At 42.3% G+C, this 121,896-nt stretch overlaps 1 protein-coding gene across 1 annotated transcript; it reads right to left on the reverse strand.

Moving 5' to 3' along the window:
* Positions 1 to 14,778: 14,778 nt before the first annotated feature.
* Positions 14,779 to 121,689, reverse strand: TLL2 (tolloid like 2). The gene is made up of 21 exons (XM_075258172.1): positions 121,386 to 121,689; positions 75,806 to 75,916; positions 53,911 to 53,985; positions 40,558 to 40,704; positions 40,258 to 40,375; positions 37,713 to 37,891; positions 37,355 to 37,460; positions 31,251 to 31,372; positions 30,548 to 30,663; positions 29,046 to 29,148; positions 27,492 to 27,608; positions 26,690 to 26,835; positions 25,959 to 26,154; positions 23,243 to 23,368; positions 22,908 to 23,068; positions 22,128 to 22,308; positions 19,338 to 19,463; positions 18,160 to 18,287; positions 16,350 to 16,563; positions 15,737 to 15,987; positions 14,779 to 15,150 (listed from the first exon to the last, which is right to left on the reverse strand). Exons 1-21 carry the CDS (start codon positions 121,552 to 121,554, stop codon positions 15,016 to 15,018), a joined length of 3,027 nt encoding a protein of 1,008 aa, XP_075114273.1. The 5' UTR covers positions 121,555 to 121,689; the 3' UTR covers positions 14,779 to 15,015.
* Positions 121,690 to 121,896: the final 207 nt, after the last annotated feature.

Genomic DNA, 121,896 nt, shown 5'->3' on the forward strand with positions numbered 1-121,896 from the left:
GTCGTCTTTATTAAACCACTAATAGAATATGCTTACTGCTCCAGGCACAGTGACAGAGGGGTATTAGCTCTGTACACAATGAACTATCTGTCCAGGCTGTGTTATTTGGGAAGAGTTCCCAAGTCATAGTGGAAAGTTACCTGGTCTCATCAGTTCTAGTAAATTAAATCCAATCTTTTGTTCTTACTCTTAACACAGGAATGAGCGCCCATTGCCGATAGCACAAGTTGATCAGTGCTATTGTTCATCCTCATACAGTTCACACCATTGTTGGAAGCAAGTCCTCGGTTTACCCAGGAAGATGTACTGATGATTTTTCAGCTAGCATAAAAGGTATGAACAATTGTCTGATCGCAGGGCCTCTTACATGAGTCTACGAACACTTGCTTATAGAACTATTGGCCCATGTGTCTGCTGACTCTTAGTGATCATCAAGAACCAAACTGGATACATGTAGTACACATATATTTAGAAATACTAAAACAACCTAAGCCATAAGGAACATATGGTCATATATTGAAAGAACCTATATAAAAAGTACAGTGCATTGTATTATATCATCTGTACTGATCCTGGGTTGAAGCCTGTAGTCTAGAGTTAACCTTTTTCTAAGGATAGGTCATATAATGTGGGGGAGCGGGGGACAAAAAAGTGGGTGTCATGTACTGTGGGGGAAAACAATAAAGGGTCATCTACTGTTGGGGGGGGGGCAAAAGGAAGTGCCATATACTGGGGAGGGACAAAAAGAAAGGTGGTTATGTACCTTGGGGGGCTAAAAAGAAAATGGGGCATGTACCTCGTGTGGGCCAAATATGTGGATTTTTTGCTCTGCATGAGGGGGCGTGTCCTACATTTTTAATTAGGCGGTTCCATCATGCAACCAAAGATAGCTGAGTTCAGTATCTTTTAATAGTATATAAATTTTTTCCGGGGGGGGGGGGGCAGTCTTTCTATAATTTGCCTCAGGCAGCAGAGAGGCTAGTTTCACCACAGCCCTTACACCATACATGATGACAAATGGGGGACAGATCTCAATACAAGAGGTAAGGGAAAGAAAAGAAAAAATGCAGGATTTTACAGAAAGGAGCCAAAAATTGTAAATGTAGTATACTTTAAATAAAAAACACTTATATTTCTGAAAGCATTCTTAGGCCGGGTTCACACGGAGTATTCTGACTCGTCATTTATAGACTCGTCATACGTAGACGCCGCGGGAGGATTTGCGGGCCGTATACACTCCCATTGTTTTCAATGGGAGCCGGTACCGTACACGCGGCGCTATTTTGCGGCCGCCGCAAAATCACGGCTGCAAAATAGCGCCACATGTACAGTACCGGCTCCCATTGAAAACAATGGGAGCGTATACGGCCCGCAAATCCTCCCGCGGCGTCTACGTACCAAATGACGAGCCAGAATACTCCATGTGAACCCGGCCTTGCTGTGAAGCGTTTCTTCCACACCTGCCTATAACCTTTGTATATTCATGTATGTCGCAATCAAGAGAGAGGTACTGAGCTGTAATACCAGGTACAACCACTACTAAAGGTACAGCGCTGTTCCTGATATTACAGCTGAGGTGCTGCAGCTCCTACAAAAAGCTGAACGTCAGGGGCTGGTGGATTGTTCTAGAGATATACGGGGTACTCACAGCCGAGCTATTTGAGAGGGCTGTATCTTTGTGGTTCATGTAGCAGAAGTAACTGACAAACAATGTGATTGACAAAACAACACGGTTTAATATTGTCACTAAAAGCATCACTTGACAAAGAAAAAGAAAATTATATTGGAAGGGTTAATTATAGAACAGCTATGCTATCTAAACTTATCTGAACAGGAACAATGTGAATAGGTGATTGTCTAGGCTTTGTAATAGCTGATAACACTGCACAATGACAAATATGCCGTACAGTGGCGTAACTACCGCCATAACAGCAGAGACAGCTGCCACAGGGTCGGGACATTAGGGAGCCGGGACATTAGGGAGCCTGGCGACCGCCGCTACCGCTGCAGTTTTTTATTTTTTCTTAATAGGCCGTTACCAGCTGGAGTTACTCCAGCCGGTAACGGGCCCTATTTACTTACCGATCCTGGCAGGGCCGGGATCAGTAAGTGACACCGCGGGCCCCACAAACACTATCATTATACTCGGGGTCTTTTCAGACCCCCGAGTATAATGATCGGTAAGAAACATAAAAAAAACTGTTACTTACCTCTCCACGATCCGGGCAGGCTTCAGGCCTAGTCGTCTGACGTCTCATGACCCTGGCCTGCGTCCCGGGTCATGTAACATCTGACGTCATTGAAGATGGACTACAGCGGAGGCCGACAGCGTAGGAGCCGGGAGATGGGTGAGCAACAGAGTTTTTTTTATGTTTTTCTCCCCGTGAGTCTCCGATTATTATACTCTAGGGTCTGAAAAGACCCTAGAGCAGGGGTCCTCAAACTGCGGCCCGCCAAGCACTTCTGTCTGGCCCTGCCGACAGCCGTGCATTTATAATGAAGCTCCTGGGGAGCTCGGGCCAGGCCATGGAGCACACTTCACTTTACCTATTGGAGGGCGCCGCTCCTGATGTCTGTGCAACCTGCTCTGCCTCCGACCCACTGTTTGAAAAGTTTGAGGACCCCTGCCCTAGAGTATAATAATTGTTTATGGGTGTCCACTATGGGCTATAATACTGTGTGCAGGGAACACTATGGGACATCATACTGTGCGTGGGGGCCACTAGGGGATATAATATTGTGTGGAGGGGCCACTAGGGGATATAATACTGTGTGGAGGGGCCACTAAGTGACATAATACTGTGTGGAGGGGCCACTATGGGGGATAATACTGTGTGCAGGGACCACTGAGGGACATATTAGTGTGTGCAGGGGCGACTAAGGGCCATAATACTGTGTGTAGGGGCCACTAAGGGACATAATACTGTGTGCAGGGGCTACTATGGGGCATAATAGAGCGTGCAGGAATGCGTAGGAGGGGGTCAGTCGAGGGGGGGAGGCCATGACAAATGTTCACCACGGGGCCCCGCCATTCCTAGTTACGCCACTGATGCCGTACTAAGATCCAAGATGAGGAAGTACCAATGTGAATTACACTGAAAATAACATAAGACATATCTATATAGGTCAAAGGAATCTAGTCACCTTGCTTAGCAAATTGGATTGACCCCAAATGTCTTTTTAGTTGTTTGTTTGTATTAAAGTTTTCATTTTGTTTTAATAAATTAAGGCTATTTGTTACATATGATGAAAATCTATGCAACATTCTAAAAAGCAACAGTACTGTATGCAGAGGCAGAACTAAAATCTTATGGGCCTGGGTGCAAACTATTGCCCAGGGCCCCCTCCCTACAGCGAATTGTTGATAGTGGTGGTTACAGGCACTGAAGCGATATCTCAGATACTTGAAAGGGATATAGCTTTAGTACCCACAACTGCAGTTATCAAGAATACGGTGAGTGACCAGCACAGCGCTGGAACGTAAGCAATACTGGGACAGTATTATACGCACCACAGCGGCCCCCACACAGCATTATGCGCGCCACAGCAGCCCCCATATAGCTTTATGCACTTCACAGCGGCCCCCACAGATTATTATGAGTTCCCACAAACCCCCCCTCAGAGCTGGTGCTATTATTATAATTTGACGTCTCCTCAGACTCCAGTGTACAATAATTAGAGGCTCAGGGGAAGTGATTAAAAATAACAAACACGTATACTCACCTTACCTTACCTTTCCTGTGTATCCTCGCACCTCTTCTGTCTTGTGACTGAGGCCCTGCACTCGATGTCACTGCTGGGGCCTATGATTGGGCCTCAGCGGTCACATGGGGCGTGATGACGTCATTACGCCGGTCAGCCCCATTTGACCACTCGAGACAATCATACGTGCCCCAGCAGTAAGGTGTAGGGCATGTGACCTCATAAACCATCCAGAAGAGCCCCAGAGCGGATGGTGAGCCCAGGACAGGTGAGTATAACGATTTTTTTTTATTTGTAATCACCTACCCCGGGCTAGCATTAACTGGAAAATTAGTGTCGGGAAAAGTCTGGTTCCCAAACCACTATCATGGTGGCCCTGGACCCCGGCCACTCCCAGCTGGCCGAAGGCCCCATACCCTTCCAGGCCCAGTCGCATCCCCTGAAACCACAATCATTATGCCACTGACTAGATGTGCATGAGATGCTAGTGGTTTTCTAGAGCTTGCTGTCTCAGAATGGCAATGCTTTTGTTCTAGTGGGTGAAAATCTATCCTTGTATGATGGTCACACAAGTGCAGGAGTTCTTACAGATAGGACTTGATATAATGGTGTAGCTACTAGAGCAGCAGGTGTAAGGTCGACCCAGCAGCTAAGTTAGGCCATATTTACTGTAAAGAGAACCGGTGATCCTTTTTATGACCATTAAACCGACGTCATAGCGCTTTCGAGCTTTTATACACTATTGCAGCCATGTCCTTGTTAAAATCTACAAGCAGCCAGCTTTGAAGCATAAGTTTATTACCACCATACACTACTGAATATACAAATACAATACCTGGAGTCCCCAGACTACTGAGACATGGGTCAGCACTGTAAGAAGGCCTAATATTCCTGGGGTGACAATCCCCCTTGCTTACTGACATCAGTGCTAGTAGGCAAGGCAGGTGAACTATCCAACAGTCTGCTATGATTGCTATTTTAGTCCATGTACTAGAGTAGCAATGTTCTATATAGTAGTGATAAGGCTGGCAGATATCCTTATAGAATATACTAGAGGTATCCTATAGGATTATTAATATATTACACATATTATCTGGATTTTATTACTGGCTTGATTTTTCTTTTTTTTTATGGAGAAAAGGACTAATAAGACAAATAAGAACTTTGCCCAGTCATAATTTATGCATTGTAGAGAGCTATTAATATGGAAATCATTAATCCCATCCAGTGGATTGTGAAATCTTGTATTGCTGGCTGAGTCTTTAGTCATGTCTTCCTACTAATGGCTGGGTGTAGAAGCAATATTACACTAACAGGGCCACAATCTTTCTTAAGGCCCCTGTAATTTGGTTGTGGGCAAGCTGTTTAAGAGGCCAGAGGGGAGCCCCCTCCCTTTGATAGACCTCTCAAAAGCAATGGTTGCAATTGACCCTATGGTGCCAGTTGAGCTCCGGGACCAGTTCCGTATTAAAACACTGAATATCTACCATACCTATACAGTATATGTTGGTAAGAGGGTTAAGTAAGACCGAATCCTGTAGATCTATTAATTATCTATAATCTTAACAATTCTGCTTTCCCCTGAAATCTGCCAAGGAAGAGGAGCCATACACATTAGATAGTTGGCCAATTCCCCGAATATTGAGGTTCAATTGACACTTCTGGAATTTGTTTTGGCATCATAAAAACTGGATTGTTTTAAATCATAAGCCACACACACAAAAAAATAAATTCACAAAATGTTCACCCTTCTCCTCCCTAACATTGTCCTTCTGTATTTTATCACTACTTCTGCAAATGCAAACAAGAATTCTCATGATTAACAGTCCTCTACATAAATCAGTATATGTTCTGATGTAGATAACATTCACGTCAGCTAGTTTATTATACCTGAGCAATATTGACAAATACTGACAAAATGGCACAACCATTTAATATGTACTAGCTTATATTTTAATAGTATTTCATGTTCTGCATACATTTTTAACAATGATTCCCTAGCCATAGATGTAGTGTATGGCCAATTTGGTGGTGGTCTTGGAGCATGTTTTGGCACCTAATACAACTTGGTCTGAGACGGGGATTAACGGTTTATAGGTGGGCAGATATCTCATTGGCAAATCTGTCCAGTTCTGGAGACCTCACCTACAGACAGGCCTATAAAATTGAATGGGTGCAAACATGGTATACAGATCTGGTGAAGCATAAAACATCAGGAGAGGCTAAAATGGGTTGTTTGGGCTTAATTTTTTTTATAGCCTAATATAGGCCATATATACCTGATCAGTAGGGTCTCTGGACCTTTCAGCTGTATGAAGCCACTTCCGGCACCCAACCAATTCATATTACGGGACCAGAAGCATGTTGTCAATCTCCTATAAATCTATGACTGAGGGACCTGGATATGTCAGACGGGACATCCGTGACTGACACAGCATTATGAGGATATCTATGGATGACTTATGGAGGTAAATACTAAAAAGAAAAAAAAAAATCATTGACCGTAATTGAGTCAATAACTTTTTTTTTTTTATACCCAATTATTTTGTATGTTCATGACTTTTAATCTGCATAACACATAAGCTTGTCCCAGCTTTACATAAAATCTAAAAAAAACTAAACTAAATAATACACAAAAGAGCAAATAAGAAAAAAAAATGTCTTCACTTAAATGAGATATTATTATTTCACTGCCTATAGATTTTAGTTATGGACAAGAGCTTCTTGGAGTTTGTCATGGAAAAGTTTAGAAATCACTGATGGTATAAGATTTTCGGTAATATCCAACATTTGACTGTTACATGTACACTTTATTCTAACGTGAACTTGTCATCTATTGTGTATTCTATATACTCTATGTAGGTCTAACAAGTGCTGCCATATGGAAAGTTAGGAATCTGAAAGATAAGGTTTTACCTTGAAAATAAAAGGGAAATCGTGTAAATGTGCCTTAGAGTATATCCTAATATTCTCTAAAATGTATCTAATAAATCCGCAATGGAAAATAATCTAAAAGTAACAAAGGTGAAATCTAAATAAAATACAAACATGAAATCTCTGATGGTTTTCAATTAAAAAAACAAACAACCTCTCTAATATAAGATCCAGGGGAGACGGCAGCTTACTAGCTTCACATATATACTCCATATAGAACAGCTGGTAATAGCTGCAGATAATAACATATAACAATCACGTACCATGTCTGATGTCTTCCCAGTGAGAATTCTATATTATATGGAACTTTACATCCTGGAAGGTCCAAGTCACTTCTTAATCGGTGAAATAAAGCAGTTCTGATTAGATAGGTTTGCTTCGGTGAAATACTATAAAGTCACTTCCTTGTGAGTCGCTCTGTAAACCTTCATTTGCATTTTCATAGCTGAACGAAAAGTCAGGCTTCATAGAGTTCAGCTCCTCGCCGGTCGCATATGCATAGATCTGTTCCAAAGTCCACAGATTGCTCTTCAGTTTATACCGAATTGCTCCACCCAGGACATCAGAGATTTCTAGTATACTAATTACTGTATGGAATTCCTGTAAACTTAGGGCATTTCCATTAGTATCATATATTGCATTCAGACCCTTTAACATTTTGTTACTGTAAAATTATTTTTTTCTAACAATCTGCATACAAAAGTCTAGTTTACCCAAGGAAACCAGAGTTGTAGAAATTAATAAATCTAATAAAAATATCCCATGTACTTGGGTATGACACTCCAAGTTTACCTCATGGTACCCATGATGTAACCGTCTACCATGTATGCCTTTGTATGCCGTCTTTGTTTTTTTTTTTATTATTATTTAGACTGATATAAATGGTGTATGCTAGTTAACCCCTTCCCACAGATCTACGTACATGCATACTTCGCAACTTTCAAAGGACAGAAATAGAGATAGAATATGTGGCACACATAGTGCGTCATGGCATGACTCCCCCGTTACTTTGCCCCTTTTATTTGAACTATGAACATGGCACCCAGGTAAATCACAGTAAGACTTAGATTCTAAATGCTCTCCATGAAATAGATGACGTTTGCCCATGTGCTTAGACTAGAAGGATGACTAGGCTAATGGAGCCCCAGATGCAATGTTTCATGGGGAGAGACCAGGAGCATTGCTAAGGTTGGAAGAGATCTTGGGCCAAAGCTCCAATGAATATGAACGGAGTTCTAAAGACCAAAGACAATCGTACAAATAAGATGCAGTCATAGGTGACAGGGAAAAAAATCAGTACCTAATGTGCTTGATGACTTGGAGGTGACATTTTGTCGAATTTTTGTTGTTCTCTTTCCTTTTGGCTCATCACAAGCACCAGGTTGTTTCTGCAGGATTTGTCAGACAGACATCCTTAGGTTTTTCACATTTCCATCATCCCCTCCATCTTGGCACCTTAATAGTGTCAACAAGATGATGCCCCTAACACTGTGACCCCAAATACTGTGATAGTGCTAGACAAATAGTCACCTGAAAAATACTAGTACCACAGACAGTGCTCCCCACTGTCATTAGTACCACACATAGTGCCCTCGGTAATGATGTTCCCCAGTACCCCCCATAGTAATAAGGCTCCCAAGTATGACACTAGTTACCTTTTTCACCCAAAAATTTCAGCTGTCATTTGGGAACACGGCTTAAGACAGTGATAAGTGCAGTGGCAATTTTGTCTTAACTCAACCATGTATCACTGATAATACCCCATTGATTACCCCGTAACTTTGTGCCTCCTACACAGTATAACACCCTGCAGTGGCCCCACACACAATATATAAAGAATATAAAAACAGACCCACAAATATTCACCTCACTCCTATTCCCTTCCACAGTCTATGATTAGGTGCAGGCCCCTTCCAGCTTTTGGCATGTCTATTGTGGCCTGGAGCAGTGCAATGACAACCTCGTGCCCCCTGCACCAGTGGCCTGAATTCTATGAGGAAGAGCAGTGAACACTGAGCCATAGTAAACTCCTTTGCACATTAAAGTAATCAACTCTGTAGATGCAGATACAGTTACTTATGAGGTCGGGGACATTTGGGGTTCTAAACAAAAGATTTGAGGCATATGCTGCAGATCTTTTGCCCTAGGAACACCCTTGGGAGATAGACATGTGCATACAAGAAAACGCATAGGTGTGGGATAGGTGTGGGAGGAATTACAGGAAAATGACTGTGGTATAATTTTCTAATGAAATCCAATGTAGAAAGGCCATGTGCGTTTTGAATTGCGTAAGGGTCCATTCACACGGAGTAAACGCACTCATTTTGGCAAAATACACGTGTAAAGAATTCACGTGTAAAAATAAGACTCCCATTGACTTAAATGTAAAGAATACACGTGTAAAAATAAGACTCCCATTGATTTAAATGACATTTTACATGTGTATTTTGACGTGTTTTTTTACACATGTAAAAAATGTCATTGAAGTCAATGGCAGTCTTATTTTTACGTGTATTTTGCCAAAATGAGTGCGCGTTTACTCCGTGTGAATGGACCCTAGTGTCTCTTTGCAAACTCTATGCTCCATCCAAGCTTAGTTCTGCAGAGTTGAATTGGGGTGATATCTACGAGGAAGCAATGTCCACCACTGGCTATCGCCATTACAGCCCCACATTTAGAGGGTAGGGTACCTAGTTTGAGTGGATCCTGAAAATAGCAATACCATCTGTTGGAACTTTCAAATACTGAACCCCTGTAAGGTCAAGTTTGGACCTGGTCCTTATTTAGAGCATTGTGTCAAATTTTCAGTAACAGGAAATTATCATAGCCGAATGTGCTTTCTGTACCTCTCATGACAGTCAGCCTGTGACTAAAGAGTAGCATGTTTGCTCCGCTGCCTCGCCATTAAAACGCCTCCTAAGTAAGTTTGTGCCATTGATATACTTTGGTGGAAAAAATGTTTTTAGGTGATTGGGGTTAATTGTAATAGCGGGGCACAGCCACTGCACTGTGTATGGAGCCACCTCAAATCAAACCTCATAAACCAGTAATAGTTGGGATCAATAAGCTAGAGAGAGACAGGGGCTAGTAGTGGGTGGAATCGCTAGGCTAGAGGGGGAGGGTGGGAGGGGCTAGTAATAGGTGGGATCGCTAGGCTAGAGAGAGACAGAGGAAGGTGGGAGGTGCTATTAATGGGTGGGATTGCTCGGCTAGAGAGGGACAGAGGAAAGTGGGAGGGGCTAGTAATAGGTGGGATCGCTAGACGAGAGACAGGAGAGGGTGGGAGGGGCTAGTAATAGGTGGGATTGCTAGACGAGAGACAGGAGAGGGTGGGAGGGGCTAGTAATAGGTGGGATCGCTAGACTAGAGAGAGACGGGAGGATGGGAGGGGCTAGTAATGGACGGGATCGCTAGGTTTAGAGAGACAGGGAGAGTGGGAGGGGCTAGTAATAGGTGGGATCGCTAGGCTTAGAGAGACAGGGAAGAGGAGGGTAGGAGTGAGAGAGGAGGGGGGGCTGAGTAAAAGGGATCTAGTGTAGCAGCTACACAGGAAGCTGCACAGGAGGAAGCTAACACCTAGTAAACAAAGGCAGAGAATGCCAGCAGTAACCAGAGACACCCAGCAATCACTCCAAACACTGCTAAAGGTATATTTGTGGACTTATTACCATTGCACTTATTACCACCAGGTGCACTAATACACCTTTATAAAAACTAAAAAAAATCTGCCCAGAATACCCATTTAAGATCCATACATTAAAGAGGTCAAATTCCAGGCACAGAAGTAAAACCTATAGAACCGAATTATTACAGTTGTATGGAATCAGCTGACCATTGTACAGATATCAGATCATTTAGAGCACCAGGTGACAGACCCCATCTATCTGATACTAATCTATACTAAGGATCAATATCCAGTTTTAGCGAACCCCTATGTGGATTTTTTTATATGCATTTCTCCAGATGTATTACTGTAATGATCATTAAATCACTTTGGCACTGAGATCATTTTATTATCATTCTGTTAATGACATGAAATGACAGTTACATAGTAATAAAATGGCATTACAATTCCCTTCGGGACAAATAAAATGGAAACCCGGTCTAGCAACATAGAAAAGATTTAATACCATAAAAATAAAAGATCTTATTTCCCAGTGATAATTTGCAGTCTAAAATATATTTTGTTAAGTAAAAGATTCAATGCTTCCCCATCTTACATTAAGTAGTAAAACCAAATACACAAGGTGGCTATAAAACAAATGTAAGCAAGGGGACGAGAAGCTTATTAGTCTTAGGTATTGCACGGGCTATTATCAGATCATTTACAATATCATATTTACATTTGCAGGAAACAATAACTACATAATTTAAGTACAAAACAATACTATAAAAGCATGTAAATTACAAAAAATGAAAACATAGAAAGTCAGCTATACAGTACTTTTCACTGTGAGAAAATTCAAAAACATTACTGATGTCTCACCAGTAGAGGGCAACACACACACACATATATATATTTACACACAGATGCCAGTTATGTACTTGTGGTGCTACAAAAAGAGCCATTGTAATTCACAGGCTGCAATCTTTTAAAGCATAACTCCAGTTATAAACAACTAAGCATAAATGAATAAAACTTTGTAATTCAGCTTACTAGAGAAATAGATTTTCTTCTCTTTTCTACACATAATTCTATGTAGAGGGGAGGGGGTAGAAAGCGTTTAACACTGTTAGGTTGTAGATAGGAGGCTACTAGTACACAGAATGAGGCAATAAATCAATTAAACCAGCTGGAAGGAAATTCTCCTCCACCCCTCCCTTCTCCATAGAGTTCTAAGTGTAAGGTTGATTATGGATATATATGTAAACAAGTAGGCAGATCGAAGATAAGGTAAAGGGGCCCAGCTTAAAAAAGTGGTGAAGGAAACAGATCTCCTCAGTAAGATATAATACAAAGCGGCTTATATTCACATTCACATTATGAAAAGTTGTTTAACACTAGAGGTATGCTTTAAATAAGAACACAATATCACATTTCAACATAAGTGGTAATTTATGGTCAAGTAGGTGCACGCAAAACTAGATTTTGATGCAGTTAAAAGGATAACCACAATATAGTAGGCCTGAAAAACAGGAAAAGACAGAGCTTGGTCTCAGGTTTATCCAGTGATAATGTGATATGTAGAAACATATTTACATATACAGTGGGGACCAACGACCTGGTTTTCCCTCATTTCAATGTTTTGTTAATCCCTGATATTAAATAAATTTGGTCTATATTGAGAAAGGCCATAACCCAAATCAGTGATTGCGCAACATTAAAGGGGTATTCCGGTTAAATGTTACACCATTTCCAAAGGATAGGGAGTAACTTGATCATTAAAGGGTGTCCAACTGATGGGACCCCCACCAATGACGAGATCTAGGTTGTCTTGTCCCCAGTTGCAATGGAGCAGTAGGTCAGAAATGTGTGTCGCTACTTCTTTCATGCCAATGATGGAGTATAGCGCTATCAGTTATTTCCAGCGCTCCCCACCGTGCACATTTCTCACCTGCCACTCTATTCAGACTGGACTGCAAAGACCCAAGTTCTGCGATCAATGTGGTGGACACATCTGATCAGCAATGGGTTGTTACAGGAATATCCCTTTAAAATGTCACTTGTGTCCCTCACAACTTGGGTAATTTACAAGGGTATACCAGATTTAGTAAGCGAAGTCTATTATTACTAGTAAACTACCGTTTCAAAGGGGTTGCCTGAGGGGTACAACTTTCTTATTTAAACATAAGTCAGGAAATACTTAGTTCGTTCACAGATTCCTTGCTGCGCCCATACAAAACTTACTGAGTCCCCTTTCTACGTCCAACAAATTCTCAACCAATCATGGGCGGTGACTGACCAAGCAAACAGAGATCAGTGGGTACCCTGTAAGCATCAGATTGGGATCAATGAAGAGACTATTGCTTCTATAGGTTTAACCCATTGTAAGATTATTTTTAAAACTGTACCCCTGCCATTCCCTTCAAAAACAATTCCAAGGCCTCTTGCAGTAAAAAAGAAAATGGCTATATAATGACCACTTTAGGAAAAATACAAGTCTATTGGTGTATTCATTATATTTTTAAAGGATCATAAATAACTTGGGGTGGAGCGATTGGGATTGGAAAAGATCGGATTCCGATCGGCGATCAAGTAAATATCGCGATCGGAATTCCGATCCTAATCTATTAAGGCGGAATCGAGGTCAGAGGTTATTTCCCACAATGCTTTGCTACTGGCCAAGCATTGTGGGAAAAACTAACAATGTTACCTACTAGAGATAAGCGAGTAATATTCGAAACTGCTGTTTCGAATAGCACACTCCCATAGGAATGAATGGATGCAGCCGGCACACAGCATGTGCCGGCGTCCGGCCGCTTAACCCCCTATGCGCCGGCTGGGTCCATTCATTCCTACGGCATAGCAGAGAGAAAACAGAAGAGTAGATAGTATTCTATTCTGTTTCCTCTCTGCTGTGCCGTATACTAGACTCTGCTACATCTGCATTACTGTACATTGACTTGTCTATCTACTTCTCTGCTTCGTCCCTGCTTTACCGTATACTTAGCTCTGCTATATCTGAGATCTACATCCCATATTCCAAAGACATACTGATAGGGAAAAATGTACATTGTGAGTTCTATGTGGGGGTTCACAATCTACATTAAAAAAAAAAATAAAAAATGCAATGCAAGTCAATGGGTCAGTGTTTAATGTCAGTCCAATTAGATTTTCATCTGAGCGATGTCCATTTAAATAGATTGACAAAACAGGTGCCAAAGTGATGATACAGCCAGGAAATGGATGAAAAATGTGACATGGCTGACTTAAAAACTAACAATTTCATCCATTTTTCAGGCATGTAGCCTAACTGAAGATAATTTTTATGACAGAGGTCTTATTCTACAGTTCGTTCATAGACATTGCAGTATAGATTGTAGTTATACACAATGATCACTTACCCACAGGATAGGTCACTAACACTAGATCATGGTGGTTTGGCCGCTGTACTTGACTACCTTTGTCAGTGCCATAGACTTAGAAGAAGTTGAGCATGTTCTCTGCCACTCTATTCAGACAGTGGTCTTGCAGCTGGGGGGGATTGGGAAACTGAGGAACCCAGCGATCAGACCCCCATCGATCTTGCAGCTATCACCTATCCAGCATCAACAGAAGCTTTGTTGAAGGGTATGTTCACTTGGAGAATTTTTAGGCGGTCTTCCAATGGGAGGAAGTGACAGATACTTGTCCAATCCCATCATGGGTTCTGAGGCAAAATCACCACAGCACGTGGCCCTACTTAGCCCCATGGTATACAGTTAATCCATGTGCACACCTACTTCAGAAACCTGAGGCTCAGACATGGCTCTCTGACTTTGGGTTGTCTTTGAAACACAGATAGGAGGTGAAAGATCTTTTCAAAATCTGCCCCAAAATCCTCCGTGTGAACATATCCTTATTTCCCTTATGAATGTATTCTTAGGAGTTGCGGTTATATGACAGGATGTTAAAGCGTTAACCTTCGGCTATTCCTGTGGCAACCACAAAGCAAGCAGTAATGCAAACAATAAAAACATTGTGGGAACTTTTTGTAACAAACCGTACATTAAAAATTGCAGTAGCTGCCAATTTACAGAATGTTGACGTGTTTTAAAGAATATAATTTACAGAAACCAGCCAGGGGCAGGCATGTCATTGGTGCAGCCTGTACAGCTGCAGAGGGGCCCTGTAGGCCAAGGGGCCCCATATCTTTGACTGTCTATTAGATTGTTTGTAACCTTATGAACTTCAAGGCTAAGGATTACTGGTGGTTGTTAGACATGAGAGGTGCTGAAAGTTGAAATATTGGGACACAGGGGCCTGTAACTGTTCCTGCACAGGGGCCCTCAGCTGTCTGTGGCCATTCCTGGAACTAACAAAGCCTTTTCAATAGTAGGCTACTGGATATACCCTAGTATCTTGTTAGCCAATCTGACATAGTGACCAAAAACCTGAAGTCACAGCCAATATATGCTCCACATGATCCTCCCTGTCAGCCAGTTGGGCTTTAGTTGATAGAGTCGGCATGGGGGCAAAAAATCATCCTGGGAAAGCCCTTTTTTTAGCACATGACTAAAAAGGAATGTAAACCAAGCTGGCCTGTTATATGCAGATATTTGGTCCTTGGTACATTGGCACAGTACAATAGCATGCTATTACATTTGGATCCTTATTCTGTAATATCTTACAGACGGCATTCAGCTATGAAGTACAGAGACATGCACAGCATTTAGCTCAATCTCCCAGAGGTCCATTATGCTGATGCTTTACATGCTAGGCTCCTATGTGGTCTACAGTCATTTCCTCATGTGAAGTGCATCTTGAAATTTGGTACTGGTATATCGCGCATGGAATCCTTTCTTGTTGATGGTATCGTCCGTGTGGAAGCGAATCATAATTGAATCTCCGGCTGAATATATTTCTTCAGGAGGCTATAAAGTACAAGCAAAGCCTTCATGATTAAATTTGACCCCAGATACATTATACGATATAATATATACAAGGGATTTATTATAAAGGATATAACTAATACTAATAATACTTAGCGTTTGTGAGATCATAGAGTATTTTCCGCCATGTGGCTTTTTTGTGTGGCTAGCCATGACGGTATGCCGGTGCAATGCATCAGCATCCCGTCGCGGTATCTGCTCCTGATTAGGCCCGAATTAATGGGCCTAAGCAGGAGGGTGTCTCTAGCCGTGGCTGTCTCAGCCGCGGAATCCGCTGAAGATAGGGCATGTCGAAAAAGACTGTGAGCGACTTGCTTTTTAATGAATGGGAGGCGTGTGAACATACCCTTAGAAGATACACGGAAACAAGAGCGGGCAAATGTCCTGGCCCATGCAGAATTCTCATGCCTCCCACCAGACGCCCAATTATACTATACATGACATGGGCATTTTATGTGCCGGTCATGTCATAAAATAAAGGGGAGTGACTGTAAATGCTTTGTGATATCACAATTCATTAAAAAAAATAAACAATTTATATAATTATTATTATTATTATTAAGCTTACCCCAGAACCACAGTATCTAGCTAGTCGAGGAGCAGTGCTGTCATAGCCATCATATATCTCCATGTAGTCATAACCACAATCTGATTCTTCTTCCATTTCAAATGTTTCAAAAATCAATTCTACTCCATAGCCGTCCTCCGCTACAATGACCCAGTCACAATTGGCTTGTACTGGGTAATTATTATCGCCATACTGCGCATGTGAATAGACATCTTTTGTCTGAATCTCAGCTTTTAATCGTCCTCCACATTCTACAGATAAAGAAAAAAAAACAAAAAACAACTATATATAATTTAATCTTGGAAAACACATAAATAATGCATTCCCCCATTTAGCCAATATCGTGGCACCTAGTCTCTGTGGCTTTGCACTATGTAGCGGTATAAGGCACTGTGTTATAAAGATATTCTTCCACAGAATCAAGGTGTATAGAGAAGAATACCTCCATAACACAGCATTTGCTGGAGCCTGCCACAATCATACTTTGGCTACCATACTACAGGCCCATACCAATTGGGACCTTGTAAGGAGTCAGAAATACAACCTTTGAGGTTATGCAGACCTTTGCAATTCTTCAATCTATACAACAAATGAATTCTATATAACTACATACCTGTGCTGTATTTGGCTTGAAACCCTTTTCTCTGCACCGAAGCGTCAGAGTAAAAGCGCATGAACATATTATTTGTGGATGCAATAATAGGTTCAGGTTTACTGCTGCCACAAAATCGGCCTAGAATTGGGGACTTGCTGCTTGGTCCATCGTACATCTCAAGGTGGTCATAGGCGCACTCCTGGTGCAACTCAATTTCAAAGTCATTAAAGACCTAGAGGTGTAAAAAGGATTAGGAAGTAAATGTGGTGGATGGATAGAGGTAAAGGTCAGTATACAGATACATGAACTTAGATGACCTAATCTGAAAGGTCCTGGTTTTTATACCCGGATACAGAGCAAATGTAGTCATACCACTTCTCTCTGATGACTATCTGTATGCCAATATCTCCATATCCGCAGTTTAAAACATAGCCACAATGTCTACTGTACACTATCAAATTTACATACAAATAGAGGACGGGGCCAAAGGGGAGATTCAAGAGCAGCAAAAGTTGCTCATAGTGCCTCCATGCTCTCAATGACTGTACTTACAGCAGTAGACCATGTTGGCCTAAACCAATAAGGAGGCAGGGTAGGCAATAGCTATGGGGTCCGTGGGGAGAGTGGGCCAGCACTTTGTTCTCTTTTGATGTCTGGCTGTCTAAGAATCATAAATTCTTCAACTCAGTTTATTGCAATTTTAATAACTCTGTTTATTTTATGATCTGCAGTCTGTCAGATAAGTCTCTTACCCTGTCAGGAGATTATTAATCTTTGAATGAAAAATAGCAGTAAATCAGTAAAAGGGGGAATAGCTGAAAAGGTTACAGTATTCTAATGTGGAAACTTTGGGCAAGGGGTGCACAAGGAAATCATGGGTCTCATAGCTAAAGCATTGATGACCGCAGGAAAGAATATCCTGCTGCTAAATCCTATCCCATTCATACCACTCACTTTTCTAAAAGATGAAAGTAAAATATTATGTATATAAATTATAGCTATACTTCTAGATCTTTCACATTGCTAAGATAGGACCTTTCACCACCTCTGCCAAGTCAAACTCTTTGCATCATTTAATAGCTGCTGCTCTGATTCTGGCACAGATAGAATTATTTCTCTAGCCCCCACTGTTCCTAAGCAATCAATGCCGATATCTTCGGTGTCTGATATACTATTTAGTCTTTGTACTGTCAGGAGGGCAGTGTCAGGCAGGAGCAGGTAAGGGGTGTGATTCTGAGCTCTGACACTGGCTGCCTCTGATTGGAGCTCTGAATCACGTCCCCTGCCTGACACCGCCCTCCTGACAGTACAGAGCCTAAGCAGCATAGCAGGTACCATGATTGTTCAGGAACACTGGAGGCTAGAGAAAAAATTCCAACAGTTCCTGAGTCTAGAGGTGGTGGGGGTGGTGAATGGTTCTCTTTAACTGCTTAAAATAGTAAAATAAATCAACAACACAAATAACTCATTCAATCCTGAATAATTTTATAGGATGCTCTGCTATAAGACATGAAAACGTTAGAACACAGAATTGTAAACTTTAGAAAATTTTAATACATTGATAGTTAGAAATATTTAATAAAGTTCAATAGGATTCTCTAGAATAATCTCAAACAATCAAAGGTGACATACTTCACATACACTAATCTGTGGGAAACACTAGAGGACAGTGCGGACTATATCTCATAAGTCCTTGGACAGGTTATGCATATAGATTACGCTCTGTAACCATATTCTTCAAGATTTGCCTCAGGAACCAAATAACTGCAGATCTTTGGAAACTATACTTTTTGTGAATCTAAAAATATAATAGGGTTAGTAAACTTACAAGTTTGACTCTGTGACCAGCTGTGGTGGAGATCTCCCAGGTGCACTCTTTTCGGCTGGGGTACTTATCAGGATAGTTGGGGCTTGAAACTGTTCCTTCTGCACTCAGAAACCTGTGCTCACAGCCCGCTAGATGTAAGATAATAAGATAAAATAAGATAATTTTTTAATAGTCACACCATGGGGAATTCAGTGAGTTACAGCAGCATGGATAATACAGTAATATATTACAAGAAAGAACACATACAAGCTCAGAATATCAAATAGAAAACATACTGAGAGAAAAAAAAAACATCAGGATCATTTAGTTCTCTGTGCGGAGTGATCTTCGCTTAGCCTGATGTTGATTATACAGCCTGACCGCGGTTGGGAGGAAGGATCTCCGATAGCGCTCCTTCTCACACTTGGGGTAATGAAGTCGGTCACTGACAGTACTGCCCAGTGCTATCACGGTCTCATATATGGGATGGGAGTTGTTCTCCAGCACGGAGCTCACCACGGACAGTATTCTTCTGTCACCCACCATCTGTACTAAGTCCAGGGGCTCCCCAGGACTGAACTGGCCCTTCTAGTTAGCCTATCAAGTCTATTTCTGTCCCTGGCTAGTATATTACTCCCCAGCAGGCCGCTCCAAAGAAGATGGCTGATACTACCACAAAGTTGAAAAAGGCCCTAAGTGTCCCCTGGACTCCAAATGGATCAGATGTCACAAAGTGCAATAATACTAATGAAATAATGCTGTAAGAAACCTACATTATCATAACTATAAGAGTCATTGTCAATCTGTTTGATATCTTGTACATTTCTTTTCCACACATGATGGTTACTGTGAACCCGCACCAAAGAAATGCTAAATTTGGCCAACAAATAAAAGCAACAGTAAAATATCACCTTCTTCGTTGTTAAATTGTATTAAAAATCACACCAAATTATAAGAGGAGCAGAATAGAGCCTCTCTCCCACCTCCTCTATGTAACACATTGTAAATCACTGGTTTGGTGCTGTAAACAAAAGTTAGAAATACAGCCTTAGTAAAAACTAGCATCTTAGTTCCCAAATTCAAAGACACATCAATAGGAATAGGTTACAGTAAGAAACAGCTCATCTAAACATAAGGAGTATCCAAGTGTTGTGAAGAAAGCTCATGCTTATACTAGTATTGATATACTATATACATACCCTCTTTACAGTCATGTCCATTCTCATGAAGTGTGTAGCCATTCTTACACTGGCACACATAGCTGCCTAAAGTATTGACGCACTCATGTTGACAGCCCCCGTTCTCCTTCGAGCACTCATCCTTATCTGTAGAGGAAAGCAATGGGAGCTTAAAATTAGTAACTTCTCAATATTCTCAGTGGGAATCTCTAAATCACAGGCCAAGCTGAAATCTATATATATATATATATATATATATATATATATATATATAAAACTCAAAGTCTGTAGTAGTCCGCTCTATACAAATCCACAGTTCTAAAATTTGGCATGTCCCCTCTCCACTCACAGGAGCAGAATACTGTGCACATTACATCTCGGTAGCGCGCCCCCCCCCCTCCCCCCACAATGAGATTGTGGCCCCTGAAGTTAGGCCCTATACATATAATGGGGAAATGTGAAAGTGCTGAGGGGAAAACAACAGTTGTGACTGACAGGGACGGATTATAGCAACGGCGCCAAAGAGTCGTTGCTAAAGGGGCCGCTCCATCACACATAACACACAAACACACCATATAAACATCACACATACACCAACCCACTAGCACAACACCACACGAATGACACACCACCCCACAAATACCACATGCACACCACACACACGCAGGCAAACACACTCGGATGGATGCACACTATACACACGGACGAACAGAGCACGTATAACTGCTGCACGCATAGACACTTGGACTGCACATGCCCAAACATATGGAACACACGCATACATACATGAATAAATATACATGGACCACACACGTGCATCACCCATGGATCACATGCATGCACAGACACACAGACAGACCACACGCACGCACTGACAAAACACGTCTGGTATCCTTAGTGGCTGCCGGGCCTCCAGGCCATGGATTTTGCAGTTCCATAGACTTCTTTGTGCACAAAGCTGTGAATTTTGCAGCTCTATAGAAATCTATGGAGCTGTAGAATCCACGGCCCAGAGACCCATGAAAAATCCTGTAGTGTGCAAGCAGCCTTACTGAGCAGCCATATTGGTCAGGCGAAAACTGCCGGATAGTAAGATTGTCATTATTGCTGATTATACAGGAGCTTTCATCACTGAAGCTGCTGAGGTAAAGTGAAAGCTGAGCTCTGATTGGTTGCTATGGGCAACCCCACAAGTCTGCCTGTGAGGCGGTTTTCATTACTGAGATGTCAGTTCCTTCAGGTCATAGTATGGGTCCATTCACACGGAGGAAAATGGTGAGGAATTTGGTGGGGAATTTCAGCGCTGAAAAAAAAGCCTCCCGTTGACTTCAATGGGGTTTTTTTTTCTGCTAGAACGGAGTTTTTTGGTGAGGAAAAAATCCGCTTCAGGAATTAAGAAATTGTTTTTTTTAAGCGGTTTTTGGAGCATTTTTTTTTCTTTTTTTTCTTTTTTTTCTTTAGCACAATGCATGGACCCTGAAAAAAAACCGCTAGCGTTTTTTTCCATGCGGTTTTTGCCAATTTTGCGCCCAAATCCCCAACATGGGTTTTATGCCACCCATTGACCGCGTTGGTGTTTGCAGGCGGAATCCGCCTGAAGGAAGCTTTTTTTTTTTTTTTTTCCGCAAGTGGAAAAATAAAGCGGGTGGAACCCATAGAACTCTATGGGGTGGTTTTTTTTCCATGTGGATTCTGACTCGGATTCAGCGTCAAAATTAGTGCCAAAAAAGGAAAATGGCGCTGAATTTTCAGCTAGCGGGAAATTACGAGAGTGGAAAAAAAAGATAGCCAAACCTATTGAAATCAGTGGAAGGCTTTTTTTCAGCTCTGAAAATTCAGCGCCAAATACAACGTCATTTTCCTCCGTATGAATGGACCCTAAGGGCCCCTTCACACGGAGTTTACGCCCGTGGGGCCCCGGCCTAAGGGTAAGTTCACACAGGGTTTATTGGTCAGGATTTTGAGGCCGTATCCGCCTCAAAATCCTGACCAAAAAGATGGCTCCCGTTTTGTTCCGCCTCCTGGAAAAAGAAGCGAGATGTTCATTCTTCAGGCAGTTTCACCTCGCGGCATCCTCCTGAAGACACACCCTCCCAACTAGGCTCATTCATTTGGGCCTAATCCGGAGTGGAGTGCGCGACCAGCATCCAGTTGCAGCTACCCGTATTTTGGACCACCTCAGGTTCCAGTCCAAAAAAAACCCATGTGAACTTATCCTAAACAAAGCACAAGGTCAATCACTTAAAGTAACCGGCAATAATTTGGAGTGCCCGTGTTTTTCACATGGACAGTTGTACATTGCTTGCTCTAGAGTGGGTAACCCCCAAAATCTTTTCATATACAGGTATGCACCTGAAGGTAAAACAAGAAACACTGTTTACCAAAAAGCACGACAATAGATAGTTGTGTAACTGGAAACCAATTTTACTCTTTGGTCCGTGAACTACTTATAGATTACACTGGAGGGAGGGGGGAAGGGTTGCACTATGTTGTTAATTGGGTGAAAATGTTTTATATGTTTGTGGGGCAGAAATTTTAATTTTTGATAAACAAAATAGTTAAAAAAATTGTTGTAATAGTTTACATATGTAACATCAATAATAATATTGACATTAAGGTTGTTGTTCACATCAATGTTACGACAAATTAGGAAAATTAAAGTGGAAAAAAAAAGATTTACTGCATCACTCTTTCACTGTGAAACAGAAAATTTTACTTTAGCTAGCATAACCAACCATTTAACATATTTTACGTGAGCGAAGCCGCGGGTATTCTGCTAGTATACAATAAGGAAGAAAACAGTCTTATTACCAGAGAAGAAGTTAGCTTTAAATCCTTTTTTTGACACGGTGTTGTCAGACTTAAATTCCAGTCGGATGGTATTGCCCTGTGAAGTGATCACTTCTGGTTTTTCCGATCCACAAAATTTTCCGTGTAATTTTGTGTCTGTCTTGAGTATGCTGCGAACTTCCACATAATCATATTTACATACCTGTAGAAGCCAATGTAGATATTAATATTAGATGAAATCATACAGAAATATGGGTCAGATGAATGACTGCTGCACAGGTAGGAGATGATACATGGCTTTAAAATTGCACAGAAGTATAAAGTACCCCAAGCTCTTCCTCTTTGCCTTTTACCGTATTTCATCTCCTATTACACACAAATATAAAATTGAGAGATCTCCTGTATGTATGTATGTGCCACATGAGCTCAGCCATGTCTTAGCATCTCTTCCTCTTCAATTTGTTATATAAGTATATGTTATGTAAGACAACTGGCTGCATCAGGAGCTTCTCTACGGTGTTCTGTCTCCAAAAAGTGAAGCTCTACCCCTTGTCTAAGTTCCACCCGTGTCAGTCCCCAACCAAAGATGGAGCAGATCAGCAGAAGGTTTACTCCTTTGTTGTCTACTGGATTACTACAAGACTGTGTCATGGTCATCCATAAAATGCTGCAGACATATGGTGAGGACTACTATAGTTTAGTGACCCTTTGATGCTATAATAGGATAGATGTCAGTGTTATATACCATGTAACACATAGATATTATAGATCACATTTATAGATTGTGTCTGCTGAACTTACATCATTGCCTTCAAGTTCAAAGAACTCAAATTGTAGAGATATTCTGTACTGTGCTGGAGCCACCACCTGCCATACGCAGTTTTTATTTGTAGGGTATTCATTAGGCCACCCAGGGCTAGTTATCGTACCATCCAGCTTTGTGATAACACCTCCACATGCAACTGAAAGACAGAGAAAATCGCTTCTAAAATTTCTGTATGTTAATATTGATTATATACTGTAATGTATACATTATATACATACACACATTATAATTTATATTGTACTTTTATTACAAATTCTCTTTACTAACAAATTTTGCAAACTTTCTCATGGACCGCTGTGGTTGTACCTACCTTCACAGCTTTTCTTATCTGGAGTCAGTTCATATCCAGGGTCACAGACACATTTATAGCTTCCCAATGTATTGACACAGCGCTGGGCACATCCTCCATTATCTGGTCGGGCACATTCATCAATCTCTTTTCAAAAACAGTAATGTTTTAATGTTGGTTGATACCATTAAACAAAGTAAAACATGGCAACGATACAAGACATAGTAACATCAATAGTCACTCTAGAAAATCTATTTATTTTATAGCAGGGGTCTCAAACTCACCGGCCCTGAAGCTGCCATCAGCAGTGGCGGATCCAGGGTTTGCGGGGCCCTGGGCAATTGACTTTGGCGGGGCCCTACTTACTGGGGGTCTCGCACTTCTAACCTGTACCTCCCAACTGTTGAAGACTAGAAAGAGTGAGTAAAATGTGCGGCGCAAATTAGGCCCCACCCACTTTTATGTTGACTCCACCCATTCTCATTCAATTTTCATGTGATTCCACACAGTATAATCCTCCTACAGTCACCCGTAAATTATATCTCCCCCCCCATTTTCATATACACCCTTCATCTACCCCTAGTTTCATGTCCCCCCCCCCTCTATCTCTGTCCCCAGTTTCATGCCATTCTCCCCCTTTATCTGCCCACAGTTTCATTTCCCCCCCATCTCTGCCCCAGTGTCATGCCGTTCTCCCCCCCTTCATCTGCCCCAGTGTCATGCCGTTCTCCCCCTTCATCTGCCCCAGTGTCATGCCGTTCTCCCCCTCCATCTGACCCAGTGTCATGCTGTTCTCTCCCCCTCTTCATTTGCCCCAGTGTCATGCTGTTCTCTCCCCCTCCATCTGCCCCAGTGTCATGCCATTCTCCCCCCTTCATCTGCCCCACTGTCATGCCATTCTCCCCCCTCCATCTGCCCCAGTGTCATGCTGTTCTCTCCCCCCCTCCATCTGCCCCAGTGTCATGCTGTTCTCTCCCCCTCTTCATCTGCCCCAGTGTCATGCCGTTCTCCCCCTTCATCTGCCCCAGTGTCATGCCGTTCTCCCCCTCCATCTGACCCAGTGTCATGCTGTTCTCTCCCCCTCTTCATTTGCCCCAGTGTCATGCTGTTCTCTCCCCCTCCATCTGCCCCAGTGCCATGCCGTTCTCCCCCCTCCATCTGCCCCAGTGCCATGCCGTTCTCCCCCCTCCATCTGCCCCAGTGCCATGCCGTTCTCCCCCCTCCATCTGCCCCAGTGCCATGCCGTTCTCCCCCCTCCATCTGCCCCAGTGTCATGCCGTTCTCTCACACACATACACACACACACACTCACCATTCCTCGTTCCCTCGCAGCTCTCTCCCTCATACACATATTGTAGCCGCGATGTGATGACGTCATCACATCGCGGCTACAAATGCCGGAGGCGTCCTACCGCCGATGAGCCGAATACATAGACGTTTAAAGCAGGAGCTGTGAGCTCAGCTCCTGCTTTAACGCTGAGCTCAGTTGGAGTCGGGACATGCCGACCGGGACCATTTTGTTAGGTCCCGGCCGCGCTGCGGGGCCCCGCTAAGCGCGGGGCCCCGGGCGGTTGCCCGGCTCGCCCGGCCCTGGATCCGCCCCTGGCCATCAGGTGCCCATAGCCTTCTCCCCAGTTATGCCAATTCACCTGGATCAGCAGAACTGGGGAGAAGAAACCCCCCAACCTGGTTGTAAAGCTACCTTATTTTGAAGGCCAGACAAACTTAGGGTAGATTGAGTGTATATACTTACCTCCCTGCTCCCTTTCCATTGAGCACACTGTTGGGACAGAGAGCGCGCCGTGAGGCAAGTCCTGGCTGGGGGCCACTGGTGGGGGACATTAAACTTTGTGGGGTCACAGCTGGGGTTATTTAACAATGAATTTGTATTGTATGTTATCTGAAAGAAATGCAGACCATCAACTTTTTGTATGTGCAGCCCATTTGAGACCCCTGTTTTAGTTCTAGTTAGTAGACATTGCCCAAAATGGAGAACCCCTTTAAGTTCTCAACAGCTTCCCCCCTTCCCCAGCATGATCACTTGAGTAAGCATAGTGTAATTTCTGCCCATCACATTCTTAAATGGGTGATTGCTCTAAAATTATATATCCCCTATTCATAGGATAGGGAATACATTGCTGAATGTGGGGTCTAACTGCTGAGACCCCCTTAATCCTGAGAATGGAGATGTTTTACTCCCATTCCTAATGCATGCCTTAACTCCATTAATTTCAATGAGAGCGATAGAGATAGCTGAGAAATGGTGTGGCTATAGGGGGTGCAGCAATAGCAGTTGTTACAGGGGCTTCATGGTACAAAGTAGGTAGAGGCCCCATTACAGATTTTGCATTGGGGCCAAGGAGTGCTCTCTCAGAGTGCTGTACTTTGGCAATATCCAGCGTTCCCATTGAAATTAATCTGTGTCTTAAACTACATTCTGAACAGGACTAAAGACAGAAGTTCTCTGTAGTGGTGGGGGGTCCCAGAGGTCAGATCCCACCAATAACTAATTTATCCCTTATCCTATGGATAGGGGGTACAACATTTTTGTGGCATAACCCCTTTAATAATAGGTCTAAAATAAAATAAATAAAAGTGAGACATATCTTATATCTTTATGGTTGCCAAATTAAAAATTAACATTGCCACATCCACTTCATAGGCCCGGTAGCAGCAACAGGCACTGATCCTATGGAGCACAGATCCTTATAAAGCGGGCAAGGAAATAAATCATTACCTTTAAAGAAGTTAGCAGAAAATCCAGCTTTATTGACTGAAGAATCAGAAAAAAATTTAATCCAAAGAGTATTTGAGGTAGATTTAATGTCATCAGGCTTCTCATAACCACAGAACTGCCCAATAAGTGGACTGTCTTCTGATGGACCATCACGTATTTGCAGGTGGTCATATAAGCAATTGTCATGTGCTTCAAACTATGAGAAATAATAGTAACCCATCAACAGAATTGTCATATATTCATCCACCATCTAAGTGTAGAATAGATGTAAGTCATCCGAAAACAAGACCTAGTAATTCATCTTCATGTTATCACTACACCTTCAGAAACCATAGAAATGAAATTTTGAAGAATTCCTTGAGGTCTCAAGACTTAAGGAATATAAACATGGAAGTATAAAAAAAAAACCCATTCACATTCCCTAACAGCAAAATTACAGCAACCGAATGACTAACAAAACAGAACAGCAGCACAGGCAAGATGGCTGCCCCCCTAATCATTTAGAAAAAATAAATAAAAAAGTCTTGTAAATAATAATCTTCTAATCTGATTTTATTTTGTAAATGTTTCACCATCTGGTTTTAGTTCATAAACAAAAATATAGGTGATACATCCCCTTTATAGATCTAATGTCATTATTCAGTACATATGGAAGTGGAATATATATATATATTTATTTATTTATTTATTTTTTAAACACTTTAAAGACAACCCTGTAAGAAATGTCTTACCTCAAAAGTTTGGAAAGAAAGGCCGACCACAAATCCTTCTGAGACTGTAATTGTCCATTCACATTGTCTGTCTGGTCGGTAGTCATCCGGGTAATTCGGAGACTGAATCTGACCAATGTCCTTTTTTATATGACCTCCACATTTAGCTGGAAGATATAAATGAAGCAGGTTATGATCAGAAGAGGAGCAAGAGCAAAACAGTGCGTGTCTACCTTCCAATATATAAGAATGAAAGGTGTATCACCCTGTGGCGTAACTACTGGGGTAGCAGCAAGAGCCGCTGCCACAGGGCCTGGGATATTGGGGGGGTCTGGCTGGTCCCTGATGTTTTTTGTTTTGTTAATAGGCCATTACTTTCTGGAGTAACCCCGGGTCCTATTTAGTTATTTATCCCCATTCCTGCTCACGGCCACCTGTGCTTGCCCTTCTGCAGAGGCGGCTGTGATCAGGAGTGAGGATCGGTAAGTGTGTGTGGGGGGCCCACAAATGTTTGGCTTGGGGCCCAGTCATTTCTAGTTGATTTAAGTCAACCTAACCTATCTGCTGGGCTGGGTTGTGGTGACAGATTCGCTTTAAGTCCAGTTCAACCACAGCTACTATCCATTGGCCGTTCCTTGCTATTACTCACAGACCACACTTCCTTCTATGACTTAAACATATGGTTGAGGTTTGTAAGCAGTTGTGGCAGGTAAGGTAGACCTGCCACAATAGGTGGACTATCAGTCCAGGAGTAAATAACAAGGATAAATGGAATTACAAGGGGTTTTGTATTAGACCGAGCACTTGTGAAACAGTTACAAACCTTCATAGACCGCATGGAATCCTTTACCCAGGATATTACTGCTACTTCTAAATTCAATCCATAGCCTGCTGTCAGAGGACTCTATTGGTTCTGGTATACGATCCCCACATAATCTACCTAATGGGACAAAAAAAAAAAAAAAAAAAGACAGTGTGCACAATAAAATTTTATACAATTTCCAGATATACTTTCTGCATTAATTATGAGTTGTTTTCAACATATTTTTTCTGTGCCCTTTAAACAGGAACTTTCACCACCTCCAATTCTTAGCAACTGTTAATAGGTGTCGCTCCTCTTTTCCAGCACAACTAGATTAATTTCTCTAGTCCCTACTATTCTTAGTAACCAGTGCAGTTAGTTTGGGTGACTAATATGCTATTTAGGTTCTGTACTGTCAGATAAGGGGGAGTTACTTGCACTATCCATTCTCTCAATAATGCCCTTTTGCCTGATCCTGCTGAAACTGGCAGCCTAAGTATCATATCAAGCACCAAAACTACCTGCATTGATGGGAGCTAGAGAAAAAAATTGAGCTGCCCCAGAATCAGTGGAGCTGAATGCAAAGAGCTGGAATTGGTTCAAAGTCCTTTTCACACAAAAACCTTTATCATTCACTTCTAGTGAATACATATCTGTCCCAGTATATAATATATTGCTGCTCAACTATACAACACATTTATTGTATGTGAAAGTGGTGGATAACCTATAGAAGGTTAGGCATGGCACAGTTAACATACAATGTAAACAGTTTTATTACAGCCCCATAGTTTATTTATAGTTTATTTTATATTCAGAAATTTGTTGATCCACAATATGTCCCACAGAACCAAGTGGTCAGATATCAAACGTACTACATCACAGCCAGTGACAATGCAATACAGCGTAGTAACTGCTTACATCCTATAGAGGGCAGCAGGAGTATGCTTTTGGATTATACGATGCACCTGTGCAAAAGCTCTCTCTCACTTTAGTAGGTTGATCTAGGAATAAGATATGAGAACCCAACTATACCAAGGACCCTCACAATATCCCACTACCAAGTCAAACTGTATTTCACAGTATGAGCACAGTATATCTAAAACTAACTTTTACATCTAACTCTAAAAGATAAAGAAACTTCATATAAAACCAGTTCCTATAGTACACAAATGTATCAAATTTGTTGCACATACGGTATTTAATAAACACTATATTTATTTAATTTTCTGACTGTGTCTGTTATGGCAGAGAAAGAGACTGAGCGTCAGACAAGACCTGTGACTGACAGACAAGACATCACAGTCAGAAAAAAAGTTAGATGATCAGCTCGGGAGCCCATCAATGAGATATTAATGATATTTCATATCCCAAGTTACAGCATTCATGAAAACCCCTTAAATGCACGGTCAATACTTGCAACAAGTTTGATCATTTTTTAAAAATATTTTATATGATTTTTTTTTTTTCATTTTTAAAGTCAAATGTAAAAAAATTAAGCAGAAAATATTGTCAGGTCTTGTGAATTAGTTAAGTATTGGGCATACCATCTATGTGTTTGTTAAACAAGGCACTTACCTAATAAAGGGGCTTTTCTCCAATATCCATCACGTATTTCAATATAGTCATACCAGCATAGCCGGCTTTTAAAGAGATCCATTTCTGTGAAATTTAGGACTATCTGAAATAAGATATTCACAATGACAAACATTAACAAATAAAACATTGTGAATGTTATCTTTAACTATAAATACACTATATATGTAGGTAGATAATATATATATATATATATATATATATATATATATATATATATATTATCTCATGTATAACCCTCATCATGGCCACTGCCTGTAGTTGTACATATTTGTAGGAAAGGAAGCAATTTCTACTTGACTTCCTATTGATTTTCAGTTCCATTAGAGGAGCATAAGTGACAAGCCATGTCATCATGTGTGCCAAAAGAGAGAAATAAAAGAAATGTACAAGCTAGCCGCTAGTTTAAAACACATACACTATGTAATATTACATCAGCAATAATGCTCAATTGGCTATAAAGAGCTAAAACTGTACACAATCTGATTGGAACATATAGCTCCTAAAAAATCCCAGGTACAGTGCGCTCCTCTTAGGAGATAAATGACCAGGATGTATCGGCATACAATAATCACCCAAAACTTTATTTAGATTGATAACGTGTTTCGGGTTTAGAGCTAAAACTGTGATACACAAATGTAAAACTGAAAGAAGAAGGGGTGCGTACTTTATGTCCGCATGTGAAACCCTGAAACGCGTTCTGTTTGTGCTGCCTATATAAATAAAGCTTGGTTTCATCATATCCAAAGGTGTTGATTGTTTCAATCTGTGAGGAGCGCAGTCGAGAGCCATTGGCTCACAGAAGTATTTATTGTCCACACTGTCAGTCGGCCAGACTACCGGGTCCCAGACGGATGCAGCCCTGTCCTACAAGATAAGTATTTAAAGGGATTATACCATTAAACTACCTTTTTTTTTTTATAATGAACACGTCGGAATAGCCTTAAGAAAGGCTATTCGTCTCCTACCTTTAGACGTGGTCTCCGCCGCGCCGTTCTGTAGAGATGCCGGTTTTAACCGGTATGCAAATTAGGGCGGGCCCCAGCGCTGAAAGGCCGATGAGCGCATCCCCATTGCTGCCCGAGAGCAATGGGGAGGCGCTCATCGGTGTTTCAGCGCTGGGGCCCGCCCTCATTGCTCCGGAGAGCTCATTTGCATACCAGTTAAAACCAGTATTTCTACAGAACGGCGCGGCGGAGACCACATCTAAAGGTAGGAGACGAATAGCCTTTCTTAAGGCTATTCCGACGTGTTCATTAGAAAAAAAAGGTAGTTTAATGGTAGAATCCCTTTAAGTCCCAGTTCCACACCCTATGTTGGGCCAAGCAAGCCACCCCAATATTTGAGGAGAATTGTGGGGGAGTTTGCTTTATTCTATACTAGCAGAAGGAGCGCAGTCTGTCCTGTTTGCCTTCCTCTAATACCCCTAAAACTGAAATAAAGTACACCAACATACAGTACTTCACAATCATACTTTTAGGTACCTTTTCTCCAGGTGTTACAGATATTCGCCATATGCAATGTGTATAAGATGGGTAACCACTTGGATAACCAGGAGCAGAGAAATTACCACTTGACTCCATTAATGTTTCCCCACAGGCTTAAAAAAAAAACACAAAAACATATTGCAAGAAAAAAGAGATTTAGAATATAATTCTAGATGATCAAATGAATTCTAAAGTGAAAAGAAAGGGGACTGGAAACTTCCAATCCCAGTGTATTTTTATGGCCATACTGTAATGAATTTAATAGGATTATATTGTAATACTGACAAAATCAAATAATAAGAAATGATCCTTATTACACACTACAATTCGGCATCACTGTCCACTATTATTTAGTAGTATAGTATTGATATCTCAACTACAAATTGGATGTTAAAGCTCATTAGAGATGAGCGAGTAGTATTCGTTCGAATATCAAATCCTATTATAGTCTATGGGAAAAAACGGGAATGTTGTTCCGTTTTCCATGGAAACCAAAGTTCGACACCTTGGATCCTCCAAGTTCCGGCAGTAGCAGGATGAGGAGCACGAGGAGGTTTTTGCATTGAATTCAATGGAATTTTCCCACATGGTATTCGACCGATACGAGTATTCGATCAAATAGTAGTATTCAATCGAATACTACTCGCTCATCTCTAAAGCTCATCATAAAACCCAAAAGCCCTGGATATTTTGAAATTACCTGGGCACTTATACAGCTTCTTTGCCTGCGCTATATCTCCACGGCTGAGTCGCATGCGTTGCCCAATAGTTTGAATATGGCTGAGAGGTTGTCGGGGACGTATCGTGTCATAATATAAACCCCTATTGGCAGAAAAAAAAAAGAGAAAGTACGTTGCAGAATATGTACTTAGCCAAATGCAATTTTCATAAGTATTCTGTCTCTTCTTATTCCTTATTAGGACACCTGAAACACCATGGAAAGCTCTGAGGTCCTCCGAAAAATAGAGGTACAATCGGACTGGCTGCCACTTGTTCTATGCACCAGTTTTGAAACCTATTTCCTGTAGAATGTGGAAACTGTTTGTCTATGAAATTGGCCTCAAAAGGGAAAAACTGGAGTTTTTTTATTTATACGATCATTTTACAACACAGTCAGAATAACATAAAGCAGTGCTGCAAATACTGTAGAAATGTAATGCATCTCAATAGTAGCAGACTACACAACAATCATGTATGTAGTCTGGAGATAAGAGTATGTACCATGGAGACAAATACATTTATCAGGACTAACAAATATATATATATATATATATAATATTGAATCATTATATTCAGCTTAGCTTGTATATAGTTATCTGCAAGATAAACTAAATACTAATTTTCACATTAGTGATCATTTCCCATATTTACCTCCAAAATTGCCTCCATTTTTCCCTCATTCCTTCAGCTTTCTAATTCCTTCACATAGTGTCTAACCCCTTACAATGGCTCATTCATGGTCAGCTCTGACATACTTGTCATTCCTGGAGATGATTCTTTTATCTCCGGTGACTCTTTTCAAGTTATAGGAAGATTAATATCTTTAATTCTCAGAAGCTCTTCAGTTGACGGGTGATGAATTGCTAATTCCTAAAGATGTAGACAAAACTGGACTTGCAACGCTAGGTAAACTCTTTGTAATCTACGAGGAGATGAGGTTTCCAGAAGCTGTATTTCCTGGTAAATGGCCTTATTTCAACAAAGATTAGATTTATAGAAGTTTTACTCTTTCTTAAAAGAAATCAAAGGGCGGAGGACTCTTCAAGATCATTAAAAGGACCTAACTCAGAAAAGACTCTTTCTACATAACTCCATTTTTATAAGGAATCCAGCTGAGATGCTGCTATTATTTTCCATTGAGATTCTAGAACTGGATTTTTTGCTCCCCCCCAAAGTATTCAATTGCACTTTTTTAATTACCGGCTTTCCCTAATGCTTCATTTCCCAGCCAGCTCAGAAGCAGATAGATATGGAAATTATTTCCATTATTGTGAAAGTGCCTTTGCTCTCAGTATGTAGAACACATCACTTCTCGGTAGGAATAGGATTACCATGAAGTGCTAAAAGTTACAAAATTGTTTACCCAAATCCGACCAAATAGTAATACTAATTATAGGGAATCGGTCATATTAAAAATGCGGTCTGTAGGAAGCATGTTATAGAGCAGGAAGAGCTAAGTATATATGTGTGTGTGTGTGTGTGTGTGTGTGTGTGTGTGTTTGTGAGAAAAGAGAACTTATTTATTGAAACCTCTGCTCTTTCTATGTTGAGACGTCAAGGCGGTGGTCCTATCAGTGATTGACAGCTTCTCCTCTATGACTGTGCATACAGATAGCTCTCAATCACTTATTGCTCCGCCTCCTTGACTTCTTAACACAGAGCAGATTTCAATAGATGAATAACAATTCAAACAAAATCTTTTCCAACAAAACGATATCTAGCAAAAACCTCTTTGAAATGGCTACCTCAAATTACATGAAAGTGTGCTGTTCTAGAGGAGATCTGTTCACAGCATGGAAAACTGAAAATGTGGTCTGGGTAGGAGGCTCTATAGCTGCTCTATAACATGCTACCTATGGATTGAACAGAATTTTCAATATGACAGGTTCCCTTTAAGAACTGCAAAAGGTACTAACAAGAGTTAACATTTTGGACGTTGCCATTTGACAACATTTCATTTGTTGACCAGGGTTTTAGTAGTAATTTGCATAAATTTCATGGCTTTTTTCCACAATATCTTAATCAAATCATAAAATGAACTCTAGTTTTGTGAAGGAAAAGACAAGTATGTCATTATATTACAGGCCAGATCGTTTTTGAAGGAATGTTGTGTAACTGCTTATATAATAAGTACATGGCCTCAAAAAAGACCCATTAAAAATAGTCATCTACTTGAAGAATCCTTATTGAAAATTGGGAATGACCACTGGCCTGTCTATGTAATCCATTGCCTTCTAAACACAAAGAGTAGGTAGCTATGAAGGCTGCAGTATACCCCATGGAAGTGGCCATACAAATCAGAAGGATAAATCGGAAACTGCTATATAATCCATTGGTTCAAGCAATTCAGATCTATCAGTTTTCAGGGTGAGCAGCAGAATTTGATCAGTCCCCTCGTTCAAAACTAGAGTGACAAACAGTTCTTGTGATCGTTGGGGTCAGTCAAACTTCCTTTAATCAACAAGCTACCCTCTAACCTGTGGATAGGGGTAACTTGCTATGACTGGACAACCTCTTTAAGTCAATCAATCACACCTTAGGTAGCTGCCTACCGTCAGTCTTCTTGGCCAAACTTGCCCGTCTCAGTATCGAAAGGGAAATTAAAGACCCTACTAGATACCTATAGCGCCTGCTTTTTTCCAAAGGATGGGACATGTCGAAATCCAACAGGCCCCCTTCAACCCCTTCCCCAGGGCAAAAATATATTCCTCTTTGTAAGCAACATATCTTTGATGTATAGGCAGTTGTGCATGTTCCAATCTCTCTCCTGCCATTGGGGGCTTCTTCCCAAGAATACTCTAACAACTTAACACTAGTAAACTGCAAAGGAGCAACAAGTGCAATTTACTTATCCTAATATGTAGATGGACCATGGAAGCAAGTGGAAGGGAGAGTGAAGACATTACATGGTCAGTTGGACCTACTGAAAATTCACGTTCTTGCTGTATGAGTAGGTTGAATATCTTAAATCTATATATAAAAGTATTTTCTGAAGAAACTGCAGTTGAATGGAAAAATTCTTGAAAATATTGGAGACTGTAGCCAAGCATAAAATAAACCTAAGTGAAATGACTGCGAGGAAGCAACTGTGCTATTAGTTTCTATATCTAACAAGAGTCCTTTGTATGTCTGTAGTTTACAGGCCATTGCTCCAGGAAAATGAGTAGGATGAATTATGTGTTATGTTATTTTTTTTCCTTCCGCCATACAGCTTGTAAATATTTCTTAAATACACTACCAGGTGGTCACATATCACATTTAACACTGGCACCAAGACGGCTTTTGTTTACAATATGTACTTGTGCAAAACAGAAGAAGTCGGTGCCAGCTCCAGTAATGAAGCAACTCCTTCTAAAGGTCATATGGACATCTGAGATTAAGAATTTATTCTGCAGCTTTGGGCAGAATCCTTCATAAAAACACTTACCAGATAGCAGCCTTATGTCAACTTAAGTTGGTTTGTTGCAATTGATAGACACAAAAAATATGGCTTTTAACCAGGCAGATTTGTGCTTTTGCATTCATTTTGGGAATTACATTCAGCCTGCCTACAGCTGCCCCTTGGGATCAGTTTACAGTTTCCGCTTCTATATTTTGTGGCCATTTAACAATTGACCTCAGTATAAGGCAAGCCTAAGTTAGTTTACGCTCTCCATATTACACAGCTGTGTTTGCAAACCATGGCACACACATCCTCTATATCTGCACAAGGGAAAAAAAAGTGGTTCTGGACCAGCTGATATTTTATAAAGCAGTTACAGGAAGACCGTGGATCTCACCTTGTGGGTGTGGAGAAAACTGAACGGGGTAGCTTGTCTCGCTCACCTTGTTTGACAGTATTTATGAGGCAGTGACTATGGCTGCAAGGATGGTGGAGCAGAACAACATCCCATCTCAGTTCTCTTCATCTACTAGTATTAGTGCAGTCATGGTCACTGCCTCAGGAATCCTGTCCAGCTGATATACAGCCTGAAAAGAAACCATAGCATTAAGTACGGCTCCCAACTCTACATGACCCAGCCCTTGTCTCTTCTTCCTCCCCTCCATTAGCTGGGAACCAATCTAAGGCATGTTTTACATAGAAAAGAGAAGCGGTGGCCATTTTATTCCCAACATTCATATCCCTAAAAGGTAAAAGGAGCTTCTTACGAGGATGCAGGCAGGAATTAGGGCAAGCAACCTGATGCTCTTATTTACTTCTGAATTTTCGGAATCTATTCACAGAGGACCACTTTAAAAGAGGGTTTCCCATTTCCCTGTTTCAGCAGCTTTGCCTGCCGCTTTTCTCCCGTCATGTACTTCCCCGCAACCAAAATAGTGTAGATCTGTTACAACTTTGGAATCACAAAAAATGTGAAATGTAAGGAAGGAACCAGTTGGCCTCTCACCTGGAATGGTTGTGAAAATGCCACAACCCCATAAAAAGCATGTAGGAATACCCAGGCAGAGGAGGCAGCAACACCACTGACAACACAGAACACAATGGACAGACTATCAAAAGGAATCAGGGTGGCGCACTCTGGTCTAGGAGGTTAGACGCGTATAGGATTGTATATACACTTTATTGGACACAGCTTGCTGAACAAGCACAGCACAAGCACAGCTTGCTGAACCGGACACTATGAAGTATCACTATACTTATGATTACTAGAAATCTAATATAAATGCAGATCAGATAATATGCACATGCTTGTAAAGAACAGACTCAGTGTTATCTGTGTGTCTACATAGAGAGATAACAGACTTGGCTTTATCAGCAAACTGCAATTAGCTGAACTGATTGTCCTGGTAGCAGAGCTGTAGATAACAGTGAGAGCAGTAACTGACATCACTTGTCCTATCACACGGGTCCGTCGTTATGGAAACACAGTGTAAACAATGGGGGGAATAATATCACATGGTAGGTAAACAAAGCAGAATTTCAAAAGCAATATATTTAGGAAAAGTCTTCAATTTACATAGGCTACCAGTTTAGATAGGACCCTTGAGATGGGAATACCCTTTTAATAGCACTTTAGCATAGTTTTAAAGTAAGCTGATGAACAGACTTGCATTCTGGAGGTCCAGACAAGTATTAAATCTTGATACTACATAAAGTAATCCCGAAATCTAAAGATTCATGTAAAACTACAATTAAATCTGATATTCAATTCATTCTTCTCCACCAGGGTCACTCTATAGAACTACTTTATCTGTCTCTCCATATGCAGAGCTGACATGGAGTCAATGCGATGGTGTGGTTCTGCAGGGTCTGTCACAGACAGCCCATTTTGCCTCTTGAAACATCTTCTGATTGAGCTTGAGATACCATGAGATTGTTACCATCTTTACAATTGACAAGTTAATTGTTGGTTCAGAAGACAGAGATAAACTAGCTGCTCAGTATGGGTAAGTTACTAAAGAGCAACATAGATTTCTACATATTGGATCCTTGTAAGGTTGCTGAAGACTTGGATGTGGAAGAATGGTGCTGACCATGGTGAAACCTGAACTGTCATAACATGGATGGCAGAGGAAACTATAAAGGGCAAAGCAATAGAAACCCTCAGGTGTAAATATACACAAGTATAAGGAACATTACACATACAAAAAATAAACAGTTGAAACACATAGGGGGCATTCACACGATGTAACGTGGCATTGATTCTGACACGATAACTCGTGCCAGAATCAGCGCTGCAAAACAGAATCCCATTGACTTCAATGTGTTACATGCGCTAAACAGAACCCATTGAAGTCAATGGGATTCTGTTTTGCAGCGCTGATTCTGACACGAGTTATCGTGTCAGAATCAATGCTGCGTTCCATCGTGTGAATGCCCCCTTAGGGTACATTCACACAGCGGAAATGGAAGAGGAATTTGAGGCGGCAGTAGCAGCACTTCAACCGCTCATTATGCTTAGATGAATAGATCAAATCAGTGAAGTGGCAAGCATAATAAGAGCTGAATTTGGAGCAGATTTTGACCTAGAACCTGCCCAACAATCAGTGCCAAATATCACCATGTGAATGGGCCCTTAGTAGGAAAAATAGAAAATAATAAATTCTATGAAGAACTTAAGAGACATAACCTTAGATTCCAACCTTGAGAATGTGTTCCGGGCATAATGCATTATACTGTCAAAGTCATATGTCTCTCCTAAAGAATTGACTTCTCCTGGCTCCATCTTAAGGAAGTTGTATTCCTGTCCTATGGGGAAAAAAGGGAGTCTTCAAATAATAGAATAGCTTGTTTCCTTGACCTACATCAATAGGTTTAAAATTTGCCCTTAGCTCTGATATGTATCTTTTTTCTACAACACTGCTTGTCATTATTCGTGGTAGTCGATGGATTGTATGTGACTTTGTTTAGATGCTTCCACTTCAACTTAGGACATATACTTCCTACAGTGAGGGTAAGTACATATACCACAAATTTCAGAACATTTACATGTTCTCTTACCTTGCTGTATGTTTTCTCTTACAATTGTCACATGTTCATCTCTATCTGGACGAGTATGTTCATGCCAAAATCCAATTACATGTCCTAGTTCATGGACTACAATGCCAAACTTATCACAGTTCTTTCCTATGGATATAGCCTGAGGACCTCCTCCTCGTCGACCTACATATGAACAGCAGCTTAAAAAATTTTAAAAACAATTATAAATAATTTTCTACATTTTTTTTTGCCTTAGTATCATTGTATGCCTTGTCCTCTATAAATGACACTATTTTATGATATATTATTAACTACACAGAATTACGATCAACATCCAATACATAAGATCAACCAATGCTGTTGACCGTGAAGCTGGTCATACACACTAATGGCAGCCAAACATGCCAATCTCGGAGGGGACAAGCTGAACGACTAAAGTGCATGGTATTGTCCGGATTTCGAGGGAATGGTGGATATAGCATGTCCAATCATTGGGTTTCAGAAGAGATAAGCCACTATTAGAGAACTATAACAAAGAATTACTCCCCTCTACCTACACAAAACACATGCAAGCTAAGCCATACCAAGTGTGTCTGGAGGAGATTATTGGCCGAACAGCTGCCAGGCAAGTGAGTGTTCAGACCATAACCATTTGATGTGTATGACCAGCTTAAGTCAACAAGGATCAATTTATTTTCCCTTTTATTTTTTTATGGTTGATGGATTTTTGTGTTATTATTTGCAGACTGATGAGCGACAAGAATATTAACTTTTTTTGAAAATGTAAAATCAATTTTAGCTTTAACCACTAGGGACATAGTCAAATTTGTCCCTCAGTCTTAGTTACACTTTAAAAGAAATAACCCCACCACCACCACCACCAATCCCATTACAGTCAATTGGGTCGTAACTAGGAATGGTGGGTGGTGAACTTTAAAAAAAAAAATCTGCAGCGGTAGCAGCTGTCACCAGGCCCCCTAGTGTCCCGGGCCCTGTGGCAGCTGCTACCACTGCTACCCCAGTACTTACACCCCTGGGTCCATTCAGATGTCAGTTGTTCTCTTCCTCCGAAGGACCAGAACAACGGACACCCAGGTTCAGAAGTCAACATGTGTGAAAGTTATTATTTTGTTTATTACAGATTTTGACCACAAAAATAATAGCAACTGTTCAGGATACATATAGACAGCTTCAGCTGAACAATATAGTTTCCATAATCATAAAACTTGTATAAATAAAAATATCTGCAGGCAAAGAGCCTTAGTCTTTAAAGGGATCCTATCTTTCAAACACATTTTTTTCTGAGTAACACGTCGGAATAGCCTTAAGAAAGGCTATTCTTCTCCGCGCCGCCATTCCGTAGGAATCCTGTTTTTGTCGGTATGCAAATGAGTTCTCTCACAGCACTGGGGGCGGGCCCCAGCGCTCAAACAGCACTGGGGGGGGGTCCCCAATGCTGCGGGAGAACTCTCTCCAGCGCCGCCTCCATCTTCTTCAGCAACGTCCTCTTCACCCGTCTTCTTCCGGTGCAGGTTTCAGACTTCTAGGCCTCGGGCAGAGCAGACTGCGCATGCCCACAGACTACAAGAAAATGGCTGCTTACACAGTATTGCAAGCGGCCATTTTCTCGTGGCCTGTGGGCATGCGCAGTCTGCTCTGCTCGAGGCCTAGAAGTCTGAACCTGCGCCGGAAGAAGAGGATGAAGAGCCCGTTGCTGAAGAAGATGGAGGCGGCGCAGGAGAGAGTTCTCTCACAGCATTGGGGGCACCCCCAGTTCTGTTTGAGCGCTGGCGCCCGCCCCCCAGTGCTCATTTGCATACCCCCCCAAAAAAACGGGATTCCTATGGAACAGCGGCGTGGAGAAGACAACAAAAGGTAGGAGAAGAATAGCCTTTCTTAAGGCTATTCTGACATGTTACTCAGAAAAAAAATGTGCTTGAAAGATAAGATCCCTTTAATAATAAAAATCCTAACTATTACATATATTTTCATTGTCATTCTAATTTTCCATCTCCTAAATAGCATTATAAAATCTATATGTTATTCTAACTTTACATGGCACTTCACTGCAAAATACGTTATAAAATGTACATCCTTATATTAATAAATCAGAATTATGACAGCCAATATTTAGCAGCCATTTTTGTGATAATAAGTGATAATAAAAGAAATGCGTTGCCAACTTCTAAGCGGAATCACACATGGCAAACAATAAAGCTGAAATCGGTAATCGCTTTTATAAAAATGGCTGGCAGAACAGAAGAGAAAGCTGATAATATCTCCGGAAGTAAAGTATTACAATTACTTATTTGTGGTTATTTGTGTTTTGTTCAATTTTGATTCAGCTTACCACTACTTTTTCCCCATACAGTTGACAGTCTACATGTAACGTGAGCCATCAATGTGCGTATTAACAGCAATAGCAAAAAGTTGGATGTTTGTACAATATAATTTGGATACATCTGATTAAATAAAACCAAAAATCCCTCTTTAGAGGAATCCATCAAAAACAATTGACATAACATTTCCTCCCTTTTTGACTGTAACTTTTAGCCCTTATACTTACCCACACGTTCTGTAAGTAAAGACAATATAACTTTCCTCATCCGTTCTTTCTATAAAGGTCACACATGTATATCTTTCCCAGTGTCTCATAGCTTGTTTAAATATTGCTCTTTGATGTCCTGTAAAATATAACCATTACACATTGATAGTCAGGAGTAACATCATAACATGCTATACGCATTTGTTAGTTTATTCCTTACAATTCTACTGATTTATGCATCTGCCACATAATACAATTATTAGGAGAATGGAATTAGATACATGACCGGATTTCATTTTCAATATGTCAAAATCCACAAACCAGTAAAGTTTCCTTGTATTATATAAGGGATGATTCCGCCAGGCCATATTCTTTCTGTCCTTGAAGTCGCAGCTCTGCGGACTCTTTCCCAATGGGGTGCTGGATTTTCAGTAGTGGATTGATTTGCAGTCACAGCATCCAAGCTACCTTGTGGAGAAAGATGGAACAAAGTTTAAGTATTCTAGTAAATGCTAATCACATCGTAATAAACAAGAAAAGCAACATTATGCATCGAGTCCAATGAAACCAGGGGCATAACTACCAGGGTACAGCGGTAGCAGCTGCCACAGGGCCCAGGACATTAGGGGGCCCGGTGACAGCCGCTGCGTTTTTTTGGGGTTTTTTTTTTTAATAGGTAGTCACCAGCTGGAGTAACTCAAGCCAGTAACAGGCCCTATTTATTTACCTCTCCTGGCTCCGGGACTACTTGTGTGATGTCCCTGACGTCACATGACTGGGGCCTGCGTCCTTATGTGTTGTGACACAGGCCCTGAGTCATGTAACGTCATTGAAGATGGCCGACATCAGTGGGGCCACCCGGTCTCCGATTATTATACTCTGGGGTCTGTGTGTAGGGGCCACTATAGGGCATAATATTGTTTACAGGGGCCACTATGGGGCATAATAGTGTGTGCAGGAATGAGGGGGGGAGGGGGGAGTCGGTCGGTCAGGGCCATTGGCGTCGGTCTGGGGAGGGGAGCCCATGTCAAAAGTTCGCCATGGGCCCCGCCATTCCAAGTTACACCACTCAATGGAACCTGATATTCTTTTATGAATTACCAACAGGATAAGAGTTCGGGGGAGAATAAAGCTAGTTACTATACTTCTTATACCGATTCTCCCCGATGGCAAAGTAAACATTTCTAAAGTACTTTCTGATTTTCTGGTCCCTCTTGACATGCAGGAAATACTGCTCAGTCTATCACTGGTTGGGGTAGGTCACCATTGGGGCCAGTGATTGGACTAGCAGCTATTTCCTGTGTGTCAAGGCAAACCGTAGAGGTGAGTGTAAGTACTGAAGCACTGCCCCACTGTTTTCCACCTGGCTAAAAGTAATTCTGTATATGACTTGGGCTGGTTATGTTACAAAAATGTCATAAGCATCAAGAACATTTTGTGCCCATGACACCAGAAAGGAGGTATGGTGATGTCCAAAAGACGTGCAGACAAGCCCATAGGGGTTGTGGCCTCACGTGGAAATTTTTCATGTGTGCTTCCTATTCAGCAGGAATGGGGAGAAAAAAAATTAGATTGTAAACTCGTTTGGTGACAGGTCTATGATGGGAGTGACTAAATCTGGTGTATAATGCTTCATTACATGGTTACAGAAGTATCCCAAATAGAGATGAGCGAACAGTGTTCTATCGAACTCATGTTCGATCGGATATTAGGCTGTTCGGCATGTTCGAATCGAATCGAACACCGCGTGGTAAAGTGCGCCATTACTCGATTCCCCTCCCACCTTCCCTGGCGCCTTTTTTGCTCCAATAACAGCGCAGGGTAGGTGGGACAGGAACTACGACACCGGTGACGTTGAGAAAAGTAGGCAAAACCCATTGGCTGCCGAAAACATGTGACCTCTAATTTAAAAGAACAGCGCCGCCCAGGTTCGCGTCATTCTGAGCTTGCAATTCACCGAGGACGGAGGTTTCCGTCCAGCTAGCTAGGGCTTAGATTCTGGGTAGGCAGGGACAGGCTAGGATAGGAAGGAGAAGACAACCACAACAGCTCTTGTAAGAGCTAAATTCCAGGGAGAAGCTTGTCAGTGTAACGTGGCACTGACGGGCTCAATCGCCGCAACCCAGCTTTCCCAGGATCCTGAATGGAATACACTGTCAGTGTATTCCAGTATACCCGATATATACCCCCGATACCCGTTCCAACGGTGTGCCCCCCCACCTTCACCCCAGAAATACCCTGCAAGTCCCCTAGCAATAGAATTGGGGCTATATACACCCACTATTTTTGCTACTGCCATATAGTGCCATTGTCTCACTGGGAATTCAAAGAATATATTGGGCTTACATATAACTTCAATTCCAGGGAGAAGCTTGTCAGTGTAACGTGGCACTGACGGGCTCAATCGCCGCAACCCAGCTTTCCCAGGATCCTGAATGGAACACACTGACAGTGTATTCCCGTATACCCCATATATACACCCCAAATCACCGTTCCAACGGTGTGCCCCCCCACCTTCACCTCAGAAATACTCTGCAAGTCCCCTAGCAATAGAATTGGGGCTATATACACCCACAATTTTTGCTACTGGTATATAGTGCCATTGTCTGACTGGGAATTCAAAGAATATATTGGGGTTACGTGCACCCACAATTTTTACTACTGGTATACAGTGCCAGTTTCTGACTGGGAATTCAAAGAATATATTGGGGTTACAAATACCCTCATTTCTTGCTACTGCCATATAGTGCCAGTTTCTGACTGGTAATTCAATGAATATATTGGGGTTACGTGCACCCACAATTTTTACTACTGGTATACAGTGCCAGTTTCTGACTGGGAATTCAAAGAATATATTGGGGTTACAAATACCCTCATTTCTTGCTACTGCCATATAGTGCCAGTTTCTGACTGGGAATTCAAAGAATATATTGGGGTTACGTGCACCCACAATTTTTACTACTGGTATACAGTGCCATTGTCTGACTGGGAATTCAAAGAATATATTGGGGTTATAAATACCCTCATTTCTTGCTACTGGTATATAGTGCCATTGTCTGACTGGGAATTCAAAGAATATATTGGGGTTACGTGCACCCACAATTTTTACTACTGGTATACAGTGCCAGTTTCTGACTGGGAATTCAAAGAATATATTGGGGTTACAAATACCCTCATTTCTTGCTACTGCCATATAGTGCCAGTTTCTGACTGGTAATTCAAAGAATATATTGGGGTTACGTGCACCCACAATTTTTACTACTGGTATACAGTGCCATTGTCTGACTGGGAATTCAAAGAATATATTGGGGTTATAAATACCCTCATTTCTTGCTACTGCCATATAGTGCCAGTTTCTGACTGGGAATTCAAAGAATATATTGGGGTTACGTGCACCCACAATTTTTACTACTGGTATACAGTGCCATTGTCTGACTGGAAATTCAAAGAATATATTGGGGTTACAAATACCCTCATTTTTTGCTACTGCCATATAGTGCCAGTTTCTGACTGGTAATTCAAAGAATATATTGGGGTTACGTGCACCCACAATTTTTACTACTGGTATACAGTGCCATTGTCTGACTGGGAATTCAAAGAATATATTGGGGTTATAAATACCCTCATTTCTTGCTACTGCCATATAGTGCCAGTTTCTGACTGGGAATTCAAAGAATATATTGGGGTTACGTGCACCCACAATTTTTACTACTGGTATACAGTGCCATTGTCTGACTGGGAATTCAAAGAATATATTGGGGTTATAAATACCCTCATTTCTTGCTACTGGTATATAGTGCCATTGTCTGACTGGGAATTCAAAGAATATATTGGGGTTACGTGCACCCACAATTTTTACTACTGGTATACAGTGCCAGTTTCTGACTGGGAATTCAAAGAATATATTGGGGTTACAAATACCCTCATTTCTTGCTACTGCCATATAGTGCCAGTTTCTGACTGGTAATTCAAAGAATATATTGGGGTTACGTGCACCCACAATTTTTACTACTGGCATACAGTGCCAGTTTCTGACTGGGAATTCAAAGAATATATTGGGGTTACAAATACCCTCATTTCTTGCTACTGCCATATAGTGCCAGTTTCTGACTGGTAATTCAAAGAATATATTGGGGTTACGTGCACCCACAATTTTTACTACTGGTATACAGTGCCATTGTCTGACTGGGAATTCAAAGAATATATTGGGGTTATAAATACCCTCATTTCTTGCTACTGCCATATAGTGCCAGTTTCTGACTGGTAATTCAAAGAATATATTGGGGTTACGTGCACCCACAATTTTTACTACTGGTATACAGTGCCATTGTCTGACTGGGAATTCAAAGAATATATTGGGGTTATAAATACCCTCATTTCTTGCTACTGGTATATAGTGCCATTGTCTGACTGGGAATTCAAAGAATATATTGGGGTTACGTGCACCCACAATTTTTACTACTGGTATACAGTGCCATTGTCTGACTGGGAATTCAAAGAATATATTGGGGTTACGTGCACCCACAATTTTTACTACTGGTATATAGTGCCATTGTCTGACTGGGAATTCAAAGAATATATTGGGGTTACGTGCACCCACAATTTTTACTACTGGTATACAGTGCCAGTTTCTGACTGGGAATTCAAAGAATATATTGGGGTTACAAATACCCTCATTTCTTGCTACTGCCATATAGTGCCAGTTTCTGACTGGTAATTCAAAGAATATATTGGGGTTACGTGCACCCACAATTTTTACTACTGGTATACAGTGCCATTGTCTGACTGGGAATTCAAAGAATATATTGGGGTTATAAATACCCTCATTTCTTGCTACTGGTATATAGTGCCATTGTCTGACTGGGAATTCAAAGAATATATTGGGGTTACGTGCACCCACAATTTTTACTACTGGTATACAGTGCCAGTTTCTGACTGGGAATTCAAAGAATATATTGGGGTTACAAATACCCTCATTTCTTGCTACTGCCATATAGTGCCAGTTTCTGACTGGTAATTCAAAGAATATATTGGGGTTACGTGCACCCACAATTTTTACTACTGGTATACAGTGCCATTGTCTGACTGGGAATTCAAAGAATATATTGGGGTTATAAATACCCTCATTTCTTGCTACTGCCATATAGTGCCAGTTTCTGACTGGTAATTCAAAGAATATATTGGGGTTACGTGCACCCACAATTTTTACTACTAGTATACAGTGCCATTGTCTGACTGGGAATTCAAAGAATATATTGGGGTTACGTGCACCCACAATTTTTACTACTGGTATACAGTGCCATTGTCTGACTGGGAATTCAAAGAATATATTGGGGTTACGTGCACCCACAATTTTTACTACTGGTATATAGTGCCATTGTCTGACTGGGAATTCAAAGAATATATTGGGGTTACGTGCACCCACAATTTTTGCTACTGGTATATAGTGCCAATTTCTAACTGGGAATTCAAAATGCGCAAGGCTCCCGGAAAGGGACGTGGACGAGGCCGTGGGCGAGGTCGGCGGAATGGTTCTGGGGAGCAAGGTAGCAGTGAAGCCACAGGGCGTCCCGTGCCTACTCCTGTGGGGCAGCAAGCATTGCGCCACTCCACAGTGCCAGGGTTGCTTGCCACATTAACTAAACTGCAGGGTACAAACCTTAGTAGGCCCGAGAACCAGGAACAGGTCTTGCAATGGCTGTCAGAGAACGCTTACAGCACATTGTCCAGCAGCCAGTCAGACTCTGCCTCCTCTCCTCCTATTACCCAACAGTCTTGTCCTCCTTCCTCCCAAAATTCCCAAGCTTCACAGAACAATAACCCCAACTGTCCCTGCTCCCCAGAGCTGTTCTCCGCTCCTTTCATTGTCCCTCAACCTGCCTCTCCACGTCACGATTCCACGAACCTAACAGAGGAGCATCTGTGTCCAGATGCTCAAACACTAGAGTCTCCTCCATCTCCGTTCGATTTGGTGGTGGATGACCAGCAACCCACCCTCATCGACGATGATGTGACGCAGTTGCCGTCAGGGCATCCAGTTGACCGGCGCATTGTGCGGGAGGAGGAGATGAGACAGGAGTTGGAAGAGGAAGTGGTGGATGATGAGGACACTGACCCGACCTGGACAGGGGGGATGTCAAGCGGGGAAAGTAGTGTGGATGTTGAGGCAAGTGCAGCACCAAAAAGGGTAGCTAGAGGCAGAGGCAGAGGTCAGCAGCTTAGGCGAAGCCAGGCCACACCCGGAATCTCCCAAGATGTTCCAGTTCGTACCCAGCCCCGAAAAACTCCCACCTCGAGGGCACGTTTCTCGAAGGTGTGGAGTTTTTTCAAGGAATGCGCCGAGGACAGATATAGTGTTGTCTGCACAATTTGCCTCTCGAAATTGATTAGGGGCTCTGAGAAGAGCAACCTGTCCACCACTTCAATGCGCCGTCATTTGGAATCCAAGCACTGGAATCAGTGGCAGGCAGCAACGGCAGGACAAAGGCCGCCTGCCGTTCACGCCACTGCCACTGCCTCTGCCTCTGCCTCTGCCACTGCCACTGCTGACTGTGCTGGCGATGCACTCCAGAGGACGAGCCAGGACACCACTTCATCTGCCTCCGCCACTTTGTTGACTTCTCCCTCATCCTCCCCTGTTCCTGTCTTATCTCCTTCTCCTGCACCATCAAAGGCACCATCAGGCGCTTCTTTACAACAACCCACCATCTCTCAGACATTGGAGCGGCGGCAGAAATACACTGCTAACCACCCACACGTGCAAGCCTTGAACGCCAACATCGCTAAACTGCTGGCCCAGGAGATGTTGGCGTTCCGGCTTGTTGAAACTCCCGCCTTCCTGGACCTGATGGCAACTGCGGCACCTCGCTATGCCGTCCCTAGCCGTCACTACTTCTCCCGGTGTGCCGTCCCCGCCTTGCACCAGCACGTGTCACTCAACATCAGGCGGACCCTTAGTTCCGCGCTTTGCACAAAGGTCCACTTGACCACCGACGCGTGGACAAGTGCATGCGGACAGGGACGCTACATTTCACTGACGGCACACTGGGTGAATGTAGTTGAGGCTGGGACTGCTTCCCAAACTGGCCCGGTGTACCTCGTCTCCCCGCCTAACATTCCTGGCAGGGACACGAGAAGAACACCCCCCTCCTCCTCCTCCTCTACCGCCTCCTCCTCCGCCACCGCCTCCTCCTCCGCTGTTAGATTGACCCCAGCTACGAGTTGGAAACGTTGCAGCACTGGCGTTGGTAGACGTCAGCAGGCTGTGCTGAAGCTGATCAGCTTGGGGGACAGACAGCACACTGCCTCCGAGGTGAGGGATGCCCTCCTCGATGAGACGGCAATATGGTTTGAGCCGCTGCACCTGGGCCCAGGCATGGTCGTTTGTGATAACGGCCGGAACCTGGTAGCAGCTCTGGAGCTTGCCGGACTCCAACATGTTCCATGCCTGGCCCACGTCTTCAACCTAGTGGTGCAACGTTTCCTAAAGAGCTACCCCAATGTTCCAGAGCTACTGGTGAAAGTGCGGCGCATGTGCGCCCACTTTCGCAAGTCGACAGTAGCCGCTGCTAGCTTAAAATCTCTCCAGCAACGCCTGCATGTGCCACAACACCGGCTTTTGTGCGACGTCCCCACACGCTGGAACTCAACGTTTCAGATGTTGAATAGAGTGGTTGAGCAGCAGAGACCTTTGATGGAATACCAGCTACAAAACCCTAGGGTGCCACAAAGTCAGCTGCCTCAGTTTCTCATCCATGAGTGGCCATGGATGAGAGACCTTTGTGACATCCTACGGGTGTTTGAGGAGTCCACAAGGAGGGTGAGCTCTGAGGATGCGATGGTGAGCCTTACAATCCCGCTCTTGTGTGTTCTGAGAGAATCCCTGATTGACATCAGGGATAACTCAGATCACACAGAGGAGTTAGGGATAGCATCCGATCCGTCACAGCTGGAGAGTAGGTCCACACATCTGTCCGCTTCACTGCGTTTAATGGAGGAGGAGGAGGAGGAGGAGGAAGAAGAGTTGTCCGATGATGTGATGGTGATACAGGAGGCTTCCGGGCAACTTCGAATCGTCCCATTGTTGCAGCGCGGATGGGTAGACATGGAGGATGAGGAGGAAATGGAGATTGAACTTTCCGGTGGGGCCAGAGGAGTCATGCCAACTAACACTGTGGCAGACATGGCTGAGTTCATGTTGGGGTGCTTTACAACCGACAAGCGTATTGTCAAAATCATGGAGGACAACCAGTACTGGATCTTTGCTATCCTTGACCCCCGGTATAAAAACAACATCTCGTCTTTTATTCCGGTAGAGGGGAGGGCCAATCGCATCAATGCTTGCCACAGGCAATTGGTGCAGAATATGATGGAGATGTTTCCAGCATGTGACGTTGGCGGCAGGGAGGGCAGTTCCTCCAGTAGGCAACCAAGTTCTCACCGGTCCACACAAACGAGGGGCACACTGTCTAAGGTCTGGGACACCTTGATGGCACCCCCTCGCCAAAGTGCCGCCACGGAGGGTCCTAGTGTCACCAGGCGTGAGAAGTATAGGCGCATGTTGCGGGAATACCTTTCCGACCACAGCCCTGTCCTCTCCGACCCCTCTGCGCCCTACACGTATTGGGTGTCGAAGTTGGACCTGTGGCTTGAACTTGCCCTATATGCCTTGGAGGTGCTGTCCTGTCCTGCCGCCAGCGTCCTATCTGAGAGGGTGTTCAGTGCAGCCGGTGGCATCATCACTGACAAGCGCACCCGTCTGTCAGCTGAGAGTGCCGACCGGCTCACTTTGATAAAAATGAACCACCACTGGATAGAGCCTTCATTTTTGGGCCCACCTGTGTAAAGCACCCCAACATGAAACTCCATGTCTGTACTCAACCTCTCCAATTCCTCCGCATCCTCATACTCATCCACCATAAGCGTTGCACAATTCTGCTAATACTAGGCTCCCTCCACCCTGATTTCCCCCAACTCTGCTGGTTAGAGGCTCCCTCCACCCTGCTTTCCCACAACTCTGCTGGTTAGAGGCTCCCTCCACCCTGATTTCCACCAACTCTGCTGGTTAGAGGCTCCCTCCACCATGAATTGGTCCAAACTGGGCTGTTTAGCGGCTCCCTCCACCATGAATTGGTCCAAACTGGGGTTTTTAGAGGCTCCCTCCACCAGGAATTGGTCCAAACTGGGCTGTTTAGAGGCTCACTCCACCATGAATTGGTCCAAACTGGGGTTTTTAGAGGCTCCCTCCACCATGAATTGGTCCAAACTGAGCTGGTTAGAGGCTCCCTCCACCATGAATTTGCCCAAACTGGCCTGTTTAGAGGCTCCCTCCACCATGAATTGGTCCAAACTGGGGGTTTTAGAGGCTCTCTCCACCATGAATTGGTCCAAACTGGGCTGTTTAGAGGCTCCCTCCATCATGAATTGGTCCAAACTGGGGTTTTTAGAGGCTCCCTCCACCATGAATTGGTCCAAACTGGGGTTTTTAGAGGCTCCCTCCACCATGAATTGGTCCAAACTGGGGTTTTTAGAGGCTCCCTCCACCATGAATTTGCCCAAACTGGGCTGTTTAGAGGCTCCCTCCACCATGAATTGGTCCAAACTGGGGTTTTTAGAGGCTCCCTCCACCATGAATTGGTCCAAACTGGGGGTTTTTAGAGGCTCCCTCCACCATGAATTTGCCCAAACTGGGGTTTTTAGAGGCTCCCTCCACCATGAATTGGTCCAAACTGGGGTTTTTAGAGGCTCCCTCCACCATGAATTTGCCCAAACTGAGCTGTTTAGAGGCTCCCTCCACCATGAATTGGTCCAAACTGGGGTTTTTAGAGGCTCCCTCCACCATGAATTGGTCCAAACTGGGGTTTTTAGAGGCTCCCTCCACCATGAATTGGTCCAAACTGAGCTGGTTAGAGGCTCCCTCCACCATGAATTTGCCCAAACTGGCCTGTTTAGAGGCTCCCTCCACCATGAATTTGCCCAAACTGGCCTGTTTAGAGGCTCCCTCCACCATGAATTGGTCCAAACTGGGGTTTTTAGAGGCTCTCTCCACCATGAATTGGTCCAAACTGGGCTGTTTAGAGGCTCCCTCCATCATGAATTGGTCCAAACTGGGGTTTTTAGAGGCTCCCTCCACCATGAATTGGTCCAAACTGGGGTTTTTAGAGGCTCCCTCCACCATGAATTGGTCCAAACTGGGGTTTTTAGAGGCTCCCTCCACCATGAATTTGCCCAAACTGGGCTGTTTAGAGGCTCCCTCCACCATGAATTTGCCCAAACTGGGCTGTTTAGAGGCTCCCTCCACCATGAATTGGTCCAAACTGGGGTTTTTTAGAGGCTCCCTCCACCATGAATTTGCCCAAACTGGGCTGTTTAGAGGCTCCCTCCACCATGAATTGGTCCAAACTGGGGTTTTTAGAGGCTCCCTCCACCATGAATTGGTCCAAACTGGGGTTTTTAGAGGCTCCCTCCACCATGAATTTGCCCAAACTGGGCTGTTTAGAGGCTCCCTCCACCATGAATTTGCCCAAACTGGGCTGTTTAGAGGCTCCCTCCACCATGAATTGGTCCAAACTGGGGTTTTTAGAGGCTCCCTCCACCATGAATTGGTCCAAACTGGGGGTTTTTAGAGGCTCCCTCCACCATGAATTTGCCCAAACTGGGCTGTTTAGAGGCTCCCTCCACCATGAATTGGTCCAAACTGGGGTTTTTAGAGGCTCCCTCCACCATGAATTGGTCCAAACTGGGGTTTTTAGAGGCTCCCTCCACCATGAATTGGTCCAAACTGGGGTTTTTAGAGGCTCCTTCCACCATGAATTTGCCCAAACTGAGCTGTTTAGAGGCTCCCTCCACCATGAATTGGTCCAAACTGGGGTTTTTAGAGGCTCCCTCCACCATGAATTGGTCCAAACTGGGGGTTTTTAGAGGCTCCCTCCACCATGAATTGGTCCAAACTGGGCTGGTTAGAGGCTCCCTCCACCATGAATTTGCCCAAACTGGCCTGTTTAGAGGCTCCCTCCACCATGAATTTGCCCAAACTGGCCTGTTTAGAGGCTCCCTCCACCATGAATTGGTCCAAACTGGGGTTTTTAGAGGCTCTCTCCACCATGAATTGGTCCAAACTGGGCTGTTTAGAGGCTCCCTCCATCATGAATTGGTCCAAACTGGGGTTTTTAGAGGCTCCCTCCACCATGAATTGGTCCAAACTGGGGTTTTTAGAGGCTCCCTCCACCATGAATTGGTCCAAACTGGGGTTTTTAGAGGCTCCCTCCACCATGAATTTGCCCAAACTGGGCTGTTTAGAGGCTCCCTCCACCATGAATTTGCCCAAACTGGGCTGTTTAGAGGCTCCCTCCACCATGAATTGGTCCAAACTGGGGTTTTTAGAGGCTCCCTCCACCATGAATTGGTCCAAACTGGGGTTTTTAGAGGCTCCCTCCACCATGAATTTGCCCAAACTGGGGTTTTTAGAGGCTCCCTCCACCATGAATTTGCCCAAACTGAGCTGTTTAGAGGCTCCCTCCACCATGAATTGGTCCAAACTGGGGTTTTTAGAGGCTCCCTCCACCATGAATTGGTCCAAACTGGGGGTTTTTAGAGGCTCCCTCCACCATGAATTTGCCCAAACTGGGCTGTTTAGAGGCTCCCTCCACCATGAATTGGTCCAAACTGGGGTTTTTAGAGGCTCCCTCCACCATGAATTGGTCCAAACTGGGGGTTTTTAGAGGCTCCCTCCACCATGAATTTGCCCAAACTGGGCTGTTTAGAGGCTCCCTCCATCATGAATTGGTCCAAACTGGGGTTTTTAGAGGCTCCCTCCACCATGAATTGGTCCAAACTGGGCTGTTTAGAGGCTCCCTCCACCATGAATTGGTCCAAACTGGGTTTTTTAGAGGCTCCCTCCACCATGAATTGGTCCAAACTGGGGTTTTTAGAGGCTCCCTCCACCATGAATTGGTCCAAACTGGGGTTTTTAGAGGCTCCCTCCACCATGAATTTGCCCAAACTGGGCTGTTTAGAGGCTCCCTCCATCATGAATTGGTCCAAACTGGGGTTTTTAGAGGCTCCCTCCACCATGAATTGGTCCAAACTGGGTTTTTTAGAGGCTCCCTCCACCATGAATTGGTCCAAACTGGGGTTTTTAGAGGCTCCCTCCACCATGAATTGGTCCAAACTGGGGTTTTTAGAGGCTCCCTCCACCATGAATTTGCCCAAACTGGGGTGTTTAGAGGCTCCCTCCACCATGAATTTGCCCAAACTCTGCTGGTTAGAGGCTCAATCCACCCTGATTTTCAAAACAAATGTTGGTGCCAACCTCAACTTACTACAAGGGCCAAATTCACTGCTGGTGACAAGCTCTCCTCACTGCAAGTGCCAAATACACATGTTTCAAGGTGTTTTCCTACTGTCAGAGAGGTGGTATTGAGTGTGTAAAGTGTGTAGTTGTTAGGCTGTGATGTTGGGGTAATAGAGGGTCTTTGGTGTGTTAGATGCCCCCAGACATGCTTCCCCTGCTGTCCCAGTGTCATTCCAGAGGTGTTGGCATCATTTCCTGGGGTGTCATAGTGGACTTGGTGACCCTCCAGACACGGATTTGGGTTTCCCCCTTAACGAGTATCTGTTCCCCATAGACTATAATGGGGTTCGAAACCCGTTCGAACACACGAACATTGAGCGGCTGTTCAAATCGAATTTCGAACCTCGAACATTTTAGTGTTCGCTCATCTCTAATCCCAAATAAATACCGAAATTCCATCACTGGGCACAGTACTGAAAATGGAAGGTGTCATACATTTACTTATTATTAACTTCTGAAAAACAGTGAAAAGCATCAATTGTTATAGCAAATTAAAGATTATGGTGGAGATTACCAAGGCATACAAGAAATGGTCTCTGTATTAGATAAATCGAGGACTGATGAGAGGACACATTTGTACATTTTCTGGGAATGTGCCGCTTTGAGAGACTTTTACTCCGAGTGATTTCTAAAGTATTCCAGACTAGCCCCCCTCGGACACAGGCCTTCTTTCTCCTCCACCTCTCCAATCACTCCCTCCATGCCTACCACAAGTCTTCCCTGAAACACTCTCTGGAGTCCTCCACTCCCTCTTCACTGGATCAGCAAAGTGGAGGATATGCAAAACATGGAGGGCACATGGAGGCTTTCATTGCGGCCTGAATTTTTTGCCAGGGCTCACAGGATCTTCTAAATTTTGTGGGGTAGGCTGAATGCTAGTTCGGTCTTCTTTTGTTGGTGGGGTCACTGGGATTCTTTGATCTTGCCCCCCCTTACTTTCTTACTCTTCCCCTTACCCACTCCTCCTTCTCACTAATGTGCTTCTTTCCTGTTTGTACATTGGCCCCTGCTTTTCGTCTGCCTGTTATGTACTATTTGTTCTTGTTTTATACAGTTCTGAATATAAATTAAGCGACTTTACGGTGCTCATAAAAACAATTTTACTGCTTTTTTGTCTTCTGTTCTATTCACTATTCAACTTTTTAATCAATTCTTAAAGTAAAAAGCCATTTTATCATACATTAACATTTAGTGAGCAGACTGAATGCTGTAACATTAACAATGAATACAATGAATTATGCCTTCAAAAAATTAAAATGGAACAGTTTATAAAAAAAATAATTTAAAAGATACCCAAAGGTCTGGGCGGGGTACCACATTACCCTTTATAACTGTTTGGGATGTTAGATTCGATGATGTGGCATTCAGACTTGAAGTTAAATTGGCAAGCGGGTCATCTAGAAGACAAAATGAAGCGCATATTAGTAATAATTCAAGTAGTCGATAAATGTATAATGCTGAAATTTACTTTTGCTTTGTTCTCATGATTTTTCCATACTAAACCTGCTCTTTAGCCAAATTGGGAGAGAATCTAATAATATAGGGGAACACAGTGTGAACCTGAAATGTCAGTATTGTAAAAGAAGATATTCTGTCAATGTGAAACATATTTATAGGGTGTGGACTCCTTTTCTCAGCAAAGCAAAGACTGGTGTGGACAAGATCTGACCATAGTTTCAAAAATGGGCAATTGTGAAACCAACAATTGGAGAATGAAAGATATGTTAATAGGAGTCATCTCAAAGTGCGCTTTCAATTCTGTTTCTGTAATATAGCCAGCTAATTCTCTATGATAACCAGTAGCAGCAATGTAATTAACTTGTAGGATTGTGCTGTATAAGATTTTGTTGGAAGCCATAATCTAAATGGCACTGTGAACCAAAGTGCACCAGAGTATATAGAATTCCCTGGTATTCACCCTCTAATACAGGGATGTGGAGATCCCCAAATTAGGCTTGGTTGGCAACAGTAGCACAGAGTTATAGCAATATAAAGTCAGGGACTAGTCTGATGTCACCATCTGTAGTCAACCAGATAACAAAACACGTAAAGAAAAGTCACAGTCAGGAACAAAGCCAAGGTTTACAACTAAAAAAGTAAACCAAGAACCAAGTTTAACAGGAGTTGCCCCATTATGAATACAACTCCAATCACCTGGTCCCCCAGTGAACAGTAGGATGAAGTATCGAAAGTCCCCCTATGGTCTCCTTGTGAATGGAGAATCAATGTGCTTTCATGACCATCACTCCTTTCACTTAATGGAACAACCTCTTTAACCAAGCAGAAGAGGAGTCAAGAGCAAGTTAAGATCTGAAATGGATCTGAAACAAATGGCAAGCGAGATCTCCATTGAGATAGCCTATCACCAGGCTGTAAGTGAAAGATGTGACCATTAGCATCAGGCCTGACATCCAGTACAGGCGAACAGCAGCAAAACTCAGGACATGGAAGAATTAACCACTGCACTGAGCACAGCACCTGTCCTGCTTGGGTATTTATTAAAAAGGCACCACATACTTGCACATATAATGCTGCATATTTTGCAGCTCTTTACTACAGCCCAAACACACAGCTGCAAAAAACAATAGCTGTGTGTATGGGCCTGTTAAAAGGTATGGGTCTGTACTTTTTCAAGTTGTGGATAAAAAGTATAGTCTTGAAGATCTTAAAAGAGGATATTTCACCACCTCCACTGACTCTTAGCATCCTTCAATAGGTGCCACTCTACTGATTCTGATGTAAATGGAGTTTTCTCTCTAGTCCTGACTAATCACAAGCAATCATTTCTGAGAGTTTCAGCACCAATATTTCAATAAGTTCTACCTTAGTCAAGGGCCACTAGAGCCTAATTAGCATATTGGGTGATGAAACTAAGAGTACTGATTTCTCTACAGAAAAAAATTCTAATGGTGAAAGAATCAATAGAGTGACACCTACTGAAGAATACAAAGAGTTGAAGTGCTGGAGGTGGTGAAAGGTCCTCTTTATTAGCCAGCACTACTGCCTTGTCCTGCACTCCAAACAAACATTAACATAATAATAATTAATAATAATATCACACTAGCATCTTACATTCAGAAATACAATAGATGCATATATCACAGTTTTAGCCCTTCATCATAAACTAAATGCAGATTAACCAAAGTGCACTTAAAAATGACTCTAGACCAGCAAGCAACCGAAGAAACCCAGGTAATCGTAGACGCAAGAAAACAAGCTCCTACACATGGTATCATAGACCTACCCTGTCACTTAATGTCCTTTCATGCAAAACTCCCCTCCATCTCTACCACCAGTTCACACTCTATACATCAGCCCTCTCTTCTTCCTTTCCCTTGTTCAGCTCTCTCACACTTTTCTCTTTAACCACTCCAATCCCTATACTTTTAGCAGTGATATAAAACAGAAGCATTTGCATAAATCACTTAACCGCCTTCTGTCTATTATTCTCCTCCTAGCTGCTGGAGACATCTCTCCTAATCCTTATCCTCCTTCCTTCACTAACTTTCCTCTTCCTGCACACACAGAAGTCCCTTTAACCTTATCAATATTCAGGGCAGGTTGACATCTGCTCCCGGTCTCCACTTTAGCCAATCCAAGGAGTTTCCGTCTTCTACCCCGAGAAACTGGACAGGGGACATAAACCCGGCAGTCAGTTTTCTAACCCATTCACTTGAATGGGTTTGCAAAGTGACCGCCCATGTGCATCTTCTGACTGTCCGCGGCAAAACTGATTTTTTTTTTTAACCAGACACAAAGTCCTGCATGTTCTCCTTCATCTCTGTGTATCGTCCAACACATGCTCTCCATTCATTTAATGATCTAAGCCTGACATCCCTTATTATCATAACCTTCCACTCCTGTACACAAGACGCTTTTCCCTTACCAGAGATACATTAAAGACACTTATTGTCTCTCTGATTCATTCTCGCCTTGACTACTGTAACTCCTTACTAATCGGTCTTCCCCTCACTAAACTCTCCCCTCTACAATCTATTCTGAATGCAGCGGCCAGGCTCATCTATCAGGCTAGACGTTACAGCGATGCCTCTGGTCTGTGCCAGTCACTACATTGGCTTCCTATTCATTATAGAATAAAATATAAAGTTATCACTCTCATCCACAAGGCTCTCCATAATGATGCACCTCCAAACATCTCCTCCCTCATCTCTGTCTACCGCCCAACCCGTGTTCTCTGTGTACTCAAATGACCTAACACTTACATCCTATATTATCAGAACCTCCCACGCTCGTATACAAGACTTCTCCCGAGCTGCACCACTTCTCTGGAATGCTCTACCCCGGACAATCAGATTAACTCTCAATTTCTACAACTTCAAACATGATGTTGTATCACACTGTAATTTTATATGTGAAGGCTCCATCTACACATTAAAGAACCCTCACTGGACTGGTGACGGCTCATACAACTGTTTTTTGTGTAATGAAAATAACCTCTATGACAAATATTTCTGGACCACTGTATAAGCAATGCTACCCCTGATGCCGCCCCTGCTACCTTTTGTGTCGCCCCTCTACCTGTTGCGAGCGAGGCCTCCATCCCATTGTGTGATGTGACTATGTCTCTGAAATATATCTTTTTTTGTCTGTTTTTGAACCCTACAAATTTTACAGTGCTGCGGAATATGTTATATAAATAAAATGTGTGAATATTATTAAGTTATTACAATTTTCATGTTTTAGTAGCAGAGTAACTGTACAAGGACACAAGTACATCAACTCCAACCTATAAATCTAGCATGTTGATACAGAGGAAGACAAAGTTCCACAAGAAGGGATCGATCCCATGAGGTGCAGTTTATTGTTTTTAATTAGAGATGAGCGAACAGTAAAATGTTCGAGGTTCGATATTCGTTTCAAGTAGCCCCTCAATATTCGACTACTCGAATCGAATCCTATTATAGTCTATGGGGGGAAAATGCTCGTTTCAGGGGTAGGCAACATTCGATCAAATTACACTTACCAAGTCCACAAGTGAGGGTCGGGCTGGATCCTCCGAGAAGTCTTCTCCGTGCAGCGTCCCCGCGGCGTATTCCGGCTCTGAATTCACTCTGCCAGGCATCGGGCCTGGGTAGAGTGAATTCAGAGCCGGAAGACGCCGTGGGGAAGCTGCACGGAAAAGACTTTTAAAGGTAGGAGAAGACCCAGCGTTGATTGGCCGACTGTATAACATTCGGCCAATCAATGCTGGTTCTGCATCGAACTTTTCCATTCGAATAGCGAGTGGTACTTGATCGAGTACGAGTATTTTGAATACCGTAGTATTCGATCAAATACCTACTCGATCGAATACTAGTCGCTCATCTCTATTTTTAATTATTTAAATTGATCATCTGGCATATAGCTTGGCACACAATGAATGGCATCGGCCTGGCTTTGACCCAAACATATACACCAGTGTACCATTTAGACAACATACATGTGCCGGGTCTGTGGTAAAATGGCACATGGGTGGTCTGTGTGCTGCCCTTGCTTCCACACACCCATTGATTTGCTTCACTAAGTCCAGGCTGCAAAAGGGACCAGTGTAGGATCTATCCTGAGTTTTGTCCTGGGCTCATAGACCCACAGACTTGTTTATAATAATGGGTCAATGTGCTAGCAGTGAAAAACACAATTCATGTGCATGAAGTCCATTGATTCCTTTTGGTCGTTACATATATTTCTGCATTTCGGGACATGTTACCATTGCTCATGTGCTGATCTTTCATCACTTGCCTTTATTACTGTAACTAATTGTATAAAGTGTATCCTATACTAATTACTAATAACTGCATTACTGTATAATGTGTATCATTTATCAATGTGTATATTTGCTTTGACACTACAAAATACATTCAATATCATTTTCTATACAGATAGACCTAATTTTTCTTGCTATAAATCAAGCAGATCGTACTTGTTGTCCAATGAATTACACAGTCAATTAAAAATGTTTTGCATGTATCAAATTGTGACATAAAATGAACTGAGAGATTGAATTGCAAATTACTCTGTAGTGCACATTGCAAGCCTGACCTTTGTGCTATTGTCTTAACAAGCAGAAAAGATCTTTTCAGGCCTGCAGTTACATTCTTTCCCAGGGACCAGATTAAACTCTTTGGCTGGCAAACAGCTAGGAACAGATACTTTGCAATGATTAAATGTTTGGGCTTTTTTTAAATTAATGTTGCAATTTTACAATATAGATTTCTGGTGGACAAATCACTTTTTAGAAGCACATTTCATGGTTTTTCAAAAATATTCCCCCTCTCAACCCAATCCGGATGGCGCAGACCTTGATTAACATGGGTACGAGCTTCTGCTTTCAGTAATGGTTGGCAGTGCTAAATTTTGCTGGACAAAGTTTCTGAATGCTACAGACACCAATGTCTTTTTATCAGGATCCAAAACCAAGAGCGCAGGGGCAAACAAGCTAACAGAGTGAGCTACAGTGGGAGGCGGACTAATATTTTATGCACTTTGTGTACATACATTACCAAACCTCCAACGTGTGAACGGAGACCAGTAGTTTCTTAGGATATGCTCTATATCCATATGCCATAGTGAATGGATTGCCAAATGATTGCATCCTGGGCATTGTATAGGATGAAAAGTAGATTTCATGCAAATAATTACAGAATTTTTGTAAAATGCTTCTGCAGATTTTTTTTTGTACCTGACTACATTCAGCACATATACCAGGAAAGCTGCTTTTATAACATATCCATAGGTCCCCATTTACCCAAGAATTTTTTTTCACCACATTTTGCCATTAGCCAAATTTTTCTTCATTCTATAGAAGAGCGTAGTTTGATGTGGCTTTCTATGCAAAGAATAAGAAAGCTTATTAGTGACATATACCATTGTATAACTATATAGTAGCATGCGTCACAACCTTCTATCACGGATATAAGTCAGGAAAAATTCCTGAAATTTACCTCTGACATAAAGCAAAAAGCAAAGTATGACCAGAGCTATATCAGTTCTATAGCATAGGACTATACGGTAAACCAGTGATATCCAACTGTCAATACTACTACACACAGATACTACCTTTGTGGCTATTCACTAGAAAAAACAAGCAAAAATATTAACATAAACGACATCCCTCTAAGAACCTATTCACATGACGAAGTAAATGAGCCGATTGGCACCTGAGATTTGTGAAATAATATAGAACATTGTCTGCAAAGCCTCACAATGCGACATGACCGTTGAGGCCCAATCACAGGCCTGATGTCTTTTAGAAGGCCGGAAGAGGTCCGAAGTGGATGAAGAAGACCAGCGCCAGAGCCCTAAGGAGGGGAGTAACACTGGATTTATGTTTGCTCACCTCCCATGGGCCTCTGCCACTTATATTTTGGGATCTGAAGATAACATCTCCAATTTGGACATTTTCAGTCCGAGCAAAACTGCAGGTAAAAGCTCGCGAATACTGCAGTAACTAAACCAAATAACCAACGTGCACAATATCACGTCTCTTATCTAGACTGACCTTCCAAATCTCAAGCTATTTATACCGTGAGAATGTATTTTGCAACAAATTGCAAAAATTCTGGATTTCCACCTGCGATCATTGCCCATTCAGGGATTCCTTCCATCATTTCGCTTAAAAAACGCAGAGAGAAAAGTTCTGCCAGCAAGACCTTTCTCTCCACACTTTTGGGAGGAAACCCAGTGGACCTCATTATTACAGGCTAGGTAGGGGCCCCATTACAGACTTTGCATTAAGGCCCAGGAGATGCCTCTGAATCAAAGAGATTTTGGCTAAATCATGATGATAAACAATCCATATACAAGTAACTGAGCGATTCTCAAGATTTATTGTACAAATATTTTTGAGGTTCACCCAAAAGTGTTGGTTTAAGCCAAACTTGTTTGGTCCAAACCGGAAGTGCTTTAAATATACTTTGAAATCTCTTTAGACCACAGAGTACAGTTAATGGAGGCCCAAGGGAGATGTAGACAAAATGAAAAAGCAATACTCCTCTTTCCTGGGTGTCTAATCTTCTTTTCTAGGCATGAGATCTTCACCCATGGGCTCTTGTGGTCTCTCCCAGCCTTCTATGGCATCTTCTCTGACATCGAGTACCCCAGGGTCACCTTGAGGACTGAAGTGAAGATACCAGAAAAGAGTATGCAAGACCAAATGTTTGTCCCTAGGACCTCCGCTATTTATTATCTGGGGTCTAAAGAGAATTTTTTGGAAAATTGGTAACTATCCAAGCTTGTTACAAAACATTTCACTTATCTCTACAAGTAATGTTTCTGTCCCAATATTGGCTCTTCTTCTGACAAGCGGTTGAATATTATTGAAATAGTTGCTATAGGAGACTTGATATTCTGGCATTTATTTTCAGCACAGAACAATACAATATTAAAATAGTAGATGCAAGAGCACATTCTGAAAAAATTACACATCTACCAGCTGCAGAATTTTGGTTCTATCTTGGTTTTATTGAAAACTAAAAATAAAATCTGATGTGACACATTCAATTCTATTTTTGGTGTGGCATAAAATCCTTAACTATTGTACGAGCAGCAATGCAGCCGTAAACCTCACCATATTAACTGCAAATAAAGACCAGTTCTACAAACTTGTAAAGCTGGCGATGACATGGATTTATGGAGCTTTTACTGTGCACTCTAGTAAACCAACCCAATTAATTGCTATATGAGGCCATGTTAAGCCCCAGCGGTTGTGATAAAAAGATACTGTTGTCAGAAATGGGACTTTTCATCAGCTTCTAATTTGCTTTATCTAAACAAGTAATGTCATTATCATTTATAAGCCTCAGAGTTTCCTGGAGCGTAGCTTAAAAATAAAAAAAAATTGAGTTGAACTCTTTGGGCCAATTTAGGTTAAGAATCAATCTTTTTACACAAAATGTTCAGTCCTATTTTAAGGTTTTCCATTTAGTTTCCTGTTCAAAAATGGCAGAATTTAGCATTTTTCACAATTGCTACAATATATCACACACCCGATAGAGTCTTCCAGTTCTATATATTTTGGTTTCTAATGGTAGATTGAATATTCCTCCCACGATCACCCTGGGTTACGATCAATGCTAGACGGTGACTAAAATGACTATAGATATGTGATAACTGTTCAGCCATCTTCATCGACTCGACCACATACATGTTTGATTGGGTCAGACGATTGAGTAGGATATTTAGGAACCATCTCTGTCTCCTTTCCACTTAGGAAAATAAAGTCAGATTTGGAGAAGAGGTTTTCCCAGTCACGGCCATTTTTGGACAGTTTTAATAAACCCCCACTAGCCTACATACCCAAACATACAATCTAGTGAGTAGTTTTAAAGGGATTATCCAGTTTCTAACCCATCCTTAGAATTGTCTATTGATATTAGATCTACGAAGGTCCGACCCGTGCGACCCCCTCAGATCACCGGTACCCAGATAGCTCAGCTCTCAGTATTTTTAACATATCACAAGCCACGGTGCTCACTCACTGTACTAACAAGTGTAGGTATTGCAGTGCTGTTGCATAGATTTCAATGGGGCATTGCCGCCATACCTACACTCACCACTACAGTTTGTACGGTGAGTGAGCAGCGTAGCTCTTGGTATCTAAACACTACCGAGACCACTGAAGCTGGGTAACGGTGATCTACCGGGGTCTCGGGTGCCAGATCCCCGCAGATTACTTTCCTAAACATGTGAATGGAGCCCAAAACGTATTCAAGTTGGTTGCGGTACATTCCAGTACTATCTTGACACATTCAAATCAATTAAAATTATAGGTATCCATCGCATCTATGTGCAAGACAACTAGTAAGTATTCAAGAAATCCATTGTTTTGGAATATGGGTGGAATGGGTGTTTCTATTTGAAAATTGTGAGAACACATGGAATTCTTAGGTGTTACCATTGTATTCAAATCCAGGACTGAAGTACTGCAAGGTAATAAGTTCTTCATCATCTTTAATGTGCCCAACTGGAACAAAAGTTTGTAGATCAGGGTACATTCTTATCCCTAACCTCTGCTTCCATCTCCAAACCAAACAAAAAAAAAATCTCCACATGATCAAGAACTAAATAGGCCCAGAATTCTCTATGGCGGGTGTTTGTTCTACTAAACCTAAAGGCTCAATACCAGCACAGAACTCCAGAAGTCATGGCATCTTACCAGCTGAGGATCATATCAAGTCTCTCTGTAAAACTAATACAGCTGACAGGATAAGTTTAGACCTGCCCGTACCATCTCAACCTTTGAAACTCATTGAAAGAAATTGATAGATTGTATTTCCACCTCGTCACAGCCAAGATCAATTGTTTGGACAATACGACATTATGATTTCCTGAGTTATAATCCAGTTGCGCTTTATGGTTTGGAACGCAACTTCCTTCCTGGACATACTATACTATTCACCCTAAATTAGGGCCTGGGGTCGTCTTACTTACCCAGGTGTAGCTGCAATAGGTTCAGTTGATTCTCACACAGGGTCTTCTCAATGTTTTTCAGCGACGGTGACTATCTGGTATTACTATTATGTCAGGTATGCTTTACCCTAAATTTGTCATGTATGTCAATTTTGTAGATTTGGAGAAAGACAATATTGAAGTCTTAAGAAAGTGAGGAAGTTGGTGCACTGGAGGCGGATCTATAACCCTGGGAGAACTGCTCTTGGTGCTTAGGTAGGGTGGGTGATGTCATAGCAGTGGCAGGACGGACTCTCACTGTATGGGAAGCAAAGGCAGAAAATGATAGGTATCTGAGTGGCAAGTGCAGTGCTCCAGGGAGCTGAAGGCCCTCCCCCAGTGCACCAACTACCTAATTTTCATATAACTTCAAAGTTGTTTTTCTCCAAATTTTTCAAACATGACATATATAACAGCTATGTTGCTTATCAGTGTAATTTAGTGACGTGCTGAATAGGCTTGGAGCAGGTAGTAGTCTCACGATAAGCTTTCATACTGGCACTGTGTACATTGTCTTGAGGTTATGATGATATAATATTGTCTTTATTGTACAATGCTTTTTGATGATTCATATACTACATATACTCCATGTACTTTGCTATATTTCTGCATTTGCTATATCCCGAATCGTGTCATAAATTTGAAAAGAAATGAAAAAAAATAAAACCCACTGACACAACAGGTCAAAATTTTCCATGAGTTATTCTCTATAGAACTTTCCCTTACATATTCGATGAAGGGCTTTCACCAACAATGGTGAGATGTGCTCAGAATTGAAACCTCTATCTCTTTTTCTGGCTAAATCACAAGAGCTTTCCTTCAGTTCCAACATGAAAGGATACAAAGGTGCAGAGACCCCCAGTGGGGAAACAAACAAAGCAGTTAGGATCACAAAACATTAAGATCTGGAGGGGGTATAAAAGGAAAGAAGAAAAACTCTTCAGAACACAAAACTCTAAACAGGAAGATTTTGTATACTTCCCACAAAGGCCAAAGTGCAAAAACTTGACAGTTCGAAGGGCATGTCACACTTTAGCACTTCACAAACAAGTTGCGTAGAATGAAGCACATTGAAGGCTTATAATAGCCGCAAAAATACCAATGATGTGTTTAATCTCAAGGTCAGAAACAGCTCAAATAAGAACTATACAGTGCTGAAAAGGAAAGAGGAAAACTCTAATTAGGACAACATTCCTACCCCAATATGAGCCCTGCCTGCTTATAACCATGCGCCACTTAAGAACATTGAATAACTACTTGGGAACAAAAAGGTATTCATCGTATGGCGACGCAGTTAATGCTTTGTCAGGAGCAATTTAAAGTAAAGACGTAAAACTTTCAAAGGTTTGGCTCTGGGGGGACCAGCATATATATAGAATACAGCATGGGTATAGAGGAAGCCTTTAGAGGAGGTGACATACACGGCTACCGTACTGCACAGGCATACAAAACTCTGGGATGAAATACTGCTTCAAATAAAATAACAAAAATAGAATAATTTAATATTAAACCGTTAATAGCAAATCACTGAATTTTGCCTCTGACAAAAGAATAATTCATTTGGAACCTCCTTTATGAGCCAAAACACAAAACCATTCTCCCTTTGTGCCAGAACTAAGTAAATCGTCTATCACATGGTTGGCCATTCAACTAAAAGGACGCTATGTAATACTACATTTCCCCTGTAGTGGCCGCTGCTTAGGAAACTCCTGATTGGGTGTGGCTTGGCTTATCCGTGCCAAAAGAGAAATTTGTTGGGGTGCAAAGAGCAGGTGTCACACTACAAGGTGTCGCCGAAGATGGGATAAACCCTGTAATAGATTTTCTTTTTTCAATTTGTCTACTCTTAAGAATTTAGTGGGCTAATTTAGGCTAATGACCAAATACTAGCTGATACGGCTAGTAAGAGGTAGCAAACATAACCTGTGGCTAAAAGAAGGGGGGGCAGCGGTCCATGGCGCACTGGTGAGTTTATAACTCATTACACACACACATATATATATATATATATATATATATATATATATATATATATATATATATATATATATATATATACATACATATACACACACACACACACACACACATATGCACACATATACACACACACACACACACACACACACACACGTGTATGTAGTTATTGCATACATGTTTTTAACCACGTCTAAGTAGTGCTGACTTATATATTAAGAGTCTTAATATACCGTTTGTGTAAGGTTTGTACTGTATACACACACATACATATATATATATATATATATATATATATATATATATATATATATATATATATATGTGTATGAAGTTACGTGTAACACATAAAAGGGGATATCCCATCTCACCGTTTCAGCAGTTTGCCTGCAGTCTCTTCTTCTGACTTCTTGTATCCCCTCCTTCCTTGCTGAACGACACTTAAGAATTAGAGATGAGCGAACAGTGTTCTATCGAACACATGTTCGATCGGATATCAGGGTGTTCGCCATGTTCGAATCGAATCGAACACCACGTGGTAAAGTGCGCCAAAATTCGATTCCCCTCCCACCTTCCCTGGCGCCTTTTTTGCACCAATAACAGCGCAGGGGAGGTGGGACAGGAACTACGACACTGGGGGCATTGAAAAAAATTGGAAAAAGTCATTGGCTGCCGAAATCAGGTGACCTCCATTTTAGACGAATAGTGGATTTCAAATCCGGGTCATATGAGAATGTGAACTTTGTGACTATGAGACAGGGATAGCTGTACAGGCAGGGATAGCTAGGGATAACCTTTATTTAGGGGGGAATGTTATTAAAAATAACTTTTTGGGGCTCTATCGGGTGTGTAATTGTGATTTTTGTGAGATAAACTTTTTCCCATAGGGATGCATTGGCCAGCGCTGATTGGCCGAATTCCGTACTCTGGCCAATCAGTGCTGGCCAATGCATTCTATTAGCTTGATGAAGCAGAGTGTGCACAAGGGTTCAAGCGCACCCTCGGCTCTGATGTAGCAGAGCCGAGGCTGCACAAGGGTTCAAGCGCACCCTCGGCTCTGATGTAGGAGAGCCGAGGGTGCACTTGAACCCTTGTGCACCCTCAGCTCTGCTACATCAGAGCCGAGGGTGCGCTTGAACCCTTGTGCACACTCTGCTTCATCAAGCTAATAGAATGCATTGGCCAGCGCTGATTGGCCAATGTATTCTATTAGCCTGATGAAGTAGAGCTGAATGTGTGTGCTAAGCACACACATTCAGCTCTACTTCATCGGGCTAATAGAATGCATTGGCCAGCGCTGATTGGCCAGAGTACGGAACTCGACCAATCAGCGCTGGCTCTGCTGGAGGAGGCGGAGTCTAAGATCGCTCCACACCAGTCTCCATTCAGGTCCGACCTTAGACTCCGCCTCCTCCGGCAGAGCCAGCGCTGATTGGCCGAAGGCTGGCCAATGCATTCCTATGCGAATGCAGAGACTTAGCAGTGCTGAGTCAGTTTTGCTCAACTACACATCTGATGCACACTCGGCACTGCTACATCAGATGTAGCAATCTGATGTAGCAGAGCCGAGGGTGCACTAGAACCCCTGTGCAAACTCAGTTCACGCTAATAGAATGCATTGGCCAGCGCTGATTGGCCAATGCATTCTATTAGCCCGATGAAGTAGAGCTGAATGTGTGTGCTAAGCACACACATTCAGCACTGCTTCATCACGCCAATACAATGCATTAGCCAGTGCTGATTGGCCAGAGTACGGAATTCGGCCAATCAGCGCTGGCTCTGCTGGAGGAGGCGGAGTCTAAGGTCGGACCTGAATGGAGACTGGTGTGGAGCGATCTTAGACTCCGCCTCCTCCAGCAGAGCCAGCGCTGATTGGTCGAGTTCCGTACTCTGGCCAATCAGCACTGGCTAATGCATTGTATTGGCTTGATGAAGCAGTGCTGAATGTGTGTGCTTAGCACACACATTCAGCTCTACTTCATCGGGCTAATAGAATGCATTGGCCAATCAGCGCTGGCCAATGCATTCTATTAGCGTGAACTGAGTTTGCACAGGGGTTCTAGTGCACCCTCGGCTCTGCTACATCAGATTGCTACATCTGATGTAGCAGTGCCGAGTGTGCATCAGATGTGTAGTTGAGCAAAACTGACTCAGCACTGCTAAGTCTGCATTCGCATAGGAATGCATTGGCCAGCCTTCGGCCAATCAGCGCTGGCTCTGCCGGAGGAGGCGGAGTCTAAGGTCGGACCTGAATGGAGACTGGTGTGGAGCGATCTTAGACTCCGCCTCCTCCAGCAGAGCCAGCGCTGATTGGCCGAATTCCGTACTCTGGCCAATCAGCACTGGCTAATGCATTGTATTGGCTTGATGAAGCAGTGCTGAATGTGTGTGCTTAGCACACACATTCAGCTCTACTTCATCGGGCTAATAGAATGCATTGGCCAGCGCTGATTGGCCGAATTCCGTACTCTGGCCAATCAGCACTGGCTAATGCATTGTATTGGCTTGATGAAGCAGTGCTGAATGTGTGTGCTTAGCACACACATTCAGCTCTACTTCATCGGGCTAATAGAATGCATTGGCCAATCAGCGCTGGCCAATGCATTCTATTAGCGTGAACTGAGTTTGCACAGGGGTTCTAGTGCACCCTCGGCTCTGCTACATCAGATTGCTACATCTGATGTAGCAGTGCCGAGTGTGCATCAGATGTGTAGTTGAGCAAAACTGACTCAGCACTGCTAAGTCTGCATTCGCATAGGAATGCATTGGCCAGCCTTCGGCCAATCAGCGCTGGCTCTGCCGGAGGAGGCGGAGTCTAAGGTCGGACCTGAATGGAGACTGGTGTGGAGCTATCTTAGACTCCGCCTCCTCCAGCAGAGCCAGCGCTGATTGGTCGAGTTCCGTACTCTGGCCAATCAGCACTGGCTAATGCATTGTATTGGCTTGATGAAGCAGTGCTGAATGTGTGTGCTTAGCACACACATTCAGCTCTACTTCATCGGGCTAATAGAATGCATTGGCCAATCAGCGCTGGCCAATGCATTCTATTAGCGTGAACTGAGTTTGCACAGGGGTTCTAGTGCACCCTCGGCTCTGCTACATCAGATTGCTACATCTGATGTAGCAGTGCCGAGTGTGCATCAGATGTGTAGTTGAGCAAAACTGACTCAGCACTGCTAAGTCTGCATTCGCATAGGAATGCATTGGCCAGCCTTCGGCCAATCAGCGCTGGCTCTGCCGGAGGAGGCGGAGTCTAAGGTCGGACCTGAATGGAGACTGGTGTGGAGCTATCTTAGACTCCGCCTCCTCCAGCAGAGCCAGCGCTGATTGGTCGAGTTCCGTACTCTGGCCAATCAGCACTGGCTAATGCATTGTATTGGCTTGATGAAGCAGTGCTGAATGTGTGCGCTTAGCACACACATTCAGCTCTACTTCATCGGGCTAATAGAATGCATTGGCCAATCAGCGCTGGCCAATGCATTCTATTAGCGTGAACTGAGTTTGCACAGGGGTTCTAGTGCACCCTCGGCTCTGCTACATCAGATTGCTACATCTGATGTAGCAGTGCCGAGTGTGCATCAGATGTGTAGTTGAGCAAAACTGACTCAGCACTGCTAAGTCTGCATTCGCATAGGAATGCATTGGCCAGCCTTCGGCCAATCAGCGCTGGCTCTGCCGGAGGAGGCGGAGTCTAAGGTCGGACCTGAATGGAGACTGGTGTGGAGCGATCTTAGACTCCGCCTCCTCCAGCAGAGCCAGCGCTGATTGGCCGAATTCCGTACTCTGGCCAATCAGCACTGGCTAATGCATTGTATTGGCTTGATGAAGCAGTGCTGAATGTGTGTGCTTAGCACACACATTCAGCTCTACTTCATTGGGCTAATAGAATGCATTGGCCAGCGCTGATTGGCCGAATTCCGTACTCTGGCCAATCAGCACTGGCTAATGCATTGTATTGGCTTGATGAAGCAGTGCTGAATGTGTGTGCTTAGCACACACATTCAGCTCTACTTCATCGGGCTAATAGAATGCATTGGCCAATCAGCGCTGGCCAATGCATTCTATTAGCGTGAACTGAGTTTGCACAGGGGTTCTAGTGCACCCTCGGCTCTGCTACATCAGATTGCTACATCTGATGTAGCAGTGCCGAGTGTGCATCAGATGTGTAGTTGAGCAAAACTGACTCAGCACTGCTAAGTCTGCATTCGCATAGGAATGCATTGGCCAGCCTTCGGCCAATCAGCGCTGGCTCTGCCGGAGGAGGCGGAGTCTAAGGTCGGACCTGAATGGAGACTGGTGTGGAGCTATCTTAGACTCCGCCTCCTCCAGCAGAGCCAGCGCTGATTGGTCGAGTTCCGTACTCTGGCCAATCAGCACTGGCCAATGCATTTCTATGGGGAAAAGTTAGCTTGCGAAAATCGCAAACTGACAGGGATTTCCATGAAATAAAGTGACTTTTATGCCCCCAGACATGCTTCCCCTGCTGTCCCAGTGTCATTCCAGGGTGTTGGTATCATTTCCTGGGGTGTCATAGTGGACTTGGTGACCCTCCAGACACGAATTTGGGTTTCCCCCTTAACGAGTTTATGTTCCCCATAGACTATAATGGGGTTCGAAACCCATTCGAACACTCGAACAGTGAGCGGCTGTTCGAATCGAATTTCGAACCTCGAACATTTTAGTGTTCGCTCATCTCTATTAAGAATCACAATACTTATGTAGATCAGATAAAATGCAGATGCTTGTACAGAATGGACTCAGTGTTATCTGTGTGTTTACACAAAGAGATAACAGATTCTGCATTATCAGCAAACTGCAATTAGCTGAACTGATTGTCCTGCCTGCAAGTAAGTGATGTCACTTGTCCTACAGGTCTGTGGTTATAGCAACGCAGTGTAAACAATGGGAAGAATAAGTGATAATGGGGACTATTACTTCTAAGGGTAACTATTATTTATCAGATAAGAAGTGACAACTTGAGTTGTGCTGTGAAATTTTCTTTGTTTATTTGTATATACAAGTAGAAGTACAAGTACAAGTACTCTACTTGTATATACGAATAAACAAAGAAAATTTCACAGCACAACTCACGTGTGACGTTCACTTCTTATAAGATATTGTGGGTTGGGACCCTACGTTCACACGAAAGTCTCCAACTGCATCCCTCTATACTATTATTTATCAGAGGGCTATAATTAATAAGGGAGAACTATTTGTAAGGGAGCTGTATTATTTTTACGGGGTGACTGTTACTGATAAGGGGGGAACTATTACAGAAAAGGGGGGAGATTACCAATACAGGGCACTATTTATCATTTATAAGGGCGCTATTACTGATAAAGGTTTACTATTCTTTATAAGAAAAGAATATTATTTATAAGGAGGGGCTATAATAACTGATAACTGGGTGCAAAAATCTATTAGGTGGCATAAAAGTGCTTATTTGAATTATGTGTGGGAAAATGGGGGTTGTTATTACTGTTTTGTTGGCAGAAAAGAGACATTATTATTAGAGATGAGCGAGTAGTATTCAATCGAGTAGGTGTTCGATCGAATACTACGTTATTCAAAATACTCGTAGTTGATTGAACACTACTAGCTGTTGGAATTCACTCAGCCTAGGCAGAGCCGACTGCGCATGTGCGGGCATGCACGCGCATGCGCAGTTGGCTCTAGCTAGGCCGGATGCCTAAGCAGAGTGAATTCCACCCGGAAGAGGACGCGGGGACCCTGCGCCGGGAGAAGACTTCAAGCAGAATCCAGCCCGACCGTCACTCGTGGACTTGGTAAGTATGATTTTATCGAATGTTGCCTACCCCTGAAACGTGCATTTCCCCCCATAGACTATAATGGGGTTCGAAATCCGTTCGAACAGTCGAAAAGTATGCGGCTGTTCGAATCCGATTTCGAACCTCGGACACTTTAGTGTTCGCTCATCTCTAATTATTATAGGGGTTGCCACTGGAAGATGATGGTGTTCTTTGTATATCAGCATTTGGGGCCCTGCTTTTAATTTTGCCTGGGACCACACTTTGTCTAAAACTGGTCCTGCCACTCACTGGACTTGTAAAGGTCAGTGCCAGTATAGAATTCCTACCAGCCATATTAAGTGCTGGTCATCTTTAGAATATATGGCTTCAGCAAACTGACTTGATTTGCAGGAAAGGAGACTTGATTTGCAAATTCTCACAGCGCCCTGGACAAGCTACCTGTGGGAGTGGAGGAGCTGTCCAGCTCTGTCTTCCCTTCCCAGTAAATGATAAGTAAGTTGCAGGTGTCTGTTTCCCAGGGTGAGTGTCAGCTGCCAGATATTGTGTTTTTAAAAGAGGGATTGTTTATAAGGACGAGGTTTTTTTGTGGTAATGCTTGATGTCTGAGCTATATAGAAGCCCTATCCCACTACAGTCACACATGTCCTTATTACACTCTCGCTGATTTGAAAAGTAACACTAGTTGGGGGGAGAGCTGCCAGTAGGGAGGCAATGTACAATTTTGGGACAACTAAGAGGACATTATACTGTGTGGACCACTAGTGAGGCATTGTACAGTGTGGGGACCACTAAGGGAGCATTCACATAGAGATTCTGATTTTCATTAGTTAGGTATACGGTCAAAACTAGCAAGGGAAAGAGATTAGAACTGCAGTTGTAACGTATGTAAACGCTCAAATGTAAAGCACCATTGAAATTAATGGTGCTATAGAAATAAACAATAATAATTAACCATAAATTCATGTAATATACAAGTGCTTATGGCTAGTGGCATGTGTCGCTCTCAATTACCTCCTACTTATTGCAGTAGACAAAAAGTGCAGAAAGAGACAAAGAAAGAGTGTGTTTCCAATATGGCCACCCCCCAGTGAGATTTGTTAAAGAAAAAAAAAGCTAAATTTCTCCTTTACAGACTTGCATCTAAATAACAAAGCAAAAGTAAGCTACTCAATAAGTTGCCTTTTGTGCAATCATATTACCCAGCCATTTCTTAACAATATTCATGAAATTATACAGTCAAGTGCCTCAGCGCCCTGAACCAGAATGTGTAGGCGATGCTTCCACTGCTTGTTCCTTTGGAGAAACTTGCTAACAAATTATTTGGAATAAAAACATCCTCAAATCTGCGCATTGTGTAAGTGCATGTTTGCTAATATTGGCAGCTGTTCACATTCCTGGCTGACAGAATGCCTACTATTGCTGGATTAAGTCCATCAAAACACATTCTTCTAACACCCACAGAACAACAAATTTAAATAGCAGTAATCCATTACGTAAGCGTCCTCTTCCTCTCATTTCTTGCAGCTAAATGCAATGGCTACTTTTATCAAAGCTTAGATTTTAGATCCCTCTAGTAAAATGTAACTAAAGCATGTACTATATCTACCTGCTGAAGTCCGCACAGTTATCCTTCTCTTTATATACTTCTATCTGACAGACTAGAAGTATACAGTCATGGAGGCTGAGCTGTGCGAGCCTTCATTATAACTGTGTGACAGGAACGGTCTGCTCATCAGTAGTTAGTGACAGGAGTGACAGGAGGGATAACTATATATATATATATACCGTATATATATATACCGTATATATACATATATATACAGTCCTATGAAAAAGTTTGGGCACCCCTATTAATCTTAATCATTTTTAGTTCTAAATATTTTGGTGTTTGCAACAGCCATTTCAGTTTGATATATCTAATAACTGATGGACACAGTAATATTTCAGGATTGAAATGAGGTTTATTGTACTAACAGAAAATGCGCAATATGCATTAAACCAAAATTTGACCGGTGCAAAAATATGGGCACCTCAACAGAAAAGTGACATTAATATTTAGTACATCCTCCTTTTGCAAAGATAACAGCCTCTAGTCGCTTCCTGTAGCTTTTAATCAGTTCCTGGATCCTGGATGAAGGTATTTTGGACCATTTCTTTCTACAAAACAATTCAAGTTCAGTTAAGTTTGATGGTCGCCGAACATGGACAGCCCGCTCTCAAATGATCTGAAAACAAAGATTGTTCAACATAGTTGTTCAGGGGAAGGATACAAAACGTTGTCTCAGAGATTTAACCTGTCAGTTTCCACTGTGAGGAACATAGTAAGGAAATGGAAGACCACAGGGACAGTTCTTGTTAAGCCCAGAAGTGGCAGGCCAAGAAAAATATCAGAAAGGCAGAGAAGAAGAATGGTGAGAACAGTCAAGGACAATCCACAGACCACCTCCAAAGAGCTGCAGCATCATCTTGCTGCAGATGGTGTCACTGTGCATCGGTCAACTATACAGCGCACTTTGCACAAATAGAAGCTGTATGGGAGAGTGATGAGAAAGAAGCCGTTTCTGCACGTACGCCACAAATAGAGTTGCCTGAGGTATGAAAAAGCACATTTGGACAAGGCAGCTTCATTTTGGAAACAAAAATTGAGTTGTTTGGTTATAAAAAAAGGCGTTATGCATGGCGTCCAAAAAGAAACAGCATTCCAAGAAAAACACATGCTACCCACTGTAAAATTTGGTGGAGGTTCCATCATGCTTTGGGGCTGTGTGGCCAATGCCGGCATCGGGAATCTTGTTAAAGTTGAGAGTCGCATGGATTCCACTCAGTATCAGCAGATTCTTGAGAATAATGTTCAAGAATCAGTGACGAAGTTGAAGTTACGCCGGGGATGGATATTTCAGCAAGACAATGATCCAAAACACCGCTCCAAATCCTCAGGCATTCATGCAGAGGAACAATTACAATGTTCTGGAATGGCCATCCCAGTCCCCAGACCTGAATATCATTGAACATCTGTGGGATGATTTGAAGCGGGCTGTCCATGCTCGGCGACCATCTAACTTAACTGAACTTGAATTGTTTGTCCAAAATACCTTCATCCAGGATCCAGGAACTGATTAAAAGCTACAGGAAGCGACTAGAGGCTGTTATCTTTGCAAAAGGAGGATCTACTAAATATTAATGTCACTTTTCTGTTGAGGTGCCCATACTTTTGCACCGGTCAAATTTTGGTTTAATGCATATTGCACATTTTCTGTTAGTACAATAAACCTCATTTCAATCCTGAAATATTACTGTGTCCATCAGTTATTAGATATATCAAACTGAAATGGCTGCTGCAAACACCAAAATATTTAGAACTAAAAATGATTAATAGGGGTGCCCAAACTTTTTCATAGGACTGTGTGTATATATATATATATATATATATATATATATATATATATATATATATATATATGGGGAATAGGTACACAATCCTAGGGGAAAAATAAATCCATGGAGTGCTTCTTTAGAAGGGAACCTGTGACATTGAACAGTGGGGCTCATTTGTCAAGATTGGTCTTTTCCGTGCCAGGTTTAATAATCCCTCCCTAATTTATGGTGCAACTGCCCCTCACTGAAATGAATGGCTGACATATTTTGTGCACCAGATTCTGATACATAAATTCCACCATGTAAACCTCAGATGCCATTTCTTGCTGAATGAGAAGCCTATATTACAGTTACTGAACTGCCTTCCATGCTATATACTCTGCAGTGATGAGGAAAAAGAAGTCAGAAACAGCTTAATGCAAAAGGGCAGAAGCAAATTTACAATTGTAGCAGACGTTTCTGCAACTGGTCATTGCATTTCAAAATGGCTTGCAGAAAATAGCACCTTCAGATATAGAAACTGCAACCTACAAGTATGCGACCTGTGAAACTAATATCAGTGATTTAGTTCATGTATAGTGGTTGTAGTTGTAATCGGGCCCTATAGCCAAGATGACATAGGGCCCCTGCCACACCATATCTTAGCAAACAAGATCTTCCATTGTGTGTGGTGTGGCACACAGTGTCTGGATGCTGGTCGTTATCAGGACCTTGTGTGCTTGTACCTGAAGATAAGGGAAGCTGATATAGGGGTGTTTTGTTTTTTTTGTTGGTTTTTTTTTTTTTTAAAGTCAAGTAACCAATGAACAGAAGCATTATTTTCCTCTTTATGGGAATGTGGCAGACCTAACTACATACATACATTGTCCTCTTCATTAATTGCCCCTTCTCAGGCGGTTCATTGGGTGGCAAAGGGGCAATGACATGTCTAGAGATGTAAAACAAAAATAAAAAAAAAGGCACTGGGATTATTTTACTCTATCACTTGCACTGGTATAACATGTCATCATAGGGGTGAAGCATGGGAAATGTAATCTTCATCTTGGAAGTAGAGAAAGTAGAGAAATCACATGTAACACTCTAACTACATATGACACTGTGCATATGCCAGGGCACCAAGGAAAAGAGAAACGGAAATAGTATATATTTATATATTGTCTATAGTGTACAGTAAAAGGTTATCAGTGACCTAAAATATTAGGAAAATGCTGTGAACACATGGGAATCTAGGGGCAGGGATGTGGAGTTTGAAAAAAGATACCGACTCCAACTTCAAAATAAAATGATTATTATTAAATGATATTACACAATTATTGATATTGCATAATTTATTAGTTTATTACATGCATATTTACTTTTGTAGGACATCAATCACTGGCTTTTTAATGAATTTGTGGATCTTTACTGCGGTTACCCATGGGAGTGGGAATCAGAGGACTTGGGGCCGGAGGAATGGCCTATTGGCCCCTGTCTAGTAGTGAGGGGGATGTTTTAGGTTAGGAGACTTTTTTTAAGATACCACATTAAAAATCCCATAAGCCAATGTGTAGTATTAAACAGATGAACAATATTATGCAGAAACATTAAAGAAAAAGAAAAAAAAAAAAATCAACGAACTGAAAGTGAACAGATTTTTATGATAACTAACCTGCAGTCATTTCCGTATGGTTATTTCTGGATTCTCCTGAATCAATAGTTTTGTTTACTTGAAACCATTTCAAGTCTTCTTCATCCAAGGCAATATCACCCCAGAAAGCAGCTGTGGAGACCATGAGAAAATAATGATAATTATCTTAGTTACATGTTGGAGAACATTCCACTAATGCAATAAAGCTAAAATATCACACTAAAACACATGCTGAATTCCTCAATGCTTAACTTAGAAATAGTATATGTAAATTAAAGACCTTTAATCCAAGTGTAATACAAGAAATACCCAATAGAACGGGCACAAACGTAAAAATAACCCACAAGATGGTCGATTTTAGAAAAGGAATAAGATCGGTTAATAGACATTTACAGACAAAGAATTATAAAAAAAAACCCACAGCTTGCACAAATGTTGGGACATTTGAGCTGCTTTAATAATTAGGACCTAAGTTTTTTGTCTCACAGATCCTTCTGGAGCGCTGGTAAAGCCTAAGAGTCTCAAAGTTTTTCATTTGGGAGAGTAAATAATTTGATATCTGCAACGTCTAGAAAAAAAAAAAAAAAAATCTCTGATTTCTATAGATAACAGGTTTTTATCAATGCTATAGTGTCATGGGGTCTAATTATAGTTGGTGCAGCAATAGCGCTCATTACCAGGCCCTGGACCCTAAGGGGGTCATAAAGTTCCTTCTTCCATGTTAAAGTATCACTGTTCTAAGTAGGACATGGTAGGTAGAGGTCCCTTTACAGAATTTATGTCGGGGTCCGACAAGTTAAAGCTACGCTTCGACATAGTGGTTTGCATAGTATACAGGAAGTACTACAGACCCCTAGATAAGTAAAGAGGGGTTTTTTTTTGTTTTTTGGTTTTTTTTATAATCTCAAATTTGTAGACCAACCAAAAATTAATTCACAAACCCATCTATGGGAAGATGGAATCTATGGGTAAGTAGATTCAGAAAAAAAATTGTGATAAGTTTATTGGTTGTGACTAGAACGGTACCAATCTCAAGTGACTTGGGAAGCCGTCACCTCACCACAATTTTTTTTTTTTTTTGTAGATTGTGAGCCCCACATAGGGCTCACAATGTACATTTTTTTCCCTATCAGTATGTCTTTGGAGTATAGGATGGAAATCCACGCAAACACGGGGAGAACATACAAACTCCTTGCGGATGTTTTTTTTGCCCTTGACGGGACTCGAGCCAAGGACTCCAGCACTGCAAGGCTGCAGTGCTAACCACTGAGCCACTGCGTGGCCCCTCCTCACCACAATCAGTTACTGAAAAGAATATTTTGGCGTTTTTTTGTGTGTCATTTTCCCCTCAAAACAAAGAGACCATAAATACGATGATATGTAGCTCTCCAGTTATGTGTATTGCATATAAACCAAATACATACAAAAAGTACACAACCCCCCCCCCCAAAAAAAAAAACAAAAAAAACAAAAAAAAAAAAAAACAATGACACCTAGCTGACTGACTACACAACAGATCATCAGTATGTGATCTGTGGGGCCCAACACACGAACCCCATACAGATCAGATCCTAATTGACAGGTAACACCGTGCTTATTCAAGTAATAGGACCCGCACAGTATCCACATCCACTGTATAGCAGTGGTCCTGGGGAATGCAAACAGCCACTGACGATTTTTATGCAGATTTTCGAGCCAAAGATGAAAGTGGATCCAGCAATATGGAGAAGTATCAGTCAATATCATTGATCTTTGTCCTTTGCTTTGTTATATTGAGACTGGGTGTAACCAGTAAGACTTGGGGCATCACCCAACTGGTTTAATAGGGGACCAAAAAAATCCTCTGGTTGATCAAATTTTTCGATATTTCAAGGACTAGCCATGAAAAATCCAATGAGGTCAAACATCAAGAAACCCCATTTTATATCCGCTGTAGTAAATAATTTTTTTTGATGGTTAATCATATGATTGAACAAATGGATCAATAGGGATGGAATGGTGAATTGATAAACAGACAAGAAATTATTCTGACTCTAGATTTCCCTAGATCTATCCCTAAACACTGACCAAAACACCAGATCACTGACCCTCACTGCCCCTAAAGTTACCCCTAGTGAAAAAACAAATAGGCAATAATAACCCAAACCCGAACACCACGCCAATGCTAGCACCCAGAGACAGGAATCTAAGAAAATTTAGATAATAATTGCCATCACTAATAAGTAGAGATGAGCGAACAGCGTTTGATCGAGTACATGATCGATCGGATATCAGGCTGTTCGAGATGTTCGATTTGAGTCGAACACCAGGTGGCAAACTCGCTAAAAATTTGATTCCTCTCCCACCTTCCCTGGCGCTTTTTTTGCACCAATAACTGCGCAGGGGAGGTGGGACAGGAACTACGACAACGGAGTAATCGAAAAAAAAAATCGGAAAAAGTAATTGGCTGGCTAAATCAGGTTACCTCCAATTTATACGAACAGTGGATTTAATATCCGGTTCATATGAGACTGTGAACTATGTGACTGTGAGATAGGGACAGATGTACAGGCAGGGTTAGCTAGGGATTACCATTATTTAGGTGGGAATGTCACTCACCCAGCTCTTTGGGGCTCTATCTGGTCGGGATCCCTGTCAGCTTGCGATATGCGGGAGAAGACTTTTTCCCATAGGAAAAAATTGACCAGCGTTGATTGGCCGAATGCCATACAGAGTACAGCATTCGGCCAATCAACGCTGGTTCTGCTGGAGGCTCGTCTGTGAGGAGGCGGAGTCTAAGATCGGACTAGAATAGAGACTGTTGTGGACCGATCTTAGACTCCGTCTCCTCCGGCAGAACCAGCGTTGATTGGCCGAATCTTGTACTCTGTATGGCATTTGGCCAATCAACGCTGGTCAATGCATTCTTATGCTGAGATGTAGCAGTGCTGGCCGTGTCGTCAGCTCATCTACACTGGAGATGCTGCAGAGCTGAGCGCACAGCCAGCACTGCTACACCGGAGATGTGAACCCTGCTGCACACTCAGCTCTGCTGCATCAGAGATGTAGCAGAGCTGAGTGTGCGCTGAACCCTGCTGCACACTCAGCTCTTCTGCCAGCACTGCTACATCTCAGCATAGGAATGCATTGACCAGCGTTGATTGGCCAAATGCCATACAGAGTACAAGATTCGGCCAATCAACGCTGGTTCTGCCGGAGGAGGCGGAGTCTAAGATCGGTCCACAGCAGTCTCTATTCTGGTCCGATCTTAGACTCCGCCTCCTCACAGACGAGCCTTCAGCAGAACCAGCGTTGATTGGCCGAATGCTGTACTCTGTATGACATTCGGCCAATCAACGCTGGTCAATGCATTCCTATGGGAAAAAGTCAGCTCCCGCATATCGCAAGCTGACAGGGATCCCGATGTAATACAGTGACTTGGGTATGTTAGATGCCCCCAGACATGCTTCTCCTGCTGTCCCAGTTGCATTCAAGGGTGTTGGCATCATTTCCTGGGGTGTCATAGTGGACTTGGTGACCCTCCTGAGTCGGATAGTGGTTTCCCTCTAAACGAGTATTTATTCCCTGTAGACTATAATGGGGTTCGATGCTCAATCGAACAGTCGATTATTGAGCGGCTACTCGATTCGATCTTCAAACTTCGAACATTTCACTGTTCGCTCATCTCTACTAATAAGAATTGAAAAAAAGCCAGGAGGTTTAAAAGAGAGCTTATTAAATACCTGTAAAATAAGGTTGCCGTCATTTAAAAAAGAGCTTGTGTAGGGTTACTGAATAATATGCTAACAACTTTATTGTAGTTATTTGCTCTCCTCCTAAGCACTGACCTCCTCTCTACTCCATGATGCACGGTGTAGACTTAATTCTCAGTGCATGTATATTAGAGCATCAATCTAACTCCCATAGATCTGCATTGAGAGTTTGAGTTAATGTCCGTACAGATGGAATTGCACATATATGCATAGAAGCTATAGAAACAAATCTATATGGCATAGGAAAAGCAGTTATATGTACATAGGCTTCAAAGAACCAGCAAAATCTTATGCTGCTGAGGTTTACCGCTTACTTGGGTTATTATACTTCGGTCTGTTTGTGTAATGATAGCAATAGTTTACTATGCAAATAAAAAGGAGACAGGAACCAGTTCATTATATTTGGATTTTGACATGTGGAACCTCGGGCAAAATACTAACTAGATATCATTTACAATTATTAGTCAGTTAAGAAACATGCACACATGTAATATACAGACAAATGATATATATTATAAGCCGATGGCTGGTCAGGTAATGGAGGGGGTGTACGTCTCTCCCCCAGACTACTCAGGTGGGTGAGATGAGAAAACCCCCAGGAATGTTTGTTCTCAGCAGAAAACTTTCATCTGCTGAGCATTTTGATAAATGCTCAGTATTGGGCTGGATTTTTAGGAATGACAGGTAGGACTGGTAGTGGGACCTGTCATTCCACCCCCCTCCAGTCCACACTTTGGGGATGTTCCGGCAGCGACTCAGCTGCAGAGAGTCTCCTCGTCAAGGAGGTTTAAGAAGTCAGCTCCAGCAGCAACACTTTGGCAGAGCTTGGCGGGAGAGCCAACAGAGAGGTCATATTTTTGGAGCTGTTGCCTGAATGATTCTACTGGCTTTTGGATTTCTGTTATTCTAGGTGAGGTAACTTATTCTATGTTTAGTTAGAGCCTAGCCGGGCAGGTATTTAATTTTTGTATTGTTTCCTTTTGTTGCTGCACTACCTTTTTGAGTGAAAATAAACTCTACATTTGTTTTGGACTAAAGAAACCGGATTTGTGCATCTATGCCACCCCATCTAGCAACCCCAGACCCTGACAAAATATATATGTATATATATCTTGTTTGAAGTCAGTCACAACAACACAGGAACAACACAGCACAGATTAGCCGGGAACAACATGTGCCCCAAACGGAGAACCTAATAGTTATGTTGCAGCCAGTACGGGGACATGCCAAAATAACTCCCACCATGGCACAACACCTACATGAAACCAGTATTCAGAAAATTGGTACAACGACCAGGCATTGGTCAGTATCATAAGTGAATCAAATAGTATACCTAGCTAAACAAGGGTTGATAACTTGTCTGGATACTGCAAGCACTCACCAGTCACCAGTCACTCACCCAATGTCCCTAACTGGAGAGGTTGACTGTCACTACTCTACAAATACCGTTGAGCTGCCAAACAACCCGTGAATTGGTATAATCCAATTTTCTGGAATGGAGCATACATGTTTTATAATCATGGATAACCCATTTAACTGTTAAATGATATGTCAAGGTATATAAGGTATGCAAATTAAAACATGGCTTAATTCTACAAAATGTTGCACCATAATTTGAAGAACACAATATGTATAAAATTTACTTTATGTTTAAGAGAAAAAAACAAAAACAATTGCTGCTAAATACTACTGCAAATGTGCACCATGCAAAAATTAAAAGATTGGCCAAACTGATATTTTATTTTTTTAATTTTTTTTCAATATACAACTGTAACTTTGGAAACATCTGAAAGCTTTCATATGACACCTGAACCACTGTTCTAGGTGGTATAAAACCACTGTGATGCCTCAGCCTTTAGGCAATTGCTACATTGTACATACTGTCATATACAATGAATAAGGGCTGAACGGTCCCTGGTAACACTTAGGCACTCACAGTACCATTATTAATGTCCATTCCTGTCCTCTGTCGTAGAATGACAGCAATGGACATTAACTGTAGCGGAGTAGTGGACACAGAAGGAGCCCCCTCCTATGCATATTTAACATTTATGTAAAAAAAAAAAAAATATGCTGCAAAAAAACTTAGCCAGTGATACATGTATATATTTCGGTGCCTGTAAAGCTCTTCCAAATGACTTTAAGCAAAGTAAAGGATTTATTCTGGGGTGTTATTCTTTCCTGGAACAACATTTTCTTGTAAAAATCAGGAAACAAATTAGACTTGTTTTTTCATGGAGATTTCAAATCTATGACCAATTTGGTTAACATTGTCACCCTTTAATTCAGTATTTATTTATATTGGTACAAACACAATTTTTTGGAAACTTTCAAATACTAAATTTTATTTGGAATGTTTGTATTGGAGCAGTGTTTTTCAGCTGATACTATCTGGGCTTACTCCAGCTGTAGTATCTGGAAAAACTTTCACATAAAACTTAATTCAGCTCGCTCATTCAAAACCATGCAATTGAATGGAATAACTGAACCTTCGCCTCTTCTTTTAAGTTTCTACTGCCAAAGTCAACTGTGTGAACCGTACTATATAAAATAAAGACATAACATTGCCATGACGCCCACACTGAATTCATTTAACAATTATAAAATCGGATTTACAGGAGTGTCCGATGTGACCCACATTCTACATAATGGAATATTTCACTCCGAGCTCCAGAATCGGCAGCGATGAAGTGACTATACGGGTTCAGAATAGGTCTCTGTCAATGGACTGCATTATGCTCTGCTTTTAACGTAGTTATACAATGTGCTCTAAAAATTTTAAAACAGTGGTTGCCTGGGAATTTTTGGATAGGCCACAAGTCATGAGTGTCACGTTCTCTGAGCATCACTTATATTTCACAGGCCATGTGATATTACGTTGATCGGTCACATACCCCGATTGCAGCTCAACCCAATTCAAGTGAAGTAGCTGAGCTGCAATACCAAGCACAGCCACAAAACGTACGGCGCTGTACTTGGTTAAGCACTGAAGTGGCAGCATTGATCATCTGAATGCTGAAGATGATCGGCCGGGGTCCTGGGTTTTGGATCCTTGCTGATCTATAATTGATGACCTGTCCTAAGGATGGGTCATCAATTATATACCCTGGAAAGACTAAGTAATACTGCATAAATAATATCTTTAGAGGGGTTGTTCAGTATAATCTTCTATTGGGCAGGAGGTTGCGGAAAGTGAGAAAAAAAAAATCCATACTCACCTATCCCCAATGCTTTGCTGTCTCCCACCATGGTGCAGTTCTGCTGCTCCTGGGTCTTTTTTTGGTGGAAATCCTCACCCCACGTGACCGCTGAGGCCAATCAGCAGCCTAAGGAAAAGACACGGGGACATCACGTGATGTACGCAAGAAACATCTTGGCTCCTTTACCTAGGCCTCTGATTGGTCTCAGTGCTCAGACGCGGTGACTCGGTGAGGACTTCCGCTAAAACAAGACCAGGGAGCAACAGGGACTGCAGAGGGAGACACCGGAGCTCTGAGGACAGGTAAGTTTTTGGGGTTTTTTCACTTCACTGGCCTCCTGGCAAAAAATGGACTATCCTGAACAATCCCTTTACTCCAGAGACCAAGGTATTACCGGCAGAGAATTGGAAGTATCTGTACTGTCCAGCAAACTGTAAGGGTATGTCCAAAAGAAACATGTCCACTGCTAATTTTCTGTTGCAAAAAAAATCTGCAATTTCTTTGCACAGCACATAGGAAAAATGTATTAAAATCTCATCCACTGCAACTGGCTATTGCAGATTAGCCACTGGCACGTACGTCCTGTGTGAACAAACCCTTCAGAAGCAACGGGCAGACACACTGTGGTCCATTTCCACATCTACCATATAATGAATGTGTGACTGCGTCCAAGATTTTTTGAGCCACGGGTTGCCATTTCCAGACATTTTGCACTACTAACCACTTCCTCCCCCCCCCAATCCATAACATATCTGCCTTTAATTTAACAAATATGGAACACTATAGATCTCCATTGCTTAAAAGCATTTAGTCATATATCTATCTCTGAACACAAATCCCATATTTAAAGGGATATGCAAAGGACGTGTAATCAAGATTGGTAGGGATCCCACTGCTGTGACCCTGCTACTCCTTTTCCTACAGCTGCAAGACCTGTGTGTAGTAGGAATCTGAACGGTGCAGTCAAGTATGTATCCATTGAAAGTCTATGGCACTGGCAGAAAGGGCTGAGCACCAAAACAAGGCTCATCCATCTCCCCATTAAAGACATGGCTATTCTTGTATTTTAGTGACATAGATCGCAAGCTATTTTGGAGACCTCTCATTGGCACACTACAATACAGCATGCACATGAGATTTTGCAGAAATAAGTGCAATGATACAGTAATATTACCCAGTTTAACCTAAAATAGAAGTAAACTAAAATGAGATACCATGGGTTTTTTGCATTAGCTTGCTAGCTTAAAGTAAGGAAATATAGTGCAAGCAAATCCAGAAATGCCGTACGTTTAAAATTAGAGAGGTATTTTTCACATTCACACCGATTTCATGGAAAACACAAAGCTGTCACGCTGCCATCCACTGTAATCTCCATGCAAAATGTTCAATTTTCAACAGTACGACATTATATCCGGCTTGCTGCATATGGATAACAGTGATTGAGGAATCCTTCATGCCGAATTACATAGGCAGCAGTTATCCAACATGTAACAAATGGCAATGAATTGTAACAGACTTGTAAACACATGGTAAAAAAAAGAGAATAACTGAAACATTACTTAATGACTACTTTAGGTTTTCTGCCGAAGGATAAGAGATGTAGAGCCTATAGCACCTGATCACCTGTGGGATATGTCATTTCATTAATAACGTGTCAATCTGCATAATGGTGAACTATTGTAGCATAGTCTCGGGCACATTATACAGGTTTTTTCCATGCAATTTTTTTCTCTGCCTTAAGGACGGACAGCTTGCTTTGCTGCCCAGGCTGTTTCTAACCCTGAAAGGAGTTTTCTCTCCCCTCCACCTCCACCTGGTTTTCAGCTCATTCCTGCTCAAATCTCTTTGTTGCTCTAAATAGCAGTTATCTCTGGATTTACAGACACAGATAACAAGCATTGCTCTAAGAAACTTTACTAGCACTTATCAGGGCTCAAAAACTGAAAGTTATGCACATTGAGAGGGATAGAAGACAGTATAGAAACCAGGAGTCATCATCCCGACCTGGGAGCAGGACCTAGACAACCAACGAGGAGAGAAATGTAGCTGTATCTGACAAAGAGTATGATAGGTAAAACATTGCTGGCTATTCAGTGTACCTGGTTCCTGAACGTAAGCGTTCTCCTGTTGTCTTGATTGCCTCTGTTTCTGACCCCTGCTTTACCTTCTGACTACCTCTTGCCTCCTGATTTTGGTGCTTGCTCCTATTGATAACCCCAGCTTGCCTTTAGACCTCTGCTCCCTGAACCTGATTTTGTACTGCTCTGCTCTCCTGTTACTGACTCTGCCTGTTTGACCTTCCCTCCGGATTACCCTCTCTACTGCACTGACCTCACGTTGACGACCCGGATTGGCTGACTACGCTTTCGTGCTTTACTGCCATCTATTGACTAACCGCTCGCTGCTGTCTTCTGGTTCCGTTGACTTGCATCTCAACTCTGAAGTTCTGCTGGTAAGAGTTCCCAGTTTCTGGTTCTACTGTGATTTTTGGTGCGCTGCGTCCGGCTTTCCCTGACCCATACCACTCTGTCCAGCAGTGTTGCCCAGTCCATCTCCACCATCTGGGGCTCTGGTGAACACCTCTGTGGGGCTGGAGTTGGTGCGGCCCAGGGGGGCTAGACACTCAGTGTCATGCCATTTTGATCAGTGTGTCTAGTGCTGGTTCTAACTATTGGCTCTGAACTGCATCTGCTATCCTAACAGTTGAATAAAATATGGTTATATGACATTTCCAAATCATTACATTCTTGTTTCCTTTATTTTTACATAGCTTTCCGTTTGTTTTTGGTTTGTTTGTTTGTTTTTTTTTTTTGGGGGGGGGGTTCTTAGAATTGGCGTCATACAATGCGAACCTCTATGGGAGATAATGACCAAGTGCACAATCCTTTTGTTTGAAGTTAGATAAATTGCTGCAAGAGCAATCTGGTATTCTGGCTCTTCCCATAGAAGACTTACACAACTGAGTCTATATGAAAAACAAGTAATATCACTGCTGAACAATAATTAAAAAGGCAGGGTTGACACACTGCCCCTCGCAGGTGCCCATTAATAACCCCCCCCCCCCAGTCCGAATGTAAAAATGTGATTATACATAGCCAAATGGGCAGTAAGCATACCGGGTGCCCACCTTTTAAAAGCCGTGGCCATAGTTAAATTCGTTATAACTTAGAATTTTAAAATATTAACAAAAAGTAAATAATCACAACTAAAACTATAAGCAGACTTTCATATTAGAAAAGTTTTTAATTTCTCTATAAAAAGGAGTAAAAATTTCCGGAATGCTTTCTATTGCCCGGCATGACGGCTTCCTGTTTGTTCCTCCATTGCTGCTTATATAAGACACAGCTGCTTTATATCTGGAATGATTTCTTATTGGCACACGTTCCACGTTTCAATGGGAATTTATCATGGCCAATCTTATGGCCATTAGTGCGCACAGATTAGAGGATAATTTCAGCTCTCATTGGGGCCGCTATCCTTGACAGAACTTTGTTACAAATATACCGTTCCATATTTCCAAGGTTACATCTGTGGTTATTACAGGCCAAACTAGGTCGTGAAACAAATATCCTTTGGCAAGATCGGATTCTTGTTTTTGCCATTACAGTGACAGATGTGCAATATCATCTAATTTTATCTTTTATAACACATTCCTCGCATCCTTGTCACACTAGGACACAATTCTTTAAAAGAAAACATTAGTAAACCTTCTATCCAACTATTGAAGCGCAACCTGGAATATGACATAGGAAATCGAGGATGATGACGGGTGGGGAATTATGCTTGTCCTTATTTACAGCTGTCAAATTGATCTCATTTCATCTTCATTATGGCCTACTTTTTGGCACACTGCAATGTAGAGGACCAACTCCTTCATGAATTGTCAGCTGGAGAGAAACCCTGTAATGTGTTACTTCCATATTTTAGATTTGGCGTACGATTCTACAATGCATTCCTGTATATCCGAGTTGAGTCCATATTTCCGCATACATTAGATCACATTGGATTTTTACAGATTATCTGTATCAAAATGAATAGCAGCTGGCATTCACATTATGAACAGCAATGGATCTCTTTACCAATTAATGGATTCAACAAATTTCTAATCTCGGAATCCAGGAATTACAGGTTTTTTTGGTAGGAGGCCAGGGAAGATTAAACACAACAAAACACACACACTCACCTGTTCCCAGGCCGCTGTCTGATCCAGCGCCACCCAGGGGCAGAAATAATTGCCACTTGGGACTGCTGAGGTCAATGAACTGATTTGCCCTCAGCGGTCACGAGGTGTGAGGGCTTCTGCAGGAACGAGCACCCAGATGCCACTGGACAGGACAGCGACAAAGGACACCGCAGAGCCGAGGACAGGTTATTATTTTTCAGCTTTCACCTCCTGGCAAAAAGCCATAGTTCCTGGATAGCTCGTATAACAGAGTATGAAGAAACTGCCATCATGCATTGCCTGAATCCAAGAAATTTAAAGAGGTTCTTCAACACTTTTAAATTGACAACCTAGGCCATCAATTGAAAGTCCATGTGGATCCAGTACCCAAGAACCCTGTGAATCAGCTATATGAAGTGGCAGCGGCCGCGTGGCATCACAGTCATCAGTCACATGGCCTTATCTCAGCTCCATCCCATTCATATTACCCAATCACAGCACAGTTTTAATGCTCTCAGATTTTCTCTGAGACCACTTTACAAATCTGCAGCATTGAATATTTTTGTTCCTGCTTTACATCGATTATACCATACGGCTTCTGTAATCTTACATAGAATGTAGCTCGTCGTCATCTTTCCATTCTGAAAGTGGCTCTAGGCAATAAAGGTTGGAGACCGCTGCTCTACAGATATACAGGGGGCCTGTTCTTCCATTCTTATTTAAACTTTTCAACTTATGTTAACCATCTTGTTTCAACTATGTAAGGCCCAGTTCACATCAGTATTTGGGTTTCAGTTCGGGGAGTCCGCTTGGGGACCCTCCAAATGGAAGCCTATATGCATTAAAAAAAACAAAACAGTTATCTGGGAAACCTGCAAACCCCACAGACTATAATGGGGTCCATGTGGTTTCCACTCAGTGTCCACATGAAAAATGTGGAGAGAACTGTACTGCAATTTTCTTTCCACGTGTTTTGTGCGGAAACCACACGGACCTCATTATAGTCTATGGGGTCTGCGGGTTTCCTGAAGGCAACTGCTTATTAGGGTTCATTTTTTGATGCGTTTTTTTACATGTGTAAAAGATTTCATTGAAGTCAATGGGAGTATTATTTTTACACGTGTATTCTATACACGTGTATTATGCTAAAATACGCTCGTGTTAATTCAGTGTGCACGAGCCCTTAATGCATATAGGTTTCCGTTGGGGGTCCCCAAGCAGACTCCCCGAACACTAGTGTGTGTGTGTGTGTGTGTGTGTGTGTGTGTGTGTATGTGTATATATATATATATATATATATATATATATATATATATATATATATATATATATATATATACACACACACACACACACACACTTTGCTCTCTAAGAAGACAGGACTACAGTAACTGATGACTCCTCCTATTCTGCCAAATATTGAAATAAAAGAATTCCGGCCTGGAAATAAACAAAGGCATTAAAAAAAAAATTATTTTTTTTTTTAAGTGTTTTTTTTTTTTTTTTTTTTTTTTTTTAAGAGTCAGAAACTTGAATCTACACACTGTGGTGTATTTCTAGGAGGTTTTTGATTGAACAGTTGTACTCTAAGTGTGTCTAATAACTTCTGCGTCCTATCTAGTCAGATCTTAATCTCATCTGACAATTCCACTGTTCTTTTCATTTTTATGTCTATCGGTTTCTAACAGCTGGTGTTAAAGTCTGCCAATAAATTGATAACCCTAAGGTTAAGAATATATTAAGTAATAAGCACCAGCCTGACCATCAGGCCATAGAAGATTCAACAATTTCCCGTATGTGGATTGCCTACACCGGGGTGCTCATTCTGCAATGCCATTCTGTGCGGCCACACCACTTGTCATTGACCTTGTGGTTCAGATAAATGCAGCATAAAAAAGGCAACCGTGTCCCTCTGATGCACAAAACTGAGTTCCTTGCCCCCTAGTGGCTTCAAACCTGTATCTTCTACATTAGAGAGAAGAATGGCAAAGAACGTCATGCTACAATGGTGCACAAGTAGTTAAACGCTAACAGTGGATTTGGGCAGTATGTGGTTAGAGTATGACGACATGTAGGAATTTGGCACAGATTTTGTGGAAGATTCTACCTCAAACTCAGCACAGAATTTCATCCTGATTCTGCCTCCCATTATTTTCAATGGGTGACAGATATCAAAGCAAGACGCTGAAAAATAAGAGTCATGTTCAAACTTGATGCAGATTCCATGGCTGATCAGCCACAGAACCTGCAGTGTAAGATACCAAGTTGCCGCATTCATCTGGGGCTGATCATTGACTGAAATCTGCACCGGAAAGTTAAAGCTCTGCTTCAGCTTTTGCTGCAAGGAGACCGATAAAAGAGCAATCTAAGGCCCGGTTCACATCTGCATTCGATCTTCCGTTCGGGGAATTTGCTTGGGGACCCCCGAACGGAATACCGAATGCCTTGACAATCAGTGAGCTTACGAAAGTGCACGGACATGCGGAGAGGAAAGTAGTTCATGAAGTAATATTTTCTCTGCATGTTCCGTGCGGAAAACACACGGACGCCATTATAGTCTATGGGGTCTACATGCTTTCATAAGCTCACCGCTTGCTGATGCATTTGGTATTCCATTTGGGGGGGGGGGTCGCCAAGCGAACTCCCCGAACGGTATACCGAACACAGATGTGAATCAGGCCTAAGGAGGAAGTCTGCCTCAATTCCTTCATTTTTGGCTGTGCAGTTTTTGATTTGGTGCCATTTGTCGTGCAGTACACAGAGACTGGCATATTATTAATGGCAAAGATTGGTGGCATAACTTATGCCATTTTTATAGAAAATCTGGTGAACAAGAGTGCCCCTGCCCAGCCCGTCTATATTCCCAACCCACTTCACCCACCATCTAAAAAAGTGGAAAGCGTTGTATAGAGGCTGAGTTACCCCTTGCATTACTCACTTGCTAGGAGCATCTCAGCCTTGATATATGTGAGCCAGATTGCTTCTTTAAAAAGGTATATTCCAACTTGAGACATTTAGGGCACCTCAACATAATATACCTAATATAGGGAGCAGCCTTTATTGGGTTATTTCACTGGAGTTCTGTCTTCCTAACTACATCAGGGAAGACAGGCTTGCACATTCCAGTGAGCGCCCTCTATTGGTTTGCAACACTGAGGCAGCAGCAGCTGACTTCCTAATTACATCATGGAAGACAGATTTGCATATTCTTCCCATGGTCCTTTGCGAAGTGGAGTGCTAAAGGCTTAATAAGTCTCCACACACCTATATGGTGGACTCTCCCTAAGGAGTGACAATATCCCCTTACATAATATATATGATATAAATGTTTAGCACTTCAGAGAGAGGATGAGAGGAGTGGCCATAGACATGTGCAGTTCTTTCCATAGTCATTTATAGGAGTTGTCACACAGCTATTTTTGCAACTCCCATAAACTACAATAGGGATGCCCACATAATTTTCTTTTTCTCTATAGTTTCAAAAAGAGGTGTGGGGACCCTCAAAAACTCCTACAATGTGATAATATGGCCCTAAGTCCAGAAACAGTTAGCTCACCCTTATCTATATTTTTGAATGCTATTTCCAAGTTGACAGCAAAATCAAATATAGCATTATGCTGTGCCTGTCAACAATCTTAAGTCTGGTTCACATCTGCGCATGGTATTCCGTTCAGGGAGTCCGTTTGGGGACCCCCAAATGGAATACCGAACACATTAAAAAAGCGGTGAACTGAATAAGCAGGACTTTTTTGCACAGTGTTGTCAGGGGAAAAAACAAAAAAAACAAAAAAAAAACCACCCAATAGATACCCAATGAACCCAGATACGGCTTGTTCACACGGGCCAGGTCAGGATTTTGATGTGGAATCCGCGTCAAAGTCCTGCTGCCTCCCATTGATTTCCTTTTTCCGCGAGCATAACAAACCGCTAAAAACAAAAAAAGAAGCGAGTTGCCTTTTCTTCAGGCGGATTCCGCGGCTAATTCAGCCGGATTTCCACCTCGCAACTAGGCCCATTCATTTGGGCCTAATTTGGAGCGGAAAGCCGCAACGGAATATGTTTACGCAAAACCGCCGTGTAAACTAGCCCTTACAGTCCATGGGTTCCCTCCAGGTTTGTTGCTGTTTTTCACTTGACGGATCTGTTTTATTGTTTACTAGTTTACTATATTCTTTTGGTCCTAAGTCGAATCAGAAGAATGGATCATATGACTACACTGCTTGATATGATGTGAATACACCAAAAAAATAATGTCAGATTAGAAATGCAATTTATGGGTGGTCAAATTGCCTAATACGGGATAAATATCGTGTATTAGGCCATTCTCTAGCTGCTACATTACTCGGCAGTGAGGGTTGAGAGAAATGTTATCACTGCCAGTAGTAGTTTCGGCTAGGCAGATTTTGTGGAGCTAGTTAATAGGTTATCAGTCAGCCACTAGCTTCTGTTGAATATAAGGAGACAAGTTGATCCATTAGCCATACTGTCTATCCATTATAGCTGCTGTTGCCGTCAGATGAGAATTGGTCACAAAAATATTCGTCTCTACTACTAGAAGGCAGATCCAGCTGGATAATTTTTGGGATAGTCAGTTGAGAGGCTTTAGAATGGTACTAGCCTCTGGCTTTTATAGTGATAGTCTCCAATTTTCACCGGTATATAGATTAGTCTGAGTCCTCTTTGTTTTGTAAGTTTAGTATTTTAATTGTATCTAATAAATTCAAGTTTTCGCCGTCCCTTGATAGTATACTCACCTATACTTTCTTTCCATGTTAATTTTGGGCACGTTATATCCTTATATCTTCAATTTTTAATTTACGTGGTCAAAAAGAACCATAACGCCCGAGCATAACAAAGCATGAATATACAAGCCCAATAAAGAAAAGCAGGTATAACATCAGGATTCCTCTCTTTTTCAGCAAAGAAAATGCATTTTTTAGTCTGCTACCCCTTTAAACACACCAAGGGAGCGATAAAGAATATTCTATTGGCGAGATGGTTATTTTTCTCGAACCATATGAAATTTTTCCACTTTCCTGCACTTTCGCACTGCATCGGGCACATATGACAAATTACTTGATGGGTCCTGTAAGTTTCCCAGTCAGTTCATCAACCTATTTATAACCAGGGCGACGAACGCTGCCATGTTATAGGATCTGTGCACTCTCAGTATAATGCCACTATACTCAGGACGAAAACCAAGTGCACATTTATGAAGTGTGACTTTTCACACACATCCATTTTGGATCCATTTCTGTTCATAACAAAAAAAGAATTGCACAACATCTCGCCAAAGTAAATTACAGTATATACACTTAACAAGGGGGCAACCAAGGCCAAAATGTATTAGTGGCAGGGAAGTGAATGGAAAAAAAACACATTTAAAAGGTGGTAGAATTAAATTCCATTTATTGACTTTAGAAGCAGGCATAGCCCTTTAAGAGGGGTTGTCTGACTCCAAAAGGATGACCGATAGGTCATCGGTAAGTGACCGTTTTGGTGGGGAAGGGGGGTCTGAAACCCAGACCCCACACAGATCAGCTATTTTGGCAACCCTTGCAGGTAAAGAGTATGGCTGCAGCCCCGTCTTCTGTACAGTGGTGGTTCTGGGGAATTGCTCAAATTGCAGTGTCTGCAAGCACTCTGCATACAGTCCTGTAACTTCAGGCACCAACAGGTTGCCGAAACAGCTGATCTGCGCAGGACCTGGGTGATAGGTCATCAATATGAAAAATCCCTTCAATAGGAGTACATTCCCATGCTACTGTACTGTCAGAAGAATGGATGAAGGTTCACCCACTGGAACCTTAGTTGATCATGAGAATGGGTGTCACATGTCCAAACTTATATATTTTGCAAATTCCATCACGCGATTACAATGCAGTAGGACAAGTTTGATAATAATCTATATGTTACATTGCAATAAATGATAAAACTTCTTCAATAGTTTGTCTTGACCAAGGACCACCATCACTTATCCTTATTATGAGCCTTATCTTATAGCCATATTAGCCTTGAGCAATATAGAGTTAGCACAAGCTCAAGCCACGTTTTTGCTAGTTGTTTCCCCTCACTAGGATTCAGATGTGACTTCATCTCTGCACCCACTATAGTCATGTTGCTGACATGGAGGTCTCTGGCACATCTGCACAGAACTATTCACTTTCCTAGTCTTTTAAAGGATCCTGTACATTTTGATAAATTGCTATGTCAGCCACCCGCCGCGGGTAATATATTATTCCCCTGGTTTTGCCCTGTGCAAATGTACTGTACAATTCCACATGACGTATTAGGTCAGTAATCCCACTAATGGTAAATTTTGGTTGAGTTCTGCATAGAGGCATACAAGCTAATACCCTGTAGTCATGGTGACATCAGTGTACCAGAAAAGACACTTGTTTGGGGGACACAATGTATGCATCTGAATCAGGGTTTAGTAGAAGAGGATAAAAAAAATACATTGAAACGGAGGGCTAAACTTAAAAAGCTACATATTGCAAACTAAAAACATTACTATTGCACTTTTTGGCTGCTACAAACAAACAAAAACAAACAAAAATCCTCCAAAAGCAAAATAAAAAGAACCCTTATGAGAAAATAAGTGTCCTTGTGTGAGAAGATTAGACTTTAGCAAGGTCAGCACTGCACAGGCAGGCCAATGGGGAAACTACAGTATATAGAAGCCACAAAATTATACACAAGAACTATAGAGTCAGGATCCAGCTGACACCAAGGACACGTGTACAGAAAAGTAATAAAATATGCATAGAAATATAAGTATATTATACCAGTAGTCTATATTATCCTCTTAAGGCTAAAGCCCCACTTTGCAGAAACGCAGATTTTTTTGTTGCAGATTTTTTGAGCCAAAACCAAGAATGGCTACAAAAGAAGTGGGGAATATATAGGAAGCTCTTAGGCTGAGTTCAAACAGAGTTTTTTGATCAGGAATCTGACTCAAATTCCTCCTCCCAAAAAAGCCTCCCCATAGGACTGTATGGTGAAGCGTTTTTTGGAGGAGGAATTTGAGTCAGTTTCCTGATCTACAAACTCTGTGTGAACTCAGCCTTAGGCTTAGTTCACACGTGAAAAAAGCCTAGCTGATTTTGGCACTGATTTTTCAGCGTCGCTTTTTTTGGACACTGTTTTTTGCATTGGACGCTGTTTTTGACACTGTTTTTGACGCTTTTTCGGTCGCTGTTTTTTTGAAGCTTTTTTTTTTTTTGCAGCACAAAAAAGTACATGATAAAAAAACGCTAGCGGTTTCAGTCGCTGTTTTTGCCAAAACAGGTGCAAAAATAAGCGACCAAAAACCGCTAGCGTTTTTTTCAGCGCCCCATAGACTCCAATTCATTTTTTCACGCGTTAAACACCTGAAGAAAGGTCATGTCGCTTCTTTTTCTGCTAGCAAGCTAGCAGAAAAAAAAAAGCCAGCAATTCACATAGGGCTACATTTTATGGAGGCTGATTTGGCCGCGAAATCAGCTGTCAAAATCAGCGTCCATGTCCCCGTGTGAACTAGCCCTTATACTGCTACCTTTTGCTCAATCCACTGTTGGCTTTGACTCAAAAAACTGCAGCAAAATCTGCACCAAAAAAAGCTTTGTTTCTGCAATGTGGGGCTTTAGTCTAACAGTCACATTAAAATTGCAAAAAACTTCTAGAAGTTGTCACTTTTTATGGCAAATTTTGAAATTATTCTATATTGATATAAATCTTACTGACACATAACGGCGCCGCTGCCTGATATGTATTTTAACCCTAGATATTCGATCGAATACTACTCGCTCATCTCTAACATTTTAGCCTTAAACCAGTAACATTTTATCCGCATCTACATGCCTGCGTTCATATCTTTTTACATTTTATTTTAATGCAGCTGTATGAAACCTTTTATTATAAGACTTTTTGATCAGTACTTAGATATTTACTTTTTAAATAAGTGAGATGTTCAGAAAATATCAATTCTGGCATCTGACTCTTAAAGGTGTATGGAGTTTATCATGTAGAATAAATAACCTACTAATTTAATTTGAGGTTTATGTTGTTGTTCTACTTCTTCCTCCATTATCGGAGGGGGAGGGGGATTTTTACCTTTTTTTCCTGTAAAATTTCTTAGGTGCTGCGGACAGCATTTACAGTAGCATATAAGGTGTTAAATGGAAAATAGGAGCTTGAGTGATAATGGTGGAGTGACATCATGAACAAATGTGCATGGTACCCCCTCTCCTTGGGTTATCTGAAGTGTCTGGAACAGGAGAATAATATTATTATCAGCTGTAGTGAGAGTACGAGTGAATAAACCTCCGCTTTTACCAGAGATACCTACATCTTTATGGGCTACAGACAAGATATGTGGCTTTTAAGACATGAATTGCAGCTATAGCCCCCACAGCTCCCAAGTTAAAGCCATTTAAAGTTACAGTGTAAATGAAAGTGTTCTACAGTATTATCAGCACAGACTGGATTACATAACAGGTTTCATCTATATATAGATACAATTGGTCCGCCATTCACAGTAGATGGTTATAGTAGAGGTTATAACTAGGCTGGTGATTCTGACCCAAATCAAACTCAAGATTAAATTACCGGTAAACATCTCACTGTTTTATCCATGTACTGTGACATCACTGTGTGCATTATCCTTGTAATGTGACATCACTGTGTATTATCCCTGTACTGTGACATCACTGTGTATCTTATCCCTGTACTGTGACATTGCTATCTTTATTATCTCTGCACTGTGACATCACTGTGTATCTTATCCCTGTACTGTGCCATCACTGCGTATTATCCTGTACTGTGACATTGCTGTCTTTATTATCTCTGTACTGTGACATCACTGTGTATTATCCCTGTACTGTGACATTGCTGTCTTAATTATCTCTGTACTGTGACATCACTGTGTATTATCCCTGTACTGTGACATCACTGTGTAGTATCCCTGTACTGTGACATCACTGTGTGTATTATCCATGTACTGTGACATCACTGTGTATTATCCCTGTACTATGACATCAATGTGTATTAACCCTGTACTATGACATCACTGTGTATTTTCCCTGTACTGTGACATTGCTGTCTTTATTATCTCTGTACTGTGACATCACTGTGTGTCTTATCCCTGTACTGTGCCATCACTGTGTATCTTATCCCTGTACTGTGCCATCACTACGTATTATCCCTGTACTGTGCCATCACTGCGTATTATCCCTGTACTGTGACATTGCTGTCTTTACTATCTCTGCACTGTGACATCACTGTGTATTATTCCTGTACTGTCACATCACTACTGGAATTATCCCAGTACTGGCACCAGCAAAAAAAATAAATAAATAAAATTTATTGACACAACACAGGCATAACTTAAAGCTCCTAGGCCCACAAGCAAAATCTAAACAATTCCCCCACTTTCTATGTATCATCTATAAATGTAATATTACAGTAAGATCAAATTGCAGTTTTCATTTTCAAATGGGAAATGTTTCAGAACTCAAAGTTCAAAGCTTTATTCCGCCCCCCTCCCCCCCCCCCAAAAAAAAATAAAATATATATATATATATATATATATATATATATATATATATATATATATATTTATATTTATATTTTTTTCCTATCTATCTCCATCCTTTTTTTTGCAAATCTGTAGCCAATACATTACCAAACAGGTTAGCTGAAAGTTTTGAATCAGAATCCAATATCAACTCTTCATAGGTCTCTCTGCAATGTTGTCAATGCTCTAGTTTTACTAATATTCTCCTTTACGCCGCTTTGTTTTGATTACTTTAGTGACCATCCTGCTGGATTCTTTTATTTTCCTGTCTCCACTCTAATCCATTGAGTTCATTGCCAAGCTCATTCACCCCCAGGGCCAGCCCTTTCCAAAGTCCTATGCAAATCCATATCACGCAGTTTGTCAAGGAAAGCTCAGTGGTTTTAGCCAGGCAGGGCTTTGCAAAGCAGGTCATTTGTGCACCAAATAAAAGAGAAAAATCACATACACATGGGTGTTATAGAAACAGAATGAAAGGAGGCCAGGTTTGTTTAATTGTAAATCCAAAGCCATATGAGGAAATAATTCCCTGCACCAACCAGGCTCGCCAGCTAAGACATATGATTAAGAGGATGAGCTGGTGATTATTTATCAGGATTCATAGGGACCATAACCAAACTTTTTACAACAGTGCCAGATAGAAATGTTGTTATTCTTCTCATGAACCCCGTTTGAAAAAGGAGCCAACATCACTCACCCTCAGCAATCATTTGTATTGCTCTAGAAAGCCACTGCCAACCATTCCTTCTCTTGCAATGGCCATAGTAGAGGAAATATAGCATTGCATATTGGCAAGTTAATAGAAAGTTTATTGCATGGCTGCGCTTACAGGATGTTTTTCTGTTCTAGCATAGTGGGGTCACAAGTGATCATACAAACATGGGTTGTCATGGTCAGCACCATACAGTGTGCATATGTAACCATCAACTCCATTGTACCATCCAAGCTCCTCTTCAACGCATTTGACTACGGAATAGGAAGCCTGGGCCCCCAATTCTTTTGATTGACGGGAATCTCTCCAGTTGGGACCCGTGATCATCAGATCAACTATCCTGCACATAGGACTTGTGCTCATGGAGTTTGACCTATCAAGTTTTTCAAGCATTAGACTTTAGATAACATTAGACTTGCCCTTCCATTCTACATGGCCTGGGAAGTTACTATATAATCTATCTATCTATCTATCTATCTACACACACACACAGTATATAAACTGGTGCTGAAAGGTGTGCAGAGGAGTTGATCACAATGTAAATTACCTAACATAATTAATAAAAGGTTAATTATGTCTCCAAATCCATCACATGACAGAGATGACTGCATAAAACAATCACTTACATCTGGGACAAACAATAGTAAGAACCTGACATCAGCAGGACTGATAGAAATCCTGAATACCACACTTGCTGAGACATGACCTTGGTGTTATGCAAAAATAGATGCACTGTCACTAGTTTCTATATTTTTCCACTAATCAAAAAAATTTGTGGCCTCAGCAAATATTTTAGCCGAAAAACATATTGGTATGTTAAGTGTGAACTATGAACTTGTAACTGAGGAACATCTTGACACTTGTGGTTTTCATGGCGATATCAGCAACTGTGGTTGTGCTTAACATACAAGGTATATAATGAGAAAGGCATCTTATCTGTGCCCTGAATTACAGTAGGTTTTCTTATATTCTCTGACGAATAGGTAATAAGCTGTTTGATACTGGATAACATGGGAGACTTTGTTGCATCAGGTTAGAATCGGAACCTTTGATGACGTTTCTACAGGGTGCTCCATAAATACCTGATACTGTAAGCAGAGTTCCAGAGGTGGAACCTCAACATCAGAGAACATAAGTTTCATATCAGCTGGGCTCATTAGGCAACTCCATTAGAGATTAATAGAAAAAGCAATGTGTGGGAAAGATTTGTTGAAAGGGAACTGGTTTAACACCTTGCTTTCATTTACCAACTCCAACTGATATCTGATCAGGTGGCTGGTGACAGAAGGATACGGTCTGTGGTGAGCTCCATACTGGAGAACAACTCCCATCCCATGTACGAGACCGTGATAGCACTGGGCAGTACTGTCAGTGACCGACTGCTTCAGCCCAAGTGTGAGAAGGAGCACTACCGGAGATCCTTCCTCCCAACCGCGGTCATGCTGTACAATCTACATCAGGCTAAGTAAAGATCATTCTTGCACAGAGAACTAAATGATCCTGAAGTCTCTTTTCTTTTTAGTTGCTATTACTCCTAGTATCTTTTTCTATTTGATATTCTGAGCTTGTATGTGTTCTTTTTTGTAATATATTACTGTATTATCCATGCTGCAGAATTTACCCATAATGGGACTATTAAAGGATCTTATCTTATTTGATCCTCTGCCACTATTCCTAAATACTCTTTGCTTTGCCCTGACTACGACTACAGTCTCCTCCAAATCCTGCTTCAAATCCACTTTCTACACTGTTGTAATCAGTCAGACCACATGGAGGGAAAGTGGTAAAACATCCATTGGGCAAGTTTTCTACCCTGTAATATTTATTTGTTACTTGCATACTGGTTTTGATTGGTTCTTAGTAGAGATGAGCGAGTAGTATTCGATCGAGTAGGTATTCCATCGAATACTACGGTATTCAAAATATTCGTACTCTATCGAATACTACTAGCTATTCACAGTAAATATTCGTTTCAGAACCAGCGTTGATTGGCCGAATGCTATACAGTGTACAGCAATCAACGCTGGTTCTGCCGGAGGCTCGTCTGTGAGGAGGCAGAGTCTAAGATCGGACCACAGCAGTCTCCATTGTGGTCCGATATTAGACTCCGCCTCCTCATAGACGAGCCTCCAGCAGACCCAGCATTGATTGGCCGAATGCTGTACACTGGCCAATCAACATTGGTCAATGCATTCCTATGACAAAAAAGTCAGCTCCCTCGTAACAGCAAGCTGCCAGTTTTCCCAACTATCAAGGACGAGCCTGCTGCAGAACCAGCGTTGATTTGCTGCAGGCTCGTCTTTGCTAGTCGGGAGAGCTTGGCAGCTTACGGTTACGAGGGAGCTTACTTTTTATCAGCGCAACTGCAAGTGCTGTGCAGGTAAAGCGCACAAACCCCATAGACTATAATGGGGTCCGTGCGCTTTAACTGCACAGCGCTCCTCCTAAACACTCTCCTCCTGCTACTAGTGGACTTGGTGGCTCTCCTTTAGTCGAATAGTGGTTTCCCATGAAACGAGCATTTTTTTCCATAGACTATAATGGGATTCGATATTCGATCGAGTAGTCAAATATTAAGGCTCTACTCGAAACGAATCTCTTATTTCACTGTTCACTCATCTCTAGTTCTTAGCAATAGCACAATGCACAGAACCCAATGATATTCCTTTTCAAAATTTTCATTCTATTTTTTTTTTTTTTTTTTTTTAATAATTTATAAATTTTATTTTTATTGCATCTTTCCATGAAATTGTTGCAGAATTAGTGACCGGCACAGAAATAAGTCCCCTTGCTCCAGGGAAGGTATAACATTTTTTTCCACAGTGATCTCTAGAGTTAAATGCTGAAACCCCTGGAATGTACTCAGCACGGTTGAAAATCAGGGTTTCCTGGTCTCCAGGCTTTTTAAGTGAGCCAGTAGAATGTTAGCAGCTGCTACTAGATTGTTCACAGCTGCTGGTTCTGTACAAAAGGGGTATAAACTAAATCTATATATTGTAATCCGAGTCCTACACTGGATAGAATTTTAAGCACCCAACACAAGCAAATATTGCCTAGAGTAGGAGTCAGCAACTACTCCTCCTGCTGTGGAGATTAACAGCAAAAATTCTACATTTTACAGACCAGTAAAACATGTTGTGACATTCTAATTAAATTTAGAAGGGAAGATAAACATCCATTCCCCCACGTTCAAACCTCAGCACAACAGATGGGGTATTCCTGCCCCTGTGTGCGGTTTAGGATAGGTGGAACTTTTAATAACTTAATTGACATGCTGACCCTCCTATAAGAGGTAAGAGAAACCTCCCCACTCCCCGTGTTTTTTTCTGTCCTGTGTGCAGAACGAGTGGAGGGAGGTTTACGCTTACCTCCACTTTTTTTCTCTCCTGCGGCTCCATGGTTTGGTGAGGGGGGGGGGGGGGTATGGTGTATCACTTGCCCTTTCCCCCTCCATTCCGGGGTCTGTGAGGAGTTTTTCGGCAGCACTGCTGCCCGGCGTCTGCCTTTCATTCTCCCGGCTGAGTGCTCGCTCCAGGGAGTTTGGATAAACGCGTGCGCGCGCCTGACTCTTCCCTCTGCCGCTCTACTGTGCGGCTTTCTGTTCCGGCGCCTAGTATAATAAGGCCCCGGTGACGTGCGGGAGGCGGGTTCAATCCCCCTCCCTTTCACTTCCGGGAGAGGGGGGGGTTGACCTTTAACCCACCTATAAAAACTTATTTTTTATAAAATAAGATTTGAGTGGTTCTAAAAATTTGTTCGGTCCACCGCTCCCCCTAGGATTTTTTTTTTGGGGGGGGGGTGATGTTCTTTTCTCTTGTATGTCATGTTGGATTAGGGGCGTGGGGGTCATCCCCGCCTCTTCCTGTTCCTTGTCCTATTTAGGTCCCTCCGAGCCAGCAATCTGTGCTTGCTCTGTTACTGGACCAAGCTCTGCTGCTGCTTGTGGCGATTTTTTTCCTGACATTCATCCGTTTGTGTCTGTCTGTGACTTCTTTAAAAACTGTATCATTTTATCCCTAGCTAAGCTATGGTAGTGCATTTTGCTTGATACTTAGTATCTTTTTCTTTCTTTTCTAGATGTCTTCTTCTTCTCCTAAAGGGGCGAACCCCCCAGGAGAAAGAGTACCTCTAAACGGAGACACCTCTCCTGTACCGAGTGTGATATGCCTCTCCCAAATGAGTACGAGTTGCCATCAGTGCTGTGGTCCTCCACAAGAAGAACCGTCCTTATGGGACGTCTCCTGGGTAAAGGAATATGTAGAGGACTCTATGCGGGAGATGAAGAACTCCCTCTCTCACCTGACCAAGAGACCTAGATTGGAGTCCCAGTCCCAGCATTATCCATCCGAAGAGGAATCGCAAATGGCTATTGATGTCTCCTCAGATGAGGATTCGTTGGCGCCCAAACCCATGTTTCCATTGGAGAAATTGCCTAAATTGCTTAAGTCCATCCGTCCAGGTGGGCGCAATGTTGACAATGGGGATGCCTCAAGTTCCACCTATAGAAGGTCCAGGGCCTTCCAAGTGGATCCAGCCACTCCATGGAGGCCGAATGGAAGCAACCTGATAGGTCCTCAGGTTACTCAGCAGCGGCTTCCCAGGCCACTATTGGCATAGCCTCCAATGAAGTGGCAAACACCCTCTGCTCAAGCTTGGCCAGTCTTCAGAGGGATATTGACTCAGGCGTTCTTCGGGATGGCTTGTTGTCTTCTCTGTCATCCCTCTCCTTAGCGGCGGATTTTCTCACGGAAGCCTCACTCTACCAAGTCAAGGTGGGCGCCAAAGGGTATGGCCTTATCTACTGCCTCTAGGAGGCCCTTATGGCTGAAGCTGTGGAGGGTTGATAATGCGCCCAAATACAATCTATGCGGTCGTTTTTCCAGGGAGGACCCCAAGAAACCATCCTTCTGACGGTGTCTGTACTCCCCCTCTGGAGGGCTCTCCAGCAGTTGGAGGTCGCCTAAGTCTGTTTTCTCCTGCCTGGCCTCAATCAATCCAGGACCCCTGGGTTCCTCCAACTAGTTCAACATGGTTACCGGATAGACTTCAAGACTCCTCCACCCGACAGATTTATCGTAACCTGCTCTTTTTCCGCTCCAGGCAGGCTTGCTTAGAAAGATCGGTCCAAGAGTATCTGGGCAAGGCCGCCCTAGAATCAGTTCTGGTGGACGAAAGAGGCTTGGGTATTTATTCTCCGGTCTTTCTCGTACCAAAAACGTCTGGGGATTGGCGCATGGTAATAGATCTCTGTTACCTGACAGGTTCATCCGCAAGGTGCATTTTCGGATGGAGATGATAAAGTCTGTGGTCACTTTCCTTCAACCCGGTGATGTCTTCGCCACTCTAGACTTGAAAGATGCCCATCTTCATGTACTGATTGCACCCTCTCACAGAAGATACCTCAGAATAGCGGTTCTGTTGCTCGGTCGTCTGCGCCACCTCCAGTTTACAGCTCTCCTGTTCAGGATTTCTTCAGCTCCTTTCATCGTCTCAAAAGTTGTCGCTTCAGTGGCTGCGGTCCTCTGACTCCGGGGACTATTTATAGTTCCATATGTGGACGACTGGTTGCTGAAGGCCCACTCAGATGGTCCTGTGAAGGTGACAACGCAGGACCTCTTCACTTTCCTCCAATATCCTGGATGGATGATCAACTGGGACAAATCAGATATTGTTCCCTCCACAAGGAAGGAGTTCCTTGGTCATATATTGGACTCCGTGCAGATGACAGTTTCTCTTCCTACCGGAAGAAAGGGGAAGATCAGGACAGCAACCAGGCACCTCTACCTTACCAGGCAAGTCTCAATTCGCACAGCCATGAAAATCCTTGGCCTCATGTCAGCGTCCGCGGATGCAGTCCCTTGGGCTCTATGGCATATGTGCCCTCTCCAGAGCGAGGTCCTCAGTCTTTGGAACCGCAACCTTCTGGGTCTGAACATGCCAATCCAACTATCCCTCAATACTCGTCTGTCACTCAGGTGGTGGTTCCATCTCAAGGACGGGAAGTCCACGGTCCAGCCGGTCTGGACCCTGTTGACTACAGACACATCTCTTACCGGTTGGGGAGCCCATCTAGGAGAGATGCATGCAAGAGGGACATGGATCTGGTTGGAGAAGACCAGATCATGCAATTGGCGTGAGCTCAGAGCCATTTATATAGTGCTCCTACATTTTGCCCCTCTGCTCCAGGGGAAGGCAGTAAAGATCCGCTCAGACAACGTAACCGCAGTCCTCTACCTGAGCAAGCAGGGAGGCAGCTGGTCATCTGCCCTCCTCAAGGAAGCAGGTCTAATTATCGCCTGGGCAGAGGAGAATCTAACACACCTCATGCTGGTTCATATTAAAGGGTCCCTGAATGTATTGGTGGACCAACTGAGTCGAGGCCGTCCGGTCTCAGGGGAAAGGTCTCTCAACAGGGAGATATTCCATCAAATCATGGAGATGTGGGGACTACCAGAAGTGGACCTGATGGTCACGAAATACAACGCCAAAGTAGAGAAATTTTGTTCTCTCTACCAAGAGGACGATCCTTTGGCCATAGATGCCCTGTCGATCCCTTTGAGGTTCAGGCTGGCTTACATCTTCCCTCTGCTTTCCATGATACCAAGGGTATTGATGAAGGTAAGACAGGATCAAGCATCTGTGATAGCAATCATCTCCTTCTGGCCAAAGAGGGCTTGGTTTACCAAACTCATTCAGATGAGTCGAGGGATATATTGGAGGCTTCCCCAGTGCACAACCTGGTTACTCAAGGTACCAGTCTCTGCCAAGATCTAAGCAGGTTCAATTTGACAGCCTGGAAGTTGACCGTCCCGTATCTGGACTAGAAGATCTGTCCGTGGCCGTCCAAAACACCATAGCCAGTTCCAGGACTCCTTCTAAGACCAGAGCCTATGACCGGATTTTCAACGTTTTCAAGGGCTGGTGTACAGACAAACAGAGGTCTTTTAAGGATCCGCCTATTTCTCTAATACTGGAGTTTTTGCAGGATGGGCTGGACAAGGGGCTTACACCCGCCACCCTTAAAGTACATGTGGCCACCCTATCCTCCCGCTTACACAGGCGCCTATCCCAGGATGTACTCATAGCCCAGTTTCTTAAAGGATCTACAAGGTTGAGACCAACCATATGCTCTCCAGTTCCGCAGTGGGACCTTTCCACAGTTCTAGCGGGCCTTTGCGGTCCCCCTTTGAACCACTGGAACTTGTGGATCCGAAATATTTATCTTTCATGATGGCCTTTTTATTTGCCATAACATCTGCCAAACATGTGGGAGAACTTCATGCCTTCTCCTCTGCAGAGCCCTATGTACAGTTCTTTCCGGACCGAGTCCAATTAAGATTTTTGCCGGGTTTTTTTTTACCTAAAGTTCCCTCCTATACCAACATCAATCTCCTGAGGAAGAGAAGTGGCTTTCTCTAGATGTGGTGAGATGTTTACATGTGTACCTTGACCACACTAGAGAGTTCAAGAGGGAGGAAAATTTATTAAGCTAATTTCTAGGTAAATCTAGGGGCTTGAAAGCTTCCAAGCCCATCTTGGCTAGATGGATCAAAGAAGCAATAAGACTCTTTCTTTCCCAAGGATTTTCCCCGCCAGACTTTGTAAAGGCCCATTCTACTAGAGCCATGGCAGCCTCCTGGGTGGAGAAACACTCAGTATCTTTAGAACAGATTTGCTCAGCGGCCACCTGACGCTCTCATTCCATGTTTGTTAAACATTATAGGCTACACTTACAGGGTTCAGAGGCGACTGCCTTTGGATGGTCAATCTTATCTACTGTATGCCGAGGGGGCCCTCCCTAGGGGTTATCTCGCTACATCACCATCTGTTGTGTGCTGCGGTTTGAACGTGGGGGAATCGTTGGTTATGTAGATAACCTGTTTTCCCTTAGTCCAAACAGCAGCACAAGACTTCCCTCCCTATTGTATATAGTACTTTATAATTAACACGGCGGTGGGGGGGGGGATTCCTCTTACCTCTTATAGGAGGGTCAGCATGTCAATTAAGTTATTAAAAGTTACACCTTTCCTAAACCGCACACAGGGGCAGAAATACCCCATCTGTTGTACTGCTGTTTGGACTAAGGAAAAACAGGTTTTCTACATAACCAACGATTAGCTTAAAACACCATATACATAAAAGAAAACTATTATAGATTAAACTAGAGAAACTAGAATAGAATTGTGACTGACGGACATCAAAGCTCTGAATATACAGCTGAGGGATTAGGAAGTAAATGGCAAAATGTTAACAGAAAAAGCTACTACCAAGAATTGGTATATTTTTAATGGAAAAATAAGGATAATCTCTCTTCTTCATTCAGTTTATGTTATTATCTGAAAAACAAAAAACACGCGGCTAATCCTTCAAGGATCCTAATGGTTTAGTGACTTGATGTATTTACGCCTGTATAATAAGTAATTGGCATAATGTACAATTACTAAATAGCAGATAACACAATGTATGTGTTACAGTATATCTATGGCCAGCAGTTCGCAACAAACTAGAAACCAAAGATGGAATAAAAAAATAAAAAAAATTGTAATGGCAAATACTGTATTATAAGTTCAGTGTTTGACTAAACGTTCTACATATTTCTCTATAGTCGATATATTGAGTACTTTGGCAGTCCTTAAATTGGAAGTCACTCCATTATCTAGGAGTTTAACCATCATGACAGTACTGCTTGTGTAGGGTGAAACAGATTTTCTCACAAATACGACAAATTCTTTGGATCGGTAAGGACTTGTACACTGGTTGTTGTCCAGGCAAAAGGGGTCCCAAATGGATCCCCCTATTCACATAGTAAGCTGGATTTGTAAGCAGTTCCCTTTAAAGCGTTCTTTGAGCTCTCTTTTTGTCGAATAATATATGACATGGAACCTTAGAGTTTCATCCAGTTTGGCCTCAGCTAGGCTGAAGAGTTTAAGGAATTCTGTTTTCCTCCTTAAAGGGGTATTCCCATCTACATAATTATTTTTAAATTTAGATAATTAAATGTAGATAATTAAAAGTTAAACATTTTTGCAAATATAAGTAATTACAAATTCTGCATGCAGAGTTTTAAAGATTTTCTCTAACTTTCTTAGTGGTGTCAGTCTGTTATCTTGATCGGTTGCCATGGATATGACCGCCAATGCAGAAACTTTCTAAGGTCAGAAAATCAGCCATGATTTCCTTATTGTGGCCGGGATATCTTCTCATACATGTAGTGTCCCTGCCTGATAACCCAGTTACAATAAGAAATTAAAAAATTTTATTTGCAAAAAAGTTTAACTTTTAATTATCTACAAATATAGATATGGTTATGTACATGGGAATACCCCTTTAAAGGTTTTAGTCCCATATTCGGAAAAGACTGTCAAAGAAGGAATGATTAACCACAAGTCTCGACCACCAGAAAGGGACTTTGGGAAACAGGCAAACAACACTGCTCTACTCCATTTCCATAACTCCCATTGAGGTGAATGGGAGCTACATGGTTCCCATAGCTCACCAATTACAAAGACAGCATAGCTAAATGTGATACACCATTTCTGTAGCTCCCATTCACCTTTATGGGAGTTGTGTGAAGCCGCCTAGAACAGTGCTGCTCCCCTATTTCTGTAGACCCTGCCCCAATGGATGAGACTTGCAGCCACTTATTCCTATCCCAACAGTGATTTCCTAGGTCTAGAGATGTGATTCAGGAAATCTCCAGGTCCCCAGAATAGTCCCCAGCTGGTGTAGCAACAGAATGCAGATGCAAACACATGGAATATAGTCTCAGGACTAGAGTAACGCACACAGAGCCAGGTAACAGAACCATTAGTCAGAATTATTACGGTAAGCATGACTACAAATTTTCACGAGGTAACCAAAGGCAAGGTAGGAGCATAGTCAGGAGGCAGCTGTGGTCAAGATTTAGGTATAAAACTTCAGGTATCAGCACAAGCATCCAAAGGGCAAGGCAACAAGCAAAGTCCAGAAACAGAGGACATTCATAGAAATATGCTGTATCAGACTGCATGTAGAGATTAAAACCCATCATGAGGCATCTCATAACCGAACAGGCTGGGTTATCCAGCAACCTTAGATGACCTAAGCATAGAAGCAGCCAAAGGAAAGTCTGTTCTCAAAGTCCAAGTAAGTCAGAGTTGCATAACATTCACTTAGGATGTCTGCAGGATCATATTTATCAGCCGTACCTGCGATGTCCACCTATCACTTAGCAACAAAGGGGTGACCTCTGGTGACAAGTAACAGTGCGGCTTATAATGCTTTAAAATTCAGTAGCCTTGCAATAAATATTTTCCATTTAAGGGATATTGCTTTGGTCCACTTATTGCCCAATGCAAGGACACCGAACCAGTGTGCGGACGTCAACCCAACATCTAAAAAGGATCTTTTTTTTTTTTTTTTTTTTTTTTAAAGCTGTAATTTTTATTGAGCATTTAAAAAAAAAAATTAAACAAAGACAGGGAAAACAAAAAAATCAAACAATCATAAAATATCTGATAAAGCAATCAGTAGACAACATAGCTTAAGAATTTAGGAGGGGGGGATGGAGGGGAGGGAAAATAGGGTGGGGAGGGAGGGAAGAGGAAGAAGTCAAAGACTACGTAGGGTACAGTAGGCATCCCAGGACGACCATACAGCCTGGAAAGCATCTAGTGCGTTGTTGAGGGAAGCGGTGAGATGTTCCATGCTGCGAATGTCCTTCAATCGCGCAATAACGTCCGGACCTGTAGGGGGGAGGACCTTCTCCAATGAAGAGCTATAAGCTTCTTAGCAGCTGTACACATATAGAGAAATAATTTTTAAGTCTGTTTACCTAATTGGGTTGGTGGAAGATTAAGTAAGTAGACAAGGAGGTCGAGCAGGACTCCCTGAATAAAGAGAGCTTCTGTAAGGGACTTAACCTCCATCCAAAAAGGTTGAATAAGGGAGCAGCTCCAAAAAATATGAAAAAGTGAGTCCACTTCGGTATGGCAGCGCCAGCACTGGGGAGGTATACTGGGGTTGAGAGAGTGGAGTAGAGCAAGAGTATGATACCAGTGCATGACTAATTTGTATTGGGTCTCTCGGAACGTCCCACAGGTAGAGGACTTAGCTGCACGGGACCAAATAACCTGCCACTGGCCGGATAAGATCTGCCTTCCCAATGCTTCAGACCACCTAGTCATATACTTATGGGAGACCGGAGGTCGGCCCTCGGGAGAGGAGATAAGTTTATAAATGGTCGATAGCAATCCCACCGTGGAGGTACCTGCATGACAGATCCTCTCGAAGGCAGAAGGTGGAGAGACTCTCAGGGAGCCAAATTGAGAGAGCACAAAGTGGGCTATCTACTGGTAGTGGAACCACTCTGAGTACGGCAAGTGTAGCTTCGAGGTAAAGTAATCGAAGGGCCTGAGCTCCAAGGTCAGTGGGTCTACTAAGTCAGCTATACGAAAAAGGCCCAAGCGGCTCCAAGGTCGGACCATTGCTGCTGTGAGTCCATCAGGGAGAAGCAGATTAAATAGAAAAGAGACCATAGACAAGCACGGGGAAGCCAGGGGGAAAAGTTTAGAACAAGTTAGCCAAAATAGCTCGCGTAAAGCAAATGGGTCCTAAAAGGGGGGTTGAAGGAAGGGGGCGAGCGGGACGACAAAAATGCATTGGGGTGGATCAGGGCCAACCAAAGTTTCTCGATCTCAGCCCATTTTGTGTAGGCTTGCGAGGCGGCCCAAAAAGGGATGTAGCGTAAATGAGTAGCCCAATAGTAGTGAAGGATATGTAGGACCGCCAATCCCCCCTCCTCTTTACTAGAGAGCATTACCGAGCGGGGGATATGGTGATGCTTGCCATTCCAGAGGAACAGGATGATTAACTTCTGAAGGGCCTGCAATTCTGAATGCAAGACAGCAATTGGGAGGGTTTCAAAAAAATAAAGGAGTTTTCGGAGAAGGGTCATCTTAACCGCCGTGATGCAACCAATGAGAGAGATGGGAAGGGAATGCCATTTATCAAGTAATGCCCTTAGATCATTAAACAAACGGGGGTAGTTAGCTCAGTAGAGGGTGGAGTTGGAGGGTGAAAGCTTAATCCCCAAATAACGGAGAGATTGAATGCGCCACTGGAAATCAAATTTGGACTTGAGGAGCTGTAAGGTCCCAGCGGGGATATTAATGGGAAGGGCCTCTGTCTTAGTGGGATTAACCTTATACACGGAGAGATCGCCGTAGGTTTTCAGCTCACGAAGTAAAACAGGAAAGAATACGTGGGGGTTAGTCAGGGTTAAGAGGACATCATCCGCAAAGAGGCTAATTTTGAAGTCCCTGTCCTTAACCATAACTCCAGAAATATCAGGGTTAGAGCGAATCTGTGAAGCTAAGGGTTCAATGCAAAACGCAAATATAAGTGGGGGGGGGGACAAGGGGCACCCCTGACGAGTCCCATTGCGGATGGAAAACAGGGGAGAAACAGAGTTAGGAAGCTTCACCTTGGCCAAAGGAGCAGAATACAGAGCCCCAACAGCCGTGAGGAACGCCCCCAAAAACCCAAACCTCCTAAGGGTGGCAGTCATAAACGACCAATCAAGGCCGTCAAAAGCTTTTTCCGCGTCCAGCCCCAGGAGGAGGGTAGGGATAGCAGAACAATTGGCCACATCTATCAGGTCCACAGCCCTTCTAGTGTTGTCTCCCACCTGGCGACAGGGGATGAAACCCTAAAAGGATCATTTCAAGCAGCAGGTGGTTGATATAACCATGGTCTTCTTCTAGCTTCCTTATTAACCTTAAAGGGATATTCCTATTTGGGACATTTATGGCATATCTACCCTGTCTCACAGCTTCTCATCATCCATATCTATGGGACGTCCAAGAGTAGCAGGACATTCCTACTTGGGTATTCCCAGAAGTCCCACACAAGTGACTGGGGAGAGCCATGCATACGCAGTGTACTGTCCATACATGATGGAACTTTATATATGCAGAATGTGTATTAGATGATAACTGTGCCGTCAAATGTCAATAATATATCCATCATTTATTATAGATGCCACTTTAAAACAGAACAAGATTGCATCTTAAGCAAGCCATACATAGTTGATAGAAGCTGGCTAAAAACTCAGATTTCAGCAAGACTGACTGACCCTCTGATCTGCATGGGGGTATCTAGACTTTCCCACAATGAGATTTCAGAATAAGGAATGTTGCATCTAACACCCTGATCTTTATGTTCTCAGGACAATAAATAAAATTGCCTCCAGAGGAGTCTGCCAGCCACTTACTGCTTTCCCAAAATTCATAACACGTATACGCTCAGTTTGGCAGAGTATGCATGTGTATGGGAGAGAGTCAGAAGAAATAACTAACAAGTGAAAGCCATCTAAATTGTATTGTATATATCTAAAATATGGGAACACTTTGTTTCTGTCTTTCTAATAATTCAGATAGAAAGTATTTATAATCAAATATACTTCATTTATTCCGTTTTTTCTCCAGTCAGATAAATTCTCTAACATTTATACCTTACACCTGTCCCAAACAGTCACGTTCTTTCCATGGCAATGGGATCAAAAGATCAGCAAAACGTATTTCCAAGCAAAGTCCAGGATCATGAATAACCTACAACAGGAGGAGAAGTAATGCGCATGGGCTAGATTAGTTCACCTTCATCTATCTATGATTGGAAATTGCAAGCTAAGTATACAAATACAGATCACAGCTCAGGGACCCCACAGACATGAAGAGTGCAATAGAAGTATGGGAACAGGGTCTGTGCTGTGATCATGTTGATCTGTGGATCTGTCAGCTTAATATGCTCTCAGAGGTCCCATCAGATACATATTTTGTGCCTTTTTGGCCACAACTAATAAGGATCTTCTGGCACCTGTCACGTGGTATTCCAGCCCTGGATGCTTTGACTACACCCCACAATGTATTTGCATTTGTTGGTTTTGCCTCAGAAACAGCATTTTTTATTTCACCCCACAAGTGACAAGGTCCAGGGATTGGGTAGGCCAATCCCAACCACTTCATAACCTCAACTTTGTTGAACTGGAACCAATATTTTGCTTGTTTACTGGTGTGTTTAGGGTTGTTGTCTTGTTGATACACCCATTTCAAGGGCATTTCCTCTTCAGCTTAAGGCAACATGGCCTCTTCAAGTATTTTGATATATAGTGGGTATGGAAAGTATTCAGACGCCTTTAAATTTTTCACTCTGTTTCATTGCAGCCATTTGCTAAAATCAAAAGAGTTCATTTTATTTCTCATTAATGTACACTCAGCGCCCAAACTTGACAGAAAAGAAACATAAATGTAGATATTTTTGCAAATTTAGTAAAAAAGAATAACTGAAATATCACATGGTCAGAAGTATTCAGACCCTTTGCTCAGTATTTGCACCCTTTTGAGCTAGTACAGCCATGAGTCTTCTTGGGAATGATGCAACAAGTTTTTCTCATCTGGATTTGGGATCCTCTGCCATTCTTCCTTGCAGATCCTCTCCAGATCCTTCAGGTTGGATGGTGAACGTTGGTGGATAGCCATGTTCAGGTCTCTCCAAAGATGCTTAATTGGGTTTAGGTCAGGGCTCTGACTGGGCCAGTCAAGAATGGTCACAGAGTTGTTCCGAAGCCACTCCGTTGTTATTTTAGCTGTTTGCTTAGGGTCATTGTCTTGTTGGAAGGTGAACCTACCCACTGTATGCAAACTGGTCCATGAGCTCTAGTATACAGTGAATAATCCCGGCATCATACTAAGAGAAAACTGCCCATATCATGATGCTTGCACTACCAACCATGCTTCACTGTCTTCAGAGTGTATTGTGTCTTGAATTCAGAGTTTGGGAGTCATTTGACGAACTGTTTGTACCCAAAAATAATAATTTTACTTTCATCAGTTCACAAAATGTTTCTCCATTTCTTTTCAGGCAGTTGATGTGTTCTTTGGTATACTGTATCTGCTTCAGTACATGGTTTTGGTTTTTTTTAATGTTTTTTTTTGAAACAGTGGGACTTTGTGGGGAATTCTTGCTATTAGCTTCACACTGGTGTATTCTAACTGCCACAGTACTTACAGGTAACTTGACACTGTCTTTGATCATCCTGAAGTTGATCATTGGCTGAGCCTCTGCCATTCTTTGCCTGGCTAGTCTTCGATCCATGGTAGTCATCCATTTTCTTCCATGTCTCCCTAGTTTTGCTTTCCATGTTAAAGCATTGCAGATCATTTTAGCTGAACAGTCTATCATTGTCTGCACTTCTTTAAAACTTTTACCCTCTCCAATCAACTTTTTAAATCAACGTACGCTGTTCACACGGAGTTCCGCGTGTGCACATTCCGTCGTGGTATTCCGCGATGGATTAGGCCCAAATGAATGGAATCTGCGGCAAGATAGGGCAGCTCGCTTCTTTTTCCGCTACTAGTTAGCGGCAGAAAGAAGCGAGCGGCTCCCATTAAAGTCAATGGGAGCCATTTTTGCAGCGGATTTTGAGGCAGATTCCGCGTCAAAATCCGCTGCCAACTTGCCCCGTGTGAACTAGCCCTAAACATTTTCTGACAAATATTTGGTATTTCATACACATCACATAAACTTGAATGCCTAGTTTTATTTCTTTACATCAATGGCTTTAGAGAAGAAAAGCATCTGAGTGCCCAAGTATACATAAACTGATTTCCTCAATGGAATTGCCCAGCATGTCAGGTAGTTTAATGGAAATATCATCGCAATGCTATATGTTATACAAAATCACATGCAATAAACACCATATTATAAATACACAGAATAAAAAAAATTACATAAACATATATACAGAAAAAATATAAACTATATCCACACATAAACCGCGTACAGATGTAGGAAAGATTACCCTGACATATTACATTCCAACAAAATGCATATCAGCAACTGCTCTATAGGGGAGTAGAAGACCACGCTGACTTATAATAGGATCTATCAGATTTCTATTATGGTCTCCATCATTTTACCAATAACTATGACACAGATGTGCCTAATGGAGCCGCAAATGCAGGAGTAAACCTAGCCTTATAAGATGCTTGGCGGCATGGATGGATGAGGAGACAGGGTTTATGCATCTGTATACCACTCACCACATTTTCCATATACAGATGTATTTAAAAAAAAACGAAAAACACACCTTTTGAGTTCCTGCATTTTTACATTTTGTAAAGGGAGAAATCTTTAACCAACTCAAAGGTTTAAACCAAAGTAAATACTGGGCCCTGAAGCCTGCAGAATTGTAAGTGTAACTTTGACCTTGAATACAGACTATAACTCAACCCCACTACAGAATAAATAATATACAAAGTTATTCAACTTTTAATGCTATATGCAGAGTGTATTTCGTTACATTGGCCTTGCCTCTAACATCTGTAGTAGTTGATGTTATTTACATTTCTATAGAATTACTTGGCAATTTGAAGCACACAGACCCGGCAAGCGGAAAACTCTAAAGTTAACATAAGCGCCATTAAAAGGTTATTGATTAACTACTTCCATGATCATCAATACTCAGTCTTTGTGGATCCTTTCAACTCTGCACATGACGTCATGGGGAATTCATCATTCCTACATTGTGGTCATAAAGGTAACAAGCATTCGAGAAACAGTCTGTAAACAGGACAGAGCAGCCAGCGCTTCTTAAGTCTTTTCACAGCGGGACAGGTGATAAAATACCATCATTAGTGACATCTCAAGGACAAAAGATTTGATATTAGTACATACCATCCCCTTCCTGCCCCAAAGTGCCCTTAAAGATTAAATCCTATTGACTTGAAAGTAGAGTAAACCCTTCCCCAATATACTATAAAACTGCACTGCAGGAAAGAGGCAGTACATTATAAAAGAAATATATATATATATATATATATATATATATATATATATATATATATATATATATAATACAAAGGTATGAATATTTACCAAAAAGGCTCTAAAGCTTGTGGCTCCGCTGCCTTACAGACTTTGTATGGTACTAAAATCTGGAAATCGTCTTCCCTCAAAAGAACGCTGTGAAATACATCCAAACGTCCAGAATCCAAAAGATTATTCCATTTTATTCACTTGTATTTATTTGGAATATGACATATAGAGACACAATAAAGGGGTGACTTTAATGGGTCCGTGTGTTCTCAATTGTTTTTACCATGGTGGACAGAAAAGCCTAAATATTCTGAATGATTCAGTAGAGCGCAATAGAGAATTTGAAACCCTGCTTTCCTTTATTTTCAGGAAAACTTTGAATGGATCAACAAGAAAATCTTTAGACTTCCTTTCTGAATATATGTAAGCAGAGAGGGGCTCCTTACCTAACTGCACGCTTGCTCAGTTACGCCTCCTGTAAACGTATGAATAGCTGACCAGTTGGCTGTTCCCATTCTCACTACATAGTCTAACACACACAGCCCTCACATGACAATATCAGACTATGTAGGGACATACCTCTTTGACAAGAAGAATGGTAATATCCATTTTTTTATTTCATTATTCAATATTTGGTGTGACACCCTTTACCTTCAAAAAAAAGAATCAATTCTTGGTACACTTCCAGACAATTTTTGAAGGAACTTGGCAGGGAGGTTGTTCCCACCACCTTTAAGAACCAAGCACAAATCTTATATGAATGTAGACTTGCTTAAATCCTTCTGCCTCTTCAAGTCATCCCAGACAGATTGGATGAGATCAGGGACTTCCATTTCCTCCTCCATAGGGCAAAGGTCACCACAAATATTGATGGGCTTTAGATTTCTCTTTTGCTCATTCACTTACTGTAATTTTTTTTTAAATGGATTAAAATAAACTAACAACAATATTTTTTTAAAGAATTCTTGATTTGCAGAATTTCTTTTAACACCAAGCTAAAAACTTTGCATAGTACTGCATTCTTTTTGTTTTATTGGGGATGCACCATTAAAGGCAAATATATGCTCAAATAGCATATAGAAAGGAGTTTGCTCCACCCCTTTAACCATACGGTGGGGAAAAAGCAATGAGAAAAATGTACGTACAAAATTGTGACTGTGACTTTTACATGTGATACCAAAGACTCAACTTTCCATGGCAGCAGTTCTAGGGAAACTGCTCAAATTTTTTTTTTTAAATTTCATTATTTTTTGAATTATTATTATTTATGAATTTTCAGCTACTTCACACTATCACATTGAAACCAATAGGGAAAAAAGCCTCCCATTGATTTCAATGGGGAGCGCTCGTACGACGGCACCCATTCAAGTCAATGGGAGTTGGTTTTCACGCGCTCATTCTGAACGACTTTTACGTTCAGAATGAGCGCAGCATATACTCCTTGTGAAAGCTCACTTAGGCTCCTTGCACATGAATGTGGGCCCTATTCCTATCCATTTTTGCAGCCTTACTTCGGCAGCTCCCATTCATTGAATAAATTGGGCCGTGGAAGCAAGGCCAGTGCAAGCACAGCACATGGATAACATCTATGTGCTGCCAGTGCACTGGCCGTGCCGGTCGATCACGGCTGGCGGCCTACACATGGTCATATGCCTCTATGCAAAAGAACGTGATGATTTTCACAACTAGCACAATGACACATTTATCTCTATGGCCCCACACACGTCATGGGCCCATGAGCCAAGAGCAAAACTCAAGGTTCTATACTTGTATTTTGCAGCCTGGGCTCACTAGATGAAGTGAATGGGTCCATGGAGACAAAGGCGACGCATGTGCTGTCTGAGCCATCTTACCAAAGACCGGGCGTATGCACACGGCATGTAGCCTTAGTTGTGAACATGGTTTTAAAGGGACACTATTCAAAATATGTGTGGTCGGCAGTGAAAGCTATATTGCAGGGATTTGGTTACCGAAAGAAACAGATGAAAATTTTTAGTCTTTAAAAAAGGGGTTATACAGTAGCTGGTATACTGTTGCACCATCTGACAGCACTATTTACACAGACACCATGTACTGAGTAACATATTACACTAAAGAATTATTCAGTGAACCTCTCAGACCTATAGTCTACTCTCCATACAAATGTTCATTAGGAAGTTGCTGTGATCCACCAGGAAATTACTACAGAGTCAATGAGCATTAGATATTAATACCTCGAAACACAGGATTTACACATTATCTTCAACATCTCAATGATTCAAGGTTTCTAAGGCAAAGTTATCTCTACAGGGAGTGCTTTGCCAGAGGCTTCAATAAAAGCCAAATGCAGGAAATTGATCACCCACTATATAACCACTGGAATTTAGCCAGGACAAGGTACATATAATAGAAGTCCTCCTGTGAATTGTCAAGTGCTGGGTGACTGGAGACGTGCTGCGATTTAGCCGCATAAATTTAGCAAACTGAAAATTATTTTCATACCTGAATAGGGTTGTTTTGGAGGCCCATAGAAGCTCAAATAAGATGAAGCAAATCAATTTTTAGTTGCAGAAATTTAGCAAAAAAATTTTGCCACACTTTAACATAACCCAAAATTTTAGAGTTTTTATGTTTGGTATATGGCAGATATCACTAAGCGGATAAAGGGATGTTTCCATAAACAGTTTTTACCCTATCTACAGGATAGAGGCAGTGGCATAATGATCGTGGTCGCAGGAGATACGACCGCGACCAGGCCCAGAGGGGTATGGGACCCGTGGCCAACCTGAAATGGCTGCAGCTCCAGATCACCATGATAGTGGTCGGGGAACCAGGCTTTCCCCGACCGCTATACATGTTAACAGAAAGGGGCCTCGTCGGTGGCTAGAAACCCACCACCGTGATTCTAGTTATCCCCAACAGTCAGAAGACTGCAAATATTTCTAAAAGCATGCTCCATCTCTCTAAAAGTGGATGTTTTGTCAGCATATAGAGGAATTAGAAAACTGCAATATTTCTGTAACAAATCTTTCTCCTGTTCTGAATGGAGAGGTGGTCAGGTAGACCTTACACGGCTATATTCACTTAGGGAGCGCTAGAGATAGATGAAATATAGAACTTTCTATATCCAGCGCTCCCAATCAAACAAATAGAGCAGTGCAAGGGCTGCCTGACCACCACTTGATTCAGAACATATCCCGTTCTCCTGATCAGTGGATATACCCTGTATAGTTATGGGATAATTTGCTTTTCTGAGAAAACCTCTTAAGGTGGTTCAGCCATGAAGCGTGAACTGTATGTCCTTTCCTCCCTGCACATTTTGTCAGTCGCAGTTAAGCTGAATGTAGTGTGGACTGGTGGTTGACAATGTTCCCATTCACTTCAATAGGAGCGTTCGAGACAGGGCTGCTTTAACCATAGGATAAATGGTGCACTTGCACTGGGTGCTATGGCAGCGGGGGCCCCTTTAGAAAGGAGGACAATCCTACATTTGCTGTCCTGCTGTCAAGGGCAATGGGTCCGAGCTACCCCAACTCATCGGTGTCCTCTGGATGCCGATGAGTCGAAACCAGTGATGAAGTAGGGAGCCATGCGCTCCCTACTTCACCAACCGGCCACTTTCTTTGCTCCTGGTGTCCTGGGAGCAGGAGGCGCGATGTAGTGATGTCACTTTCATTGTGCTTGTTACTCCTTAAAGACTCTATGACCAGAAAGGAATGAATGGGGAAAGGTAAATATTGAGGTTTGCTTTTTCTTTTTCTCTTTGCTATATATCATGTGGGGACATGAAACTGTGGGGCATGACAGTATGGGGCAACCTGGGGTGAGGACATGATACTGTGGGGTCAACCTGAGGGGTGTATGCCAGTGTGGGGGAACCTGGGCTGAAGACATGATACGGGGGGGGGGGGGGGGGAATGGTTCTGTGGGGAAAATCTGAGACGGCATGTCAGTGTGGGGGGACATGACACTCCGGGGGCCACCTGGGGTGAGGACATGATACTGTGGGAGCAACCTGAGTGGGACATGCCAGTGTGGGGGGTAATGATATTGTGGGGGCAACCTTAGTAGGGCATGACACGGTGGGGGCAGCCAGTGGTTGGTGGGAGAAGAAATGAATCTGTGGGGAGAAACCTGAAGGGGGACATTATAAGGGGAATATTGTACAGGACCACTAGGGGGCCATTACACTATGTGGTGGCCATTGAGGGAGCATTATAATTTGTGCAGGCCAGGTATTTCTAGGTGGTGGTGATGGTGGGACCCATTTACGAAATCTTTGCACAAGAGCCACCAATGTTAAATCGGCCCTGTCTGGAGATAGCTGGGTGCTTTGCTTTGTCTCTATCAATCACACAGAAATGAATGGCAACACCAACCATGACCAATCAAGCCTAGCACTACCTATATTCCCCATTCCTTTTAGAACCACTCTTGGCTCAAAAAAAACCACAACAAAATCTTCAAGAAAAGAAAAAAAAACTGCGTTTCCACAACGTGGAGCCTTAACCTTAAAGAGGTTTTCATAGACTTAAAAACTGATAACCTATACTTAGAATAGGTAGGATATCTAAATCTCATTGTTGTCGTGTGACAATGATGTCACTTTACATGCAGTGGTCTTTGACTGTTGACCTATCCTATCATAACCCAGGAAAACTCTTTAACCTTGCCATTCACATTATATGTGCATAGATACAGATTTCAAGAGGACCATCTATTTGTATGGAGTTTTATGGACCCTCCCCATATGGTAAGGATAATGATCGGGCAATTGGATGCGTTGCAGCAGTCATATTACACAGAATATTATCACTCATAACACTTGCTTATGAACTATGCTTGAGGAATATAAACTGACATCTAGTAAGGGCAAGGTGGTTACTTATTCACAGATTACGGCTATTTATCTACCCCTATTAGTGGCTTAACTGTGTTTACCGCTTATTATAAACTTGTATACACAAAGGAAACCTAGAGGATATCCTTTTACGTCTTTCGTATGGAAAGCCAATATTTAAAATATTTAGGACATATTCTAAAATGCTACAAATAAGTTTGTCCATGCAATTGAAATTACAGACATTTCTGGGTGACCATGCTAACATTTCCCACAACTAATCACAGTGGTACTGCTACAGACTACAATACCTACAGACGGATTCCAGGGGATTGCAGTAGTGTGACAGCAGTAGGAGGAATCATCTATATAGCCTAGGGCTACATTGGCAGAATGCCGTAGAGAGCAGCCAGTGAAGATTTCACCACTTAGAGTATTGTTTGTATAGATCAACAACCTTATGTTTTTCTCATATGAACAAAATACAAGACATCTATGGAAAAGTTAGCAATTGGGATGGTCAGCCAGAGTCAAAACATTTGGTCAGCCTCCTAAGCTAAGCAAATATGTTCTCTGGCTTTGAGAATCTTTTACAAAACTGAAGCATTGGTAGAATTAATGGCCAACTTAATGCAAAGTTTTAAAAAAAACTAAAGAGGACAAGACGACCCCACATGGACAAGAGACCACTCAATAAGTCAAGTCTACTCCATAGTGCATCTCAGGAGAACCATGTATGACATGGTAGTACCATGGTCAACTATTCATTTAAATGAGCCTCATATAATACCACATTTCAGATATTAGGCAATAGGGAAATGAATGGCTTTACACATAAGATGTATATTGGTAACGCCGCAGATTTTGGGGGAACCAGCCAGCCATCCAATTTGTATGTACTTTCCCAACTCTCGTCTGATGACAGATGTTGAGGCAGTAAGCATTGGACATGTTGGATTTCAAATGCCCGAGTATGTATGTGTATGGGGAAGGGATCTCCAACACTACCAATTAACGAATGTATAAAGTCAGTCAATGACACAGAACAGAATAGTTGGTGTATGGAAAGAGTCAAGGGTATCAAGTGTTCCCGCGAAACATAGATACCCCCTATAAATCAAGACACTGCCAATAAGTTTAATGGAAACCCAGCATTGACTTTTGGATACTAAGTTACCTACAGGTCCTTACGAGCCATTTGCTTAATGAACTACGTAGTCTTAATGTAATTCTGATCATGACTACAATAAAAATAAAATTAAAGAAATCGCACATTTCTTTACTGAAGTCTTTGTAGTACACTATAGCATTGCTGCACATGTATCAGACCTCGGACACCTGTGCACTTAAAGGGAACCTGTCAGTGCGAGTTGGAATACAAAGCCACTGACAAGTCCTTAAGGACCAGGGGTTTAGAGTCCCACATCATCCTGTTGTAAAGTCCTACATACCCACAATAAAAATAAAAAAGTTTTATACTCACCCTGCCACTGTACTCCTCAGTGCAGATCTTCACTGAATCCAGAGGAGACACCTTGGTTTCAGTGTGCATGCGCCATACCCCTTGAAGAACTGCACAGGCGCTGAGAGCACCAGAGACGAGCCTGATGGTACTCATCGGACTAATCTCTAGGCAAGTTAAAAGATTTTATTTTCTTTTTTCACCTGACTCTTTGAGATACTACACCGCCAGTCCATAGTATCCTAAGAGCCTGTGACATGTTCCTTCACCATATTCCATCTTTTTTGTTCCCTGGATAAAAATTCTATCCTAGTTATAGTAAAGGCTTTCCCCAAGCACTTTCTTAGGAAATCATCCTAGTTATATCAGTTTATAAGGTGCAGGGTTTTCCAAAAACATTGTATAGTTGGGGATGTTTCAAAGGTAGATACACGGCAAGGAATACAAAAATAAATCTATTTTACTCCAAATATTTTGTATCAGAATTATTAGTGGCAGCCATTCTATCCATATACTGACAGCGGATGGCTACAAAAAGTGAACAGATTGGTCAATCTGTCATTATTATCCCGAAATCTGACAGACTTGAAAGAATTCCCAACTAATAGCAGATCACAGGGCTGCTTAATAATGCGCTGCCAGGACGCAGCGAGACAACCGAGGACAAAGATTAATAAAGATGCAAACTCTGCTGTGAGACATTTGCATTTCAATGGCAATTTTGTATAGGACAAAACTTCTCATCTTTAACCGGACACTGACGCAACGATTTTTGCACGCGACATGACCAACGATATAGGTCATATCAATGGCAGCAAAACAATCTGATGCGATCAACTAAAATAGATCTATACGAGACACTCAGATTTTAAATGAATCGGTTATGGATTGGTAGGACAGGATTGGCAATACGGCTACGACCAGTCGTTACGTTTTTCTACACGCTGCGTTGCAATAAAATAATTGTGCGCAAATTAAACAATATCAAATACATAGCATAAATAAGACAGATATGATCCAATGGTGTATGGCAGAGGATAGACTTGTGATGAGAATCATGGACTGAATGGAGACATGCACCTACCAGCCTTGCACGGATCCTTGTAGTCAGTTTCCTCTGTGTTATCTTCCATTAAGTATTCAAACCCAAATTGATAATCCTGCCCCATGGCCAGGCGGATGCCCCACAGTAAGGTCAGGGCTACAGATGTCAGTGTGCACAGCCTCCTCACATGGGATCCACAGCCAGTCATTGCTGGAGACAGAGTACAAGTTTGGAGGGAGGACACGGGACTGTTCTTTGTAGTAGGAGTGAGACGAGGCTTGCAGGTGGGGACATAAATTGGGGTGCAGCACCGGTACAGCGCCGAGCTGGAGATGATAGTTGTGGGGGATCGGGGCTGCAGGCGGGGTATAAGGGGTGCAGGGGGCGGGGCGGCCGGGGGCGTGGTCTCAGAGCTCGGCTCTCTAGTTAGTTCTCAGCCAGGGCGCTTCTCATTGGCTGCTGCTCCCTGCACACTCAGCTCATTAGAAAGCAGCGCTCACTGGGAGACGCCCACAAGTTCTCCAGCGCGGTGTATAGTGTTATATAGTGG

This window comes from Leptodactylus fuscus, chromosome 10, assembly GCF_031893055.1.
Source record: "Leptodactylus fuscus isolate aLepFus1 chromosome 10, aLepFus1.hap2, whole genome shotgun sequence".
Lineage (NCBI taxonomy): Eukaryota > Metazoa > Chordata > Amphibia > Anura > Leptodactylidae > Leptodactylus > Leptodactylus fuscus.

Bases quoted from the DNA above. Each gene is read 5' to 3' on its own strand.
- TLL2 (XM_075258172.1), bottom strand. From the start codon at position 121,554: ATGACTGGCTGTGGATCCCATGTGAGGAGGCTGTGCACACTGACATCT. The intron at 75,917-121,385 runs GTAGGTGCATGT...TGGTCTCCACAG, and splicing joins CAAGGATCCGTGCAAGGCTG to CTGCTTTCTGGGGTGATATT. The intron at 16,564-18,159 runs GTAAGTTTACTA...TTACACCTCTAG, and splicing joins CTGGTCACAGAGTCAAACTT to GTCTTTAATGACTTTGAAAT.